We start from the raw sequence: 116,647 nt of genomic DNA, 5'->3' as shown, positions 1-116,647 counted from the left end.
GCGCTTTGAGGGCACTTCATGTTTGCCCTTTTCAAGGGGTTCTGATAAGCGAGAGCATGGAGGTGGATGAATATGTAATAATAATTTAGGCCATTGACTCTCTCTCGCTGACACAAACATTCTTCAGTGCTCTGAACTGTTGATTAGATGAAGAAAAAAGATGCAGATAGTAACTGTTGCAGAATGTGACAACAGCAAGATATTTCCTGATCATCAACAGAATAATGACATCACATTTACCTAAAGGTTTAGGCTAAATGAGATATTGTTTTGAAATTGATCAAAGAACAGTCACATAATGAAGTCATTATTTACTCTAAACTAAATGTTATTAAGGAGAGGTATTAAGAGAATTGGAAAAATGTACAGTTGTGTTTAAAATAATAGCAGTCCCACAGCATTAGCAAGATAAATCGCTGTTTCGACTTCTACATTCTAAGTAAGTTTCTAGAAGGTTTTATGGAGGTAAAGAAAAGCAACCGACCCAACTTATTATGTGAAACTAAATCATTAACTAAAAGAGTTATGTTCAAAAAAAATAGCATTGCCCAGTTCAATAGTTTTTTTTATGAAAAATAATGCTGTTAAAAAGGTGGCCCTTATTTAAACATCAAGGCAACTGAGGCTGCATATGCTGACTGTGTATTCGTCCTTGAAAAACAGAGTAATATGTGTCATTCAAGACACTGTTCAGAAGAAGAGCGTTCTTTGATTAAGAAATTAATAAAACACGGGAAAACCTATACTACTGCACTAAGTGCAGAAAATGATAGGCTATTTAGCTTAAATGAAATCAAATGCTTTAAAATGGCAGCCAAAACCAGAAAGGTGAGGAAGAAAAAGAAAAACAACTATTTGAATGGATCACAGAATAACCAGAATGGCAAAGTCTTAGCCAATGATCAGCTCCAGGAGGATTAAAGAAGATCTATGATGGACTGTGAGTTCTGTAACAATAGTTCCACATCTATGAGAAGCAAAGCTATCAGCAAGAAGCCCCCGCAAAGTCCCATTGTTAAAATAAACACATGTCCTGAACGGATCAAATTTTGCCAAAGAGCACGTTGACTGACCTAAAAGGAATGGCGTAATATTTTGTGGACCGGTGTGATTAAGATTGTTTTTTTTGGACAGACAGTGATGACTGGTGGTGTAAGTATCCTGAATCACTAGAATGCTGGAAGAAGTCATGCCAGTTGCCATATGCTGAAGAGGAAATGGGTGATTAAACAAGACAATCACCCCAAACACAGCAAGCGAGCAACATTATGGTTCCAGACAAACTGGGTTAAAGTAACACAGCACAATCCCCCGACATTAATCCCATAGAGAAAATTTGGACTGACATAAAAAATTCTGTTCATGAGGCAAAACCAAGAAATGCAGAGGAATTGATACCTGTTGACCAGTGTCAGAAGTTGGTCGACTCCATGTACTTCAGATGTGAAGCTGTTATCAGAAACTGTGGTTATGCAACTTAATATTAGTTTATGAATCCCTGGAAAGTTGAATCTTAATCTTAAACATCTCTTAGTTTATACAGTACATTTTTGAGTTTGTAAAGAAAGATGTCAACAGTGCTATTTTTTTAACATTGCTATTGCTGCTACTTCTTGACTTTTTGATATATATCATAGTCATATTCAACTACTTTTTCCAATTGTATTGCTTTGAAATAGAATTTGAAGTGTCTACAATGAATTCATTACATCCAATTTATTTGAATTATTTAGAGGTTTACTCGCCTTTTTTAAACACAATGCTATTATTATAAACTGTTGATAAACATGTTCATGTGGCTTCCTTTGTGTCTCTATCTGCTGACAATTATTCATATTTATACATTTACTTCTTGTACTGCAGATTAGTTCGTTTGTATTCATGAGGCCGTTTATTCAAGTCTTACAGTCATTATTGGTTTCTTCTCACAAAGTGATGATAGACGTATAGGACCAGCTGCCAGCAAATATGGAAATTCACTATCAAATCTACCATCTATCCATTTAAAAAGGCAATGACTTTACCAAGAAAATAAAATAATATTAAAAAATGGAGTTACCGACAATAAGGTTTCCAGTTATTGAGCTTCAAAACATAAAAAGGTTCTTGAAGGGGTTTATTATAAACCAAAAATGTGCCACAATCAGAAAATGATTTATACGAGGAACTGAATTAAATTGGGCAGGTTCTCCATCCAATAAATATATTTTCCCATAGTTAAGTTCATTCAACCTACTACAGGTATTCAGGAATAAACACATTTTTATTAAATACAGCTTAAGTAATTAACTAATAACTTTAAATTAACATAGAAACAACCCCCACCACTCACTCACACTCACACGTACAGGCAACCTGTGTATGTTTTTGGGACTTCGGGAGGAAAACCAGAGTCACCGCAGGAAACCAAAAACCAGCAATAAACATTCCTGCAATTATACCGAAACATAGTTTTGCTAAAAATGAAGTAACTCAACTTTCTAATAAGGTTTCTTAAGTAATTATTCCTTAAGTAATTTGCAAAGATCTTTCCGAATCCAGTCCAACTTTGCAAATAATTGTTATGCTGTGCAACTATGGACTTGTAAACACATAGTTGCTAAAGTGACAAAAAGCAGCAGCTGGACAACAAGCACAACTGCTTATTCAAGGAACCCAAACATAGAGGTGGTGACATTTTAGTTGCATATTAATAGACATTATTATGCCAAAGTAATTAGCCAGACGCTGTCCATTTATGAGCAATAATAGATGGATAATCAAGATGCAAATGTTTGACAACGTGTATTCATACTAATTTTCATTCATTTGTGATATATTTTCACCAGGGAAATTAAATGTTGAGGTAATTATATATAATTGGTTAAGTAGACAGGAAGCAAAGTGCAGACAGCAATTGTCATCTTTTGCAGCAGGAACAGGACTTGCATCTCTATGACTAAATAACAGAGAGTTCTTGATTCTGATGTCTCAGTTGACTCCTGTTTTTAACCATCTTTCTTAAACCAGAAACATTGTCACCCCCCTATAATTATTTTATCTATACAGTTTGGTTTCCTTTTTAGCATTTGAAATATCATTTATATCCATGAGCTCAGTGGGACAGAAGGTGGAAGAATAAGGTCGGTGATGTCCAAATCACCTATTCCTGCAATCCAAACCACAGAGATCAGCATGTCATCATAAAACAACCATTGGCAAGCTATAACTAGATTTACATATATGGATCTTCTGTCAATACCAAGTTGTTCACTCTTGAATTTGACTTTGGTCAATGATGAGCAAACTTGCTTTCCCCCTGTGGGTCTGTTCATCCTGCTCTTCCACAACACATTAGAGAAGGTGTGAAAGTAAACAAGGCTGCATTAGTCTCAGTATGACAGCTCCACAGTGTATTGAGTCAGGAAGATGGAAATCAAAATGTAAACATTCAAACACACTCAGAAGCAAGCTTGATACTGTAAAATTGAGGTCAAGTTATACACATACCAGATTCATCACACGGAATAAAAAAATGGTTGGTGAAATATGGTTCTTACTTCATGTAGAAAAAACAGGATATCAAGGTGACTCGTCCAGCTAGCATTTCGGGAGAACATATGTAACAACATTTGCTGTCTTTAATTCTGGCCACACTGATGTACGGCGTAAATGTTAGATATTAGACACCAAATAAACACGGACAAACCTTATCGGACACTATAACAAAATGAACACTATTTTACAAGAGCCTGTGTTTGTTAAACTCACCTAAAAACCAAACGTTTTATCCCTTGTGTTATCTCTTGGTCAAGGTGACCTGGTAACCCCAAGAACAAATATGTTTAAGGTATCACTTGCGTTTTAATTAAGCTTATTCACTGTAATTTATGTTTTTGTACTTTTCCCTTAGAACAGATTTGTAAATTATTGTGTTGTTTTATCTTATGTCTTACTGTTGTATGTAGTAATGTGAAAGACATCTTGAATTCAATATGAGTAAGAAGGTTCATTATTATCTTTTAAATTAATTTGAAGTTGGTTTTCATTACTATTTGTGTCTTCTTGAATATAATGTCAACATTATTTCACCCCTAGTGTATAATGCATACATTAACAGGTAAATGAAGTGTGTGTGTGAATGAAATCCTCCAAGTTTTACTAACATCCGTACTGTAATTAGTCAACAATATAACATACTTTCCCTAATAAAGTAGTAAACATTTCAATGCTAAACTAATTAAATCAGAAAAGTGCTAATTGTTTTGTGTTTCATGGTTTGTTTTTTATTGTAGCTGTTTAAATGTTTATAGTCATCCACTGAATGTGGCTTGTAAAGTAGAAACGAAAGTGTAGAAGTAAAATAAATCTCTTTTGTGGTTCTTTCAGTGCTCTAAAGGCTTCCTTTTGCTATTACCTACATTGCTGCAGGAGTCACATATTAAGAGTAGTGACAGTTTTATTTGGATTCTCTGACACGCTCCGCTTGAAAAGCTTAATGTCTGCTATTAAATTAAATTGAATTATCAGTTTAAAGTATTGATCTCTACGATGTGAGGAAAAAAATGTTGCAAATGTGTAAATATTTAGAGTATCACTATACGGCTATTAAGGTTGACTATTTAATATCCCACACCTGGTTTAAACTGACTTAATCAGACTTCCTCATCATGTTTGCTACCTTTAACTGGACTTTTTAGGACACATTAAAGCATTTTAACAAGGAAACATCTTGAGTGAGAATTACAAAGTTTGATATTTGTTGTGAAATTCTAATGTTGACCATCAACTCTAGACTGACATCCAAAAAAATCCAAACAGTTTTAAACCAACTGTTTTAAATGTTAAATGCATTCATAATAAATCCAAATCATGCAAGGTCCCTACATGAGTGAAACCGTCTAAAATAGTAATGGCCTACAAAAGCCTCATGAAGTATCATGGAGCCATCAGTTGAAAAGAACTATGTGAAATTTCAATAAAAAAGTTGTTCAATACAATATATCATAGAGCAGGGAATGCCATCTGGTGGATTATAGCTAGCCTCTGGAACTCCCTCCCACCAGACATTCGTAACATTGGCACGTTGACTTTTTAAAACCCGTCTTTTTAAGCTTAAAATCACTGTAATCACTTGTTTTATAATTACCTCATTTTATAGTACCTTTAAGAAACGTTTATCTTTCTTACCTTTAAAACATGTTTTACTGTTGTTTTATAATTTGTTTGTATGGTGTCCTTGTGTGCCTTATGAATAAAATTAATAATAATTATTATTATTATAAAAAGAAGAAAGAAAAAAAAGGTAAGGAAAAAAATACATTTGAACTGAAAGGAGCAAATTAGGTTTGCCACTTCCTTGACCCATTTGAACTAATATTCCTTGATTAATTCATTCTTTTATGGTTTTCTTTTACCCCAAAAATTGTCCAGTTTTTTGTTTTCTGTAGGAGGATGGGCGATAAATAGAATTTGGAAGGTGATAGAGTAAAGGAAAGGGGAGATGAGCCAGAGGTAGGTGTTGAGGGTGAAATGAAGGAGGAAATAGAAGCCATAGAGAATACTGCTGTTAAAGATTTTAGAGAGTAGGTGTGTCAATCAAGAGTAAAGATAAATAGAAAAGGGAATAGGAAAGAAAGTGGATAGGATCGCGGGGGAAGCTCGGCACAAGTGATTATCACATTTCAGTCAGCAGGTCATACCGATGGCTCCGCAGATTCTCAGATAAAACAGACTCCCTGAGTCCCCTCAGCGGCTGATGATGAAGCATGTCCGAGTAGGGCTTGTCAATGTGGAGAGTAAAGAGAACTCAAACTTCCTTCCTGTCTAATGAGTTCTGCGCATTCGTTTCATCCAAGGAAGAGCGAAATTTAGAATTAAAACATTGGATATATTACAAGTAAAAATGATTACAAAAGTAGGCCATACAAGACCTCAAATACAACAGTTAACACAAATTAAATTTTTCAGAAATACCTGAAGTTCAAGCGCTTGGTCCAGTCTCTGTCCGAAATCTTGGATGAATGAAGGATGGATGAAAACCTCTGAGCATGTGCCTTCTTTTAAAGACCTCGAGACCCTTCCTGTACACGTGATGTAGGTTGATTATACAATAGTGAAATTAGGGTATGGTATATTGCAAAATCTGACTCCATTATGAACAACAGACGTTATATTCATGATGTTCTTTCTTACTTGACTTAAACACTGACCTAAACAATGAATCTTCAGTCTTCCTTCAAGCTTGTTATTCTGCACCTGGGTTTACGGAACATAATTTATCAGTTTTCACATTTTTAGAACCGTACACTTTTTTTAGGTCAACATGGAGAGGGTCCTAGCCTGACAGCTTTTCCTTGCATCACATATATCTTTTCACATCTTGGAAACATTGATGCACAAGGCCTCTGTTAATTAAATCAGAGGCGCACACGAAGGTTTGTACAAAGTTGAGGCACAGATACTATAGCATTCAACTCTTGATCTTTTGGTTTTGGGAATAACAAATCTCTTGGATCTTATAAATTGCAGATGAAAAATATATTAAGCTACCTAAACTTTGAGGTTCCCACTATCCAATAAAAATTCTCTTTGAGTGAGTGTAGAGAGCACACTTGCAGAAAATTTAGCCTAAAATTAAAGAAAATAATATTTTTATTTTCCTTCAGAGAGAAATTCAAAACAGAAGGCGGTGAAGAAAAATAATAAACGATTAAACTGCTGAATATATTAATTTGGTATTTGAACAGCGTGTTGGTATCTCAATCAAATAGGTAAATCTGGGATGTGGTTCTGGGTTCTTAAGGTCTTTTTTTTAACTGTTTACAGAAGTCACCAAATATTTCCTTTAACCATCAATAATCTATCAATCTGTTTAGTGTTGTCAACATTGGTAAATAAAACTGTGACTTCTTTCTCAAAACTTCTACCTTTGACTCCATCATAGCACCTGTCTTTACTCACCAAGAAGCAGCTCAACCTGTCAGTCCTCAATGACCTGAGATGTGGAGGACCTTCCAGCCTTCCTCCCTATATGTTAGTACTTGTGCTAACCATTGTTCTCTGAATCACCAGCCTACCTATGGTGCATTGTACCCGTCTGAACCTGGGAACCAATCCGAAGCGTCTGAGATCCCATAGTCCTTGTCGCTTGTTTATATTTAACACTCTGAACACACTGAATCTTTACCTGAGATCCTGTTGTCTACATTTGAGCCGCATGTTATTGATAATATTACAGTACGGTTTCTCAAAAGTTGTTACATGTTAGAAGTAGAAAAAGGGATTGTATGCAACTATCACTATAATACCAGGCATGTTACAGTGGAAAGACTTGTATCTCACCAGTGTGCACTGAAAAACACTCAGTAATTACATAGATCCATTCGGGTGTCTTTTAGCGGTGCGCTATCTGCCCTCTTGTAGTCCCTGTGGTGCTATTGCGAATGTAAAGTGGGAGCTGTAGCTCAATTGCTGCATGTGCATACATACACCGTGGCATTATTCACTGAATGTGCATTCATGCTGGTTAGCATTCTTCCTCTGTCTGCTGAAGGATGAGGGAGGTGTGAGGGGTGCGAGGAGGGTGCAGAGTGGAGTGGGGTCTTGAATCCTGGAAGCTCTCCACACACGCTGAAGCACTATCGTTCCACTTTAGGATCTCAGTCTTGATCATTGAGAACATAATCACACACCCTGAGTCCCCATGATACTCCTTATTCTCTGTGTTATGGCTCTCACGGGTTGAACAACATTAATATATACCTCCGGCTCCATTGAAAAACCAACAACAAGACCTGAAGGATGTAAACCCTGCCAGGCGTGTGTGGAAGAATTTTACTGTGGGAAGATGAAGATCACCTGAGGGTGTGAGTAGGAACATCAAGGACACATCAGGAACACTGATTTCATGTTTACACAGAGAGATCACATCATTTTGAGTTTATCTTACAATTAAAGTGTAATATTTCAGCAGCTCTGAACCGGAAAAACATTTTTTTTAGCATTTTGTTTTAGCATTTTTTAGCACTTCGCTTATTTACCCTAATATATTTGAATTATTTGATACACATCAGCAGATTGTTTCACTATTTTCACTGAAAACCTGCAATGTTTGGTTATCTGAAAGAAACTAAATATGTCACTATATTTACATAAGGTGGCTTTTGTTAAGGTCCATCTTGCTCTGCCAAGTTGAGCCTCCGCCTTCGGGGAGAGCTGCCTTCATTCTTATTCGTCTGTACTTCACTGAGGAGCTTGAATTTCTATCCGTAAATGTTTTTCTTCACGCAGACATGAGAGGTTTCACAGCTGCTGTTGGCTTAACTGGTGAGTCACAACTCCTGTTTTGTATTGGTTGGAACAAAGCTTAAACCAGGTTGGATAATATAAAGAGGCAACAAAAGTCTTCAATAAGGAAACGATTCGATAATAGGGAGTTCAATATCTCATAATCCAATAATCCAACCGGGCATTACCAAAGGAGTCCAACGTCTTGGTTCATTAATACCAGAGAGCCATAATCGGAATCCAAATGGGACCAAAACATGAACTAATTGGGGGGGAGTAAAGCGGAAGAAAAATAAAAGTGGTGAAAATTTACCGTAAGGATAAATCGCCAAGCCAGATTGAAGAGATTAAAATAAAGATACAAAACACACAAAATGAATGTAACAGATGGAGACTTGTGGTCAGGGAAAACCAAAAGCTCTCTGGTGCATGTTCCGGAATCCTGGGGTTTGAGAAGGCCAGAGGTCTATGAAGCTCACAGTCATGTTGAAAAGAACATGAATCTGTAGGTAACCATGAGCAACGCAGTTTATTGAGTCACCAACACAAGTGCAGGATGAAAGATGTGATGACGTCAGTACTCTAATACTGTAATTGAAGTTCACTGCCTCCAGGAGACGGACCAGCAGGAGGAACAAGAAGAAAACAGGAAGCTAGAAGAGATTATGCACCGATGACGAGAATATTCTCAGAGAAATCTCTCTGATACAGGTTTTAAGTTGAGGGTGTTGAACTGGCTGTCGGAGAAGGAAAAATAGATGCTGCTTGTAAGATTGACAACAATAAATAGATAGTGAGACATTAGAAACGGCAGCGTAATGAACTGACCTAATGCAAATTTTAGTATGTGTGTTTAATTTGTAGTACTTCAATGTTTTTTTTATGACCACGACATTTGTGCTGCATATCTCATCTCTAGGTGTGAAGTATACTATGTATGAGTTTGTGTTGTACAGAAATTGTCATTTCACAACTGACACAATCTCTATTAAATAGCCAGGGCTCTAACACTGCATCTGTTTTAGAAGCCAACTTATTATGTCATTAAGATGTATATACAGACAAATCAATCATGTCATGTTCAAAATCACTTTAATCATACCATAACATGTCATGCTAGTTATTAGCTGATAGGATATTTTGAGTACGACCTAATGAACGCTCTTTTACAAAGATGCAAAGATGTGAACATTTCATAAGGTTACATTTTCATTAATGAATGATTGGCTGATGGATTGATGGGAAAAGTTCCAGGCTTTATTACTTATTAAGCTTGTAATGAAGGTTTTTGTGACAACACTTGGAATCTCACTACATCTTGCGAACAAAAAACATTGACCAACAACTATTTGAAGCTGACAAAACCAAAATATTCTTTTTTAGATGTGTATTGTATAAAACAGATAGTATCCAAACCAGCACACATTAAAATAAAACTCAATAAAACTCATTCAAATAAAGATATTGAAAACAAGTAGTAGTGCTGAACAAGTATAACTGAGAACAGACAGTTTAAATGAATGTCTTAAACAGCTACAGTGGGATATTTTATTTCTATCATTTGTTTTAACTTTCAATCTTGATATTTACAAGGAGGCACACGACTGTAGAACCGTAAAAATAATAATAATAATAATAATTTCCACAAAAAACTCCTTTAAATCATTTGTTGGTTTGAGATAACAAAATTAGAACCATTAACACAACTGATATATGAAGTAGATATTCTGTTCAGTGAATTAGAAAAGTTTGAAAAGGGGAAAGAAATACTAGGAACTGTTTGGTTATAATCGTAGCAGCTTTTCTTTTTATACTACTTTTGCATATTAGTAGAACATATTTGTGACTCCTCCCAGCTTATAACAGCAGGAAGGAACATTAGATTCGATGACAAAATGAGCTTCATCTGTAACATAAATCATATTCAAAACTTGATGTACGTATATATTTTCTCAAAGAGAAGAAAATTGAGGTTGGTTGTTATTTGTAAAATGAAGGTGGAGATTGGTCTCTCTAAACATGTCGAGGCCTCCCAAATATCGTTATCGGGGAAACCTTTTCATTTACTTTTCACTTTTATTTTTTGCGTTACATAATGAGCATTTGGGGCAATCTTGGGCATTGTTAAAGTATACTGCTTCATATTTTACGATTTTTTTTTTGGTGGCAATGAGAGCTTTTTTCCAGCAGCAGCAGAATCTTTAACTGCATGACTGTTGGTCTGCTTCCTTGGTCTCTTTCCTATCAGAAACATTTAAATTCCCAACTTATTAAGCTACTTGGTAACAGACACAGATAACAGCCAGGCACAAATAAAATGGTTAGAGGTGGTGTGTATTTAAAAGTACATTTTATTTTACATGATTTATTCAATTAAATCATCGTTTTCCCTCCAATTTTCTGATTCCCCCCCAGCACCTACTGCTCTTTTTCACTGCTAATCTATTCATTTGCTTGGATATTTTATTTGTTTGCAATGCGACATGTCAGCTTCTATTAAACAAATTTGAGATTGATGGACAACATTAACACTTCTTTAATGATTCATTAAATCCTCTCTGAAATGCAGATGATGAGATCAGGCAACTGTGTGTTTTTGTAACGATTTAGAATACATTCTACAATCTTTTAGGATTAGGAAAAAATTATGCTGGTTTTTATAAAGCTATTCTAGATGGAACTCCTTTTTCAAAGTATATCAAAGTGTTTCAGTTAAGCCTGGGGGAGAAAACTGTAATTTCTTTCTAGACCAAACGTGTGTTGACTCCCTATATCCATAATGTTGTTTTAAAGGCTTATTTTTTTCAATATTCCGAGAGCGAACAATAACGAGTAAGTAATAATTAACAAGCAAACATGTTTTTAATTTTTCGCTCTTGTTTACTGATTTGCATTGCATGTCAACCTCAATTTATGTTTTTTCAATTCAATTTATTAAGTAAAATAAAACTAAATCAATGCAATGAAGCTGAAACACAAATTAAATGTTTCATGTTTGTTTTTTTTGAGCGAGAAAATCATAATAATAATATCATGAAGTATGTCAGTTGCAAAGAGGAAAGAAATGCCAGAAAATTATATTAGTAAAAACTGTATTTATTTAGTATAACTTCAATGGAAACTTCACATATTTTGTAGATAAGCTTTCAAAAATTAGTCACTATGAAGCTTCATCAGCCCATCAATCAGAATAAAAAAAGGGATAAATGTGATAGCAAATCACTGATAGTACATTAATTGTTATACCTTACCACTTATACTGCTTTAAAACTCGGGCGACTGGGTTTTCCTCCTCAATGCACGGATATATATATATCTGTCTTTGCTGGAGGTGATCTAGTTTTAAGTGCACTTTAAATTATTATGGCATTGAAGTATACATAATTGAAGCTCCTGCCAGCCACATAAAATATCTTGGCAGGCCTTATTTGGGCTCCAGGCAAGAATTGCAAGAAAGGCAGAACTATTTGCTCGACACATTATTACTCTATGCTTTCTTCGTTTAGCCACAGTTTGATTGAATATTGTTTCTACAAACAACAGCATTAAATATATCAATTAATCATTTGACCAAAAAATAAAAAGGTATTTCTGACACTGTGTTGTTTATGGAAGAATTAAAGTGAAGCAACTGAAATCATTTTACACGATGCAAGAGTATGTTTGACCTCAGACTTAAATTGGACCCAACAACAAACCAAAACACATATAAATGTCAGAAGACAATTTATGAAGTTGTGATTCTTTGTTCCCTGGAGCATCAAGAGTGAATTCCAACCTCAACTGGGAAATAAAAGAAAAGAGGTCAGATCATCATCTCAGGAATATTGAGCTGCCTGTGCTGGGCAGAAATGTGATAACAACTGCTTAACCTTTAGAGTCCTCAATATCCAACCCGGTTCACAATAATAATAACATAACATAAAAATATATGAACAAATATAACAAAACAAGTTATTTGGCACTAAAACATAACGCAACTCAAAACATAAAGAAGAAATGAGAAAGTCTCTCAAATCTTTCTGAGAGCCTGGAAAAGAAGAACGTGGTCTACTCTCTGGATAACCGGACACCTGAGTGTGCCATGATTCTGATGCTGACATTGAGGCTCCTGACCAGGAAGGAACTCAACGTTGAAGACAAAGTTTGGTTGATGACAATAAAAAGCAGAACTAATGTTAACCGACTATGGTCTTGTATTTTATTCAATAGTCTCCGAGCTCTGTGCAGTTATTTCTGCACCGATGTGTGAATATCTCTGAACATCTGACACAGTGACATTGCAATAATTAGATTTCCAAATGATGGGGTAAGCTGAGCTGCTAGACCACTTTTTATTCTGTGTTTAAAAAATGTTCCTCAGTGGGTAAATACTTTAATACACATGAATAATAGAACATGTGAGAGAAATGTCATTGTTTCAGCATGAATGTCTAAATTCCCTTTATCCTGTTACCAAATGTTGTGAGAAAGTCAATGCCTTGCTTGTGAAAATGTTGGAAATGTTTCTCGTCAGCGGTTTTCCAATTAGGAAAGGCAACTGCAAGGAGACGGAGTTAAGCTGCAACGTCAAGTAATCTAGAGCCGGCAAGAATTTCCGAGAATCAGTTGACATGAGGAAATTGTTCCCGCGTTGGAAACTGTAATGACTCCATAGCATAGAAGTATGTCACGATTGATTAATGATGACTCATTTTTTATATTCCTTTTTTCTCAATTAACATGGAAAAAGTTGAATACACTTTGATGAATTTTAGCTCAATAAATGTAAACATGATCATATGATCATTTACTGCCATCACAATAATGGATAATGTCGTCAGGACCTGGTTTAAGTAATCGGTTCACTAATATCACTCTCACAGAGAAGATCGAAATGTATATACCTGAAGATCTGACGGATAACACTCTGTACTATCGTGAACTAATATTTATCAACTAAAAACATGTTCAAGCCACATTCTTTTTCCATATTCAAATGTCTTGGTTCTAATTTGGAGTCCATATTGTTTTTCACAATTCATTAATAGAATCCACAACACACAAGATTTTCTATTATTCAGTAATCTTTTGTCCAACATCAACTACAATAGTTGTGTCCTCTAAGACCTTCCCACTATCTCATTACAACAATAATATGCTATTGACTTGAGGCCTGAGATCATGGAGACTGCATACAAATTTACTCATCAAACAGATGGGAGGCATTGAAAGCTTTTATATGTGGGCAGATGAAGTGAAACCAGTCCAGCTCAATGTATTAATGCAAAGAATAAATACATGTATTAGAAGATGAAATTGTACTCAAAACCACTGGACCGAAATCTGCTGTGAGGTTTTCGGAGACCTTTGCTATCAAAGTTCTCACATATTCGGGGTATACAATTCAAACCAGTCAAACGTGTCATGAGATTTAAAAGATTCAACACAAGTTGCCCCCTCCCCCCAAAAAGGCAGTATTTTTGTGAATCATTTGAATTTGCTTATTACTTTTTGTACAGGTAACACATACCATACTGTATACATATTCTTTAAAAGTAAGCTGTACTGTATGTCAAGATAGAATCTTAAAGGTGTGTACATTTGTGTATACGAGACACTAATATCTGTGACAGACCGCAATATGACCAATGACTGCTGTATTCAAATTTAGAAAGATTAACCAGATCAGTAAGGAAAACCTATGATTAATATAGGCTTTATATTGCAAGATCAGAGTTAATTATTGAATAACTACAAGTCGTTTTTTGAACGTCCTAATGCTTCATTTTTATTATTTCACACAGTGTCATACAATTCATCATACAGACTGTGAGGAAAACGGTTAACTAAATGCATACATTTAAGAAGAAGAGGAAAGGTGATTTAATTTTAATTGTTCCAGAAATGCTGTTACCACCTGCAAATGTTAATTATGCTTCTACTGTAAAGGATATGAATGATATTTAAAATAATATAAAAGGCAAGTTTGGTTGTAGAACATATGTGGCACAAAAATATCAGCTAAAAAACACAATGAGAAATTTTACCCTGGTTTATGATCATTTAGCTGTCATTCTCTTTTGTAATTGTCAGTCAAATTCAATGTTCAAAAGAAACCTTTGAAAATATATCACACGGAAATAAGTGTTTTTGCAGCATTACTGTAGTGTATTGTCGGCAGAATATTCAAGTGCAACTCTATGTTCCAAGTGTCTATATTTATGTTCATGGCTGCTGGCCAAACTAATTCACTGATTCCTCTCAGCACCAAACTGTCATACATTAGTGTACAAGAGATGTCTCGTGTTGAGGACGAGTCATCATTCATTCTCCCGTCATTCTTTTCTTTTTTCATCCAAGTATTCTCCAAGTATCAGTTTTCCACACATGCACTCTCGCACCTCACTGGCTCAGGTTCTTTTATACTGTCTTGCTTTTATATAACATCTTTGATCGTGATTTCTAAAAGAAGGCTCCAAAGAATACGTGAAACAGCAGATGTCATATCTACTGTGTATACACTTCGTTTGACATGTCATTTGGTTCAATGTCATTTTCTTTCCAAACTAACATAGAGGCTTATTATGTGTATCACATCACATCAATAATTCAAGTCATTCTGCTGCAGGAGCTCCTTCCATCACTAATTAGAAAGCAACACATGAGCAGATTGACTCATGTTGTTGTCCACCGAGACAGTTGTGGACCAGTGAAAGAAAGTCAATGTTCATGTCTTCATCATACATTATTTTAGAATGAAACACAAATGTGACTTTTCTTTGTAATAACAGAAAAGGACATTTATCTTCTCTAATCTTGTCATTCTCCATGTGTTGTCTTTAAACAATCTGTGGAGGCCATCTGAGAAGGCCTCACATATTTCTTCATTTCTTCAAACACATTTTCAACCTGGTTCTGTCATAGATGTGTTCCCTATCACAATAATTCCTTTACTATGTCATTTTTAAAGATTCTGCAACCACCTTCATTTTACAAAGTCATGAATATGTTTTTTTTCTTCTTGACATAAATGAGCTATCACTGAAAGTCTGCATTCAATATCTGGATAAAGGATGGATCTTACTGTAAGTGGAAAGCAGGGGAGTTAACACTCTCCTGCCAAGTCGTTTTTAAAAACAACAAAGCTATAATGATCTATACACCAGTTTAAAATATTGTTTAAAAACAATATGTTCCATGGCACTTAACATTAACATGCAAGCAAAGTTGGGGATTCTCTTTAAAATGTTTCTCACCATCAATACTGATCTGTATTCAGTGTTCTGTGAAGTGGCTCCTGCCGCTGCTGATTCAAGTATCAGTTGACAAGAGGAGACACTGATTCAAGTGCACTGAAGTCTGAGAGGACAAGGTAGCTGCCGAATGACTTTAGGAGAACGATCCGCCCAGAATAATCTACAGCAGCACGGGCTGTCACCAACACTTCTCTGCACACTTGCTGGAAGAGCTGCTCTTCAACAGAGCATCATTATGCTTTTCTAATGTCTTACTATTGCCATAGGGTTAGTTGGATTATGACTAAAAATCATGGTAAGTTGATAGTATTTGACAAACTTGCATATGTAATTCTAAAAAAGATAAATCTTCTTGGAGTTACAGACAGAAATGCATGTCCATGCTAAAGTAGCGATGAGTGTCCACTTGTCTTCGTCCAAAAAAGAGATCAAAACTTATGATACTTTCATACTGCTTCTCTGTAATATCTGTCTTGTAATGAAGCCACGACATGAGAAATTGGTACAAGAAAAAAGGCTTGATTTTCAGATTGTTTAAACCGGAAGCTCCAAGTGTCTTAGGGTAAATCTCACTTGAGTTCCCAACGTCTCTGCACTGACATACATTACCGATGCGTGGACATACATTACTCTCTTTATCCCTAGTCGACATGAGGTTGAGTAGAAATTTTCATTTTGGGTGAACCATTTAAAGTTCCTTTCAGGAAAGACAAACATTTGATAAGGATTTTTCAATAAACAACAATGCAGAATTGTAAATTTCCATATAAAATTCTATGAAATGTTTATTTTGTTGTTAAGCTTTTTCAATGGTTTTCATCAATGAAATACACATAATAGTCTAAATTCAATCTATCAATCCTGTCATTGTCATTTGGGAAATGGAAGATTGGCTGCATGATGTTAAGCTGTGACCAAAGGCCAGACCTGCATACCTCAAGCCCTCGAGTCAACATCATGACTCTGACCCCCATAGATTAATCTGGAGCCTCATTCATATTATAAACAACAAATAAATTAAATCCTATAGACATTTTCCTAGACTTATTTTTTGCTGGGAGTGGTTGTGCTTCTCTGTATTGCGTCTGTCTTATGTACACAAAACAGCTGTAAAACTGCCAAAAGTTGTAACTTCTGACACAACTTCAATACAAAACTGACCACACATTTGAAAGGATGAGTACAGATAAGCTTTTCAAATGGCCTCTGGTTTCCACATGCTCACTGATTTGTACCACAGGTGAATTAAATTAAAGGACTTCTGTTCTTTATTTCATTGATTATTCAGTTGAATGTTAGGAACTACACCACAATAAAAATAGTGTAAAGCTCTAATGTGAAACGTACAGATCAGAAGGCATACTATGACATCAACCAAGACATTCAAATTCACCCCATACACTCACCATCTGTCTTTTTTACCCATCAGCATTGCATCGCTTTCAAATGAGATGGAGTGTGACATCTGTCGTTGATGGCAGGGTCATAGTTTCATCCATCAGTTCTATAGCTGGAGTTACAGTTGAGAAGTTGACATGCGGCTTATTAATGCTCATGATGCTTCATTTCAGACACATCGGTGCAACAGCCACTAACACCATATTAGACTATAGAGTGACCTTGAAACAACCTTTGATTTAAAAGTATGAATACTAAAACAAAAAACGTTTTACATGAACCAGTGGCAGCATCTCTTAGACTGCACAGGAAGCCAAACAAATAAATGGTCAAATATGTACATTTCGTTGACTATATACAATAAAATACATTAATCTTTTGTTAAGAATCATCTTCTTATTACAGGAAAACGCTTGTGTTTGGAGACTTCTTTCACAACTGCTGAGGCTCCCCGCATTGTTGCAACATGGATTCTTAGTGACATTGCATTGGAGAAAGCTTAAAGTCAAACTCCATTTCAAACCAAGAGTCTAGACACTTATTCTACACCGAGATTTGAAATAGTTCAAGTCTTTTCTTAGGTGGCAGCTGTTCATCATTCTCTGGCAAATTATCCTTTGCAAACATGAATTAAATTAGTTTTTCACACACAAAAAAATAAGCAAAAAGAATCACAGAACGTGGAGGAAACACACAAACAAAATGGAAGAAGAACTCAGCATAAGAGTACAATCAACTTAACACTGCGGACTGGAACCTGGAAGCGAAGAAGCAGCTGGGGTTGATTGCTGATTGGTTTAAGTAGGTGTCATTAACCTGTAAACTTCAGTCCTTGTTATTGTTTTGGAAAGTACTGTGGAATTTTAAGTAAAACACACAGCAGAAAACTGATTGTCACCTTTTAGAGCAGAGAATTTTAACAAAACTGTAGTTGAAAACAGTCTTCCACGATTTGCCACTTGCCAGTTATGTTGGCTATATTCTCCTTCTTCGTTTAGATCATGAACTTTGTATGGACTCTTGTCTTACGATCTTGCTCAGTACTTGAGATATGTTAACTAGAGAAAGAAATGATGCACCTGTTTCTAATTTGTTGTTGTTGCTTCTCGCATTACTACACCAAATAACAATGTTTGTAATAAGCCTGGCTAAAGTGACACAATCTAATTTAATAGTAATGATTGTAAACCTTAAGCGGGTCTATAATTAGTTTGTGATCTCATTTGTTTTTTGCTTTGAGGGCAGTAACCATTTCAAACTAGTTTGCTTGACAAAGTTTAAGGAGTCATTTAGTGGTATATTCGTCTTATATTATATGTTAAAATCAAGGATTTCACCTCCATGAATAGAGCATCGACTCCTTTTCATTATAAACTGATACATTGAATCTATCCATCATTAATTAATATTGTAATTAAATACTTTAATTGCAATGTATCTAGTTTTCTGTAATTGTGACACTAAAATTAAAGGTTCTTCTATCAATAGAGGCTCAAATTAAATTACATTTTTTAAAATATTTTTATTGGTGGTCCCAGCAGTATGTTGACTCAATGATATCTTCTGTCTCCCCAATTTCAATGTTATTGTGCAGCAGTTGTCAGGGCCCAGGTGGCGAAATACCAGACTTATTATAGATTCAATTAGGAGAGTTCCTTGGGGCTTTGAAGCAAGATTTAAAAAGATCCAACTGCTATAAGACAGAGATAGTAGGAATTGTGTGATTAAAATAACCGATGGTGGCAAGACATCCATAATCACTTCAATAAGCCCTGGTTACTACATCCAATCCAGGAAGCGGTTTAAAATATCACAAAAGTGGTATCTTTGTCAACTGTATGATACACATTTTAGTTTTTTGAAATGCACACACTCACACAACACTCACAGAACCGAAAATGAGGATAAATATTAATAATTGATTGAAAGGATCAAGCACTAGATAAAGAAAGAAATGATCTAAATACTTCCCCTTAGCAATAAAAACCCAGCTAATAAAACATGCCACGTTCATTGATCTCAGGACTGAACAGCACACAGCAGCCTGGCGTAGTGAGCAGCGTCTCGGCTTCACCTGTTTCTCTTTCCTCAGAGGAAATCTGGTCAGAAGCCAAATGAAAAGCAATTAGTGATGTTTCAGTAAGTGTTTATGTATTGAAGCAATAAAAGCAGGTGACATATGTGTCTCAGTCCTGGCTCCCACTCTGAGCTCTAGTTTCATAAAATGACTGGAATCTTTTCACTCAGTCATCAGCATGCTGTTCAAGATGGGGGATGCTTGTGTCACGAACAGAGGTTATGACAAGTCATAAACGACTGATTAAATATATATATTCAGTTTTTTATTATGACTATTTGCCATGCATTTCTCTAGTTCACTTCAAGTACTCACTTAAGTTATTGCTCTTCTAATGAATTATTTTCACCATGGGACTCATGTTCTATTCAGTCTTGTACCTTTTCCTTACTTCATCAGGTCCTAACTGTCTACTTGCTGTACTGCCCTGAATTGTAATTTGTGCCTTGAATTTAAACTTATCTAATGATCCTGGTGAAGACATGTGTACTCAAAGGGTTTTGATATATTTGGTTCAGTTAACACACTGTACGGTGCAGCAAGAAAGTAATCTGCATAAATCACAATTTCAAACAAACTCTTGTTTGAGAAAATCAGTGTTTGCTTCAAATATGTAACTTCTTTGTCCCTCTATTCTCGTTTGGGTCTCTGCTTGTCAATCTTTAAACTGCACCAACTGTCTGTGTGCACCAACAATCGCTTGCTGCTCATGAGTGAGACAAGGTCTGACATTTTTTTCTTCATATTTTGCCAATCTTATTTCCAGCTGTTGTTGAATGAGCACTGCTCTGTAGACTGCCATTGTTGCGACATTCAGAAAGCGGCGACGTTCAGAAAGAATGAGAATGAGAGAGACCTCATCATTTTAGAAAGTCAGGGGTCAGCTGTAAAGACGGAGACACAGGAGCATGTTTTTCCATCTAGGAGGCAGTCTCAAAAAGATGGGGGTGCAGTGATTCATAAAATTCCAGATGTGTGTGGTCAAACGTCAACATGACACACTCAATTAGATTCTGTGAGGTATTAAAATAGCACTGTACAATAAAATACAATGAAGTGATTGTTATCGTCCATTAATGAGTCCAGTTAAAAGTTAAACCACATTAAAGCCAGGCTCTAAAGAGTCTTATCAAAAAGATAATCAAGAAAGGCACTGACTGAGCCACTTGTTTCAAAGTCGATGGGTCCTGATGGATAATGCTTGATCCCCCTTTTGATTTTAAGACTTTACTTTGGAACAGCCAGATTTAAAAGTAATTAATAAAGATTTATCAATTCTTTCATAAACAGACAGGAAGCCGGTGCACTGAAGCAAAAACTTGGTTTTGTGGTGTCGTCTTTTAAAACCCGTCAACATTACAGCTGCTGAGATTTGAACCACTTGGAGGTGAGAAAGAGTTTTTCTTGTGAGATGCCAGAAATGAGTTCATGCCAGGTAGTGAGAAAAAGGATGGTTTGGGTCATATTTTTCAGGTTGGCTTTTTTTTTAATGTTATTTTGGGTTGTTGAGTTTTGTGTGTTGTGTTATGTGTTCGAATGATTGAGTTGAGTCAAGAAGGATTTACTGGTGGTGGGTTTTATATTTTCTTAAAGTTGTCAGAGGGTGGTTAGGTTTATAAGGAGTCGGATGTGGTGAAAGAAAGACGATGATTATGAATCTCTAATATGTGTATTATGAAATGAAGAATTGCTATTGCTTTTGCATGGCGGGTGCGGAGCCAATGCCCCCTGTTTTCTCTCGCTGTTGTAATTGCTAACCTAATAAGATTCACTTTTAATTTTATATATCTGAATATCTGACTCTAGAGAAGTCAGTGCCTCACCAACCATGAACATCTCTGCACGTCTTTGGATGAAACACGGATAGAGATAAAAAGCTTAACCAAAACTTTGAAGGTTTCACTGAACTTCACAGGGCTTATCAAAGATGAGATGATAGTGGAAGTTAAATGACAGCATCTCCCGCAGCCTTCAACACGAACATCAACAACATGAAACCGCTGATGAGATGTGCAGGATATGATATGCAAGTTAACGGAGGACTTACAGCATCTCTGACTTCTACTAGCAGCAGAGCCAACTTCAAGTGCCCCTTTAAAATCCTCATCATGGGGAGGTTTAGGAAAATGGTGACACAGTCAGCATTCATGTGACCAACAGGTGATTATTGACTGGTAAAGTAAATCATTTCAGTTACATTGATCATGGAAAACTGATGCTTTTTTTAAAACCTTGGACTGAAAATCCTCGTTACGAGTCATTACATTTTTGTCATTTTCCACCATAATACTTTAGTTTCTTTGAAATTGGACAGAGAAGCCAAATTTAAGGACACTGACTGCACTATCTCTTAGTAATATCATAACATGATATAACTGTCATAACAGATGAATCATAAAAGAAAGCAGCAAGTCAAACTGGGGGAACATCTCACAGAGTCTCTGACCATCAGCACTGGTAACTGGTCTCTCAACCCTGATATTCTCCCTGTATCCCAAAAGCTGCACATCAAGTCATCCATCTGTCAAAGACGAGTCCATCTACAGATCTGAGGTGGATGAACTGGTGACCAGGTGCAGTGGAGATGATCATGGACTTTTGGTGAGTTCCAGCCACCCCCAACCCTCTCATCCTCAGCTGGGTATTATCTTTACTGGAGATCTGAAGTGGGAGATGAACACCGGTCTCATGGTGAAGAAGGCTCAAAAGCAAATGTACTTCTGGTTTCAGTTGATTAAATTCCACCTCCAATGGAGGATGCTTGTTAAGTTCTATGCTGACATTGTGGAGTCCATTATCACTTCCTCCATCACCGTGTGGTACTCTGCTGCAACAGCAATAGACAAGAAAAGACTGCAGCAGATTCGCTGTTCTCTTCCATCTCTGCAGGAACTATACGTCACCACCTTTTCCAATTGCTTCTGTCCGTCAGGAGACTGAGATCCATACGGACCAGAACATCATGGTTCAAGAACTACTTTTACCCTTCTGCTGTTCGAATCATGAATACTATCAAGTAATTTAATTCATGGCTGTTATATTTGTATTCATTATTCATTATTTTATGTCACTTTTCGTTTGTCTCTTATTATGTTTCAGATACACAACTTAACAATAAATAAAGATAATATTGGGAAGTAGTCAGAATATAATATTTTTTTTGTACAAACCCATTGTTATTATACCTATGTGGTTCTTCATATCCAACTCCCAGAAGAAATAAATGAAAATACAAAAGCTTGAGTCTAGCTTTGAAAATCAAGGGCCAAAGAGAATAAAATTTAAATTGATCATTGTTGATCATCATCAACAACTACTAATAAACCGCTCACACAAACTCATAGTAAAAAAAGACAGATTGACCCAAAAAGGAAACATTGTACAAAGGAAAAGACAATTTGCAGAATTTTGCTACTTATACCACAGGGTCCAAAATGTTAGTTCCACAACTCAAGGGTCAAATTTTTCTTAAAATGAAGGGATGAAGCAAAGCAGACAAATGTATCCAGACATGGCTGAGGCAGTGAATTGGATGCATAGGTCAAGATTCAGGCAGATGGAGGCAGAAAGAGGATTGATGAAATGTTTGTCCAGGGCAAAAGTCCAAATAAACTATCAAAATTCTTGCTCGTTTGGCTTTTGCAGTAGAGATAAAGTAAAAAAGTAAAACATCTAAAATAACAATAGCAATAATACATAATTATGGTCATGCCATTGCTGAATAGTGAACAAAATATACTCCTCCATTTCAAAATATACTATATAAATTCTGAAATCTATTTATACATACATGCTGTTTTAATTTTAAGTATGGTGTCCTTGAGTGCAGAGAAAGACGCCTCTAAATAAAATGTATTATTATTATTATTTTTTTTATTTTTTTTATTATTATGATTTGATTGTTGATGGTTTCATGAACTTAAACAGTAATGGTGTCTACTGTCTCCACTTTTTAACATAAATATTTCATGATCAAAATCCTGGTGGTATTATATAAAAGCATAGATTCAATTCCTTAACATTTGGTTGAAGAAAAGTTCATATAATTATAATATACTCAAGTAAAATACAGATCCTCTGAAACTGTACTCAAGCGCAGCACTTAGTTACTATCAGCCTCTGATATGGGCTTTGAAAAATGAATGACAAGTGGATGTAGAATTAGATCAGATTAGATTAGATACACTTTATTGATCCCTCTGGAGATCTCCTTCAGGAAATTAGGTTCCAGTTCACAGCAAGTTTCATAAAAACAGAACAAGAACAAATTGAAAGCCAATTAACTAAGTGCAAGTATGTTCAGTTTCAGTTACAGTTTATTTAAAAGGACAATGTGCAGTTACATTAAAAACATGGCTGCACCAGATTTAGCACACTAATTTCCATCTGTAGTCCTCAACAAAGATCGAAATAAAGAACATAGATCAAAAGGAAATAATTAAAATAAAAAGGATACAAAGGGAAAAGGATACAAAGATAAACAGAATATATTATAATTCACTCCACTCCTGCCCCCAAACTCAGAATTACACAATCTAATAGCCCAAGGAATGAATTAGTCCCTGAGTCTATTAGTGTCGCATATGGGAAGGAGCATTCGTGCACTTCATCTGCTTCTCTGCTCACTGATGTCAGTGTGACTGTCATCATCCATGATGGACAGTAGTTTGTCCAGAGATCTCCTCTCAGCAACTGTCACCAGTGAGTCCAGCTTCATGCCAACCACAGAGCCAGCCCTCCTGATCAACCTGTCCAACCTGTTGACACTCCTCTAGGACACATTCCCACCCCAACACACCACATCATAAAACAGGACACTGGCCACCACAGACTGGTAGAACATGCAGAGGAGGACTTGCAGATGTTAAATGATCGGAGCCTCCTCAGAAAGTACAGTCTACTCTGAACCTTCTTATATACATGGTCTGTGTTGCAGGACCAGTCCAGTTTACTGTCCAGCCACACACCGAGGTACTTATAGTTGTCTCATGGTCATTGAGGTGTTCAGCTGCAGGTTTAATAAGATTAAAAAAACAAGAAATCTCAGAGAGTTGACGTCTATAAAGTCAGTGAGAAATAGTTTCAAAACTAATTAAGTATGTTTCTGTGAGACAGCTTGTTTCAGAATACAGTGACAGGTGATCAGAAGGGCTTTCTCTGTGGTTGGCATGAAGCTGGACTCACTGGTGACAGTTGCTGAGAGGAGATCCCTGGACAAACTACTGTCCATCATGGATGATAAATCAATCCATCCATCCGTCCGTCCGTCCATCCATCCATCCATCCATCCATCCATCCATCCATCCATCCATCCATCCATCCATCCATCCATCCATCCATCCATCCATCCATCCATCCATCCATCCATCCATCCATCCATCCATCCATCCATCCATCCATCCATCCATCCATCCATCCATCCATCCATCCATCCATCCATCCATCCATCCATCCATCCATCCATCCATCCATCCAGTCGATGCAGTGAATCACAGTGTGTCTCTGTGTAAGAACATCCTCCTGTATGGCTAACACATTAATTTCCAGGTTTTTTATATCTTGGTTTCACTGACTGAGTTTGACCTTCCGGCACTAAAACGCCTGACACAGCAGTTGCTGCCTGTACTTAGTTGGTCCTGGACAAATAGCCCAAAGGGATAATTTTCAGTTCTGTTTAGTTTATAAACTTCCTGCTGTTGTTTAAAAAAAATAAGTACAGCGAAACAATGAAAACCAAATTCCCTGCAGGTTTAAAAACTTTGTGACCCTTTTCATTCAATCTAAATAGAACCTTAGCCATCCTATATTCTGAAAACAAGAAGATTCATTTTAACATTGTAATATAATTAAAATGAACATACATGAGTAGAAAATGAGCGAAGTTTGTATTTTAGGTGAACTATCCCCTTTTACTGAATTCTTCAGACGTAAAGTGTAACTCAAACAAACTCACTAAACACCATCTGAATCTATTAGCAGTGTGTGGGTGTTGTACTGTGTTTGTGCCTCACATAAAGTGTCATCAGGATTACAGTAGTGACATGTAATTGGAGGTAAAAGATATGATTCATCCTCTATCAATCATTGATGCCAGGAATATGGCCTCGATGTTGTTGTATAGGAGTGGAAATCGTACTGCTAGCCAAAGGAAAATATAGAAGGATTCAACTGATGTATTTGCAGGAGCACTTCACTTGCTCCTGACACCATGTCCGCAGTGGCCAAGAGCTGCACTTTGATGATGAAATTCATTCAAATGCAACATGAATCATTCGTGTGAAGACAGTAAAGACAATGAGTTGGTCCCAACTGTGTTCTGGAATGCCAAAGACTATGTACATGACGAAATGAAAAATCTTTGCCAAGAAAGTTTAAATTAATTAAAAAATACTGTCTGAAGATTACGCAAGAAGGGTGGAAACTTATTTCCCTTATATCGATTCCAGTTAAAAGATTTAACATTTCAATCAAACATACCCGCTGCCTGGGTATAAAAAATAAATGTGTAGAGAATAACTGAGAAGAGAGAGAGGGACAAGAGAAGATATTTTTTTTGCACAAACAGATTATGGATCTTCAAATTACCCAAACCTGAAAATAGGAATTTTAATTTTCGGGGAGACCATTTTCCCCCTTTCAATGAACAAAATGAGCTCAAATTCTGCAAATAACCCTTACTTACTTGTGTTATACATATGTTTTAAATGACGGATTTGGAAGAGTTTTTTTTCCCTAAAACCCTCTAAAACCTGCTGTGGCATATTTGGTCAACAAGCCAGCTGAAGTACCTGAGAGTTTTAAAAGATACAAAACCCCAAAAAGTATTTGAAATGAAAAATGCAATACATATTATATAAATGGGCACGTCCTACAGAGCTTTATATATAGAGTATATATACAGTACACATTTCCCCCTTAGAATGTGAACATAGTCTGTCAACTCATTGTGTTCATTTTTACTTAAGATTATTAATTTATTTATTTTATTCTAATTCAAATAACTTGTCTGACCAGTATCAGGATATTTTAAATTAAAATAAATAATTCAAGTAGAATTGACATGTTAACGGGAATGAAATAGCAAAATCAGAACACAAAACACAACTATTGAGACAAACATATAGCTGATCTAGGGAGGTATTTACAGTCAGTACAGCACCGACCACAGGGGGTATACTTGAGGGGCTTCCATTTGGAGTGTGCCTAATGGAAAAATGACAGAAGCTGTGCCAGTCATTATCCGCCAACATGTTGAAAATAATTACCACAGCTCTGCAAGCCGCTGCTAATGAGAAATGGCTCCCATGCAGGCCTCAGTCAGCTGACCAGTGGGTGGTTATTAAACAGTGATAATGACAGTGGTAGTCTGGCTCATACATTTTTTAAAGTGTGCTCCATAAAAACCAGAGCACAGCTGTTACATGCTTTTGTGTATGTGGGAGGAATCCGATGGAAGCTATTTTGCAGAAATTGTATAATAGCTGGACGGATTCTTGCACATGACAAGTTCTTATATTACAAACCATAAATAGATTGAAAAGTTTGAGCATCGGTTTTCTATGACGATATTAAGGTATGAGTTCTTTTATTCAGGGTCTGTCAGCCTCAACTCATGCAATAAAGTAAAAAGATGAATGTGTAATTTTCTTTGTTAAGATAATCACTTGTTCACGTTTGACTTCATAGCTCACACTCCAGCACTCAAGGTTGTTTTTTTTTGCAAAGGATTTTCAAATGATCGTATTAATAAATTGCAGTCATAATAAGTTCTTTTTTAATTGCGCACATTCCTTTTTTACTCTCTAACTTTGCCTTTTCTGTTTAAAAGTTTTTGTAAAAACTTTTCTTCTGTTGCTTAAGTTCTTGACATTAATTGATCTGGAGGATGGTGTAAGAGGTTTAAGCAACACTGAAATACAGAACAATGAACAAATGAACAACATCTTCATGAAGACATTTTTCCATTAAAATATATTAATAAGATCGATCATTAATTATTTTAAATGTTTTCCTCTTGACAGCAATAATCCAGAATGTCTTAAATTTGCCCGAATACCCACTCCCAGAAACAATCTGCTAATGCAAGTTAGCAAACGAACAACCTGTCACACCATGGATGGATTATCCAGGGAACCACAACTCTTTTGTTAGGCAGCACACATTTGGAAAGATTAAGAGAACTTTAATTACACAGATGAAATACATATTTGGTCGTCAATATTTGTTTAGTTTTTATTCTCAAATTGATGCTCTTATTTCAATGAAATTCCCCACTAGAGAGTTACTCATTGATTACATACATATGTGCAGATATTTATCTAAACATAACACATAATAACATCCCTCCCATGGCTGTGATTAAGTTGATATATTTCATTTATTGTTGGAAAGCCTCACTTACAAGCTCTTGATGAACATGTGACTTGACATTTATAATGGCAACCTTGGACCCTCTCTTCCCATCTCTTAATTAGTAAGATCAAATCAAATCAATTCAAAATGTGCTGATGCACAAAATCCTCATTCATGTCTAAATTTGATGGTGGAGCTAATAAAGGTAGAAAGAAAAGTATGAATTTTTGACATCTGAAGGGAGAGTTGTCAGTTTTAGTAGACCTGTTGAGAAAATTAATTGTGGGTCACTTTTTCAGGAACGATTGTAAAAGCATTTGATTTTGAATAGAATGTGATTGCAGCAAGAAATGGAGAAATGTTTTGACAGATCAATCATGACAGAAATACAGAATCCATCACAGTGGGTTGACATAACAAACCAGAGCACATCCTAAATATGTATCAAACAAAACTCTAGAATACATTTACTTTTGAAAAATGAGCAAGAGCACATGGATTTGTCCACGCATTATTGAGCCCAGTCTCACCACAATATTTATTATTGAATACTCATTATCATCACACATGAACTTATGTGAATGTGACACTAAACCAAAATGAGTCAATCATTGTCAGGAGTCACAACAGTGCCAGCTCTGAGAATAGAATGGCTCTCTGGCCATGTGTTGCAGCATATGCGATGTGAAAGCGCGATAGAGCGCAGATCACAGGAGAGAAAGCAGGGGAATCTTCACAGTTCACTGACATAATCGGAGTGAGTCTACTCTGGTAATTAAAAAGTATATTATCAAGAAACAACTTTAGCTTTAGAACTGGGTCATAAGGTTAATTTTGATCTATCATTATATAAATGTGTTATTTTTTATCGCACTTGTTAGGGGAAAAGTAGAAACTGACCTTTAAACGTAAATTAAATGATTTAATAAAGATATAAACAACAATTTCAAAATTGTCAAAATCAAAATCAAGCAAAAGGCAGAAATTTACAATAACAAAGGTTTCTAAAATAACAGAAATTAACGCGATTGAGAAACAAAGTTCAAAGTATTGTGGCAGGTCTCAACTTTTTACACATATATCAGGCTCAGCTGGTAACACATCGCCCTTAAAATGAGAGGAGATTTTACAAACTTTATCTCAATACATTATTTAGGGATCGCGGAAGAGAATAGTTCTAAGAATATAATCACAAGAAGTAATTCAAAGATAACTATGATAAATACAAAACGTGTGCTCTGATGATAATGTCATATTTCGAAATGTAGCTCGAAGAATGGAACTCCACTCTAAAGTCACAACATGAAGGCACCTATATTTTCATCCAGAGACAACAAGAGACAAAAAGCAGAACCAAAGGTGTCACGGTTCTGGGGGGAAAACACTTGAACAAAAACCGAGGGGTTAAACGAAAACCAGAGCAATCACAGAAAAAAAACAAGCATAAAATTCATCGGAACAAACCACAAAGAAAATAATACACTAAAAGACCACCCAAAAAATAACTTACCTGTCAATAAAAGCAGACAGTAGAAACAATTGACTGACAGCGTATGGACATTAGCAAACACACAAACTGATTAACATAGAAAAGCTCAACGGCACCTTGGCAAAACACCAGAGAAGAAGAGGAGAATGCTCAACCAACCTGTCAAGGGAAAACACTGGGGGAAAAGGGGTACGAGAGGGAGTGGCCAAATAAATTTGAATATATTCCACATAATACATTTTTATGTAGTTTTGTTTTTTTCACAGTTAAAAACATTAAAAGATTATCTTTAGTTGCACTAGATGTTAAATATAAGGGTTGATAATTGAAATATATGATGTACTTTAAGGACATATTGTGGACCTACAGCTACTCTTTGATGGTTAAGAAAAACACTTGTGTTTGATCATAGTTTTTTGCAGGCTGGGTTAAAAAGAAAAGTCAAATCAATATTTAGGAGAAATGCTTTAAGTGATCTACAGCTCTGGATGTGCTTCCTCCTGTATTTATGTAAAGTGTTGTGTCTTGTGATTATAAGTAGTATAAGTAGAGGGTGGAAAGAATGTTAAATATTTCTTCAGCCGGAGAATTGGGGTCATCAGCAGCAAAACTGATCTGGCATGATTGTGTCAGATATTTAAAAACAGTTTCCTCCATGTGAGAAAGAGGATGCAGAAGAGGATTTAGCCAGCATGCAGCAAACCTGACTGAAATCACTTTATACAGAACTAAGAACTAACTCATCCTCTACATGTGTGGCTTGTGACTGCTCTGTATGCTCTTGTGATTTGGCCACTGACTTACTGAAGCGTTCCCTTCCCTTCTCCTTATCTGTCCACTGAAAAGTAACAATGGCCGCTCTTCCATACAGGTCGTTTGTTTCTGGTCTGTGCTCCTGGAAATAACATAAAGCCTACCTCTTAAGACACATCGTAAACTTTGCAACATGAGCGAGCCAGGGACTGGTTTTAAGCAATGTTACACTGTCTTTTCAAAAGTGAAACCTCATTTTCTGCTTCATGAGAAATGCAGCATCTAAGTCTTTAGCCTTTCTTCTAACCTAAGAAGGCAAAAGTAAGAACTTCTTGAAAAACACATGGCAAATCAAGTGTAAGTTTAAATCCTCATGACAAACTTACTATTTTTACTCATAGTTCTTTAACAGTGAATCAGAGATGAATTTATTGTAAAAAAAAAAAAAAAAAAGGTAAGTGCTTGACAATATTAACATGCAAGCGTGTGTTGATAGTTGATTGAAAAAAAAGCAATTTTTGTAAAAATATCATTTAAAATGTGTATAATAAACATATTAGGTTCATACATACATATATTATTTCTTTGATGTGGGGATCAAGTGAGAATGGCAATTTCTTAAGGTTTCTGTTTGTCTGTCTTCATGTTTTGACACTTTTGTGAGAAAATAAAACGCATATATGGCATTCAACAAGTGACATCATAAAAGGCTTTAATAGCTCGAATTGGGTCAATCTGTTTTTCCTGAAGTGATACGATGTTTGACCAGGAGATACACCTTAGAAATAATGCGCCACAGACAATGAAAAGTTACCTATCTTATCTTGTCTTTGACTCATGCCTTAAAATGATCCTGTGAAATAGCATTAGCAATGGTTTCAATGGCAAGCGGGGGGGTGCGATAGATGAGTTTATGAAGACGCAACTTGTTCAATATTATTTGTCCGTAAATATTTGGCTTTAAAATGTGTTTCTGATTGACAACTGAAAGAAATTCTCCACAAAATGACACTTCCATGACTCCTCAGGTTTAACAATGATACTAAATTTCTGTTAGCAGTCACCATCTTTCATCACCATCTTTCCGGTCATGTTGGTTACAGAAACATGCTTTGAATGAAGGATTGGTGGTCTCTAAGAGTGAACAATCATCCCAAGAGAATCTTAAACTGTAAGATTTTTTTTAATGTTCTTTTTCTTGCTGCATGCAAGATTGAAAACATTTCATTAAAACATTTCATTCTCGCTTGATGCTGCATTTGTGTCCATGTTTTTCATATTTTGTATTATTTTGCTTGCTGCTGATTACAACCCCTCCGTGAAAATATGTATAAGTCTAGACCAGAGAAGCAATGAGTAACAACTTTCACATGAGACTATACTTTTTTTCGAGAAATTCTGCAATTGTTTGTTGCGCTGTTGGGTTGCGGAATCATTTAAAATATAGCTCTTCAGGCATTCTGGTTGTTCCTTTGATTATTTTAGTCATTCTTTTCAAGGTAAGGTAAGGTAAGGTAAAACTTTATTGATCCCTCAGGAGGTCTCCTTCGGGAAATTGTTTCAAGTACTCATAGAAATCACTGCGACTTCTCTGGTGAGGTTTAAATCATGTGTGTATTATTCAAATTTATGCGTTTCAGATTTGAGCTCTCTAGATGCTTTGTGTTTTTCTGAGGCTGACAGATTCCTAATCTTCTTCTCCACTCCTGTGGGCCAGTACCGGCTTGTTATCAAATTTACAGACAAATCATCTTTTCTTTGGCATCATCGGCAATCTGTGAAGAATGAGCTCTAGACGCAGGTGTTATTAAACCAGTGAATCCAAACCTCTGTTCCACGGTACACAAGTGTGCCATGAGATATCATCAGCTGTGCAGTGGAAGACAATCACACAAATTGCACTGGATTTATACTTCCAATATTTTTAAACTTAGCTCTAAGAAATGGGCCACTGCTGCATGAATTTTCATCAGTTAAAAAAATATTGGTGGGACAAAATGGTGAAATAATATACAGATGAAGAATATAGAAGAATAATTTTGAACAGCTTAATATTTAATTAAAACAACAATGTTTGGGTAATTTATTTTGGTAAATAATTTATTCTGAATGCAGCATGTAAGTATAAATAATTACTGGAAAAACACATTTGTTTTTTCAACATTTTTTCAAAATAAGGTTTATTAGACATCAATAATATCTCTTTATGGTACGTTATTGTTAATAACAGCTAGAGTTTCAGTTTCCATTAGATCTTAAATCATTAGGCAAGAGATCAATGAAACATGACAGTGTCAGACGTTTAATGTGCTAAAATATGTGATTAGTAGATTTCTTCATTGGTGTGGAACATCAATACTTTACTCAACCATTGTGGCAGGACTCAATAAATATCCAAACCCCTCTGTTGACATAGACAATAAAGGCCCACGTTATTGTTAGAAGCAGGCGTTGCGTGTGGGAGAAAAGGGGTTGGATGGATAATGATTTTTGCTCTCACCAAGCCAGCTCAAATGTCACAAGGGAGGGGATTAATAATGTCCAATTAATGTCATGATAGAAAGTCAGCTTGTGTTCAGAACAGAGTGATAAACAAAGAAGCTGTGTGGCAGCATCACTTAAAGGGCAACTAATGTGTGATTTCTGTGTCTCTTAAATAGATCTCGGACCTCTATTGTATCATCTGTATGTGCCAGAAAACTCTCTTTTAATTGATATATTTATTAGAAAATGTATTTAAGCCCCAAAGACTTAAAAAACATTTGGAGATTAGATCATGTTTACAATAACCACACCCACTCTGCTGTGATTGGTCAAACATTGAGGTTTGTCGGCGAGTGTCATCAATCTCAGAAATGTCCACCTCAAAGGGACTTGTTGTATAAACAAGACGGGCCGTGATTACAGCTGGCTGCAGGAGGAGTGAAGACATTATCACTTCATAATGGACTCTGCTCCTATAACCTCTCGTTTGCCATGATTTCATACAGGAAGAACTTTATAAAGTAATAACTTTAAATGTCTTCATGATGAGTAACTTACTGCATCTTGGAGAAGAAGACTTCAACATTTGAAACATGTTAGGAAGTCAGGAAAGTTGGGTTTTCACATTAGTCGCCCTTTAAACAACAATCCAATGAATGGATTAGATCAACACATCATGAAGCACTATTGGTCTACATGTACTAGATTTCATAGATAAGGTTTTGTTGGGTTTTTTTTACGATATACTGTATGTGTAAAGGGTATTTGTGTTTTGCGCATGATGATTTGTGCACAATATGTATTAAAACAGTTTAAACAGAACTGCTGTCAGTTGTCATGGGCATGCACTGTATTGTCCGTTGAAGCAAACCCTTCACACAACACGGACCACCAAGGTTCTGAAGAGCCACACCGCAGTAAACATAGATGAATGTTTAAAGAAGCTGTACTGACAGAATCTCACTGTCCCCAAACTTGACTAAAGTTACTCTTGTATTATTACAATTGTACTGTTGTTGTACTTAAAAGGTTGTTAACAATTAAAGTTTAAAGCGTTCAATTGACATATTTGTACTTAAAATAATTTTAACAAAGTTAAATTTATTTAGAATGTAGATATTTTTCTAGTTAATATCCAACTTTTTTAATACTAGTCACAACAAACAATATCCTACGTTGATAAGATAAATAAAAATAAAACAGCCAGATCATCTGCAGATGGTTATTGTTTTACTCCCTGACAAGTCAAATCAGTTTAACAGAATCACTCTATAAACCCTGAATATTACTACAACCTAACAACACTTCTTTCCCTCGACTGTTCTGATTTGTGGATTCATTAGTTTTGGGTATTTTTTTAATTGTGTCATCATTTCCTGCAAGCAGTTTAATGAATATTGTCAGAATCATAATTCTTTTTATTGCCATTGTCAGTAAAGGATTCCAGCAATTAGGATTTTGTTTTGGTACAGTTTTGCAACATTAAACATGAAAAAGACATTAATAAAAATGCAATTTAACTATGTGGATAGACAGTTACAATTATTTTGTTCAGATTGACTGGAGTCTCCCGTCGACTAGAGAGTTGTAAATAGTTTGTGTCAGGCTGAGAAGGTCAGCCGTGATCTGGTGTTGGCACTGGTGTACATGTCAATGGATGAAGGCGAGGGTGGACCTGAGGATGGTCACAGCAGAGTGGATGTGGTTATGGTAAATGAAAGTTACCTAAAAAATGTTTTCAGTGGGTGCTGCGAAAGCACATTTTCAAATCTAAATATTTAAATTAAAAGAGATCTTTGTACAAACAGACACATACTGATGAGTACAATAGAAGGCCAAGATCAATTTAGAGACACATATGTTAAAATCAACATATTAGTTGCCCTTTTATAAAGACCAGTGCACAAACACTATTAGGCATGTCAACCAAGATCTGTAATATCTGACAATGCCCCAAGTCTGAACGGTCCCTTAAAATCCCTGGTTTAAATAGACAAATATCAAATATGAATGAATGATGTCTGCGGTCTCCAGTCAATGTGTGTCTGCATGAGCGGGACATAAAGGTCATTTTCATTTTTGTAAACAAAAGTGACAAGTGCAGAGGCAGAAATGTCATGCCCTGAATCCTGGATCATTCGAGTGTGTCTGCTCTGAGCAGTTCGATATCAGAGAGTGAAATTAGAATGCAACTCCAATCGTGGATTTCTTCTCTTCCCTACTCAGGCAGACAAAAATGGCATTGAGGCAAGAGCATCCTATATGTCATGAACTGTATGGAGTGGGACCAAATTGAGAGTCTGAAGCAGAGCAAAAGAGTAGTGATACAAGTGTTTTTTTTCCCCAATTGTTTTTATTGGTGTTTCACGTGTTTTAAAAACATTGACATTAGACAAAAAACAACATGAATTCAATTAAGAGAAATCTAATCAAATAAAATAGAGACATTGCAAATGATAAAATAATAATAATAATCCATATTAGACAACTCCACATTAGTTTCAGTTTGAAGGGGGCTACTGTGTACCCCATGGTTCAAAGTTCTGTTGATTGCACTAAAAAAAATGTATTCGATAAGGGCAGAGGAATTGTTTGGAAAATACGATTATAGACAAAGGCAAAGTCATCCAGTGATTAAGTGATTCTTTTATATCTTCAATCAGAGAATCGTAGTTTGAATATCAAATAAAACATTTGATTGAAGGAGTAAGCTAGAGAAGATATGTAAATTCCTCTTAAGCATTAACAAATGGGGTTATTATACTTGGATTTGACCGTTCTTCACCATTTAAAAATAATATAGATGATTCTGCATAGGTAATGTCATTGACAGAATTGTCCAAATAATTGTATATAACTTACTAATCTTGGGATACTATTGCATAGGTTTGTTAGGAAAATAATCACATTTATTATTTTAAGAATACTGACCATTGGGTTATTGTACACTATTTTAACCCATTTAAGAAAATTGGTTACAAATCCATACCTAGGTAAAATACTGTAAAGATAATGCGATTTTATTCTATAAAAGTTCTGTTAAGCATCCAGTGATAGTACAGCTGTATCCTTTGCGTCGCAATTTTCATGTATTACATTTACGACTCGATTTATGTTGTGAAATCCTTGGCGCTTTTGAAAGAAACCATTTTGATCGCTATGCACCAAAAAAAGGGACTTAGTGTTTTCTAATCTCTAGGCAAGCAATTTACACAATAACTTCTTTTCACATCCAATCAAATGTATAAGTCTGAAAGATGAGAGTTCTGTAACTGCCTTCCCTGGTTTTAAAATTATTTATTTTATTATTTCAGCCATTCGCAATGAATCTGGAAGTCTTTCATTTTGATATGATTCATTAAACATATTGAACAATGGTGTAATCAATTTTTATTTTAACTTTTTGTAAAATTCCAACGGTAGGCCATCAGGTCGTGGTGCTTTTCCACTTTTCAACAACATCAATATTGAGTCAAAAAGAAGAAATATAAAAATAAAACACCAGAAGTAGCTTCACATTTAGAACCATTATTTAACATATTCTTAGCACATTCGTATGATTGGTAGGACGCAGCCATACTGGATCGCGGCTTCACAGCGCCCCCGTGATAAAAATGTTTAATTGAATTAAACAATGTAAAAATACAAAAAGCAACCAGAGTCCATATCTCACACACAAACAGGAGTTCAAAAACCAAAATGTGAACCAACTCTAAGAATAAGTAGGAAAGGAAAACAAAAAAGAGAAAACCTAAACAGAAAAAAAAGGGAGGTCAAAACTCTCTTAAAGAACGATTTTAGTATTCATCAGGGAAAAAAGGCAAATCCCCATTAAAGTGACAAAACACGATAGGTTAGGTAACTTTTTGGTCTGGAGGCAGGTGATAGGGGATTGGAAGAGCTGAATGCTTCTCATGAGGGTGCAATGCTGATAATCTTAATTTACCTCCAACCCTGCCATTCTCACCCATGAATGCGTTGAACTTGTACAGGTTCATGCCTTCCGTGATTGAGATTTCCTTCTTTGATTGTAGGCTCTTTATCTCACCAGAAACGAGGTCCATCTTGAGGTTGTTTGGAGACCAGAGATCTGCTATCACATGCAGTGGCTGACACAAATAGCATCACCATAGTAAATGCACAACATGCCTTGGCCAACCATTGAATGTCAAAAACGACAATTTAATAAAGACACACAAACAACACCACAATGTCCACACGATGGCAGTAAAGTCCAAAGAGTCTTTCCTCACAATAATAAACAAGTCCAGAGTTCTCTCTCTTTATTTACAGTCCAAAGAAAAGCAAAGCGGTAAGTCCCAACAGGGAAGCAAGGTGCACGATCCACTTAGGAAGAAAGGAAAAATAAAAGTCAATCAAACACCTCACCAAAAAAAAGAGTAACCAAAAACGCTGACAGGGTCAAAAGTCCCGCTCAGCTCATCCCATGCAAGAGCCACACTTTGAGAGGCAGGCCCAGCACCACCACCCTTGGGGAGTCTGGCGCTATAAACCTCAGCTGTTCCCGCCTTGTCCTCTGAACTAAGGGGAGGATGAGCCACGGAGGAGGGAAGCTGAACAGTAGTCCGGCCGGCCAACTGGAGTGGGGCAATCCGATGCCCTGAATGAGATCCAAAGAGGACATTTGAAGTTCTCCTTGCTGACACAGAGGTCTGCCACCAGGTGACCAAACCGAGACCATATCACGGTTGCCACCGCCTCAGACAGACCCCATTCGTCCTGGACGGCCCCCCTCGACAGTCTGTACTACGTTCAGCTTGCCTGGCACATGATGAGCTCTGAGAGAGAACAGGTGACGGTCTGCCCACAGCCAAATTTTCTTTGCCACACTCAGATGGGCTGGGGATGACTGAGCTGTTGGATAGCACTAGGACATTGGCTCGTGACAGTTGGGGAGAGAGGTGAAGCAGGACATTGTAAATTGCCTTTAGCTCCAGCCAGTTGATGAGTCTGTACACCTGTCTGTTCCAGACCCCACTGGCATAGACCTGACCTAAGGTGCCTCCCAAACCTGTCAGAGATGCGTCTGTTAACACTGTAGTGTAATGAAGGACGCAACCTAATGGAACTCTTCGTCTAAGGTTGTCTAGAGAGTTGCAAAACTGGATGTCCTGCAAAAGGATTAACCAGTCATCCAGATAGGTCAAGATCCTCACCCCACTCACTCTTAATGGCTCCAGTGCCGCCTCCACACACTTGGTGAAAGTCATGAATTCCAGAAAGTAGCCGAAACGGAAATTGAGTGTATTGAAACACTTGATTCTCGAGGGCAAAACGCAAGTACTTCCTTGTGTGTCTTGACTGTTGGTATGTGAAAGTACGCGTCGGTCAGGTCGATAGATGTCATCCAATCTCCTGGACTTACACCTGTGAGCAGTTTTTTGACCGTCAACATCCGAAATGTGCGGGTAGCTATGAATTTGTTCAATCAGCTAAAGTCCAGTGGGGGGCTTCAAAACCCCGGTCTTCTTTGGCACAAGAAAGTACCGGGAGTAAAACCCAGTCATCATTTCTGCTGCTCCAATTGGCTATACCACCTCCTTCTGCAGCAGAGTAGAGAACTAGTTTCTTAGACAGGATAATTTCTCCTGCTCCGCCACGCGTGTCCAGAGAATCCCTGAAAACTGCGGGGGTTGACGGGCAAATTGGAGCGCATAGCCCCGCCTGATTACTTCCCTCTGCCATCTGAAGTTAAGAAGAACCAGGCGACTCCAAGCCGAATAATGTTCCGTCAGAACCTCAGCTCTGACAAACGTTAGGTTGTCCTCCGGCGCGCCCCCATGACTGTCCCAAGGCGGGACGACGACGAAAGGGCATCACACGAGCTGTATCTCCATCTCTTGAACCAACAGAGCATGTATTCTGTAAGCTGGATTCACTAGAACCCCCACTCTCGTACATATAATCCGGATCTGTGGGAGAAACGCTAGAGCGTGTGTGAGAAACCTCAGATATGCGTATACCCTCTTCCCCCCGGAAGTCTCCCCAGCTCCCCGAGCACCCCTTAGTGTCACAGGAGCTGACAAAACCCGATGATATGTGGAGGAATGTGCTGGAGAATTTACCTGGAGCTGATGTGAGTTGAGGACAGATCGTGTACGCGCCAAGACCGCATCACTCACCACGTCCAGTACACTCTCAAGCTCCGCTGGTAGTCCTGACCATGTGTGACCGTGTTTCTCCGCCGCCAAACGTGACGCCCTTCATATATACAGTATATATATAAATATATATATATATATATTTCAATCATAAATATATTTTAATTAAAAGAGAGTTTTGTACAAACAACATGATGAGGTAAATAGAGGTCCAAGATCAATTTAAGAAGAACTCTAATTAGTTAGTTTCCCTTGAATCCTTTTCTATCCTCCTGGTGAAGGTCTATACATTTTGTGAAAACCCTAATTAAACTGGGTATAGACATCCATATTACAAAATCCGGAGATGCTAGAAGTTTTTATGGAACGTTGAATCTGGTGTTTTACAGAGGCCTTTGACTATTTTATCTTCTTGTCCATTCATGATGTAGAATCAATCCTCGTGGTTGAGATTTACACTTGAATTAACAATTTAATAAGATTAAAGACATTAAGCCTGGTGTTTGAATTAACTAAAATACTTTGTAAATTATTTTGTACAGGGTTAATTTTTTTTACACTTTATTCATTCTTCAATCTGTGTGATTGCATTTCATTGTTTTATAGCAACAGTTTATGATCCATACTGCGTTTCATTAGAATTCATAACTCTTAAGTTATCTAGGGAAATTCCGTTAATTCACATAATTTTTTTCTCCTCCATCTCCATTATTATATCTCTCTTTACATAGTTTATACTGCAGTATGCTATTTTTTAAAGGATGATCCAAGTGTGCAGATGGAGCTGGACTGTAAGAAAGGTTTATAATTAAAGTTAATGACCCGTTTTGGATGGAACACTGAATTACAGTGTTGTCTTCAGAGGGCTCTCGCTGCCCACTGGAATCCCAAACTCTATTCTCTGAGTTTTGAAAAGATTTGGATACATTTTTTAATTGATTTTTAATTTGTGCCGATGTTGATATTGGAATACTTTTATGTATATTATGAAACTCACCATTGTGGCTATCTTGGCAATAAGGCCTTCCTGTTAAGCTAGGCTCCAGTCAATGGTAGAGTTAAGTTGACTGAAATATGATTAGATGAAACAGTTAGTTAAGGCGACCACGGCTAATTCTTCATCACACTGAGTTTACTGAAGTTTACTGAAATGAGTGTTAACCAAGCAATTTTCAGGACCAGGCTGTTGGTGTTTGGCTTGGTGTGTATGTGACTTTTAGTCTTTCTGCCATTGGCTTTAGGTGAACACTGCTGATTTTTGCACCCAGCCTTGTACACATTGTTTAAAACTGGTTATTGCTCCTTAATTTGCTTAACTGCTCTAGGAAGTGTGTAGTGTGACAAACGGGAATTTTAATATATATATATCATGTACTACTTAGAGTGTCTAAGCACTGATGTAATGTCGTTATTTTACATATTTATTGCAGCAAAACTATACCAACTTGTGCTATGTTGAATGATCTGCTGATAGACTGTCATGTTGCTGTTTATAACAATGGAAAATTGACAAAATAAACAATAATAAAATACATGTAAATCATTAATATCAGTATTGTTAAATTATTTCAGCTTCAAAGATTAAGAACACAAATTTGATTCTGACCTGCCAAATAACTGCAGGGAAAAGAAATACATTTCTCCCATGAGCCGCTTTTTGGCCAACTCTTATGTGGGTGTTTTTGGAATGTGTAACTTATGTTCATATTTTAGTATTTAGTCTTTACATGTAATTGTGAGTTTTTTTTTCCAGTCAGTAAATCTAAAGCATGACAAATGACTCTGGGAATTGGCACGGTGAAAGTGCCAGATGGAGGACGACCGAAGAGGTGTCAGTCGTCTGTGGATATGAAGGGATCATAAGTAATCTCTCAACTGCCACACAGTTCAGTGTCATGTATAAAAAATATGGTCCCTTTGACATTTGCCAGAGTCTCTGCTTGGTTAAGCAGCATAACTGAACTTTTTTTTGCCTTAATTTTATTCAGAGTATGGTCGCTGAGGCTGCAGCCTTATAGTTCCGCACTTTTCTCTTCCTATCAACCTCATTTAGCTCCTCCAAGTGGACCCTCAGGTGTTCCTAGGCAATCTGCCAATTGTCAATACTTCTGGGTGCCCTGGGCTGCCCTGTTGTCTCCTACCAGTGGGACATGCCAACACCACTGAGGCCTCTAGAATCCAAAGCTCTAGCCCGCCTATTTGACTCCTGTCAACTAGGGGCCAGATGGTCAAACTTCTCGACATTTCTCTAAGGGAGCACCCAGCCTAGAAGAGTTATTTCGGCCATCTTCTACCCTGGATCTTGTTATTTCAGTCACTACCCACTGCACTTGGAAGTAGCCAAAGGCGGAAACCTAGGTTGTATTTTCCTGCTGCAGAAGCTAGAGCAAGGAAAATGGAACAACTGTAAAACTATTGATATGTTAATCAGGAAACAGATGTATATTGATTAGTCGTGTTTCGCTTGTTTGATTATTCTTGCTTGGAGGTGGTTTAGGCTTTTTGATGTCTAGTGTGAGTTTAAAGAAACATGTACAGAGAACTGCACCGATGCCCATAGTTCATCTGTCTATTCTTTTTATGCTTTGTTTAATCAAGGACAGAGCTACAGGGCTGCTTTGTAGTTTTCTCTTTCCAGTTCTGATTTCAAATTGTCGGTGCTCCATCAGTGGCCTTTCACACACGCTCATGGGTATTCATCCTGCAGTGTTGTCTGGGAACAGAAACACTGCACAGATCAGTCAGTGCAGCAGGGAGACCACAGGAGATTTAGGTTTGGCTTATTGCATTTAAGAACCCGCTGTTTAGTTTTAAATCTACTTCTGGAAGGACTATTAGAGTAGATGGGGAGAGAGGTGTTTCCCTGGTGGACACCGGCTCTAGTGAAATGTCAAATATGTACTTTACATGCTAACATTTCCACGATGACGCAGGTGTTGCATCTGAACACGGCGGTCTATTGTGAATATCGACAGAGCTGACAGTATGAGGTCCGAGCAATCCTCTGAGAGCAGAAGCAGGCAGGGCAGTATATAAACTTCCCTTTGGCTGTTGTAATTTTCAGATGTAATCAGCAGTTTAGGAAATTCAATCAATAACTGGACTCCTGCCCCTGCCTAGCTAGATATGACCAATCAATATTCATGAGATCACTCAGAGGTTATTTGGATGCTGGTGATGGAATCATCTGCGAAGGTTAAATAGAGCTGCTTGACCTTTTGTACAATTTCTCACAACAAATGATGCATATGTGGCTCATTACAATGACATATTATCACAATTACTTTATTTATAGTTGTCATTGCAAGGTTAGAGTTAAAATACAGTTTACAATCAGGTGGATCATAAAATAAAGCGTACTACTCAAACAAATCAACAAAAACATGTGTTCATGACGGGTAAAAAAGTCAATAACAAGGGAAGGATTGAAGACTAATATTTGTGGAACTTCATTCAAAGGGATTTCCCTTAGTCTAATGTTTGACAACCACTCCAATCCTAGAACTAATGTGTTGTATTGAGAATACACCCACTCAGCGTTGCTTTCCCTCCTCCGAGCCTGTTTTTCCATCAGGTCCATACAGTGTCCAAACACACTAAATCCAAAGGAAGAGAGCAATTTCAGGTAAAAGCTTGATTGTGTATAAGTTCCATTGTGATATTATGTTATAAAATGGGAACCAAAATCACACTCTGAAACTACATAACCTACGTAACACAAACTGTATTTATTAGAAATAGGTCTAAAAAAGCTCCTCTGCATGTTCTATCAGTCTGTGGTGGCCAGTGTCCTGTTCTATGCTGTAGTGTGTTGTGGTGGAAATGCGTCCAAGAGGAGTGTCAACAGGTTGGACAGGTTGATCAGGAGGGCTGGCTCTGTGGTTGGACTGAAGCTGGACTCACTGGTGACAGTTGCTGAGAGGAGATCATTGAACAAACTACTGTCCATCATGGATGATGACAGTCATCCTGTGAACACTGTCATCAGTGAGAATGAGAATGAGTGCGTGAATGATCCTTCCCAGATGCAAAACAAATAGACTCAAGGGCTCATTCATTCCTCGGGCTATTAAATTGTACAATTCTGAGTTCGGGGGCAGGAGTGGAGTGAAAGTATCTGAATGTTCTGTTCTATGTTAGTCTTTGTATCCTTTGTCTTTGTTGTTTTTTCTTTGATCTATGTTCTTTGTCTTTGTCTTTAGACTTAGATTTTATCATCTTGTTCTTTCTCTTTATGTTCTTCTTCTTATTATATTTTTGATTTATTTTTTATGAAAAAATGCTGTATTTTCTGTGGCTATTGGAAAAAAACAAATTTCCCGAAGGAGACCTCCTGAGTGATCAATAAAGTTTTACCTTACCTTACCTTACCTTACTTCATCGATAGGCAAAAACTGTTGGTCACTTACAGAGCCAACTATATTTTTACCTTAACATATTCAAAAGTTAATTTAGCAGATGAACATTTCAGCAAAATGAATAAAGATGTGGAAAAACCAGAGTAACTTGTGTATGTGTAAACAACAAAAGGTTTCCTGGTGTCCAACATATGGCCAGCAGTCAAGTAGTTAAGACTGATCCAAGTAATATCCAACTACTGCTGCCCTCTGCTCCTCCACTCTTGCTGTGGGAAAAAAACATGCTTGATTGTGTTGGGATTTTGGTCCGATGAACCGACCCCTCCCCAGTCCCGGTACGTGGTGGTAGTAAAGAAGGACACAGACACAGGAATGAGTTTAAGAGAAAATGCTTGTTTAGTGAAATATGTAAAATTCAGAGACACAACTTACATGATCATGGGCTTCTAGCAAAGCGGAGATCTATTGCAGAGATGTCTTCGAGTGCCAAATGCAAGTTCTAACGAAATGGAGGATAATTTATACGCCTCTGGTCATTTGTGCCAGATATTTGTGCACGTATGATTGGTCAGTAACTCTAAACACTTCAAAGATGCCCATCTCACGTGTTGGTTGTGGAAAGTTACCAAAGTCTGATGTCGTCTAGAGAGTTTTGTTTTGTCTTTCTCAGTGTGAGTGTCAACTTGACATGTACTGAAGAATAACACGTGTATTCTAAAGAGAGGCAACGATTATTTAATATGAATTAAATAAAGATTATCGGTTAATCAAGTGATTATTTAAAATGTGTGTTAAATCTAGATGATCGATTACGGTAAAGCTGTCATACCCTTACAATTGATATGACGCATCAAAATGTCCCATTTTTATTGTTATCTGTCAAAACAAAGATGGACAGAGTTCTATGAATCCTGAGTTGTCACAGGGTAGTTATCATTCATATCAATTATCATAGTTGTTCGCCAGCTGCAATGGGGTTCATTACCTTGTTGGTGTGTGACAGCAGCATCTACATGGACAGATCTTTCCTCTAGGTTTACATCAGCAGGTGGAGGTGGATGTTGCTCAGGAAATGTGTTGAATTATCACCTCTCTGCCTGAAAGCTTTTACACAGGCTGCTGATGAGTCTCTGAGAGCTGCGAGGAAATTATAGAAAATGAGCGGAGACGGACGTGTTCTCTGAAAACATCCATTGCTTTGATTGTCATCTCTCTCCTGCATTGGGTACTGTTTTGCATCTGAATTCAAAGAGAAATATTGATACGCCAAGGAAAGACAGAATCGCAGTAGATAAAGGCTAAACAACATTATAACATAAGCTTTATTTTTAGCTGAGCAGTGATAGATCTGCTTCAGTAACAAAAAGAATAGGATAGGGAAACAATCATCTGCATTGTCATATTTTAATGCATATACTTTAAGGTTCTATGAAGAGGTTATTTTGAAAATTATATAATGATTCAATACTGAATCAAAGATAACCAGGAATAATCTATTGTACTCATCAGTATGTGTCTGTTCGTACAAAACTCTCTTTTCTTTGAAATATTTACATTAGAAAATCTGGAGGCAATATCTTGTTAACCATAACCACACCCACTCTGCTGTGATTGGTTGAACATCAAGGTTTGTCACCACACGTCATCAAGGTCAGTAGAGTAAGGTTTTCACATTAGTTTCCCTTTTAACAATCTCTTTAGTAAGGCTTAATGTAACCAAACAATTGTCTGTTTCACCTATTTTCCTCGGTAACATCACACTTTGATACTGGACCAGATGAAAGACAAGTGAAAGAAAATATATCTTAACAGTCTATAAAAAAAGCACAAATATGGAAAGCATGGGTCATCCAGCACTTTATGTACAATCTAATACTTGTAATTATTTTCACTCTAGCTTTCATACATTTAAAGGTGTTTGGAGTGTTGTGACTCAGTAGGTGTGAAGTTTCAATATAATACTTGTTCAAAACTATAGATTGTAAAGGAAAGTGTGCTATCTAGTGGTCTCTGAAAATAAATATAATGCTTTATGAATCTTCACAACCCATCACTAGATAAGACAACTTTTAATATATAAATTGTAAGATCATATTACTGTAACATCATATTAAAAAAACAAGTGTTATGTGTTTACGTGATTGGAAAGAATGTGAGTGATTCGAGAAAAAGTATATTTTTTATCCACCTAGATCTCACCGGGCTGCTTCCTCAGTTTATAATGAATCATTGTCAGTAAATGGTAAATCTCTAATAAGAAGAATATAAAAATTGCATTTTGTTATTTTCCCAACGGTGCTGTTAATTCACTTGCCCTTGCATCATGTCATTCCTGATTAAACATCCTTGTACCTTTTTGGACTTGTGCCCATTGATCAAGAAACATTGCCAAGAGCTTAAAAGCTCATTTTATTTAAAGCATTTGGGCTGTGGTTGTATTTAGTCCGTTGTTTAAGCTCCTCTGAAGAACAAAGATTTAGAAAATCGGCAAATAAATATTTGATTCTGGTTGATAAACGACAAATTCAGATGTGACTAGAATGTGTAATAGCCTTCATCTTCTCACATCAATGATCACGCATGCCTGTGTGACCATCTATCACATGGTGTTTGAAAGGAAAAACAAACTGACCGGGTGACGATTTTTCATTTGTCAGGCTCTGCTGCATTGTTTGCTGTTCACATTATGTGGATAATATACTGCAAACAACATACCTTTAATGCATACACGTTATGTTGATGCAGTGTACTTGTAATGTCATATTAATGTATCATTGCTGTGCTTTCATTTTGCTACATCACAACACGCATGCAGGCAACAAAGCATGCAGCACAACTCCAGGCTGAGATGAATATGTTGTGGAGAAAACAGGCGTCAGTAAATCTTGTGTTGACAAGACAATCAGTGGCTTCTCTGCATTTTTCAGGATGTGCGGATAAGCCAGGAACTTTAGGATCAAAATATTCGTGGTTACCACGTGACTCTTCCCTTAAGCAAGACAGCAGTGAGTCTAATTTTTTCAGATGATCAATTTTATTTTTTAATTTCACGAACTTACTAGTGACAACCTGCTGTGAGATACTTTCTACTGCCATCTAGTGGACATATCACATTTGTCATTCGCGTGTCCACACGACGGTGAGAAAACCAGTATTCATGGTCTGTTAGTTTATGATTTATATATTGCTGATAATTATATAATTTATTGATATGCATAATTGTTATTGGGTTTTTACGGGTGCATTCTTTTGAAGAAGAATGAGGAAAGTATATTAACGTGCTCGTTTTTACTCGTGCGCATGCGTGATTCTGAGTAGGCGGACCAGACGTCATGACGTCAGAGTGTTTTACGTAAACCGCCGGGCGCAAAAATTCAAACACAGAGCCGGAAGATATATCACCGCACGGGCTTGTTGTTTGGTTTTTTAATTTTTGTTTGAGTTGTGTCGCTTTTAAAACCTTGACCTGTTGCATTACGTATTGCAAGCTCTGGTAGGTTAGCCGTTTTTTAAATAATTTTGAATAAAAGCAATGAGAGACGCGTTCTACTTAGCAATGCTAAGCGTTAGCTTCATTATGCTAACATCTAAGTTGTTTTGTTGTTGTTTAGGGAAAGCGCATGTAACTCTGACGTAATTCTATGTACACAATTATAAAGGAAGGGAATAACTGATAAACATCGACATGTGGTTTTAAAATGTCTTTATGCCTTTGAGGCAGTCTGGTCCTTATGATAATCCTTAATATAATATAGTGACCAAAAGTGTCACGAAACTAATACCCATGTCATATTTCATGATCATTTCATAAAATACAAGTGAATGGTTTACAAATTAATCTTTTTAAAAATGCAGTATGAATTATATGTATTGCCTGCTGTGACAACAATCAGTCTTCATACCGATTTTTGTTTTCCCCAGATACAATGAGTGCAGCCTCCACTCCTGTGTCAAGGGTTCGTTCAGGATGGACCTCGTCTTCATTAAAGAACAAGGGCTTCTCTCCTGCGGGTTCCAGCACCCCGCTTTTGGCAGCTTTCCCTGGTAATGATGATGAGAAAGAACGACGTCAGCGAAGAAGGTCAAGAGTTATCGATCTACAAACTGCTTCAGAATCTTCCATCAATGAGACTGGACCTCACAGGTAAATAAGAGTTATTTAACTTTCGCTAGTATTCTTAATAGCTGTTATTTAAATTGTTTACATCATTGCATGTGTGTTCACAGTGCTGCAGGGACTCCTGCTGCTGTGCCAAAGTTATCTAATGCCCAAATCTCTGAGCATTATTCAACCTGCATCAAGCTCTCAACAGAAAATGTAAGTAAATGCATAGATACATATTATGTTATGGGTCGGTGATTATGGCTTATTGTTTTCTTCTTTCTTTGTAGAAAATTACCACGAAAAATGCATTTGGTCTACACCTTATCGATTATATGGCAGATATTCTAAAGCAGGAAGACTCTGAGGTCACAAACTTCAAGGTATGTTGGTGGAGTATATATTAGTTTACCATTATTTGGAGCATCTCAATGTTATTTGTTTGATAAACTGAATTTGACGGCAACGCTGATACTATTTTTTTTTTGTATTGGTCCAATTTGTTTAATTATAACTTAAATAGCTCAAGACTGCCCTAGGTATTAAGGCACTTTACGAAGTTTATGTTTTGCACCTTCTATTTAACAAAAAAAGACAAGTTAATCAAGCTGCATTATTATTTAGTCATTTATTAATTGGATTAATTAACACCAAAAATCAATACATAAAATAACTGTTAATTCCAGTTCTAGTAGTGGAAGAATCTAGCAAACATTTTAATGATATCCTGTTTTTAAAACGGCAGGTCCTGAAGTTGTTTACTCAAAGAAAAAAACACTTATTTTGTGATATTTCATTCTATAATTTCTCTACAAACTGTGAATGTTTTAGGTCTTGTTGTAGAAGTAGGGCGTGGTTGCATTCTTGCATTTGTGTTTCCATTGCTCACATTAAAAGACAGCCTTTTATAAGTATGGTTTTCATGAAGGTTGCTGCTGGTACTCTTGATGCCAGTACAAAGATCTATGCCGTGCGAGTGGATGCTGTTCATGCTGATGCTTACAGAGTGTTGGGTGGACTTGGAGCAGAAACCAAACCAGGAGATGGTAAGAAGCTCTCTAATCTATCTGGGTTGATGTACAATTTAAAATTTTACAAACTCGTTTTTTGATATGTCAAGGCAAGGAGCATAATGATGAAGAGGGTGGTGATGCTGGCGATGTGACTGCTAAGCAGCCAAAGAAGAAAAGGCCGCCAAAGAAAACAGTGGAGCAGAATTTGAGTAACATCAACAGTGTAGAGACGGAGAGGAAGTGTGAGGTATGTCTTGGGTGTTATTTAATACATTTGAGACATGATTGAATGATAATCTGGCCTTTTTCTACAATAACCATGTTGCAGTAGAGGCAACAAGGTGTAATGATCGCAACCTTATTAATAAATCATGTGTAATTGCCCCTAATTGTCTCAACAATGTGCTTTGTCAGCCCTTATTTGTGCATGCGTCATTGTCATAATTGTCACTGTCACTCTGCTATCTCAAGCTTATCATTGATTGCTTCTATTGTCTATTATTCTGCATTTGAAAATGCTATCAATTCCCACAAAACTTATTTTAGCTGATATTGTTAAAGGATCGTTATCTACAATTCTTTTTTTCACCTTCCAGGTGGATCCTATGTTCCAGCGTATGGCCTCATCCTTCGATGAGAGCAGCACAGCTGGTGTTTTCTTGTCTGTTTTGTTCAGTGAAAACAGCCGCTGTGAACTGCTGTTTCCCTCCTGCATGATGCTGCTTCAGTCCAAACAGTCTTACTCTCCCCCACCGGCACAGAGGGTCCCTGCATCCCCATTTATGGGTAAATAATTAATATACAGATAAACATTATCAATATACTAATATTGGAGATAGTTTCTCATGATCTTAACCTGTAGATGTCATTCTAAGCCAAGTTTTAAAATGTTTGCTTTCCTCGTATCTTTTTTCATACATCATTTTCGATCAAAAATTATAAACATAATGGCAAAATTAAAAGTACTTTTGTTATATGATTTTGTCAACTGATCATTCAACTGCTGCCACTGCAATCTGCAATAATTTAATTATTTCATTTTTATTTTTGACCAGGTGGACTTCAGCGTTCCCAAGAAAAGAGTGCCATTTGCCCGTCACTGGAAGACTTTTCCTTCACGAGCTGGAACCCTGAACAGGTCAATATTTAAATGGATAAAAACTATACATATCAAGCTTAAGCTTTTCATGTCTATTATAAAGTTGTATCTATCTATTTATTATCACATGTGCATTTCAAAGTAGTCTATCATATTCACTTTGACTGCAGACTTAAAAAAAACCATAAGTATCTTTTTGGGTGGATTGATTGATGACTAGGCACAAAAACATGTTGATATATTCCCCTTAAATTTAAAATGTGTTGTGTTTTCATCTGAAGACTACGAACCAACTCTTGGAGAAGATGAAGGACGGCGACCATGTCTTTGACGTCCATGCTGAGCCTGAACCAGAAGAAGACGACTATCAGGACTTTGATGCAGATTTCGAGAACGGGCCTGGTGAATGTGAAGAGGGACACAAAGAGTTTAAAGAAGGCTGTGAAGCCTCTGGCTCTGGAAAGGGAAGGTGAGGGCAATAGCCATAAAGTTAAAGGGCAACTAATGTTTTGTGTTTTGCATTTAAGTGTTTCTTAAATAGATCTCTCTTTTAATTGAAATATTGACATTTATTGTCATTTTTTATTTTCTTTCAACTTGGGTTGATTGTCGGGTTGGTCTTGAATTTAATTTTAAAAGGTATTCAAATGTCTTAAAGAGCATTTATTTTATTCTGCTTCAAGCTGTCAGAACTGTGAGGAAAGATTGTTTTTGTCTGTAATTCAGAGATGTCATTCCTATTGGAGAAGCAGACATCGCCACCATGTGTCTGCAATTGTCCTCCCAGCCTCGGGACTACTCTTACTTCAGCCCAAAGACGATGGCGACTTGGGCGGGACCAGGTTTCTGGCAATTCAAGCCAAAGCACAAGTGTGAGTTTGTGTTAGTGGTGCAGAATTAATCTGATTTAATGCTGGTTACGAAGAACAGACACACTTTTGTGTTATTTGGCTTAAGACATGAGTACTCTAAATAGTCTAAGGCTTCAGACATATGGGATCGTTCGTAGAATTATTTGTATAAAAACTGTTTGATTAAAACCATGTAACAGTTTATTTATTAGTCTGTAGAGTTTAAAACTGTCTGACATTTTCTTTTGTTTCATAAATAATTGTGATTATGAGTTGTTGTTTTTTTAACAACGAAAATGTACTCGTATGCCTTCTTAATTTACAAACTCGTAAATTTACAACTTTATGAAATTTCTTCTATTTTCTGAAGTGGATCATTTGCCTGAAAAAGAGACACGGAAACGGAAACCGAAGAAAGCGTTTGAAATAGACTTCAATGACGATGTCAACTTTGAAACCTTCTTCCGTACTACACGGGTAATTTTTGTTTTTTGTTTACCAAACTTTTAGTGATATGTTTAGAATATACCTCAATATATTCTTATTTGTGTGTTTTTAAACATCCTTCTTTGCATACATGCTATTTATTAAGGAAGTACCAAGTCTTTTGTCGGTGGTCGCATTCAATTCAGTGTTTGTCCCTCCTACCACCATGATGGTATAAAAAGTGAATTTTGCGGTTCTGCTGTAGAGTTGTTTATACTCTTGTAACAATCTCAGCGCTTGACATCAATCACTGTGAAGAAACATTCAGCCCTCAGGCTCCTTGCTGCTTTACACCACTTCAACACTTCATTTGCCAGTTTTTTTTCTCTCTCTGATGCTTAAACTGTTTTGAACAACTGTTTAGATGATGAGACTTTACAGTTCTTCTGTTGGCTCTACTACTGAATAATACATTTCAAAACTTGTAAGTGAGTTTAAGCTTTAATCTGTTTTTGGAGAGTGATTTGTAGTCATTATCCGACAGGCTGCCACCATCAACAGCAAGTCTGCTCTCAGCTCCAGCAACAAGAAAACAACTCTCCCATCAAGCTTTCAGTTTCCTCCAGAGACACTCTCTCAGCTCAGCCTCAAACCCTCCAGCTCGGTAAGATGCTTAAACTGGAAATATGTGCATAATCACACTAGCATGAATTTGGGGTACATGGTGAATTGGTATCTTGTTGTTTTTAGCTTTCATCGGAGGGACAGAAGAGGCTATCTGGAGAGCTTGGTGAAGGCATCGGAGACTATGACTACAACAATGCCAACGATACAGCCAACTTCTGTCCAGGTCTACAGGTCTGATTTGCTTGTCTTTTCATTTAGTACATTTGTTCTTAGCAAAACATGTTATATTTATTGAGCAACCTAAATCGATTTTTTTTTTCTCAATCTAGTCCTTAATCCCAAGTATGAACCTACAAATTGAGTAAATATTGGTTGCATTTGAAAGTATCATAAAGTCCAGTTCATTGGTCTCTCTGCAGTCATTGTTGGCTGGAATTGCAATTCAAAGGCAAACATAATTACAGTAACTTTTATTTAAAAAAAACATTCTTCCTTTAAAACTTTTCCTACACAAGATTGATGATCTCTAAGTTCAAATACATGAAAATGTGAGATGCTTTCATGGTTTAAATATAATCTTATCTATGTATCTTTCCTCCTCCAGGGCGGTGACAGTGATGACGATGTTGAAGGGTTTACTGGCTCTGATGACACACAACCATCAGGTGATGGAATCCTTCTGCCCTCACAGGAGGAGGACATGTCAACGTATGGAGAGGACAACCTTGTACCAGAGCCACACAGAGTATGTTGCCTGGATAAGAACCAGGACAGGTCACTTTGTCAGTTGTCTGTTGGATATTGACACTGTTGTTCTCCTCTCAGGTCAACAAGATTGAGATCAACTATGCTAAGACGGCAAAGAAAATGGACATGAAGAAGTTAAAGAACAACATGTGGGCTCTTTTAACACAGAGTTCAGAAGAGCCTACCAAGGTAATTTTTACAAACTAGAACTCATGGTCACAGGCTCACAGCTGCAGGCGACGTGCGGTTTGTATGTCTGCGTCTATCAAGACACATTTAACATTTTGTGGGTCTGTTCGCTCTGCAGGAGGTGGAGACGGCAGAATCATCAGAGGTGTTTGGAGAAAAAGTCTTCAGTCAGACCACAAACGCGCTGCTTCAAAGGTAGACCACCTGCTCGGCTCTGGTCCGAGCCAGTAATTGGATTACATTGATATTCTGTGTTTCTTCTGGTTCCGTGGTGGCATTGTTGTTATGTTCTATCTGCTTTTAACCCACTTCCCAGCAAGATGCATTTTGTAACACACTTTCATCAGTGGACAGCAGAACTCCACAGGGTGCACATTTGTTACTTGTTGGATTGAAATCTTGCATCTCGTTAAAAACCCACATTATCTGATCCACATCATTAAGCGATATGTCTTGTGTCATGCTAGGCTACCAAACACCATGGCCCAGAACCTGTCAGTGCCTCTGGCTTTTATTGCCCTGCTTCACCTGGCCAATGAAAAGGTGAGAACACTCTTCAAATATATCTTTTTGTTCAAGAACTCCCATTCTAGATTAGGTTTTCCACAGAAAAAACAATGTCTTTAGAGAACTCTTCTATCAATCCAAAGCGTGCAGTAGTGCTTTGTAGCCTACCTTGCAACTCTCTACTTGACAACTGGGCAGTGCTAGTAGTTGCCATGTGGCCACAGCAGCAAACTGCAGCAGTTTCATTTCCATCATGGCTGAAATAGTGAGAGTAGGGAGGTGGGGGTTTGCAATAACACCGATCTACCAGTGGGGGGAGTGTTGGCTGGAAGTTTTGTAGCGTTCCAATGATCATCATAAATGTGACGTTTAATAACTTAAACTCTGGTTTTCTCGTTCAACAGAATTTGGAGCTGGTGAAAGTTGATGACATGTCTGACATCATCATCAGACAAGGCCATTAAAGTGACGCATTTTTAAGGAGGATCATGAGTTGTATTTTAAATCTACTTTGTCTGATCAGTGTTTGGTGTCAAAAGTAACTTTTTTCTAGAAGACATCAAGTCCAGTCATTCCTGTCATTATGTTTTATATATTTTTCTGTCTCTGCTATTAAAACTATGACCCATGTTTTGTAACCAGTGTATATCGTCAAAAAAATAAAGTGATTTCTGTACAACCATAAATGGAGGTTTTATACTATGTTTCCAGCACATCCTCCCTGCTTAACTACGGTATGTGTGGCGGGACGGCCTGAGAGAAGCATGTATAATTCACCGATGTGTTGATTCCTGACAAAGCTGTGGAACCAGTTTGACTGGAGCTTGTCTCTGGGAGGGACTTTGGTGATGTCATCAGGACAAGACACGCACAGGGCTTTCATGCGGGTGATTACCTGAGAAAGATGGAATTTTGACTGAGATTATTTTAGACACATTAAACAACATGAGAATTGATACAGATATTAACTCAAATTCTAATCCAGGAATTGTAATGAGGTTTTTTTGAGTTTCCTTCAAACACTGCAAAATAAATTATGCATAGCCACGTTTCTTAAAAGCCATTTTGTTGGTGAAACTATACATGTTTCAACCTTCCAGTCAAATGTGTCTCGACTGAAATGAAGATGGAGAAGCATCAATAAGGTGCCGTTCAAATGATCACATTCTGAATACAAGATCAAAAAAACATCTTGTTCACACATCAGGCGACAGGAAACAGTTGAAGAGTTTAAACTTTTCTTTAGATATGTGTAATGTATGCAAATAAGACAAATAATTGAAATCTTTTGAAAATGTTTCAATACCAACTGTAGAATGGAATAACCTCTTTAGGTTTGTTTCAATAAGAATTCAGCAAGTCTTATTACTGATAGTCGACATTTTCGACTTTTAAACGCTCCTTCTTTGCTTGACTGAGGGAGTGTGCTGCTCTTAAACAGGTACAATGAAAATGACGGGAAGGAAACACCTTGATGTGACGTCACCCACTGTCTCAAGACCTGTGGAACGTAGGGTTGTGTTAAGTTACCACCTTTCATAAAACCACATAAACATGCCTTCAAAATAAAAGAAACACCTTCCATAACTCTTCGCGCTACAAAATGTAACTATTACTGCGCAAAGCTTTTTTAAAGCATGTTTTGTTCATTAAAGAGACTTAAGATAGTCGCAGAAAATATATCTGATTTACCAACTCTTAACTTTAATGTATCGCGTCGTTGAAAATCCTTTTATTTTGATGAAGCGTTGCAGGAAGTGGAAACATATTTTCTGACTTGATGCCGTGCGGAGGGAATGCATGAAGTTTGAAGGAAGACAAAACAACCAGGAAGTTAAACAAACAAGGAAACACTTTCGCGTTAAACATTCCTCGCTTTGGCAGTTTTTTAAAGGACTAAATCTATTCATTAGTGAAGAAACTAAACCCGTCGTGTTTCGGTGAAAGAATATCGTTTCCAGCAGAATGGACATTGATCCGGTAGGTGCTGGAGGTTGTTGTTTGTATTTTTGTTTTTTTTGTTTATTTTGTAAATGTTTAACTTTAGGCATATATTCACCGATAACAAACCCTTAAAATAATATTTTATTGAGAGAAATGCAAAGCTTGAGCAAGAACCTGCTCACCTGTCGCCCCCGCTCACAGCAAGTCTTCAACAAAATGGCCTTTTAACGGCGTCATCTGAAGCGTTTGGTTTCAGGGTTTCACAGGGAAATTGGGCGAACAGTAGCGAGTTATTTTGTACACCATGTTTCATTATCCTCTTAACAATGCGCCTTTAGTCCTAATCCAAAATAGTATTAGTATTGGCCAGAAACGGAAACAAATATTAGACTTAAGCCAACTTAATTATAAACAATTCTTATGTTGCCTTTTTCTTTCTTTCCCACGTTTTCATATATATTGTGAGATGTATGAACCTTAACCTACTTATTTGCTCTACTGCCGATACACTTGGAGTCTCAGGTAGACGGGGATCAATGACGAGGATATTTTGAGATCATATAAGTCATGGAAAAATCACCACCTCAGGCATAAATCACAATTATTATAGTTTTCTATTGTGACCCATGTGTAATAGGTCAGATAAGATCCATTCATCTTCACCTCCCCACAACGGGCAAGCTTCACAAATGTGACACTTGAAGATAAAAGAATGAACTTGACACCTTTGACTCCTGTAAGAGTTTGAATGATGTCATTTGCTTTCTGTTATGAAATTGTATAACGCAGTGCGGACATAAATCGTAATTTAAAACATTAAAATGTAAAACATTTTATTTTTATTTTTGCATAAATAATTTTTACAGTGTTCTTAATGTTGCTGGGGAAATGTTGCCCTCGGTAAGAAAAAATACTGCTAATATATATGTATTTAAATGAAATTCAAACAGTGTTTTTTACAGTTTTCATCCTATTAAATATATTTGATGCATTTATACAAATCCAAGATCTTATGAAACGAGCCAGACACAAAAGGCATGACCTTGTAAATCAATAAAATCAAACTGTAATTGACATTGTCCAAAATAATCAGGTCAAAATAATAAATGGAGAAAGAGCAGATATCTATCTTCCTCAACAGATTGGCAATAGATGGGCCATGTTACTTAGGTTTCCTCTTTTCAATACAAGTGTGCAAGGACAACCTTCTTGCCAGTATCTCTTTATTTCATTGATTTCTTCTTTCCTGTGACTGCAGATATGAACTTGCATCACACTGCAGTCTTGTCTGTCCACCACCACAAATTGAAGTGTTGCTCTAGAGCAGGCGAGCTTCATGTCACAACCAGCTTCCTCAGGATTGGCAGTCGTACTTCTGTTGAGAATGAAACGGCTTAAAGAGTTGAACGTCTCATCCTTCACATGAAGGTTTCAAGTTGGCACTCAGAGCCACGTATCCATGACTCTGTAAATTTGCACTCAGCTGTGGCTTCAAGGAAAAGAACTGAACCAGTGTTTGACCAGCAGCTTAGTGCAGAAAGTTGAGTATCCCAGAGATTGCTCTAGTAGAAGAACTCACATTTCTCCAATCCTTAAAACTCTTCACTGGCTGCCATTTTCTTTCAGGATCAATTTTAAAATTCTGGTTCTTACTTTCAGAACTATTCATGGTCAGGCTCCTCCTTACATCACTGATCTGATCCAGCCTTACACCCCAGCTCGGGTTCTTAGATCTGTGGATCAGAATCTACTGATGGTTCCTCGCACACGGTTCAGGACCAGAGGAGAGAAATCCTTCCAGGCTGTTGCTCCTAAGCTTTGGAACAAACTTCCTCTCTCTTTGCGCTTGATGGATCTACTGACTCCTTCAAGAAACATCTTAAGACACTTTTATTCTTGCAGGCTTTTTATTGTGTTTGTCTTGATGTTGCCTTGATCTTTTAAGTATATATTTTATAGAGTATTGTTTTGATTGTTTAATCGCTTTGTGACCCTGGTCTGGAAAAGTGCTCTATAAATACAAATTACTTGCTTACTTACAACCTATATGTTGGTGGGTCAAAGTTATTTTAAAGATTCTCGGTGTACGTATAATAATAAAAGTTATATGCAATGTATTGAAATGACTACGGTAGTTGATACATTACAAACTTAGAAAAGAAAGAAATTGATATTACAGAACAGACTAAGGTAAATGATTTCAGAAGATCTTACATCTATTTCAACAAACGCCATGTAATTACATAGATATCATTTATAATGGTCTTTTTTTTAATTAAGTCTTGATGTTCAGGAAAGGCAAACCAAATTAATTCCAAATCAACTCTTAACTAAAATACCATCACCAAAAAATGAATCTAATAAAGTGGATGTTTTTGAGTCACTTTATTATAACTTTTGTTCTGGCCAGAATTCATAAAAGGAGAGGCTATTGGATTGAAACTTTTTTTTAATGGCATTTAGTATCAAAAACATTGTTTGAGGCAAACGAGGAAACATTCATTTGTGTCACTTTTATCTTTCAGTTCTATCGACAACAGTTACTTCTTTATTCTATTTGTGTAAATTGTCTAAGCCGTGTACATTCAAGTTTAAGTACATTTTTCGTCCAAATGATGAGCATTTATTTGCTCTTATTCAGTTTAAGGTGTGGGCTTAGAAAGACTCCTTCAGTGTTCCCTCTGCTGATCTTCCTGAAGCTCCTCTTCATCTGGCTCTCACTCCACGTCTCCGTTGTTACCTGAGCTCAGCGGTTCTGTTCAACCAAGAGAGACTGAAAGTGGCTTTTCTTCTTGGCAAGTGTGGAGTGCCAAAAGGAGAAATGTTAACTGAGTCGAGAAGTGCTAAACTCTTTCAATTCTGTCCCCTCAAGAAATGAGCAGAAAGAGACGTTCATTTCTTCAACCCTGAGTTTGCTGTAGTTACATTAGAGACGGATGTGTCTGTGGGTCGTAATGACCCTTCAGTACTGATGAGCAGAAGAATTTTAGGTAAAAGATTGTTAAGATAATTGCAGGACCGGCAAAAAAAAAAAGGTTAGGTGCTTGAAAAATACATCTTCACATAACTGTCAACCAGCAGAAGCTCTGGGCTGGTGTCTCTGCAATTAAATGGTCCCATTAAAAACTTTTAACAGTTGAAAGCCTTATTTCTTAACTTGACCAAAAGGGTCCTGACTTGCCACAGGCCAATATTGCTTCTGAGAAAATACATTTGCAAATATAAACGCCTTTCAGAAAGTAATAATCAATACAACCGGAATTATATGAGTCTAATGCCAAATGTAAAGAACATCGACAGTAAAGCTGTGATACACGCATAGTTGTATGTGTGCTTGATATGTATAGTATACTGTGTGTGTGAGATGAGGAGAAGTTGAACTTGGTCTGATGTCTGTCCTGTGTGTGAATATATGTGAAGGCAAGTCATTTGAAATAATCAGAAGTGATGTCACTTCCTCATCTGTAGTTTGCTAAATGTTCTGCGCTCTATTTTGTCTGCAGTTGAGATGGACCGTGTCTCCTCTTGCAGTACAGAAACAAGAGCTGCAGTAGCTCACGGTTCGTGGCAGTTCACCTGGTTCATTTTAAATTGAGCTCATGGTTACATGCTGGCTCACTTGAACTATTAAATATATTTACATAGTAGCTTAGACGTGCAGTTTTAAAGCAAGAGCTATCATTTAGCTGTAGTTGTTCGAGTCCCAAAAGATATTGGCTTGACCTTTTTAGAAGGTTTTATGAAGATGATGATGGTGTATGGAGTTATACTTGTGAAGGCTGGTGAGGATCTATGATAAGCTGCTGGTACAACACGTGAGGACTGGAGGAATGAATGCTGCTGGAATGTAACCAAAGAGAGCAGGAGGGGAAAGGAAGCGGGGAGCATCAGGTGACGCAGAATAACCTGCTCTGTTTCCTAGAGACTGTGTTTACATTCTGCTAGAGGCTCATGGGACGCCACTGGAAAGACAAACTCACTCGGACAAACTTTACATTACTATTTTGGTGTGAGAAATCCTGTTTGCAGCTGAGCAACATAAGAAAGTTGACTCAGCCGAACATATAGCTTCTTCGAAATAAAAATGTAACCCATCTGTGTCATGCCTGGTGTGTTCAAAGTGTTTCTCACCACATCGTGAATTTGAGCTGTCTCAGAAAACACTGTTTTGTCTTTGCATCCGTAACATAACTGGAGGAACGTTTTTTAGTTGATGTCCTTTAAAGCGGAGCTCAGTTATCTGCTTGATGTCTGACCTCTCTGAAGAAGCATCTCTGCCTCTGTTCACAGGAGAAGGGAGGGATTTCTGCGGCACCAGAGCCTCAGGACCGGGTCCAGTCCTTGAGGGATCAAGTAGATGGAGTCAAAAACATCATGACAGAGAACGTTGACCGAATCCTGGCCCGAGGAGAGAGGCTGGATGACCTCATGGGAAAGTCTGAAGACTTGCAAGCAGGGGTTTGTCCATGTTTATTTACTCTTTGAGGCCTTTAAAAAGTCTAAAAATGATTAGTGACACGATGCCTGAACCGTGCACAAATATTAAAAAAGTGTCTTGCTAATGTTTAGTTCTGTTCAATTTGAAGCCTAAATAAAGGAAAAAGAAGTGTATTATAAAAATGTGTTAAACAATATCCTGAGATGCACCATAATGATATCGTCAGGTGATTTTTTATTTTTTTTTTAAACACTAAATAGTTTTTAGTTATAATAATATACTGGATCTTCAATTAAATAAACATGGAAGCTCACAGAAGGAAACTGGAGGTTCTAACTGAACCAATTATTATCGGATGAACTGTTCGTTAATTTTCAGCCTTTCGCAGCTGAGACCAGTGCCCAGAGGTTTAAATCAATAATTCTTTTTTAGACTTTAGTCTGAGATGCCCTCTGTACTCAGTGGTCCTTTCATGTGCTATTTGCTCTGGTTTCCTCTCACAGCCCTGCACAGCTCATTCAAGAAAGCAATGACACTGAACTATGGATCGTCAACTGTTCATGTGCCCACTTGTGATCTCTTAACTTTGAGTACTATCATGGAGTCTGTGTTCGACTAATAACGTTCCCATGGCTGTCTTTTCAAATATAACTTGGATTCAAAATGGTCTTGGTTTCACTTCAAAACTTTAAGAATTTAATGGGACACCTGAACTTTATGTGAAGCCAGAAAGCTGCTGATTTATTCTTGCACTTTCAGGAACAACACACAGTGTTTTCTCTTATCAGTGCCACCTCAAGACATTAAAGAGACACATTCAAACATATGAAATCCAATCTAATGTGAAATGGTTGACATGAGTTGGAGGCATCACGGCTGTGTAGCAACAGTGAAGAAATGCAGTTGTGTAACGGCGGATCCTGTCCTCCTCTCGCCAGGCTCAACACTTCAAGCAGACTTCGCAGAAAGTGGCGCGGACCTACTGGTGGAAGAACGTGAAGCTGGTGGTGGTCATCGTGGTGATCGTGCTCATCATCGTCCTCATCATCATCCTGCTGGCAACCGGGGTCATTCCAGTAAGCGCTCCAGTGCCTCCCATCGTCACCCCCACGAAAAAACCATAGAAGGAGACGCCGTCTACTTTTGCACAGTTAAAGAAATAATCCATAGACTTTTTCAAATCAGTGCTGTCTGGTGAAGCCTTTTACTACTGAGATTAAACCGCTGCTGTTACATAGTTTTAATCACGTCACTGCTTTTATTGTCGAGAAATGTAGGGAAATAGTTGATGAAAAATGTAGCGACCAAGTCCAAATGCACCAGTTACATGAAGGAAAAACATGATCGACCATATGATGAAATGCAATGACCTTGTAACTTGTGTAACCAGTTAGTTGCACAATTACATCATTGAAGTCTGTGAGAGTTTCAGAGGCTCTTAAAGTCAGATTTTGTTAGATTGTGAAACTGCAGTTCCTCCTCTCACCAGTACCATCATAGAGCGGTCTCTCCAACAACAAAAACCCGCTGTCTGCTTTCAATCAAGAAATCACTGCTGCTGTTGACCTCACATGGTGACAAAAGCTCGTTCTCCTCACCATAATGTACATTTTCTCTTCTGTCGAGTCTGATATTTATTAAACGCTCTCGGTATGCTTCCTCTCTAAAACATTCCAACGTTCCTGTGAAATCTAGTGGGTTTCTTTTTTATTTATTCTGGGTAAAGTTGTGTATTTGTCCTGACAGTAGGTCGTAATAATAATGAGCTCGAGTTGATCTTTTAAATCAATGTCATTTCGGTAAAATGCAGAACTGTTGTTTTGATTCTTGACAAATAAATAGTATTTTCTTCTGTTTTGTGTCCCATCTTGCCTTTATTTCATATTTGATTTATAACAATTTTATATTCAGGCTTTCTTAATCATCAACAGAATTAACAATCATAAACGACATAAGGAGTAGTCAAGTACATACATGACAATATTCCAATAAGCCATATTCCTACGTTCTACTAAAATATTGTTTTTTAAATTTAGAGATCAGCCTGTATTAAAATATAGAATTGCGTAAAAAGAGACTACTTTTCTAAATGTCTACCGCCATCTGCTGGTTCCATCAGTGAGGAACAACATTAAACTGAAATTACCGAAATGTAAATCAACAGATTTGAGGCTTTATTGGATTGGTTTGTTTGTCAACTTACAATGAGATTCTAACTGTAATGGCAAATGCCAATTAGAAATAAACCATGAAGGTAATAAACTGTATTTTGTTGCTTTAAATTTCCCCAAGAAAAGGACTTTGGAGAGAGTAGTTGGTGAACAGGTTTGCACACCGGAGAGAGTATTGAGTGAAATGGACCAAAATCCATCTTGAAACTTCAGTTCCTTCTCTTGATTTTAAATAAGGGCATGAGAATATTCTAAGGCCTCTTCTTGACCTTAATATAGTTCTTGTTAAACTACTTCCGTCATTGCTTATATGTTGGGACTTCTTGTGAGTGGTGACTGGTTTTCTAAGTTTTCCTCCATCCTCCAAATACTAGTAATGTTTTGATGAAGCTTCATAAAGTGGTGTCCTTTTTACCACTAGATGTCACCATTTGCTCTTTCATCTATTGTAATGAACATCTGTTCTATTGAAACTTTAGATAATTTTAGAATGATGATGCCACCTGCTGACCTCTAAAAATATGACACTAATTGATGAAGCTTCATCAGCACATTACTAGGGTTGTGTATTAGCGTGTCATGATACAGGGGCAACAATATGTGTAATACTGTAGGAAAAACTAAATATATTTGGAGTATTGCCAGAGTAGTTTACTCTGCATGACTCTTGACAAAGTTGCAACTGCTTCCATTGTTGAATTGCTGGGATCGGTTTTTCCTTTCTCCACTATAATCTTACTTCAACTGTAAAGTGTCTTGAGATAACTTTGCTATGATAATGATAAGACACTTTAAATAAAATTGAATTGAATTTGTTTTCAAACCAAAATTTGTTCAAACAACAGTTTTAAAAGGTGCTGGAGTCTACTGTATCCTCTCGTCCTCAGTGATCGGATTTTATTGTTCCTTTTAAATAGTTGCCTCTGATGATGCTGGCACTTGCTCACACAGTCTAATGCTGGTGCTTTAATAACAAATCCCAGTCTTGTTCCTGTTCTACACTCTTGTCCGAGCGAGCTTCCAAATAACTTTTCAGTGTTGTGTTTGATCACCTGTCTATTGACATTCAAATAAAATGGTACACAGATATATATTTTTTTAAATACACTTCATTTATTGACAAAAATAATAATTTGATATCTGATAAACGGCCACTCGGTACTAAAATAAGGCCACTGTGACTCGACAGGACTTCACATCAACAGATAAAAGCCAATGAAAGCATTTGCTAGTTTAAAAACAATTAAAAGCCACCAAATGAATTGTTACAGTTAAGCTAGAGTTTCTTTCTTGTTGTTACCATGTAGTCAATAGAGTAAAGTGCTCCAGGTGTGCATCGTTAGAGGAGTGCATTCAATCATTTGCTCTTAGAACCAATAGGGGGCGACAGCTAGGTTGCTGGTTCTAACCTCCGTGCTGGTGACAAGCTCTTTGAACCTGGACAGAGCAAACATGAACATTATTCATCAGTTGGATTCCTGACATGAAACAAGAACCCAACCTGATTGTGACAAAGTCAAACGATTAAGTTCCTCCTCCAGCTGCTCGTCTGAGATCATGGGTGGAGCAAGAGGGACGTCTGGCAGCGAAGTACCGGGACCGCTCGGCTCCCAGGCAGCATGTGCAGGAGCTGTCGGGAGCTCTGTTTTGGATTCCTCCATCAACAAGTTCAGCTCTTCCTCAAGCTCGTTCATGTCTTCATCTGCATGAAAACAAAGTTGTTGGTTTCACAGAGACACCACCTGGCCGCTCCAGCATCGTAACTACACAAACCTGTGCCCGACACACCTCTGGACAGAGTTTGGTTCAGCTCATCGTGAGTGTCACACAACTGTTGTAAGGGCCGACAAGAAAGTTAATACTTGCTTTAACAGGAAGCAAGAGATGCTAGTTCGACTCTGACCTCTTGAATTTGATCCACCAGGTTCTCGGCTCGCTCCACACAGCCTTCCTTCAGCGACAGCTTCATGGCCGACACTCCGGCCTGGTAGGCTTGCATCACCTGCACAGAGAATGTTAGGAAACAAGCTCACAGTCGCTCACGCCTGACTTCACTCTGACCAGTTTGTCTGTCTTAGACTGAGAGATTCTGTCCAGGATGGACCTGATGGACTCCAGCTGGGTGAAGAGGTTGTCGGTTCTCTTCTCCACACGCTTCCTCTTCCTCAAACAGGTCAGGGCCTGCGGTACACATGTGAGTCTGGATTAGGGGTGTGAGAAAATAACCATACACAGATATATTGCAATTATTTCTACAATACTGTATCAATCTTCAAACATACTACATCGATTTATTAATAATTATTATTTACATTTACCTTTGTTATTTTTGGCTTTCAAATCATTTTATTTCTCACATAGTTATTTGATGATTTATATTTCAATGAAGTTTTATTTACAATTAATATGCACATATTACAGAGTGCCGCTAGGTGGCAGTAGTTATTACATACTCAGCAGCAAAAGGAACAATGAAATCCCACAAGATCCCAGTGATGACAGAGGATGAGAGGATACAGTCGGCTCTAGTAGCTTTTACCGCTGAGCAAATGTTGGTTTCAAAACAAATAAAAGCAGTTGCTACATTAACTGCAGACCAGTGCATAGTGCAGTTTGACTGTAAGATTAGAACATGTAAAAAAAGTTTGTGACAACCAACATTTTTATTTTTTACTTATGATTTTATTAACTCTAAATATAACCCTATTTTTCTTTTTATAAATATATTTCTTTCTCCTTAATTTAAATCAAATTGAGGAGCTATTTAGTAAATATTCAGATCACATTTAGAAAAAAATACATCTTATATCATTCCTAAATTAACAGTCGGACAATACTACAAATATATCCTTGTTCTTACAGTATAGCAATATATTGCAATATTATTGCTCCTGTATAGTGATATCCTACCGTCAGATTCATACCAATACACACCGCTAGTCTGAATAATTATCATTATCATGGCACACTATTATCATGACTCACCTGCGATTTCTTCCCTTCTTTGAGCAGGAGTCTTGCGTCTTCCTTGCACCTGTGGGCATCACATCAGTTCAAGATTTAACTGTGAAGTCACTTTGAGTTCAGGTACCGTTCAGCCTCCACACCAAGCTGCTCCACACGCTCCTCCAGGAGCTTCTCGCTGCACTGCAGCTGGTAGATTCCTACATCCACGTCATTCACCGCGGAGACTCGATCCTGCCCGGGCTGGCAGAACTTGACGATCTGTAATGAGGACGAGTCAATGAAAGACTCTTGTGGTCTCGGGGAGAATGGTGGGAGAACTTCACCTTGTCTCCATCCTGCACTGACACAGTCACACGCTTCTCTCTCTGCAGCTGCAGCAGTGCCAGGCACAGCGTGCTCTCGTCAGCACACACACCAGCAGACACTACACACAGATCTTGAAAAGACACCAGAGAACGACCGGCAAGGCTGCTGCTACGGTACGCTGCCAGTAGTTCTGCAGCTTTCACCTGCAGCAAGAGAAATGACAGCTCATGAGATCCACTGGTTTAACATCATGGCTAGTTGAGAGATTGAATACAGTAGCCGTGAAGTTCTTCTGAAAATAAAGACACTGTTTCATGAAGTAAGTAAGTAAGTAAGTAATCTGTATTTATATAGCACTTTTCCAGACCAGGGTCACAAAGCGCTTAAACAATCAAAACAATACTCACGAAAATATATACTTTAAAGGTCAAGATAAAACTGAGAACAACACAGGAGTTCCAGAAAATGAAGCTTCATTAACTCATCATTATCAGAGGCAGTGATTCACATGACCCTGAACTCACCTGGCAAAGCCTCTTATACAGTACATGTCCCACACACGCAATGTATCCCCAAAATTAATAGTGACAAAATAACTAACAAAGGAAACGTGTTTAAACCCCAATTGTACCATTCAATAAACTAAACTGTGTGGATTTTTTAATGTATTCATCATTACATGAGAATTAGTTTTTAAAAGACAATTTCATCCACAACAGAGCATGGAAAATGATCTGGAGCTTGTAATCCATGCGTTTGTTTCTTCTCTTCTGGACTATTGTAATAGTTTGTTTTCATGTCTTAACAAGAAGGAGCTGTCTCGCCTGCAGTTGATGCAGAACTCTGCAGCGAGAATTCTGACCCGCTCTAGTAGAAGAACTCACATTTCTCCAATCCTTAAAACTCTTCACTGGCTTCCAGTTTCTTTCAGGATCAACTTTAAAACTCTGGTACTTCCAGATCTATTCATGGTCAGGCTCCTCCTTACATCACTGATCTGATCCAGCCTTACACCCCAGCTCGAGCTCTGAGGTCTGTGGATCAGAATCTACTGATGGTTCCTCGCACACGGTTCAGGACGAGAGGAGAGAAACCCTTCCAGGCCGTTGCTCCTAAGCTTTGGAACAATCTTCCTCTCTTTACGCTTGATGGAGTCTACTGACTCCTTGTCTTTCAAGGCTAATCTAAGAGAACCACATACACCACAGTATTCTGTCAACATAATACAAACACATCTGTTAAGAACTCAAAAACTTTTCTTTTTTTTCTGCGACGACAGATCAAGAAAACATTCCACAATTCCTCCATTCAGTGATCTTCTTGAAGCTGTAGCAGCATTACATTTAAAGCTTAGAAGTTATTTGTTGGAAAGGTTTTCTCTGACAGTGATGTCATCAGGAGCCTGAACCAAGATTCTGTTCCTTCACTAGTTTCTGTTTCTAGACAGTTTCCACCATATTTATTTTGCAACTAGTAACTACGAGTCTTTTAATCATATATAGAGTTTTTAACATGAAATGCGTTTTAAATATATGAATATCAAGTTAGCAACAAATGTCAACAAACACTATTTCAAAAAAAGGTTTGAGTGTTTACTTTGCTCACTTTTACTTTTATTTTGAGTGTTCTGTGGCACTCACCTTCACCAGCTCGAGGACCACGAACGACTCCTCCACGGCGACCCTGCTGCTGCTGCCCAGCAGCGTGGAGAAGGTCCACTTGAGGGGCTTCACCAGCAACACGCCGACACCCCACGACAACCAGCCACAGTCCACGTTGGCAGCAAACTCGGATTCTCTCTGGATCTTCCCGCCCCTGGAAGGACAACACGAGTGTTCATGGAGTGGAGAAGGTGGCGCTGGAGTCTCCACGGTTACCTGACCATGGCCTGCAGGACCATAGGCAAACCCAGGGGACTCTTGTTCTTCCTCGCGAAGCTCCTGTTGAGGTCCTGCAGGTTGACACTGTTAGCTCCTCGGTCCCTGCAGTTCTGGACGATGAGCGCCGTCCAGAAGCTCATCTTGCTGTCCCAGTCCATCGTGTTCACCTCCCGGTTCTCCTTAAAGGCGGAGAACATGAACTCCATACGTTTATCGTCTTCCCACTCCGGAGGATGAGTCATTTTGGTGGACATTGTCTGAAGTGAACTCACTAGCAGGCGAGCTAACCAGCTAAAGCTAACTCAACAACAGTTTGATAGCGCCACCTCCGAAGAGCGCAGCCAATCACAGGACAAGATGTTAAGCCCCGCCCACTGGGAGATAATAAAAAAGTGTGTGGGTTTTTTTCTCTTTTAAATTCAATTCTGTTCATTTTTGGTATTGAACATTTTGAAGCTACTTCACAAGGTATTGTGTCCGAGTCTGCTTGTGGTGAAATAAAGCATTACATCATACGTAATCCACATCATCAGGTAATGACCTTTCAAAAGCTTTTTTGTTTTTCTAAAATTATAAATGGCAGTGAAATACGCCTTTATTAATAGATTGACTTTATTAATCCCTCTAAAGGTCACCTTTGGGAAATTAGGTTTGCAGTCCACAGCAGACAAAAGACGTTACAGCAAGTTTCATAAAAGGAAGAACAAGAACAAAGAGTAAATAAAAACATAAAAAGTCCATAGAGATAACAAAGTGTAAATATAAAGTGCATGCCCCAAGTTATACAAAGTAAGTGAGTAAGTAAAAGTTATTTGTCTAATTTGTCTTACAGTCAAGCAAGGAATCAATTAGTGTTGCATCTGGAAGGAGCATTCGTGCTCCATCTGCTTCCCTGCTCACTGATGACAGTGTTCAGAGGATGACGGTCATCATGATGGACAGTAGTTTGTCCAGTTATCTCCTCTCAGCAACTGTCACCAGTGAGTCCAGCTTCATGCCAACCACAGAGCCAGCCCTCCTGATCAACCTGTGCAACCTGTTGACACTCCTCCTGGACATATTCTCCACCCAACACACCACAGCACAGCATAAAACAGGACAGTTGTAGCAGAAATCTGAAGTGCAGACGATGAAGAGGAGAGGGGCCAGTACTGTCCCGTGAGGTGCTCCTGTACCATTATTATGTTGATAAATAAGTTTTTATTATTTCTGCCTAATTTTAAACTTCTTTTTACTGAAAACATATCTAATATGTAGTCAAGTGATAAAGATTGTTTAAATCCTAATACATTGTAACAATTATTTTAAAAAAAGTGATGATATGAACAATTTGTCAACAAGACACACTATATTTTGTATTGGGGAGTGAGATACATATAATAATAACTTGTTCACAATGTTGTGTTTAACTTAAAATACTCAATTTTAAATAGTTCAAAAAAGGAAGCAAATAATAACAAATAAATTCAATTTCTGGAAGCAAGATTGTTGTAGAAAACTTTTAGCATTATGATCATGGTTTTCCAAAGTCTGTAAAGTAGTCAAAGTCAAAGTAGTAAGTTGCTTATGGACACACATGGTGAAGCACTCAGACTCACTCTCTAACACTTAAACTCTTCTAAGAAACCACTTTTTTTCACCCGGATCCGTACAAAGTATGAAAAGGCATTAAACCCAGAATCTAAAAATAAGGCCTTAATGATTGAGGTTAACGTGTTTAAAATCCAATTTCACATGATAAGTAAGACGTTATTCTCGTTTTAAAATACAGATAAGGATAGAGAGGGAAAAAAAGATAACTTAAAGATTGACATGCAATCTTAATAGCGGAACTAAAAAGACTGAAGACTCAATTCAATGCAAACTGATTGTCCAACCTACATTTTTCTTCATGGCTGAATAATTGAACAGAAAATGTTTACTTTGCGCAGGGAATTGTATTTTATTTTTTGTTTAAATATATAAACATTTAGGTAAAATTGTCTCTAAACCTAAACCTACGAAATCAATGTATTTTTTTTTTCCCTACCATTTTTCCCTTCCATTGACTGTCGAGTTGGTCTTAAATTTGATTTCAAACATAATTGAAAAAGTCTTAAAAGTATTTAATTATCTTGGGTATTACAATGAATAAGCTGCGCGAGTGTTTCAGATGGGTCTCACGTCACCACGCTGTCGTCGAAATCCATCGGTCTGGACACTAAACCGAGACTCAGAGTGGTGGGATGAAATTGTTCCCGGTTTCACAAATGCCCAATGGGTAGACAACTTCAGGATGTCGGAGGAAACGTTGGATTATTTGTGCAATAGACTTCGTCCGTTTATGGAGCGGCAAGTCGCGCCTTTCCGCAGGTCTGTGCCCCTGAAGAAGAGGGTGGCTGCCGCTCTGTGGAAACTTGCTACAGGTTTAGAGTACCAGCGTACTGGGCATCTTTTTGGGATCAGTGTAACAACGGTATGTCGGTGTGTGAATGACTTTTGTGCAGCAGCAGAAAGGTTGTAAGTACCTGAAATCGTATGTTTTCCTGATGAGGAGAAGTTCAGGGAAATGGCCGACTACATGGAGAACAGTTGGTGGCTTCCACACTGCATTGGTGCCATCGATGGATCCCACATATCAATCGTAGCACCACCGGAATTTCACACAGACTACTTCAACCGGAAAGGCTGGCACTCCATCATCCTACAAGGTGTTGTTGATGGAAAGGGGCACTTCTGGAGTGTGAATGCTGGACAACCAGGAAGCCTTCATGATGCCAGGGTTCTAAGACTGTCCTCACTGTGGGAGTTAGCCAGTCGGAGTAACCACTTCCCAGCACACACAAGTTACATTGGCGGGGTACATTGTAGTGATCTACAACTTGTCAAGTCCATGGCATTGACTTGCTGTGCCCTGCATAACCTCTGTGAAAGTCGTGGAGAGAATTATGACTCTGAATGGGACTCATGTGTAACAGCAGGTGAGCCTGAAATGTCATATGCACAGGTTGGAGAGGAGGAGGGCAGAGATGTATGGGAGGGTTTGATGCATCATTTGTTGTGTTGAATTTTTGTCCCATGTTGTGTTGTAATTTAAAGAAAGAAAGAAAAAGAAAAAGAAACTTCCGGCAAATTAAGAGCAGCGCATCAGAGCAACGTATGCATTGTGATCCTATATTATCATGGTCACACTTTTAACTGTTTAAAATCCATGTTTTAATCTTTTTTTTAGTTATTTTTTATCATTTGTCATATGTATTTATTGTTTATAACCAATTTAATTTTAGATTGTCACACAAAAAAATGGCATCTTTCAAGATTTCAAATAATAAAAGGAAATAACATTTGAATGTAGAATTAAATAAAGCTAAATAATTTCATTGATATATAAACAATATATAACAAAAGATTTACAGAAAACACATCAACATTTATTGTTTATTTACTGTATTCAGACAAAACATGTTTATGTTGAAAATGACCAGAAAATTAAATTTATTAAATCTGAAAATCTGGGGAACATACGCAAGACTTGGTTTAGCACAATCAATATATGGTTTGAATTAGTATTTATTTTTATGGAAAAACCTTTTTGGGATCTAATCCAATAAATCATTAGAAATGATGTTGCTTCTTTAAACAAATCTCCTTCCCTTTGCTGTTTACATGTAACCATTGTCACAGTTAAGACCTTATTTTTACATGCAAAAGAGAAAAACAAATACTTTTTTGTTCATTTTCATTTCAAAACCTGTTCTCTGAATAATGAAAAAGATGAACATGCAAGTCTCTCTAACCTCTGTGTCTTTTTGGTCCTCAAGTTAAAAATATGTTTAGGTCAACAATGAAAAAAATAGTTTTATCAGACAGGGAACTGAAGCATCTCCTGATATGTTTGGAAGTACACAACTGCAGGGGCAGACAGAAAAGAATGCTATAGGCAAAGTGTGGCAGCAGAGCCATCCACAATTCTAATGAGAAATTAAATCAACATCCTGACCTGTTGTTTTTATGTAATCCTATACAAACTCAATGCACAAAGCCAGTGATACTAAAGCACTACATGCAGTTAAGTGTGGATTTATGATGGTTTAGGGTTCTACCTATATTTCACTGGTTTAAACAAGTAAAACACTCATTGAAATGAAGTACTGTATTTAAAGATATTGTAATCTACTTATTTATTTAATGCCATGTTCCTTTTAAGCAGAATATTTATCATTAAATTTGGCCAAGACTGTACATGAAAATATAATTTAACAAAAACCTCATTCTTTGTTTTATAAAAGCATACATCATTTATAAACTGTGATGGTTCTACTTGGCACTAAGATCCACAAGCAGGTGCTGGTATGCCAGGGTGTTACCTTTAAAGCTGGCAACCAGCACGATGTCCTTGTTGTCGACAGATGTCAAACTAAAACCCCGCGGGGCTCTCATGTTGAGCTCCTGGAAGGGCTGGAAGCGCTGGGTGAGGTCATCCCACAGGTAAACTCTGGAGAAGGAGAAGTCGCTTCCAAGGATGAGGTACTGGCGGAGGCCCACAGTAAAAGGGTAGACCGTCATGGAGCCGCGAGATGGGAGAGTCTGGACCTCCGTAAATCGCTGTCCTTCCCAGCGCATGATCTTGGAGTCGCCGATGAATCGGGTGAGACATAGGTAAAGAACCTTCCTCACCCAAAAATGCTTCACCACCTGGACGTCCGCCAGCTCTGTGATTTGTGAAAACACAATAAATTGCTTTTGGTTACGGTTCCACTGATATACCACCGGTGGTTGGGAGGCGCTAGAGAGGATGAGGTGCGGCTTCCCTCCAACGTCCAGGAACTCAACATGGGTGTCTCGATGCCAGGGATGGAGGGACTGGTGGGAGTAAAAACCATTGCTGTTCCAGCGATAGATGCTAGTGGAACCGGCCTTGGAGCTGTCTGCCACCACGAAGTACCATTCTCCATCCAGCTGGAAAGTTTCTACAAAGTTGGGCTTCCTCACTCGTGTGGTGTCAATGTCTTGGATCTTTATGAAGCGCTGAGGGTCTTCCTCCCACCTGGACATTTGAAAAGTTGATATCTAAGTATTGATTCTCCTATTACAGATAGAGAGTACCAAAATACTATAATTTCTGCACTGAATGAAAGCTGCTCGGCTAAATCAACATTTTAAATTGTATACAGTTTATACATGCTGCAGCTACATAAGCTTAGCTATATGCTGCTGGTGTCCACATTGTACCATGATATATGACCCTAATAATAAGGTACACATAAAAAAATGTTAAATTCAATAAAGGCTTATTTTACAGCTCTCGACCACAGCAGTAAAACGGCGAGATAAAAAAAGCAGTTATAGTCAAATTGGTAGCCATCTGCTTTTATTAACTTTCAGCTTTGAGTCCGTTTACGCTGCCGTCTCCTACATCTCAAGTTTAACCGTTCAGCAGGGTTCAAGGCATGCGGAAAAAGGTAGCAGATGTATATTTGCATATTTTAAGAAAGAAACTATTCAGTGCTCTTGAACTTAATGTCGTACAGAGGCTGGTTTTATATTGTAGTCTCACTTGTATATGTGTGATCCACCGAAGAGTTGAGCCACGACCATGTAGACTGTGCTGTTGATCACGACAGGTTTGCAGTAGACGGCTGATCGAGCTGTTAAGACAAACCAATCTTTAGCATTTCTTCAATTTAACTCAATGTTAAACCGTTTTTTCTTAACTTACACGTGATGTTGTGAAATTTCCTGAATATTAGCTCAACATGATCCCAGATGAACAAGGTGCAGAAGCCAGTATCGGGCTGAGCAAAGACCACAAACTGGTCTCCTCCGAACTCATAAGACTCCACGGACACAGAGTGGAAAGGGAAAGTTTCATAAACAGCAAAATCTGTGAGAAGAAACAACGAATACTGATTTAAAATCATTTAAATAAATAAGTTCTCTCAATAAAGGAAACACCAGGGGGCACCTGCGCTGATGCAGTTGAAATCTCGTGCTGCTAGATCCTGAATTCTTCGGCCCTGGAATTCAAAAGGACTGGCACAGTAGATGGCAGGAACTGAAGTGTTGGTCTTTTGAATCCAGTCAACCAGCCACTTGATCTTGCAGTCACAGCGGAAAGAGTTGCCCCTGAGGTCCCTGGGTTAAGTCGGAAGAAAATCTCAAATGACATTTCAAAGAAAAAGGTCAAGAGCATTGGATGAGTGAATAAGAAGAAAAACAACAATGATTGCGTTGTATGGCAGAGACACTTACAGGTCAGTGAGGATGTCCAGTTGTTTGAAAAGGTTTATAGGAAGTTGTTGTAGGTTGTTGTTGGACAGAGACCTGGAAACATTTGTTTTTAGAAAACTTTGGGTAATTTCTGGATTTAAATATTCATGCTCCTTGTTTAGTGTTTTTGAAACATTAGATTTAAAACAAGAGTAGTTTTGATCATTTTGTTTTCCATTTTATTCAAATTTGTTAAAACATATTCATGATACTCAATAAATCAATCAATATTAATCATCAAACATCAATGTATCAAAAAAAATCCTCCCCAAAACATTGCTTTTAATGTTTTATTAACACATGGCTTTCAATTTCTATTTATCATAGTTCTTTTATAGTTTATATTTCAACGCACAACTAAAGGACGATGAAATATTGCGAGGTCCTGCCAATGACTAAGGATGAGAGGCTACAGTCAACTCCAACAGCTTTGATTATTGTTTAAGCGCTTTGTGACCCTGGTCTGGAAAAGCGCTATACAAATACAAATTACTTACTTACTTACTTACTTACTTTAAAAGCTAATGTTTGAAAAAAAAAGAAGTATTTTTTACTTTGTCAAGAGTCATGTGGTCTGTAAATAACATTTTTTCTAATACTATACTGTATTAGTTGTGAAGACTTTAAGCCAAAAGAAAGAATAAGCATTTAGTTAATTATAAATCATAAAAGAACTATAGAAAACAAAACATATGAAGCATTATATTTTTCAATAATGTGTGTCAACTCAAATAAAATAAAATAAAACATTTTGATAGAAAGTACAGAGTATATATGTTAGTTATCCATCTACATGACCCACTTGATAGTTTTAGTACAGTGATAGACCCGCAGGTCTGCACAGGTCTGCTAAAAAAGAATTGTGTTTATGCTGACAAAAGTTGTTTGCCTCCGTTATGAGGAGATTTTGTTGAGTCATGTTTAGTTGAAGTACTTTATGTTCTGGCTGGTATACTTAACACTTTTCACTGCAGTTATCACTCCTTTATAGTCTGTCTTCCTCTTGTGGGTCCCTCAGGAGGCTTAGTAAAACTGCATTGCCTCTACTTCTGGCAGCTTCTCTACAAAATCTGTGTAGCTCTCATTTCACAAGCCTCAGCGGGAATGTATTTTAGCTAATAAAGTGAACTGCTGGTGTTAGTACTTTATAAACAAAATCACCGTTAGACTCAAATACTCTCACCGTCTTCAACATACTTACAAGTGAGTCAGGGATTTAAGTCCTCTGAAAGTGAACTTTGACAGTGTCTGGATGTCGTTGTTCTCGATAAAGCTGTTGAAACAAAACATGGTAGTGTCACTAAACGTTCCATTGGGAAATTAAAATGACACATTGGATTCATCTTCATGAAAGCCTCATTTAAACTCTCCTTATTCCCAGCTTCCCTTGCTTTAGCTTTGAACAGCTTTGAACAGTTGTGCAGGATCTGAGTGTTTTGATGGAAATACGACTCAATTAAGATTCACAGCAGCAGAGGTGGGAGCCGCTGGATCACAGCCAGAACCAAAGAGCTGCTCTTTAGTCTTTCTAGAAGAGATTCAGGTTCATCAGTGCGCAGCGGCAACATCATGTCTGTCGTACTGTGATTTATCTTCACGCCTGCTTTGCTGCAGAGCCCAGCCATGACATCCACGGCTGCTGTTTAAATTTAGATGACACCTTGCACGACCTGAGCTTCACTGACTGAATCTTTTATATCCAGACTTCGTCTTTCTTGAAGGATTTTGTGATTTTGGCACATGATCTCATATTTCACTTTTTTTTTTTCTTGAGAATGTGACCATGATCAGCCCATGATTCAATTGTCATGTACAACTCATCATGTTCTGTGTTCTGTATATCAATGGAAAAGTCGTTTTTTAGACAAGCCACATGAAAAGAACTGTGACATGAAAACATAAAAAAGATCTGTTTAAGAAAAGCTATGATTAGGTGAACACTAATTTATTAAGACACCTCAAGGTGAATTAATCTGGAGAATTACATCATTTCATAATTTTGAAATCACATTTTCTAAATATATTATTTATTTACACCAGCCATTGCTAAAGCAGGTGTAATAGCAATCAATGTATGAGTTTTTATATTGTTTATGAGGTGGTCTCCCTTAAATAACTACTCGTCCCACAATTCAACAGTTGAACATCCCATAGTCTCTTCATATCTACTATTCATATAAAATGATTATTGTGTTAATAACTAAATATGATTACGTTGTGAAGTTATTGTCGCAAGCATCTTCACTTACAGGTATTGGAGATGAGAGAGTCCAGCAAACGCATCATCAGAAATGGAAGTGAAGGTGTTTGAGTTAAGGAGCCTGTAGACAACAAGAAAGTCATGTTAGATGACAATAATTAAAACCATGAAAACAAACATATCACATTTACAAAGAATAAACCTTATTAACAGTGTGTGAATTAACAAACAGAGGCTTATTCGACATTCAAGAAGACTCTCGTGATCTACAGCTGATAAAGAGGCTTTTGTTTCCTGTCTCTGCAGGACTGAAGGGTGTCAGTCATCTGCATGAGCACTGATTCACACTCACATAACTCTTGTCAACACTTTCGACTCCACGCTCTTGTGTCCCAATACACACTAGGGAGCTGATTCACTGAGATCTACAGTTAGACACGAAACAGATAAGAATCTCTTAAGTGTTTCCTGGGCTGTCAAGAGGTTCCAGGATGTGTAGAGACCATAACCACATGACATTGATTAACCAATTGTCATCCATCCTCACATTTGCCACTGTGGGGAAATACAAATGTAATATACAAGTTCAAATAGAAAAAGAGAGAACAATCCAATAACTGGTAGCAAATATATTAATTTCCATTTCCCCCAGACTGAAAACTGAAAACTCTAAATATAGTTTGTTCATTCTCCAGATTGTATCTGCATTTTTTCAAGAACTAACTGACCCACTGTTTAGCACCTTGCATGTATGTAAACGGTTCCTTTTTGTGTTGGTGAATTAGTGTAAACGTTTTAGTAAGTGCAACACTTAACATGTTTCCTCCATTAAATACATTAATTATTTATTATGTGTTAAAGTGATATTTTACTTACAATAAGCCGAATGAGAGGATAAATAAATGCAAATGAAACAATGAGGACACTTATTTCCCTTTCAATAAATGACTGCTGTTGTGATGGTGAGAGCCAAATGGTGCCAAATAAAACCCTCAAGCTACATACTGAGTTATTCTAAAACTATTTGGTCTCAAAATGTTTCTGTCTGAAGTATTTTTGGATAATTGTAAAAAGTGAAAAGTCAAAGAAAAGTGTCATTTTTATATTTAAATTAATGAATATTGTCTTTTTTCTGTGCTGTTCAACAATAATTATTTAATCATCATCATTTATAGCTATTACAAATCCATTTTTTTATCTCTTGAAGGCAAATAAGCGAAGTTATATTAGTCTCTGTGATGTGAGAAAAACATGTTACTACCCATGTTTTAAAGCAACTGATGTTTCTACACAAGGGTTCTTGAAAACAATATCTGGGTTCTCTTCGTTTGTGGCTCCTTTGCTGAATTTCAGAATCCATGTCATTTACACAAAGAGGGAACCAGGACTGTCCCGTTTGTTTTTCTCTGCAGGGTTAATGATTTATTTATTGTTGGTGTGACTTACAGGAACTGCAGCAGGTGAAGATGAGAAAAAGCTCCTTCTGGGATGGTTGTGAAGGCTGCGTTCACCATCGTCCTGTTCAGAAAAAAACAAAAATACTGTTTAATCACAGATTTATAAAGTATCGGAAGTCGCCTTAACTAGGACAAAGAACTTCTTGGTGATTTTCTGACTGACAAATAAACCCATCATTTTGCGAACCTCTCCAGTGTTAACCTTTTCTGTTTAATCAGCTGATTGAAACTCTCCGTGGAGAAGAAACAGGTCTCATCCAGTGAGACGAAGAGTCTATTGTTAGCATCTCTCTCAAGAGAAGTTCAGCAGCAGGGAGAACATTATTCTTGCATGAAGACAGAACCTTAAAATAGGCTCTTAGGTGCCCACAGTAAAGTGTGATGTGGACTCACAGAGAGATGATTCCAGGAGGGAAGCTCTTGGGAATAGCTTTGGTGTCCACGCAGAAGGCACTGTCCTTAGTGCAGGAGCAGGTCGTGGGGCAGCGGGGGATCTTGGCCACCTTCTTTGCGTTGGACTCCCTTGGCAAGCAGAGGCAAAGGCAGAGGATCAGCATGCAGAGAAGATTCAGCCATCGGGGTCGCAGCTCCATCATCTTCACACCGGGAGAAGTGCAGGGTTCAGTCTGAGACAGAAGGAGCTCGGGCTGACTCGCTTGCTTTGGTTCTGCTGTGTTGAGAGTGGTGGTGGGTGAGAGAGGGAGCGAGGAGGAGGCACCAGTATGAGTGGGCGTGAGTGTGCTGCAGCTTTCAGGAGCGTTATCACTGCAGCCCTCTCTCTCACACTCCTGACCCGTTATCACTGACGCTGACAAATTTGGAAGCTCGCATAGAGCCATAGCGCCGTCAGGACTCTGCAGTTGTAGTATCAGGTGTGAAAGCATGTTGAGCTGCAGCAGACAAGAGGAGCACTGTGTCACAATGTCGAGATAAAGACAACTAAATAAAATTCCTGCAGGAATGGCTAAGGTCTGAGGTCAAGCTTTAGATCAGGGACGTCAAAGTCAATCGTAAAAGAGACGGAGAACAACTGAGATATTGTTCTGTGTCAATGTTGGTAGAGGCCTTCAATGGTTCCTACTTTTTTTATCACAATTTGATGAACCTCTGTCAATAAAAAAAAAACTTGCTTTATAAACATGTATAGTATCGTATATTTTTTATTTAACAGAGAATCATATTTGCTCAAGGGATGTAAAAAGAGAAAAAAAAGATCAAAAGGAGACAGTGGATCGCCAAGAACATCATCATTTAAGTCACAGCACGTACAAATTATACTGTATACTTACCAAACTGTCCATAACTGTAAGTATTAGTCTGATTGCGTAATTTAAATGTGTGTCCTTTTTATAGGAAATTAACTAAACTTAGTCTACTTTGGTCCAGCTAGCCAGCAGGCCACATAAAATGACTTGGCGGGGTTCAGAGTGAAGCTGCTCGCCCTAAAGAAGCTCAGACATCTTCCAGAACAACCTCATGGAATCTCCAATGGGTGTTGTGACCTTGTCCGGCTGGGAGGATGCGTCTCAAGGTAGTTCTGAGAGTGAGCATGGTCATTGTGAGGAAAGAGAAGACTAGAAGAAAGATCCAAGTCAGCAATAAAACCCTCCAATCCTGGCAACAGATACGCAGTTAAAGTTCAGAGTCTGCACCTCGGTTTAACCCTAACACGCCTGTGGAAGATTTATCGGTGTGACCGCCTCGGAGCTCATCTGCCTAATAGCTTCACGCTGGACTCATCTGGAAGCAACACTTAAAGCCGCTCTGCAGGGATTCAATCTACACTAAGCAGAAGATTTCAAGGTTGGAGTCAGACGGGTGTTTTCATCAGTTGGGAGATGTATGGCAAATTATTTACGTGCAGGCGTCTGATTGGAGCAAATTTTCTTGGATAGGGGGATGATTAAGCAAATTAATGTATGAAGATCTCCTGCAGAGATCCATCACTGGAGTCTCAGCTGCCCTAGTTCTCTATTGGTCTAGTGTTTTATTTCAATTGGTCTAAAGTCAAAATAAACCCAGTTGTCTTATTTATTTATTTTTTAAAGAAAAAAGGTTCCCTAAAGACACAAACCACACAACAATGATTGCCATGGCTTTGTCACAATTTTTAATAAGATCATTTTTATTTTCCTCTTATGTATTTTATTATTATTTATTTGTTTCGACCTCATTGTGTCCTTTCCATTAGGTACAGCAATTGTATACGTTTGAATACCATTGTGATCATTATGTGTGTCATGTCATTGCTTCTGTGGTCATCTTATATGTCATGTGACCCATTATATGATCATTATATATGCCATATGATCATTTATATGACCATTATGTATGTTATGTGACCCTTCATATGATCATTATGTATGTAATGTGATTATTTATGTTGTCATTGTGCATGGTATGTGATCATGTGTGCTATAATTATGTATGGCATGTGGTCAGGTATGATGTAATTATGTATGCCATGTTATCATGTATGCTATAATTATGTATGTCATGTGATCAGGTATGATATAATTATGTATGTCACTTGATAAGGTATGGTATAATTATGTATATCATGTGATCAGGTATGCTATAAATATGTTTGTCATATGATCAGGTATGCTATAATAATGTATGTCATGTGATCATGTATGATATAATTATGTAAGTAATGTGATCAGGTATGGTATAATTATGTATGTCATGTTATCAGGTATGCTATAATTATGTATGTCATGTGATCAGGTATGCTATAATTATGTATGTCATGTGATCAGGTATAATATAATTATGTATGTCATGAGATCATGCATGCTATAATTATGTATGTCATGTGATAATGTATGATATAATTATGTATGTCATGAGATCAGGTATGATATAAGTATGTATGTCATGCGATCAGGTATGCTATAATTATGTATGTCATGTGATCATGCATGCTATAATTATGTATGTCATGTGATAAGGTATGATATGAGTATGTATGTCATGTGATCAGGTATGCTATAATTATGTATGTCATGTGATAATGTATGATATAATTATGTATGTCATGAGATCAGGTATGATATAAGTATGTATGTCATGCGATCAGGTATGCTATAATTATGTATGTCATGTGATCATGCATGCTATAATTATGTATGTCATGTGATAAGGTATGATATGAGTATGTATGTCATGTGATCAGGTATGCTATAATTATGTATGTCATGTGATCATGTATGATATAATTATGTATGTCATGTGATCATGTATTACATAATTATGTATGTCATGTGATCAGGTATGATATAATTATGTATGTCATGTGATCATGTATGATATAATTATGCATGTCATGTGATCATGTATGATATAATTATGTATGTCATGTGATCAGGTATGATATAATTATTTATGTCATGTGATCATGTATGCTATAATTATGTATGTCATGTGATCAGGTATGATATAATTATGTATGTCATGTGATCATGTATGATATAATTATGTATGTCATGTGATCAGGTATGATATAATTATGTATGTCATGTGATCATGTATGATATAATTATGCATGTCATGTGATCAGGTATGATATAATTATGTATGTCATGTGATCAGGTATGGTATAATTATGTATGTCATATGATCAGGTATGCTATAATTATGTATGTCATGAGATCACGCATGCTATAATTATGTATGTCATGTGATAATGTATGCTATAATTATGTTTGTCATGTGATCATGTATGATATAATTATGTATGTCATGTGATCATGTATGATATAATTATGCATGTCATGTGATCAGGTATGATATAATTATTTATGGCATGTGATAAGGTATGATGTAATTATGTATTTCATGTGATAAGGTATGATATAATTGTGTATGTCATGTGATCAGGTATGCTATAAGTATGTATGTCATGTGATCAGGTATGCTTTAATTGTGTATGTCATGTGATCAGGCATGATATAATTATGTATGTCATGTGATCAGGTATGCTATAATTATGTATGTCATGTGATAAGGCATGATATAATTATGTATGCCATGTGATCAGGTATGCTATAATTATTTATGTCATGTGATCAGGTATGATATAATTATTTATGGAATGTGATAAGGTATGATATAATTATGTATGTCATGTGATCAGGTATGATATAATTATGTATGTCATTTGATAAGGTATGGTATAATTATGTATATCATGTGATCAGGTATGCTATAATTATGTTTGTCATATGATCAGGTATGCTATAATTATGTATGTCATGTGATCCTGTATGATATAATTATGTAAGTAATGTGATCAGGTATGGTATAATTATGTATGTCATGTTATCAGGTATGCTATAATTATGTATGTCATGTGATCAGGTATGCTATAATTATGTATGTCATGTGATCAGGTATAATATAATTATGTATGTCATGAGATCATGCATGCTATAATTATGTATGTCATGTGATAATGTATGATATAATTATGTATGTCATGAGATCAGGTATGCTATAAGTATGTATGTCATGCGATCAGGTATGCTATAATTATGTATGTCATGTGATCATGCATGCTATAAGTATGTATGTCATGCGATCAGGTATGCTATAATTATGTATGTCATGTGATCATGCATGCTATAATTATGTATGTCATGTGATAAGGTATGACATGATTATGTATGTCATGTGATCAGGTATGATATAATTATGTATGTCATGTGATCATGTATGATATAATTATGCATGTCATGTGATCAGGTATGATATCATTATGTATGTCATGTGATCAGGTATGATATAATTATTTATGTCATGTGATAAGGTATGGTATAATTATGTATATCATGTGATAAGGTATGCTATAATTATGTTTGTCATATGATCAGGTATGCTATAATTATGTATGTCATGTGATCATGTATGGTATAATTATGTATGTCATGTGATCAGGTATGCTATAATTATGTATGTCATGTGATCATGCATGCTATAATTATGTATGTCATGTGATAAGGTATAATATAATTATGTATGTCATGAGATCATGCATGCTATAATTATGTATGTCATGTGATAATGTATGATATAATTATTTATGTCATGAGATCAGATATGCTATAAGTATGTATGTCATGCGATCAGGTATGCTATAATTATGTATGTCATGTGATCATGTATGCTATAATTATGTATGTCATGTGATAAGATATGATTATGTATGTCATGTGATCAGGTATGCTATAATTATGTATGTCATGTGATCATGTATGATATAATTATGTATGTCATGTGATAAGGTATGATATGATTATGTATGTCATGTGATCAGGTATGCTATAATTATGTTTGTCATGTGATCATGTATGCTATAATTATGTTTGTCAAGTGATCATGTATGATATAATTATGTATGTCATGTGATCATGTATGATATAATTATGCATGTCATGTGATCAGGTATGATATAATTATGTATGTCATTCGATCAGGTATGATATAATTATGTATGTCATGTGATAAGGTATGCTATAATTATGTATGTCATGTGATCAGGTATGATATAATTATGTATGTCATGTGATCATGTATGACATAATTATGCATGTCATGTGATCAGGTATGATATAATTATGTATGTCATGTGATCAGGTATGATATAATTATTTATGTCATGTGATCATGTATGATATAATTATGTATGTCATGTGATCAGGTATAATATAATTATGTATGTCATGTGATCATGCATGCGATATTTATGTATTTCATGTGATAAGGTATGATATAATTATGTATTTCATGTGATAAAGTATGATATAATTGTGTATGTCATGTGATAAAGCATGATATAATTATGTATGTCATGTGATCAGGTATGCTATAATTATGTATGTCATGTGATAAGCTATGATATAATTATGTATTTCATGTGATCAGGTATGCTATAATTATTTATGTCATGTGATCAGGTATGATATAATTATTTATGGCATGTGATAAGGTATGATATAATTATGTATTTCATGTGATAAGGTATGATATAATTGTGTATGTCATGTGATCAGGTATGCTATAAGTATTTATGTCATGTGATCAGGTACGCTTTAATTATGTATGTCATGTGATAAGGCATGATATAATTATGTATGTCATGTGATCAGGTGTGCTATAATTATGTATGTCATGTGATAAGGCATGATATAATTATGTATGTCATGTGATCAGGTATGATATAATTATGTATGTCATGTGATCAGGTATGATATAATTATTTATGTCATGTGATCAGGTATGATATAATTATTTATGGCATGTGATAAGGTATGATATAATTATGTATGTCATGTGATCAGGTATGATATAATAATGTATGTGATGTGATCAGTTATGTGACTTTGTGTGTCATGTCATCATGTATCATGTATACATTTCTTGTGAACATGTTATAGTCTAGGGGAGATGTGTTGAAAAGACAGACAAAATAAATTGTGGGAGGAAAAGACATTGAACATCCAAATAAAGGAAAAACTAATTTAATTTTTTTTTTCGCATTTCTCTAAATCGTAGACAAGTGACTGAATGCATCATGACAAGATTGTAGACCTGCACCAGTTGGCTTGACTGAATAACCTGTTGTCCTTGGTCTTATACTACATGATGGATTTCAACTGGGGCATCAATGATCATGGAAGGTGGAGTCACAGCCTTAAACTACGTAGGAGGAACTTGTTATTGATTTGAAGGCAGCTGTCACCAAGAAAACCATCGGTAACACATCACAGCATATTGGATTCAAATCCTGCAGCGACTGGTCCCCATGGTCAAGAAGGCACATGTTGGGACCCGGATTTAGTTTCTGTTGAGGGGAGTAAAGTTTTAAACGTATACTGTATCGGGTGCCTTTCCATGCAAAATATGCATAAAATTTAACTGAGCAGGGGATTTCAAGGATTTACATATACATGCATATACTGTATTTAGTGGTGTTTTAAGGAGAGCCAATTACTGACAAGGCAACAAATACAGGGCACATTTTGATTTTTTTTTTTTTTGTTGTTGGGCTTTTTAGGTGTGTACAATAATCAACCATATCTTTTTTTAAAGTAACTTAAACCGTGGTAGTTACGGTCTACGGACGCGAGAGGGCACTGTTGCATTCCAAATTAAAGTGTTCCGCAATAGACAGGATCAGTTGGACCGGGACAGAGGTCTTGGTACCAGGCATCACCAGCATTCATCCACAACGACTCCGTTGTCCCAATAAAGACATCATCTGTTGTCTTTGTGCTTCATCATTGCTGATCTATTTAGATCCAATATCTGAGCGGCTCCGTTGTCCATCCTTGCTCTTGTTCTGCACGAATGATTTAATTATTACATTTTAACACACACATTTTTTTTCCGGTAGTTTTTATAACTGTAAATCCTTAATCCCCTGATTCAGAAAACATTGATTTTGGTTTTCAAACAAAAGAGGTTGACATTCATGTGTGTGGTTGGTCAGTACTTATGAGCCTCTTTGAGAGTAACTTCAACACTTACAGACATGAATGTTCACTTACGCTTCACTTGGCTCTTCTAGATAAAGTTCCCAGTCCATGTTCCCCACTTGAGTTGCAGGGGAACATGAACATAAAAGAAACCAAGTTTGGTCACTAGAACAGGAAAATAATTATACTTAAGGATCCTTTATTAATTGTTGTTTTACAGAACGTTTTAATAAAACCTTCTTTAAATATATATTCATGAAAAAGGTTTTGGTTATTGAGACAGAAATATGTTTAGTGTTTTTTTGAGATTTATAATAGGGTTTAAGAAAACATGGATATAACGATATATTGTGATGTTTTTTTATTGCCGATTAACATAATTATTTTATTTTTATTTTTTTTTAATCATTGAAATTACCTTTTATTTTAATTCAAAGTTAGTTAATGGTTTATATTTCAACAGTGTGTGTATACAAGACAATAATTTGATGTTTTATTTTAAAATTAACACTCAAATATTCACAGCATTTATTAATTTGTGTGGTGCAGTTAAACATTTGTGCCTCCATGCCAAAGGAACAACATAACCAGACAAATTGAAGCAATGTCTGAAAAAGAAGGAGTACACCAGGCTCCAGCAGCGTTTAAAGCTGATGTTTTGGACTATTAAGTAAAAAAAAAAAAAGAACACTGAAAGATACTGGATATTGCATGTTGCTCTAGGTTGTTTGAGGCTGTTAATGCACTTCATTGTGTATTGTTAATATAAGTTAAAAACATTTTTGTTAATATTTTGAAATCACTTTCCTACAAACACTTTCACATTTGACTAGAGAAAGTATTTGAGTATTTGTTCATTTCTTTGCTTTGAAAGCTACAAAAAGTGTATCTTTAAAAGAAACAACATATTGTTGTTACTACTGTATCGCAATACATCGTATCGTCACACATGTATCGTGATATGTATCATATCAACAGATTCTTGCCAATACACAGCCCTAATTTATAACACTTTGTTGGCAATTCTATCAATTTGAACTTTCACTTGTTAGAGTCAAATGCAGTTTCAGTTACAGTTTCTGCTGCAGTATTCTCAGATTGTCATTGGTACTCAGCATTTACCTGAATTTCCTTTTACGATTGACTCCTGGGGTGGATTTATGTGTTTTCTACTCGTTCCATGAGAAGCAGAACTCTACTCCGTGTCCACCTTCTGTGGGAACCAGCGTCATTGCGTGGCACAGTAAAATGCAGCATGAAGCAGCAGCTGGAACCTCCATCATGCCCTCAGTGAGGCCCAGACCCTCGACCCTCAACCCTTTAAACACCGCAGAGTTCACTAAATCACTGCTTTCACTCTTCAGCACGCCTAGTAAAGATGATGCCTCACCAAACAAATCATGTCAAAACTTTCGACTCTGTCCTCGAATCCACACCGGCTGTTGTGAAAGCGACTTTTAACCCACTGGATTACATGTGGTGTTGAATTAAGGGTGAAATCGGTGTGAAAAGTAATCGTAAACATAAAGGAAAATAAAGCAAAATAGCCTAAATTGTACATTTAGACGCCTTATCTTATGTGTTACTTATATAATTATCAAGCTTTAAAGGGTTTTTGATTACTTTTTCATGGCTAGGTCTGTTAGCTGCTGCTTTGCAAACGTAAGCGATTGGCACAGATAAAAAGTGGGAAAAGTATATTTTAAAATTTTTAGATAGAGTATAGTATAGGGAAAAATATAGTTAGATATGATTTTTTTTACAAACAAACAATAACCTAAGTTATTTTTCCAGCTTCCCTAGCTGTTGTGACTAGCTAAGCTAATAGCACATGTGTGCTAACAAAGCTAATCAATGAATACCACTATTACGATTACACTATATCTGAACACTGTATTTCTTAAATGAAAAAAAGTAACACACAGAAAACAAAGACTTTCCATCTATCAGATAATAACACAGAAATGCAGATTTTTGCTAAATTAAAATTGTTTGATTATTTTATTGTTGGCAGTTTCTTATTTAAATGTTCAGGTTATTTAATTAAACACTTCAATTTTTTTTTCATTCAAAGCTGGTTCAAGTTTTTGTTGTTTTGTTTATTAGGTTTGTGTGATCGATAGTAAAATGAAAAGGTTGCTTTTGTGTATGTTTAAGTAAAAGTATCATGATGTTCTGTTCTATGTTAGTCTTTGTATCCTTTGTCTTTGTTATTTTTCTTTGATCTATGTTCTTTATCTTTAGACTTAGATTTTATTATATTGTTATTTTTCTTTATTTCTCTTTGTTCTTGTTCTTATTTTATTTTTATTTATTTTTTTATGAAAAATTGCTGTATTTGCTGTGGCTTATTGAAAAAAAATAAAAATCCCAAAGAAGACCTCCTGAGGGATCAATAAAGTTCTACCTAAAAAAAAACCTAAATGTTTAAGTTAAGAGAAATAAAATGGGCAAAAATCAGTATCGTCAATCTTCATTGGCCCCGATCCATGTAACCCTATTTTTTTTAATTAATGAATTGATTTCATTGTTCTTGCTTTTTGTCTGAATTGATTAATAAAAGAATCCAAACTGGCCCGTACTCTTGGTACATTTGCCTTCATCCCTCTCTTACAAAAGGTTACTTTCCCTTCTAACTAGTTGCTATCAAAGTAACAAGTAACTTAAAGAAACTGAGTTACTTTCCAAAAAAGTAACTAGTAATCTACCAGTTTAAAGTTACTAACCTAACACTGCTCAACAGTGGATACATAGTATAATTCTCCAACTAAACAAGGGATGTCTGGTGACTATAAAGGGTTCATTTATTGGATATTAGACATTTTGCAAGATGAAGTTTAACATAAGAGTGGAAATATGTAGTAAGGGTTAAACTTTATTTCTAATTGAGCTATCTGTGTGGATTTTAAATGTTTAATAATTATTGTGTATTTTGCCCTGAAAAAAGTCTAGATTTAAGGCAACTAAATAGTAGATTAGTAGAATCACACTCGTCAACCAGAGTTCACACTGCATGCCTGAAATAAGATCTAAGGTCAGATCACATCAATGAGTCGAAGGATTTCAACGGAAGGGTAACAGCCTCAATGCACAAACTTCTTGTTGCTGTGTCGTGTTTATTTTCAGCGATTTATGTCGTGTGTATGAAGAGTACCCAACTGGCACTTGTTAGCAAGCAGCTGCTAACTGTCGTGTATTTAAAAATAGATTTATGACATTGACGTCTTACATAACCAAACCCTTTCACTTGTGTCTGATGGTCCAAGCATATTCTATTTTGCTGCAGCAAGTCTTTTAAAAGATCATCATTTAGTCTTTGAAGACTGTAAAGGAAAAGTCCAGCTTCGGTCCAGGAGCTCGACGGTCGGCCAGGATCATGGTCCTGCTGGGTTTGGCAAAGATTAGTCATCAAGGCATCACAAAGCGTTCCTGTGTCGCTGCCAGAGTCTCATTATATCCTCACCGCCTGGCACATGTTCTCCACTTGAGTTTAGATGGGAATCAGCTCTGTTTGGATTACTTCAGCTTCACGTCACAAACCGTTTTCCACAATCAAACCCACATCCCAAACTGGATACTGATCCAGACAGAGTTTTAAAAAAAAAAACATCCTCTGTCTGTTTTCACTTCTGTTTGATTTTCACGGTTCAGCTTCCTGGATTCAAGGAGCCAGAAATGGAAGAAAAAAAAAAGACAAATCAAGTTTGTTTCACCTCTTTTACTTCTGAGGGAAAAACCCTCCGGCTCCAGGGAGAAGACTTCCTAACACAAAGGTACTTGAGACATGTACTCACACGTCAGAAGTCAACGAGATCAGTCTTGCTCAAGCTTTGGTGTTCCTAGTTCAGCACATAAAGACGTGATGAGTTACCCGGGGCTGTTCTGATGAAACCCATTTAGATGAAAAAAATCCAATCAAATGTCTCTTCACACAAAATAAATCTGTTGAAGATAATAAAAAACGACGTGTGTGGTGTTGCTGTGAAACCTGTTATAAAGTAAAGGACAAAAACAGGAAGTGGCTTTTTTTTGGGGGGAAAAACCTGAGGCAGTTGCTGTTGAAGAGCTGCTTCGTCACCGGACGGTATGTCAGCCAATCTCATCTCAGCCTCAATTCAATTACAGAGAGTACAAGAGGAACGGCTGAGGGACAGCTGATATGATTAGAGTTGTGTGCTTGCTTGGATTCATCACTCTTCTGTTTCCAGGTCACTGGAATCACAAAGAGCCTGGCAGTGAAACCTGGAAAAAGATCCCTGGAGTGTGTGACGGCCACAGGGCTTCCGTCACCTCCAACACTGATGAAGAAATGGCTTTACCTATTGAAGCGCGGTTTTTTTGGATTTTAAGTAAAAGTGCTTGATTTCTAGGTATAGTTTGAACGTCCAGCATCGCTTTTAAGTCAGAGTTATATATATGTGGTGTGAGAAACTATCAGTACGCTACTATATCATGATGTAGTGATTCAAATATAATGCAAATATTCACAGTTCATTCATTTTTTGTGTTGCAATTGAACTTCAGACCACAAGATGGCAGCATACAATACATCCCTCACCGCTAAGAATCCCGTAAGATCCCGGGATGACTGAGGACGAGAGGATACAGTCGACTCCAGCAGCTTTTGAAGCTACTGTTTGGACATATTTTGCTTTCAAAATAAATGAAAGCAGTTACGGCTTCGTCAAGAGGCTGTAAACACCAGAGTCAGGTAGTCGGACAATACTACAAATGTATCCTGTTCCTACCGTACTGCAATATATGTTATTGTGCCCCTGTGTTGTGATACGTATCGTATCGCCAGATTCTTGCCAATACACACCCCTAATATCATGTCACTTGAACCATAAGAAAAAACACTGACCATGTCCCAAGGGCTTAAGACTGAGTTTTAGACTGCACTGTGAGTCATCCTATTACCATTAAATATACAACGTCACCCACATCGGCTGCCTCCACAGGCTCTGACTTTCAAGGCGACACACCAGGACTAAAAACATTAAGGAGCCTGACGAGGAGCTCCTGCAGGCTTGAAGCCAAACATCTGACTGGTAGTGGCAGAGATCTATGTGCAGGTGTCGGGTCAATCCAAGCTGCTGTCTTGGATTTCAGCGAGGACAATGTAAAGGAGCAACTGTGGCCCCTCATGCGAACACCCTGGGGCCACTGGGCTATAAAAGACAGGTGATACGTCTCCTGGGCCGGGGATGTGTCGCAGGAATGTGTGTGCAGGTATCTGGCAGTCCGTGGGGATTGTGGAGAAAGACCTTGCACACCAGTTGATCCTGCTTGATAAAGGCCCTGACAGGCCCAGATTATATGTCTGAGCCTGGAGGAGGTGTCTGCCCCTCATTCCTGCACGGAAGAAAGTCGATCTTGTGGGAAAGAGGTGGGGACGGACCCGCAGGCGTCAAGTTTTGTTCGTCCTAACGCTAACACACATCTCTGTCATGAAAGACACCCATTTATCCGTCTCTGCAAACAAACACACCGACTCATCTACCTAGACACACCTGTGCTGCCAGACTCTTGAAACTGCTGAAACAACGATCTCACTTTGTTACAAAACAAATCCTAAAAATGATATTAGAGCCCGGAGATGCTGCTGTAGTCACCAACCACTAAAAGGGAATCGACATCATCAGCTCATCTTGTCACGTCTCAGTGTCTCAAGAGTACGGGCTTGCTAAAAACAGACAGAAAACAGGTTCAAACGAGCTTCGAGTTCACAAAAAACCTAAGAATCTTTACTAATCAAGCTCAGAAAAATAGCAACTATCTTCAATATTATCCGTTTTTAGAGTTATTTAACATTCAGGACACAAGAGTGTGAATGTTAAGTAGTACATAATAAGTAATAATAAGTAGTACATAGTAAGTAGTACATAATATGATTGCAAAAGGGGAAAAAAAAGAAAAACATTAGGAATTAATATTCTTCTAATGGGGACCCAGGTGTTATTTTCTCATACATGCATCCTAACCCTGTAACGGGCATCATGCACCACATTTCTAGACTTGAAACAAAATACAGGTTTCATGGAAATACCCGTCTAAAACCAATGAGTTTTGTGAGTGCTGCGAGTTCCATTTGATTCCAGGCTAGTTAGAACATGCTTGTTTTTGTCTGAAGGAAGCAGCTACCCATGACAGCTTTGCATCCAATCTAGTGGACAAAAGAACAAAATCAGAGTTAGTGAAAGAAGTTTGGTTTCTCTGCCTGACGTCGCAGACTCTCAAGGCTGCAGGCAAACATTGTTGTTCCGTGTGGAGAGTGGAACGGGCGACTACAGCTCAGCCCCAGACCCCGTGGTGATTGGCAGGCCATGGCTCGGGCAGGCCCCCGCCTGTCAAGTCTGTAACAGGCCGGGGCCGTGCATCGGAGGTCCTGTCACAGACGCACAGAGAAATCTCTCAGAGGCAAGGCCGGGTCCCCAGTGGAGACGGGAGGGCAAGGACAAGTGCTTCCTGCATCTATCATTCTTCACCTCAGGAGGTCCACAGAGGTCACCGCTCAGTCAGAAAGATCTACACTCGTAAATTATGCTTCTGTGTGGAAGGAGGTTCAGCACAAAACACAGCGTAAATACATTATTATTCATCGCCTCCCACAGTTTATAATTATAAATTAATTAAGACATCGTAGAACTTCATGTTCAGTCCATGTTAGGAACAAAGACACCGAATAGCTGGAAAGTTAAGTAACCTTCAGAAACTTCCTAGAAAAGGGGTCACCAACATGGTGCCTTCAGGAACTATGAGAGTATCCTGCAGGCTTGAATCAACCATCTTTATAATACATGACTATGATGAAATCATGGTTAATCATAGTAATAAAGCAATTATATTTATTTCATTAAGCAGTATTAATGTATTGGAAAGCCACGTTTGTTACTAGTGAACGGACTATCAAAGTACTCTTGGTGTAGCTTGCAATATTAAAATGGTTGTTTACCAGTGTCCTGGACCAACGACGTGTTCTGAAACTTCAATTTGAATGTCAGCCAGTACAATATTCACAGCTGCTGATGTCATTCTTATACATTCTGGGTCAAGATAGCAACAAACACGATATATGACGAGCAGATAACTTATCACCAAGTGAGTTAAAGGGCCGACGATACGTCCATCCTTGCAGGAAAATGGAGACACTGCTTTATGCCAGTTGTGGACACGGACAGATTCCACTGAAGCTAGGAAGCCGTCTTCATTGTAAAGGCTGCTGTATTGATGCAGCCTTAAAGAAGCCATTGTTGTCAAGTAAGAATGATTCAACTGAAGAAGAAATGTTTCTGACAACTTGTGCTTTTCTGAAAGATAATTTAAAATAAGAATTAGAAAATTAATGAAAGCAATTCTATTGAAAATATATAATTAAATTTATGTTGAAATGATTATTACTGTCTGAAAGGTGTTTTAGTTTGAAGAAAGGAAGGACTTTCTGAAGTCATTTGAGCATGACATTTTTGTCAGGTATACTCAAAAATAAGTGGTTAAAATTGAATTAAACCCAAAAAAAATAAGGCAGACGTTGAAGGTTGGGGACCCCAGGGTCTTGCTGGTAGCAGGTATTCAATATTTTCAGGAGAGAGTGAACTAGTTAACGGCAGCCAAGGAAAAGAAAATTCCAGGAAACGGTGAAAGAGGACAGTGTTGTGTCGCTCCCTTAATTCCATGTCTGGCTCAAAATTATTTGCTCTGGCAATGTTTGGCGTTTTAGGAAGAAAGACAATGTTTGTTTTACTGGGATTAAAGGTTTGCATTCCTTGCTGCCGACTGTCATTAACAAAAAAGCCTTAAGATGTTTTCACAGATAGATGCTATAATTAGACAAATCCTCTTATCTCGGGCTGATGGTGTCCTGCCTGGAATTCCAGAATTCCCAGCACCCCTTATCGCCACCGCCAACAATAAACAAGCTCTCCCCTTTTAGCAATATACGGCCGTCTTTGCTCTTTTAACTGTTGCAGTACCAGCTGCTGGTCTCCTGCCATCTGTCAGGATGGATGGTCCGTCCTGCCTAATAGCACCTGAGCTCCATCCGGCACCATTAGCAGGTTATAAAGGCAGAATGCTCCTTGTACACGTCTTCTTGAACACAGCCCTTCATCGTCACCTCAGCCACAGCACACATGAGACTTTTATGGCCTTGTTTCCAGGTATTGATGATATTTCCAACAAAAAGAACAAGTTCAACATGGGCTGACTGATTTGTGGAAGGAAAATTCAGATTAAAAAAAGTGGGATGGATCCAGAGATCCAGATGATGCATCAGCTGGTGGCAGGAAGCCAGAGCCGGACTGGGGCTGCAGATGCTGATGGATGGACCACTAACACCAGCACTTGCCGAGCCATTCACACGACCATAAATAAGATGTTTACAGCTGGCCGTTGTGCTCGGAGCTAACCGACATTTCTTCTGATGTCAGCAGCACATTATCATATCTAATCTTCCACGGCAACCAACCAAGTGGCTGTTGTCCCGCCTCTGTGAGAAGATTTACATCAACAACAATTATTTATACAGCCATGTATGGAGATCATTTCAATCCAGCTAGTGGTGGAGGTTAAGTTTTTAATAGCATTTTATTTAACGTGATCATTCGTTGATTTTGAGCAAGCCAGCAGATGGAACTTCTGTTGGAACATTTACAGTAAAGCTTCACGCTCGGTGAATGTGCAAGACGTCGACTGAAAGGAGTGAGTCCAGGAAAGAACTTGAAAACAGTCGAGTGAGCTCCCTGAAGGCAGGTTAGATCAAATACAACCCGTGCACAACAATGCTCACAAATTCAGTCTCTGCTAGTTGCACAACCCAAATTCATCAGTAAACAGCTAATGAGATGCCCAAATATGCGCTACGGTGTACTGCAGGTGGAAACACTTAAAACATATAAAACAGAATATATCTCCTGTGATTACAAAATAAATTTAGGGGAATCATTGATGGAAAAACTGGCCTTTAGCAACTTAAAATCTCTTATTATAACTGCCCCTAAAGACTATTTTCAAAAATAAAACCAAAGCCTCCTGGTAAAAAAACAAAATAAATCAATGATGGTAATAAAAATAAGAGTACAGTGTAAATATATATTTATAATTTTCTAACTGTATTTACAAACGATATGTGGAGTCTCTTGGGTTTGGTCAGTAAAGTAGAATGAGGTCCTTTCATTGCTGATGCAAACAAAAACCAAACAAGAAGTCCTGGCAGTCCAGTCCCAGGGAAGAGCCAAGATCCACAGTGAGAAAGTGTCCTGCCCAACATGGCCGCTAAGAACTGAGAAATGGCTGCACGCTTCAGTCCATGTCATCCAAGAAGTTCTGCCAAGCGTCTTCACTCCAACAAAGAGTTTCAGCTCCATCGTTGGGAATGTCAGAAGTTCGACTCTTATGCATCAGGGAGCAGAGGAAATGTAGAAAGTCCGCCTTGAGATGAGGTATCAGCGTTTCTTGATGCCGTTAGAGTGAGGAGGCAGCTTTGGCAGGCACGGCTCCTCTGCACCAGCATCATGGGAGAAGACGGAGTCCTCCCCGGAGGAGCAAGTGGAACTCCGAGTGTCCGGGTAGTTGGGGGAATATTGGTCCAGAGGCACGGACAACTCCAAATATTCCTGTTCACAAATGCCTTCATCAGATGACAACTTCTACACAAAGAATGAAACAGTGCAACAGAACATCTAAGATGAACTCTGACCTGGTTGGACGTCATGGCCAGACAGCGGTCCAAGTCCTCTAACAGCTGTTTGAAGGTTGGTCTCTGAGAGGGCACAGCATGCCAGCAGTCCCTCATCATCATGTAGCTAAGAGAAAGCACAAGCATGGGTGGGTCAAAAGCTGGTATTACTGCTGACTAAAAGAACCCAAGCTCGCTGTACGAAAATGTTGATATATGTGAGAAAGATTTTATCTATTCAGGCACGCAATACTATATTGTTAACACTTGCTTTTTGATGCTTCGCTTTTAAAATGGAACAGTAAGTTTGCTGAACCATTTCTTACAATGTTTAACATCTACTGAAGACTAGGGGAGTTAGAAAATATTGATACGGCGAAGGCAATGATTTTTCTGCAATAATTCACTCATTATCTTCTGGTATTATACCATAAAGGGGTTGCACAAAGCTTGAGCATATTCCAGATACTTACACCAAAAGAAGAGATATTCCCTGGAATAAACCTTAACACATAGAAATACCTTAACGTTCACATAAAGATAGCCATTAATGGTATATATTGTTATTGCTTAGTATTTTGGAAAATAACTTATTTTAGGATCTTTATGGTTGTTACATTTACTCAAAAACAACTTTGATCCTGAGGCCCTGATCAGGAAAAAACATTTTGGTTTCAAACTACTACGTTGACCTAATCCGACGCATATGAGGAGCAGTGCAACAATTCACCAAAGACATATTTATATTGTGACTGCGATCATGCTACGGAAAAGAGAAAACATCTGGCTTGGGTTTTGTTTGAATCAGGAAGTTACTGAATGTACAAATGCACTTCAGGCAAACATATGATTTCAATTATAAAGCCTGAAAAATACTTTCAAAACTATTCCCATCAACACGATACTCTTTTTACTGGAAACAAAGGATTTTTCCTTACAGCTCGTGAGTGCACGTGGAGGGTTTGTCCATTCGATGACCCTCCTTCAGCAGCTTAAACAGCTCCTCCACAGGGACACCTGGGTACGGTGATCCCCCGAGGGTGAAGATCTCCCAAAGCAGAACCCCAAATGACCATCTGCAAATGCGTAATGGAATCATGTTTCCTACTTTTCTTTACAAGTATTTGAGGAACTAAAAGTTAGGGCAATACTTACACGTCACTTTGATGCGTGTATATCCGATCAAACAACGCCTCCGGTGCCATCCACTTCACAGGTAAGCGGCCCTTCAGAACAAATCTGTATGTTAGGCTTGTTCCTCAGTAAAAACCTGATTTGTCAGATGTAGATTGGTCTTACATTGGTGGTCTTCTTGTAGTAATCAATGTGGTGGATGTCTCGAGCAAGGCCAAAGTCGGCTATTTTCATCACATTGTCTTCCGTTACCAAAACATTTCGAGCTGCAAGGTCTCTGTGAATACACTTTAAAGAGGAAAACATAATGAGATCCACATGGAAAAACGATCAGATCAAAATTAACAAAATGACATATTCCTTTTGTAGAGGATCAAACATGGATCAGCCTTTGTCTGCGTACGACATTACTCAGGAATTACTCAGATAATTATTATGAGCCCCTGCATTGAAAAGATGGCGTACCAAGGTAATTAAATTCAGTAACATTAAAATAAAATAAGCAAATCTTTACCTAGACTAAGTCCCAAACCTTCTAGGGGGAACCCAGGGGAGTAGAATTTTAGGTTATGATGAAAAAGGAGGAAATGTCAGAGGCTAGAGGCTCATAAATCATTGTGAAAAATAGACTGGTTACAGCAAGGTAAGTCTGAGACAGAGCCTTATCCAAAGAGTTAAGAGGAGGCAGAGTACCGGGAGCTTCTGCGCAGGTCGGCTGACTCAAACAAGCAGGTCATTTAGCTCCAAAACCATGTTAGAGGACCATTAAACGAAATGGGATAATATTCACAATAAAATCTGACGAGAGTTTCAACCCTCAGGAAAAGAATTTCATGTCATTCTGTTTCATAGTAAATCAACCAATAAAAAATGTACTTTGGGGCATAAAACAAAATCACACCCTTCCCATTGATCATTTAATTTATTAATAATAAAAAAACATTTCTCGCCCACCACTTATATTAGTGTAGCCTGTGTGTTTATATTATATATTATATGAGAATAGGCAGAAGTTTCTTTTTTTTTTTTTACTCATGTTTTTTAATTAAAATTCCAAGTCAACCGCAGAGTGCCAGTAGATCCCACTGTAACACTCGCAGTAATCATTGACTGACGTACGATCTCATCTCACCCAAATCATCTTGCAACGAGTAAATAAGAACGGGGGAAGGGAAGACGACACATAAGCTGTGTGAGAATGATTGTGTTCAAAGGAATGCTTTCGACCACTGGAACCACTGGACCAGGAGGTCCACCATCTTGGTCTCAAGGGACAGGTCGGGCATGGCTTATCAATGAAGATAAAAGGGAAAATGTGTAGTGGATCAAACCTACTGATCAGACTTTGAGTGAGATATGTCATACAGGACATCCCCCCTCCTTTTAAATAAAACTAGCTTTCACCCTTGGAGACAAAATATGGCGTACCAGAGTTGGTTTTACAACCCTGGTATGAGTTTAACCAAGGTTCATCCTGTTTATGGGCAATTCCCCACGAGTAAAGTTTGTCACCTGGTTCATTTGTCTGTGAGAAGCCTCCTATCTTGAGAAGCATCAACCGATGGGAACTGACAAAAGTGAATTTGCAGAAATAATTATTTGTCTTAAAACTTCTTCTTTGAAACAAAGGTTCAAGGGTGTTATTTATGGTAACTCTAGCTTCTACAGCACATGCTTTGAAGGATCTACAGGCTGCCGAATTCAACTCTATCCAAGTCCGTCCAGCCCCTTTATCTTTTTGACGAGACACAAGTGTTCCCGTCTTGGTTCCTCATCTGCAAGCTGGGGCCTTCTCGATATCTTCTGTAAAGCGCAAGTGTTCGAGTCTCAACCAGCTATAACACAGCACTGGTGATCAAGTCTTATAAAATACTGCAGTAGAGCCACAGACTTTCCCTCAGTGACATTACTGCTGCTCTTTACATCTAAAACTGTATCTCTGACACGGCAATGAGTTTATCAATTTTCTTTTTTTCTGTCCCTGAAATTGTTATCCATAATCAAAACGTTTTAATAATTTATCAATGTTTTGTACCATTATCCCTTTTAGTGTCTAAATGATCAAATTAGGAGCCTCTTTTTCAGTAAAAAACATTACAATGTTAAAAGTGCTTTAGCTATAGAGATTAATCAAAGTATCAATAATATCAATTTTTAATCACGAAAAATAAGATGAGTAAATCAACCCCTTCATTTAACTAATCGAGATTTGGAGTTGGTGCCCCTGTTTAAGTCTCTTTTTACAAAAATGTTTTCCAAATTAAATCTTACTAGAACCTGGACGTTCTGAAATGAAACACCTTTTACCTTCTTGGAAGCCAGATACTCCATTCCTCGAGCAACTTGGTAGGCACAGGACACCAGGTCCTTGGTGGACATATTCTCAATGGGCACTTGATCAGGGTTGTAGCAGTATTCCATGCCTGGTGGACGACGGGCACGCAGATACTCCCTAAGGTTGCCCTTCGAAGCAAATTCCACGATAACGTACAACGGACCTGGAATTTAAAAAAGAATGTTGATGTTGACCTAAAAAGAGACAGTAGACTATATCCTACATGAGATTCAAGCTGATTTATTTTTCAATACCTAAATATAACATTCTTTTCTATTACACTCAACCCCTCATTTTCTTTTAAACACTGCCGACCATTGAGTGTCATCATCAATCACGCAATATTCATTTACACTTTTTATGATGCAAGACAAATGAAGGGCAGGTGCATGCGTACTCAGGATGAGGATATTTCTTTAGAAAAGGCATTTTAGTGTTGGTATTAATAAACAAAGAAAAGATTAACTGAATGCAGGTAATTTGGTTTTGTTTTTTTTTAATCCAAAGAGTGAAACATTCTTGGGCTGCAGTCAAGATGAGGATCAATTCTGCAACAACTGAAGCAATCCTACCGTCTTGCGTGCAGGCTCCCAGCAGGTTGATGATGTTCTTGTGTTTTCCAATGATCTTCATCATCTCCATCTCAGAGATCAGGTCAGACAGGTCCTTCTCAGTGGCATCAGCTAAGAGTTAAGATAAAGAAGACTCTGGTTAGGTATGTTCACAGTTGGACAAAGCTTGTATAAACAGTGATTTTCCCTTCATCCATACTACACTAACAAATGGATTCTGTTTTATATGGCATGTCAAGCATCCCCATCAATCCTTACACTCTGCTTTTTGTACTGTGGCAGAGCTCCAAAGAATGATGTTTCCTTGGACGCGAGTGATAGTAGTGGTGTCACAAAGTTTGCTTTGGACTAGTTCCAGAGGGCGGTTTAATGCCATATAACAAATTGGAATGTACCAGAGAGTATTATGGTTTCTGTTAGGTGTATCCATCTCTGAGATTGTAAAATGTTTTTACATTTAAACTAGCATGATGTCATGGAGTGAGAAAGCTAATTCATCCATTAATCACTTTTATTTGAAAAAAATAAAATTCATGTCTTCTTTCAACAATTAAATATGTAGATAAATCAAAGATTATTTCCATCTTTATATTTATGGTCTTAACCCATTTATCTTTAATTACAAGGCTGAAGAACACAATTGAACATTAGACCAGCTATTGTTTAAATATAATCAGATGAAGAAACTATTTGGACAAGAGGAAAAAAACATCTTGTGAAAACGTTCACTCATCAACATCGACAAGCTGCCTCCTATAACATATTTAAAACAGTAACAATAATAATAATATGTAACAATACATTCATTGATTGGGTGAAAATCTTACACACATTTCAACATTTTGACTGCAACTTTTGTCACACGATTTGGTTTTTCCTTGTCCAGACCCAGAGCTTCTCCCATCACCACTTGACCGAAGCAGCCCTCGCCGAGAGGCTTTCCAAGCACCATTCTGTAAAGACAAGAGAAAGCGGATTAATATGGCAAATCAGTATGATAGATAGTGGTATGAGAGGGTGGCACCTTCATAGCAAGAAATTGATGATTGTTTAAAGAATAGCATCAGTTACATTTAAAACGAGTGACAAGGCAGGTGCAAAACATATAGAATGGCAAATCTCCCAGATTCTATCAGCACCTATCTCGCTTTTTGTTACATTGTTAACGCTAACGCTGTCACATAAATAACAAACATGATTTTTAGCTAGAACTAACTAAATTGATAAACCAGCTAGAAATGAGAACTTGTTATTACACTGTCAAAAAACGATTAACAGTAAGAAATAGAGCAAGCAATACGTTTGTGATCTTCGTTACGAAAGGATGTCAGACAAACCTGTCTCTTGAGAGCTCCCAGCGTGGATCCTGAGGAAGCTCATACTCAGACACCCCTGAGAGCATGGGAGTGCCACTGGAGGACAAACGTGAGGGTCGAACAAGCATCACTCCAGAGTGGCCAGAGGAGCTGGAATCCACAGAAACCTAAAGCCATAACACTAAAATTACTTTCTTCATAATGAAACTGATACAGGAACAAGTGAAATACCCAGGAACAGAGATAAAAAATACTTTATTTACAGAGAAATAAATGTTGTCAATTCTATACCTACCTGGTTTTCTTGACAAACTCTGAAAATCTCTATAAATGCATATTTTTATTTGAGATTAAATCATGAGAGTTCTGATGAAAGTGTATTTGAGTTAAGAATATGAGAGAGAAGAGGAAAAGAGTAAGTATTTAGAACCCCCTATCTACTTTCTGTTACCTGTCTGCGCAGAGGGATGCTTTTGGCCAGCTTGTGGACGGCCAGCTGGCTGTTGAAGTCTCCTTTCTTGGACGACGTGCGAATCTTGACAATGATCGCAATAGCTATCATGACTGCGATGAAAAAGAAGCCTACACAATAGATGACCACCTCCAGATAGGTGTGGCTGGCTGAGGGATATTGTGGGACTGCTATAATAGGATACAAAAAGATTGGGAGAATATAAGGATATCAAGGTTTAAATTCCAAACAAGCAAACATGAAAACACACAACTTTCACCCACACAAGCAAACAGACATGCGGTGAAACACAGAGCCTTTGCCAAAAATACTGACTCAATAAGTCATGGTGTCATAAAACACTTTTTCTATGGGGTAAAACGTTTCATTACAAATTTAAGTAAGATTTAATAAGGTTGATCAGTTGTTAAAGATGTTTCTAAAACAGAAAGGAGTGCAAAGGATCTGAATTTTAAACACACCACAATCATCCACAATTCAAATCAATTTAAATTAAGAGATATTTTAAATCATCATTTGTTAATGCTGCACGATTAGTACAATATATTTTTCTTAATCTAGATCAATTCTTGCTGATATTATTTTGAGTCAAGATTATAGTCAGGCAATGAAGTTGTTGATGTCCATATGACGGTGCTCACTTTTCTTTACTCTACTCGTCCAAAAATAAACTTTTCTTTGTCCAAAAACACAGACCAAAAAACTACCAAATTTCTCAACACTGATTGACTGTAATGTCTATTTTGTATTGAAGCCCTGACATGAGAAATTGTTCCTGAAAAGGTGATAAGTCTATTTTTTAGGCTTGCCTTTAGAAGGAGATCCTGGGCTAATACCGTTACTGCCATGAACTGAGACTGCAAACAAGTTTAAAATACAAACTTATTGAACTTTTTCGGGACAATTCAGGGCTCCAATACAAGAAGGACTTTACAGATAAACAGTAGAAGGGGATTTTGAGTTTTTTTGCAGTGTGTTTGTCTTTTTGGACAAAGAAAAGTGAGCACAGTTTGCCAGCGTCATATGGACATACATGACTGCCTGTGTGACATTTGAATTTGGGTCGAACGATCACTTTAATTTTACAGCATTAACCATAAATTATAAATATATGTGCTGTTGCTAATTTGTCAAAAAATACACAACAATTTAAATAAGCTTAAATGATTCAGATCATGTTTTTATCCTCCCATTGAGTAAAAAGCACCAACATGTACAGAAAGAAGAAGTCTGGGTGTAACGGTTCGTCTTGGTATGGCGGGATGATGCCAGGTTCTCACACTAAGCGTTTAAGGAAAAACATAATCTATAGTAAGTCATCACTGTAAAAAGACAAAGAAACAAACAAAATGTGGTTCTAGTTTGTAATCAATGTCAATTTTAAACTGATTATGAATAGGGGGCAAATTCATTTTGTTAAAAATATCATATGTTAAATTTGATTGAGTTATTTAATGCAAGATTAATCTTGTCCTCAACGTCATAGCTTAAATGATTACTGACAAACAATAAAAATCTAATTCAGCTACAGACATCACTTTAAATATTTATAGTTAAATAGTGGTTTTCTTCCAGGATATCTCACATTTAAAATGTATATTGACAAACACTTTCGTCTTTAAATGACTTAAAAAGTCATGATTCCAGATTTTAATTACATTTATTCTGATATCTTGTCATTATTTGATAACACTGTATTATTTTAGACTGACTTGATCCCAGTCATACCAGTGCACGTGGACCCTTACACCCTCTCAATATGAGGTGCACTGACTGACAAGTATTTTGATAATTGGACAAAGGCCTATTCCAACACTCTGGAATGAGACACATCCACTTACAGTGGGCCAATTATCAGAACCAGCCACTGTGCTCACAGCAGGAAATGACATCAGGAGTAGATGTCATTTACAGCACTTGTCAGAGAAAATCAGCTTTTCACCAAATCAAACAGCAGTTAAAGAGCAGAAAGGTGAGGACATGTACAGTTTAGCCTGATCAGTGCTGCCAAACAACCCATTGTGGAATCTTTTGTTGAGCCCAAACACCTCAGAGTTGCTTTTTTACATTTACCCTTTTTGTTTTATACTTTTACATTTTCTCAGCCTGAGGTGACTCAGGGTTGTTTGGCAGTTTCTGATGAGAGGCAGAGCATGGCTGTGTGCTTCCATCTAGATAGCACAGATGGAGCAGGAGACATGCTGAGCCGAGGTTGGAGGCTTACAGAAGTTTAACGAGGCTTCCGCTCACATTGCTGAACATAATTTTGGCAACTGAAGCCAGAATTATGGCAAATGTGAAAATAGAATAGTTGAGATTAAAGAATTTAAGTGATAGAACCACAGATACCTTCAAAAACGCTCAACCATGCAGAGTGATGAGAGAACCCGATAGAATTGCCCGCCAAGCAGGTATACTCCCCAGCGTCATCAAAAGACACATTTTTCAGTTGCAGGATTTCCATTTCCTTGTCCGTGGTGTTTAGGCCAGCGGTCTAGAAAATAAAGGAAGAAGACCCAACAAGAGGCCCAGTAGAAAGAGAAGAAACCATGAGTAAAGACTTCTGAAAAGAAAAAGGGTTGGAGGAGCATCGGCTCTCCAAGATTTAACACCATATTCCCGAGAAAAAGGAGCCGCACTGACGACTCTGTCAGCGAGAGGGACCCCCGGACTCTGTTAGTGGAGGAGAGGGTTAGGTTAACTGTTGACTGCCACATTTGGGCATCCCGTCACCATCAAATACCTCAGTCCCATCTCTACATGCAAGAGATGGACAGCATGGAAAACTCCACAGCAGAACGAGTCACACACACACAAACTTTTCACACTGACACATAAACATCTAGATTGCTGTGAAAGAAACAGAGGGTGACAGCTGGAAAAAGACCGAGGAGAGCGAACCTCTGACCTGTGAAAGCTGCACTTTGAAGGGCAAGGAAGTGCGAATAATAGAAGAAGATGGCAAAGAGGCCCTTACTAGGAAGGCAGAGAACAGATCCGACATAAACCTGCGACTAAACACTTTCAACTCTTCTGCTGGGAATTTTCCATAGCGTCATTTACAGTCAGAGCACTGAGGCAAGAGAGAGGGAGGGAGAAAATGGAGGGAGGAGAGAAACAGCTGAGCTAGTCTTAAGTTTTACGGCCCTAGTTTTTCCAGGTGGTCCTCCACCATGTCTTCCTCAAGCTGCAACGTGATGGTTACCTGTGGGCTCAAATTTGGTGACTGTCAGCCACGCCGACTGATTGGCCTCCCCTATATAATTGGACACTTTACAAATATACTCTCCGCTCTCCTCCTCAGTCACATTGTAGAGGGTCAGCACCTGAGCATCCGAGCTATTGACCCCAGAATGCTGGAATTACAAAAATACCACGTGCAACAGACACAAGGTCAAAGTCTTAAGTCAAAATTTCTTTGTTATTCATATTTTTGTTCAAATCAGTCTTCATTCAAGAATAAAAAAGGGGTTTCTACCTTGAGTATGCGGACATACGGCAAACCATCTGGACCAACACGGCTCCCATTCACCTCAATGTGCTTTAGCCACTGGATGTGAGGCTGGGGGTCACTAAAGACCTTGCACTCAAACTCAACATCGCTGCCCACAACTGCCGTGCGGTTGGCAGGAAGGCCAGCCTGCAGGATGGGGCGGTGAGGAGAGCGTTCTGCAATACAGATGAAAAAAAATGTAGACTCCTCTTTTGATGAACAGGCTTTCTTTGGTGATCAGATGGAAATAACATTATTATAGAAATTTGTCATACATAGTTTGTATTAATCTTTTTATGGACTAGAAATTACATCTTGTATGTTTAAACATTGTGAAATTAATAACGTTGAGACATGTGTAAGAAATGTGGATAATAGGTGAAATATGAGATCATTGATATGAACAATTTTAATTGTTATTAAGGATGCACCTAAATTTATATTCCCAACAGTGATAGAAAGTAACTGGCAATGTCTCAAGTGTATGGGTTGTTTGGCCTCAATGAGGAATTGAAAATCCACCCTTCCAGAACAACAGCATTGCATCAAAAAGAAAGTTTACGGATCTTCTGAAACAAATCAAAACTTTTTTTTTTTTTTTTAAACAAAAGAGTAAATGGAATCATTTAACAGGACAAAGACTTTGAGTCTTATAGAGCCATTAATACAGCACTAATATGGTAAGTTGGTGATGTAACGGTCCTACTTTCATCAAACAGATTCCAACATGATGAAGCCTCCTCATTTTACATCTTTGAGTTGAGATGGAGCCCTGCAAAACATCACTTACCCACAACATCTAGCTGGTAGGTGTGATTAATGCTGCCCGACTGGTTTTCCACCACACAGGTGTAGTTGCCCTTATCAGAGGGCACTACTGACTCCATGATGATGGTCCACACGTGGTCTCTTACCTGTAGAATGTAAAAACAAATTATTTCTTATTTTTTGCCTTCAAACCAGGGTAAGGCCTTCTCCTTTGCTTACATGATATATTTGGTTAGTGAGTTCTGAAATTAGGCTCACAAAGAATGTGCACAGTTTTTGTCTGTTGCTCAAAAGTCAAGTATGTACAATGTAAGTGTTGTGGCTGCCATTTTGGTTAGTTATCCCGAAGTATGAGGTATTATTCTTCTTCAGTGGATACAACAATCTCTTTATTGACTGTGAAAGTAAAGCCACACAGCAACTTTCAGACTTGAACACTAATGTTGCAAATATTTATTTATAGTTATAATGGACAGCTGCTGAATCCAACATGTTTTAGCACTGTGGCTCAATGAGCATATCCTGGAAAAGAAAGGTTAAAGGCTGACCTAATCAGCTGGACTTTCACAAACATATCTTCCATGACTGTAATGTGTCAATTAAGTTCTAAATGAACTATCATTTACACAATAAAGTACTAATGACAAAGTTGTATGGACAAAATTGCAAAAAAACTTTGTAGAAGTGTGCAGGTAAGACGACCAGTTATTTGGGATTTAAATAAAGCTAATAGAGCTTTTCCAAGACCTATAACTACTGAGGCTGTATGTTGATGAGGGATGAGGATTAAATAACCTGTTTGGCTATCGTTTCTTTTCCAAAAATGCTGTAGCATTTTTTTGCCATCCGAAAATATACAACAAGAAAATGTGGTACACGTTTCATACATCTGCTCCGGCCGTCTTATTAGCACCAAATGACGTCTGGCTCTGAGACATGTTATAATTTTTCTTTCATAAATCTGCCAGGACCGGCAGTGTGTGATTAGCCAGCCAACCTCTGAGGCAGGAGCAACATCAAACATGAATATACAGAGACGGAGCCATACAGTTCCCCTCATTTAGCTTAAACGTGATGAGGGAGTCTCGTTGCTTGCTGCCAGATGTGTTTTGCTTGGCTTCATACATGTGTTCTACATTATTCTCTTCCCCTTGCACTTCTCCACGTAGACGACATGTATGAACAATAGACGCCCCGTTTATAAAAGCGCGACTGTGGGAGGGATGAGAGACGTCCGCAGCCGCTGATGCAGACCTTTGCACCTTGACTAAAAAAACAGCAGCCAGATGGTTAAGTGTGATGCCTGGCTGGGCTAGAGGGAGGCGAGGTATGGGAGCAGGCAGCAAAGAGGAAATTCTTAAATGTATCCCAGCTGGGGAGGAAGAGAGGCTGGAGACGCACGAGACAAGGTTTGGCAGAGAAGGAGCTCTGTAGACATGCACATCACACAGTCTATATTCTTTAACCTGCAACTAACCAATTTAAAAGGTTGTTGAGAGAAACACAGGAGTCATTCAGAAAGTTCAAAAGATATGATTCAGTTCATACCAAAAGAGAAATATATATTTTAAACTGATCTGAAACATTCTTTGACATTAACCAAAACAAACGCATGGTTGCGCTACCTGTTAGAGATGCTTAACTGACAAACAAGCCTCTGTTATATTGCAATTTTTACTTGGAAACAAATGACACAATGTCTAAAAAAACGTGAATGTTATAAGAATGTCCATAGTTGAGTCTACAAGTGACAGTTTAGCAGTGAATGGAATGCCTGAAAAACAACTGGTGTCCTTGACTAAAACAACACTTTTGAATAAATCAAATATTTAAAAATAATTGTGAAGCATACAATTGGTGCGACAGGACAAAAGAATACATTTGATAACCAACCTTGAATCCACCGATTCGATGGTCTCTTTTGAACTCCTTCCCATTTTTGTACCATTTCAGCGTGGGAGTCGGGTTGCCACTTGCTTGACAGCGAAATTTAACGGTCTTGCTAGCAGGCACAGCGTGCAGCTTTTTCTCCATCTTTTCTGGATGAGCCCACTGAGGCGCCATTGCTGGAGAAGAGCAATAAACCAGTGGATTATTTGATATGGCGTCTTCTCTCTTAATTACTAGGTAACTCACTTATGGAGGATCAAATGGAGATTGTGTGTGTATACATTTTTGGGCAAATGAGGAGTTTGTATTTATTTTCTATGCCAATACATTAAAAGATTTATACATTATAATAATGTCACTTTAAGATGTTAAGCTGACCAATTTCAGGTCTACGATCAGTCACTTGAATGTAAATGATGAATATTTGCATTCACAATATCAGAACACACTTTATAGAGTTCAGTTCAAATTAGTTATTTCTCATTTTCTGCACACCCACACGAGTTGGAATTGTTTTGAGAGTTATCCGTCTCGAGTCTTGGAGTTAATTTGCAGAAATGTATGTAAAAGGCTAATATGGTATAAGAAAATTATCTTGTCAGGTTCTCATAACAACAGAAAATGAGTTAAAATTAAATTTTGGGTGAACTACTACGATTATTTGTGTGGAGGATGTGACCAAACACCAGATGACGAATGTGTGACTCATCTTTTGGCTTATTACAGAAAGAGGACAAACCTCTTAGGTTAACCTCTTTTAGTCATCATATACACTGTTACACGAACACCGATTTGGGGTGCATCATTAAACCTCATTTGATCCCCACACACACTTTCTTAGATTCCAATCATGAGTCATCTAAATCAATTGGTGCCGCTCAGAACAGTCATGATACAACAACAGAAGGAATGTGAATGGTTAAACACACTTACGCAGCTGTTTTTGACTGCCCAGCAGTTTGGCTTCCTCGGATGACGACTCTTCATCCTCTTCGTCATCTTCAGATGAGGCCAAGGTATCTACTGACAGACCAAATTGAATTTTGTTAGGCAAAATAAGCTTTAGTGAATTTGTGGTGGCAGAAATGCATTTTACTTTTACCAATATTTAACCTGGTTAAAGTTTACCTGTAACATTAAAGTAGAGGCTGTAATTGCCAAATGTGGTGCACGCATACAGGCCGTAGTCAGTCAACTCCAGGGACTCGATTTCCAGCTGGTCATTACGGATGTGTGTGTGTTCTCCATCCACAACCGGCACATAGTCTTTAGTCCAATTAACGGCATGAGGGGAGTCTTTGGCAGAGCAACTCAGATCCAGGCGGTCGCCAAGATATAGAGTTAAAAGTTCCACTTGTGTGTCCAAAGAGCCTACGAAGCAAAGTTAAAGAAGTACTTATAAATGTATTGTACTTATAAATGAAAACAACACCAAAAGAGTCTGTGATAATAAGAGCAGCAATAATTGAAAATAAGTGCAGAACAAAAACAAAAGTGTCGGAAACAGTTCAAGGATGTTAGTAACCAGCTGTTAAACAACTAGGTCTATCTTGAGACTGCCACAAGAACATTTTGCTCATTGTAAAGCGTATGAGTAACCTTTTCCTCATATTGTACTACAGCAACTTGGCTTTGGACGGTGAAATCAAATTAGAAGAATGAAGACATTAAGATGTGGGACACCTGAGCCACTACGATACACAGTAGTGCCAACCAGGAGCGGGAATAACAAAATTATATTGATGTGTTGTCCATCACAATTGTTATGTTGTTGGACTGCTAGTGAAAGGTAAATAATGATGACTTGACAAGTTCTCCCCTCTCTTGTCTGGTCAATATTATCTATCAAGTGTCCTGCATATAAACACAAAACTGCCTTAGAATACATGAAAATCTGTAGGTGTGTCCAAATATAGAACTTATTCTACATGATCCATGTTCAGAGAAAAATAAAACAAACTGGCAAAATTAAATTAAACAAATATTCATAAATCGTTTACTTTTATTAACTAAATGAATTAAATGTATGCTGAGGTATAAATAGAATCGAACTTGATTAATTCCACATTGTTTTACTGTAATCTTAACTGTGTTTGACATACAAGTAAACAAAGAAAATTATATAATTCTTATTATGTATAACAGCATAGAGATCCAGAATATATATATATACAATAAGGTTGTGAGTTTGAAGGCCATGGACAGAAGATATTTTGGCTTCATCCTGATATCCAGTCTTTTTCCAGTTAAAAGTCAAACTGCATATTCATTTTGGTTCTTTATTTAAAATACAACTATTTTAACTTCAGGGTTTCATTACCTTTAATAAGTGTTTTGATTGTCCTTGTTGCTCTATGCTTAATTGCATTCTCCAACAGGAAGCACAGCATTGTAGAAATGGTAGTAACATCAGCAAACCTGACTAATCCCTCCCCGCCATCACAACAAAAGCTGCTAAACAATGAAGAGGAAGAAAGAGTCTGACAGAGTCAGTGACTGAGCATGTGCGCAGAAGTGAGGGCCTGCAGCAGCAGGTTCTAGTGCCAGTTGCTATGGTGACTTCGCTCTGGCCTAGTAAAGGTATTTCCTGGATCACATATGTCTGACAGGCCCTTAATCCCAGCAGGAAAGGGGGCCATTGGGTAGGATCAACTTTCTCCGCGAAAACAAACCCGAAGGGGGGGGGGGGTCAGTACTCAGCTATCAGCCCTGACTATCCAATCTGGACGTGGATTTAAACCCTGTACTCAGAGCAAGGCCCATTCAGGATGTTTCTGTCCCTGCCCTCTAAACAGTGATGCCACTGATAAGGCTGTGTCAACATCCCAGCTGTTAATCTTGCAGCAGACACCATAAAAAGCCTATAAATGTTGTTAAGGTGCAGGGCACACCTAGTAGCATTTGTCCTTCTTTATCAACCTACTTAGAAGAAAACAATACACAACAGAAGGTATTGAATCTATATCAAACTGTATAAATTAAAAAGCAGTACTCACTTAATCCAACTAGTGTGATAATTGGATTAATGTAGATTTAAAAACCACACCATCTGGGAAAACCTTACATTTAATAATTATTGGGATTAATATCTGATTTAAAATATTTAAAATCAACCTAATTTCATAAGCCATTAAAGTACATTCTGCCAAAAATAAAGCAATGAGAGAATGCAAATAAGATTGTGGGGGGGGGGACTTTGTAAATTTAGGACCTGCTTAGAGGCAGAGCTGGCGTCAGTCAATGGAACCTTTCCTGGCTCAACGATAGGAAGCAATATGCCGCGTGAATGACTTCTGGGATTTCCTGCTCTCACAGGCGTAGTGGCTATCTGCAGAATAGTCGAGGATCTGCTGTGCACACGGCGGAAAACAGTAGACGACTTGACCCCTAAACAAGTGAAGGGGAGGCTGACGTGGAGAAGGGATTGATCGGAGACAATAGAGAGGACTTGCAGGAAGCACAAGAATAGTTAGTGCCCATTAGCAAGCTCACGAAAAAGCGTTCCCCTCTGAAAGCCCTCCAGTGGAGAACCTTTTCACTTCTAAATGAGCTGCAGACAATCAGCCTGGATTAACACATTGCAGCTACAAGCATTACAGTAGAGTGTTAAGCTAAACTTCAAGTTGTGTCACTATCATTGAAATAAGGTAGGTCACTATCATTGAAATAAGGTAGGTCGGATTCATGCATTGTGTGTTTAATTGTGTGTTTAATTGACACAGGAAAAGATTTAGTCAAGGACAAGAATTACAAAACAGTTCATGATTTCTGTCCGGGTTTTACAGATGAGACCGAGTCCCTGTTAACATTTTTTTTAGCTCTAGACTTTATGGAGCAACGTTTTAACAAGTAGTACAAAAAAATCGGTTCTTTAGTTGATAAATAAAACATACAGCTACCACGTTAAAAATGAAAAATAAAGTTATTTAGAACCAGAGTAAAAGCTGGTGCATATTTCCACCAAGGAGCTTATTTTACATGACTTTACAAAAATGTAGCATACGATAAAAATAATAAAACCTTCATGATACAAGAACTGTGTTGGCTATGAGAATATAGGCGTTTACTCAGCCACATGTTCTCATTATTAAGTAGTTGACAACACAATTATACATGTAATAAAATTAGGCTTTTACCTTTATTCGAAATACATTAGAAAGTGGCTTGTTGCATAAGATGCCTTAATACGTGGAAGTTATTTTTGTGTTGGTCATGAACACACATGCAGTAAGAACAACAATAAACAGGCAGGCTAACAACAAAACACAGCAGTGTAAATCCCCAATTTCCACATCAGAATCTCAAGCCTTATCTGTACAGATTTGTATGATCTTAAAATTTGTTTAGTGGACGTCAGAATACTAGAAGTTACCCAATAACACATCATGAGCACCATATCAGTAAACCTTGCAGCGACAAGAGATGTCTTACATGCTTATTCAGATAATCTTGGTTGAGGCAGATTCCTCATTTGTAGGACAAGTGACCAACACACAGTGTGGGTTATACAAGTTACCAACTTTGGTAACAGTTCGCATGTTGGAGACAATTCAAAGGTTAGGGTTGCTGGGAGTGTATTGACTTTAGTCGGGTTTAGAGCATGACGAAATTGAAATTTGAAACACCTTTGTATGTATACAAAGGATGTAGAACAGATGATGTATTTTTGTTTTCTGTAGTTCCACAAATCTTCACTTTATAATTCACACCCACAGCATTGAACTGATCAGGGAATATTATTTTGTTGTGTGGACACATGAGTTCAAGATAACATACAACACAAACAATTTAGTTTCAATAACAAGTACAAAAGGAATGCAACCAAATGCTTCTTCTGCAATTGTTTTTAAACAGCTGAAATCCTCCGTCACCCAGCAGGGAAGCAGGGGGAAAGTGAGACATTCCCAAGCAAAACTTAGCGGGGGAAGGGTTCAGGAGGAAATAGCAGAGATAGTACCTGGCCATTTGGTGATTAAGAGCTGGGTGGAGTGTAAACATATCAGACCCCCTCCATTCCAGTGGAAATTTATAGCTCACCTAAGACGACGAACATCACTCTCAGAAACTCTATACTGCCGTGAAAACGGACACAAATTATCAACCCCACATCATTTTCAGAAGCCGTTTGATTTATCCTTTTCTTCCTGACTCCTATCTCAATACAAGAGGAGTAGGATCTCCAAGGTAGTGAGGCCGTCCTTGAGCAACACATGGTAGTCATTTACTCCACTAGGTCCCACTGCCAACCGAACACAAGTTTATTTAGATGTTTACTCTGCAAAAGACCGTTGTGCTTAATTATTCTAATTATAATGCTGAGCTTTGTCATAATTCTTTTGCTGCTCTCCACTTCCGACTGCAGAGTGTAAACATCCATACTGGTCTAGCCACAAGTCAAGGCAGCTATTACACTGCTGGAATCTATCCAAGGGACACATTTTTCAGGATTCAGTTTCTCCACTTCTGTCCTCCTTCTACAGCAGGGCTTTCACAACATTCAAAAGACTCCAATTGAAATTAAAGGTTTTAAAGCTAGGGTGTGTTAAAAGTGCTACTGGCTGGATCTAGGAAACGTGCATCAAATAATCAAACACAGACGCATAACTTTTCTTAAAACGGAATGAAGGAAAGAAATGCTGCTTATGGTGCTCAAACAACATGAGACTGGTAAACTGAGAGTGCAGGGGAAAGACTGACGCTACAAAGGGCAGACTTAACCAAAGTCTGGAGTGTGTTAGGATTACTGCCTTGTACAAAGAACAAAGATTTCTTCTCCCATCAATGAGCTGTTTTTGAAGGCAAGAGTTAAGAAAAGCCAGACAAGACACAATTATTCCACAGCAAAATGTTTCCTTGTGCTGTTCAATGTATCAATCACCCTTACACACATGGCAATAATAGTTTGAAATAAAGCTCGTTCTGTGACCAAACGTGACCTGAAAGCAACATCCTTGTCGAAAGGACTGAGATAAAAGACAGTTTAATTCTTAAGTAGTATAGAAGTGAATGAACAAAGGTTTATTAAAGACATATAGGTAGACTCTGGTCTATGGCCAAAAGGATTCATCATTAAGGGCCAAAATAAGGAATGATCTTACCTTCATCAGTAGTAGCAGGTCGACACTCTGTCCGTAAAACTTGTGTAAATAAAGCCAGAAAAAGAACTAAACGCGGCCTCTTCAGCATCCTATAACTGTTGACTTTTCTTCGACTGGAACCCCATTCAGACCGTTCTCGCACTAGCTGCCGGTCATTGACAGAACAGAGCTGTAGAAAAGGGAGAAAAGGATTATTCAAACATTTTTTGACCGTGTCAAAATGTTGAAAGACAAACACAATAAAAGAGCAAAATGTATGGAAATGTCCATCGCATCAGTGTGTCTATTAGGTTTAAGGAAGGCATCAAAACACAATGTAGAAACATTTCAATTATTTTGTAGGTTAAAAATCCTCAAACTCACTGCTACTATTTAGATAACATGGTGAAGTGTGTTTGACCCACATGGGCACATCTGCTTGCATCATCAGGGCTACAGCATCTGGCCCGAGAGATTAACACTTGGCCCAAGCCCCTAAACCCCCTAAAGGAATTTGTTAAAGAGCAAAATACTACAGACCGTTACGTGACACCCTTGTAGAAAAGACCATCATGTCCTTGCTGAGAGATCTATCACCTAACAGTCGGTTTTGGTTCCAGTCCCTCTTTGAAACAATTTGCTTCCACAAGCAAGAAAAGTTAACAGTCTCTTTATATTTATCTCCCGTGGGTTCTTTCACAAAGAACACTGTTAAAAACAAAAGTGCCAAAACAAGGTTACTGTAAATCTAGTTCAGAGATCAGATCATTGGTTCTAATTTTGTTTAAGGACACAATTTCTGATGCGTCTGGGATTGAATCAGTGAAAAGTCACAGTCCTGTACTCTGAAACAAACTAATTTCACTTTCCAAGAATGTTCCAGTGGATGAGCTGTCCAGCACAAAGAAAAAGATTGGTCATCGCAGCTCTTTTACACAATGAGTAAGTCTTTGGGAAACTTCCAAGAAAAGCATGCTGGCTCCCAAGTAAATTCCAGCGAATCGCGTCATTACAACAGCCGTCAAATATTGACAAAAAGAGGAAACAGGTTCTAAGACTACGACACCCAGATTTGTCACCATCACCCGTCAGCATTAGTAACACATTATATGTTTATTGTGACCAGTCAAAGTGTCAAGGTCCAGTCCTTAAGAGGGTGTACTGCAAATGATCCTTGCTGCTTCCAACTTATATCGTGCCACCACACAAGTTATCTGCACTCATAAAATCATACAGCACATTGAATATTTAAACTAAACCATGGAAAATATGGCGAATATTCCTAGACCAAAGACGATTTATAGATTGGCAAAATTCCAACTCGTAAACACAATTTTTTCTAGAACTGCTAGCCAAGTCCCAGATTGTATTTTAATAGGGTAAAACATTGTGTAAAGACCCGAACTGCTCACTTGTGTAACAGCATTTTTGTTCCCAGTTGACTCTTAAAGCTGAATTGAAGAAAAACTGTTAACTTAAATAAAACAAACAAGGAAAGGGAATTTTTTTCACATTTGTAAAAGAACACCCAGCTGAATGCAGCACCAACAACAATAAACTCAAGGTGTTAAATATTAAGAAAAAAGGAATAGTAACATCCGAGTTATTCCAACATTCATGAACATTAATGGTCCATTCTCAGTCTCCAAAAGATTTTAGACTCTGATTTTGGGACAATGGACTGTGTACAATATGGGCTTCAACCCTAAAAGTATGAAAGTATTAGATGTGAACTTTTACCTTTTTTTTCATATTGATGCTGAGATCGATTTATTCGTGAAAAACTGTGTTGTGTAAAAATAATCTTATCTACCCAGACAACATTGTTCTAAGCCATTGGGGAGAAGTAACTTAACCACTAAAATAAAGGTTTCTGGTGTAGTCAAAAGACTAACCAAGAACTGTTACTGTCTAGTAAAACAGAAATACTCCCTTTAAAGTCCACTTTAAATGGCTGTTCTTAGACTTAATTTAAATTAATGCTGCTTCAAAAACCAGATGGGAACAGAAAATAGAACACTTTTGAGCAGTTAACTGCAAGTATTGAAAGAGTAAAATATTAAACCTCTTTCATAAAATGAATTTTTAATAAATATTGGACATGAAAGATTGACTATAAAAGTTTAATGTTTTAATGACTTTTTTTATGATAATGTTTACGATATTTAGTTCTGCTACCATTTAAAGCGACTTGCATAACAACACAAAAAAGAGCTTAGACACAAACAGTTGTAGTTTAAAAAAAATTGCTGGTTACTTTTGTCAAAAGGATTTGATTATTTGATGAATTGATCTTCAAAGAAAACAGATAAATTACACATGTTTGATTTCTTTATTACTTATATTCTTTAATAGCTATTTAAAATGTAATGCCCATAATTGTATTGTAATGACTTCCTATTTTGACGAATTTTCTTTTCATCAGCAATCCTAATTGTCCTGTCTTTCTATGAATAATGTGCAACAAAGTTAAGGGTACATGACTGAATTTTATAATGAACAGGAATATTTTGGCTAACAGAAGATGATAGTCACTCTTGTCTAAACAAAATAGCCTTAGTGACAAGCCATGTTTTTTTTCCAGCAGTAATCAAAATGAACTGTGGTAGTTTTGATACTGCAGGTAAAATCCTTCCTAAATATGGCATAAGAGGTTTAGATTGTTGACGACAACCTTTAACATTTTTAAAGGTTCATCAACAATTACCAAAATTAAAGGGGTTAAACTAAACTGATTAAAACATGCAAGACACATTTAGCTTCTCTCATTATTCAAAGACAAAGGTTACAGGCCTAACCCATAACATGGCCTGCTCCATAATTACTGTTTGTGGCCACCCATGCAGAAAATTCCACAGCTCCCAATTTCTGTAGCTCCACACTCTCATGCCAGTTACAGGACAGTCCAGACACATACACAGTCCAGTGAACAGCGGCGTATCTGACCGTTATCCAGAGGCTACCTCTGCTGCCAAAACAGTATTTTTTCCCCACTTCTTCAAACCCCTCACAGCGTCGAAGTCTAAACCAATGGTACCACCGAGGAGTCCTCCAAGTAAACTTTGAAGTAAGAACAACATCTGGCACCTTGCCATTTGGTTCACACCTAAACCCAAAGTGTTATGATGCATTTCAATGTGTTTACTCAAGAGGTACTAAAAATGGAGAGCAACGCAACAGAAGAAACGTTTCATTCCAACATAAATATTATCCAGGTAGTGGCAAGACAATTATAGGGCTGAGCTTTTCCACACTTCCTATTATATGGTTGAGAAGAAAACATGCCCATTTTTCTTCCTGCACATCAACTCCCTGTGGACACAAATTCTGTTAACCATCAATCGCCTGCCTCCGTCTCTCTGGCCCACATGTTGACCTTTAAATAACACAACTTGATAGATAAACCTATATTTTTGCTGGACAAAAGGATTACCCCCTTATTAATACTTATCTACAGCATTTATCCATCTATCCCTGCATTTTTTTTTCAATGTCAGATTGTAAAGGAATAATAATCATTACTTTAAATGTTATCATTTATATTCCCATGATATAGTTGAGGTACGATTTCCCAAATAAAACGACACATACAACTAGATAAAAAAGACAAAAATGACCACAAAAAAATACACTAAACAACAAAATATAAATGAACTTTGTCAAATGTGTAAAGAAAACCGCTATGTGGTTGGTCTCCACAAGAACTGACCTCTGGTGGCCCCCAGGCCAGTTAAGTATGAGACCCCCGATCTAAACTAAGAGTGATTATCATTCAGAATAAGTGTCTTACATACACCTTCTTGTGAAATAAAGAAGAACTTGTTACATTACACAAGCAACTTTCTTTTCTGGTATACATTCTATTCTCACACAAAATAACATAACGATGACAGTCAACAACGACGAATGTGTTAATCTAATCTGAATCCATTTCAACCATTTATTGTTGTCTACATTGACACAGCAAATTGGATCACTGGTGTTAATTGAATTTAGGTCTTCTGTGTTAGATCTGTATGAAGAAACCAAAGGTGTTATCGTACGCATGTTTGGCGAACATAAAACGATTAAACAGACTTTTTTAAAAGTTCTTCAATATAAAAGTAAGCATCATTTAGTAGTAGGACTTTTTCTGGATGATTTGCTTGTCTTAAAAAATGACAGAGAGAGACACAAACATTTAAAATGGAGGGAAACGAGGCGCTGGCACGTAAACATGAAGGAGGGCGACAATAAAAGAGTTCCTCACCTTGGCGGCGGGGGGCTGTGAGACAGCCAGTGTTGGTCAGTTCAGGACGATTCCTGGACTCAAACTTGGAAAAGAAAACCGTTCCAGGAAAATAAATATCCAGTCCGGCGTGTGGCTCAAACTTTCCTCGCGCAAAACTATCAAAAACCTTTAAGCATGTTTTCGCTAAATCTAGGTACGAGTTGAAAACAGCGTGTTTTCAGACGCGAAAACTCAGAAAAGTGGAGGTAATTCTAATCGAAACTCTTTAAACTGCATTCACTTGTACACGACACTTGAATATCGAGCTCCCTTCTTGAATAAATGTTTCTTTTCGAACCCAAAACGGTGCTGCGGTCGAGCCTGGTCGGCGGCGTTTGATGGTCCCTTTATCCTCTCTGGTGGATCCTCACCTCCGGAAAGTTTGCTAAACTCTCTCCGCCACTTTCTCCAGACGCAACGCGTCAACTCTGGGCGACTCCCGGGATAAGAACCGTCGCACGCTCGGTTGTGGGGAGTATTTTTGGTCGTTCCCGGTGAAAAAAAAAGAGTAAAGAAACAACGCCAAGTCGGGACTGTTGCTGGCTCCTCTTAAAATCTCAGAGTGTGCGCATCCTCGCGCTGCACTCCAGAACCACGAAGCTACCTACACCACTTCCGGTAAGAGCTTAAACAATAAGAGTTTTATTAAACAAACGTCTCTAGTCTAATTAAACCGCGGTGAGTATATTTATCTACTGCTGTCTACTTTGAGATAAAAAAAAAAGTATATAACTGAATACTTAAGTTAAATAAGTCGTCAAATCGAAGACAGTTGTGAGGGACTGTGAAAACCAATAGACATAAAAAAGAAATAACAAGACAAAATAAAATGGGAATAAGGTTAAAAAAAAGAAAAAATAGAAAGTCAATGACATAAAGTACTTTTTTAAGCATTAAATATTTAGCTTCTATATAAAAATATGAGGCTTTTGCATAACATGTGAAAATGTGTAAGTATGAAGTCACTAAATCGATTATTTTAACAGATTAATTTAAATTTAGTTAATTTAGAAAACAAATTACATATTCAATACATAGATGTCCTCTAAATATGCGTTTGTATTTGTTTAAGGGAAATTAAAAAAAGGATAAAATAATCTCGTTTCTTAGTAAAAAATTAAGAGACGGAGTTTTGGTTATCTCACGGAAACGAGTTTAAATAATCTGTTTTATAGTTTCACTATGACTTAAAATACAAAATACAGATCGTTGCTAACGTTAAAGAACAGCTTAAAGTATATCACGAATAGTACCATGAAAATAATGAAACTTGGTAGACAATATCTGAAATCATCGAATGTCTCAGCAAATAAATATAAACGAAGATACGCTTAAAAACAACCTTCAAATACTACATTTACTTGATTTTAAAGGTGATTTTATTCGTTGCTTTTTCTCTTTAACATTGTAAACGTACGCGACTTGTATTTTATTTTGAAAGCTGTATTACCGGA

General features: G+C 37.6%; 5 protein-coding genes across 9 annotated transcripts; 2 read left to right on the top strand and 3 right to left on the bottom strand.

The window, feature by feature from the left end:
* Positions 1–45,907: 45,907 nt before the first annotated feature.
* Positions 45,908–52,776, top strand: ncaph (non-SMC condensin I complex, subunit H). The gene is made up of 18 exons (XM_087808883.1): positions 45,908–46,032; positions 46,461–46,683; positions 46,767–46,857; positions 46,932–47,024; positions 47,570–47,687; positions 47,762–47,901; positions 48,251–48,440; positions 48,710–48,792; positions 49,035–49,222; positions 49,480–49,625; positions 49,975–50,081; positions 50,575–50,694; positions 50,781–50,888; positions 51,262–51,402; positions 51,483–51,593; positions 51,712–51,788; positions 52,061–52,136; positions 52,505–52,776. Exons 2-18 carry the CDS (start codon positions 46,466–46,468, stop codon positions 52,562–52,564), a joined length of 2,067 nt encoding a protein of 688 aa, XP_087665009.1. The 5' UTR covers positions 45,908–46,032; positions 46,461–46,465; the 3' UTR covers positions 52,565–52,776.
* Positions 52,777–53,887: 1,111 nt separating this feature from the next.
* On the top strand, positions 53,888–60,336 carry vamp8 (vesicle-associated membrane protein 8 (endobrevin)). Its single transcript, XM_087797638.1, has 3 exons — positions 53,888–54,080; positions 58,335–58,502; positions 59,421–60,336. Exons 1-3 carry the CDS (start codon positions 54,066–54,068, stop codon positions 59,604–59,606), a joined length of 369 nt encoding a protein of 122 aa, XP_087653764.1. The 5' UTR covers positions 53,888–54,065; the 3' UTR covers positions 59,607–60,336.
* A 1,406-nt stretch (positions 60,337–61,742) lies between these two features.
* Positions 61,743–66,157, bottom strand: chmp7 (charged multivesicular body protein 7). The gene is made up of 10 exons (XM_087808763.1): positions 65,804–66,157; positions 65,567–65,741; positions 63,944–64,129; positions 63,745–63,878; positions 63,639–63,687; positions 62,715–62,834; positions 62,557–62,655; positions 62,427–62,484; positions 62,155–62,355; positions 61,743–62,090 (listed from the first exon to the last, which is right to left on the bottom strand). The coding sequence occupies exons 1-10, from the start codon at positions 66,058–66,060 to the stop codon at positions 62,044–62,046; spliced, it is 1,326 nt and encodes a 441-aa protein (XP_087664889.1). The 5' UTR covers positions 66,061–66,157; the 3' UTR covers positions 61,743–62,043.
* Positions 66,158–69,209: 3,052 nt separating this feature from the next.
* lgi3 (leucine-rich repeat LGI family, member 3) lies at positions 69,210–76,395 on the bottom strand. Its single transcript, XM_087797631.1, has 9 exons — positions 76,106–76,395; positions 75,702–75,773; positions 74,305–74,376; positions 73,257–73,328; positions 72,038–72,109; positions 71,751–71,920; positions 71,505–71,669; positions 71,343–71,433; positions 69,210–70,832 (listed from the first exon to the last, which is right to left on the bottom strand). Exons 1-9 carry the CDS (start codon positions 76,306–76,308, stop codon positions 70,103–70,105), a joined length of 1,647 nt encoding a protein of 548 aa, XP_087653757.1. The 5' UTR covers positions 76,309–76,395; the 3' UTR covers positions 69,210–70,102.
* A 15,356-nt stretch (positions 76,396–91,751) lies between these two features.
* Positions 91,752–115,748, bottom strand: fgfr1a (fibroblast growth factor receptor 1a). Of its 5 annotated transcripts, none has more exons than XM_087797583.1 (18): positions 115,173–115,748; positions 110,945–111,113; positions 105,975–106,217; positions 105,780–105,869; positions 104,850–105,022; positions 102,979–103,102; positions 102,174–102,364; positions 101,901–102,051; positions 98,669–98,865; positions 98,245–98,390; positions 97,739–97,860; positions 96,908–97,018; positions 96,308–96,498; positions 94,166–94,288; positions 94,022–94,092; positions 93,805–93,942; positions 92,888–92,993; positions 91,752–92,804 (listed from the first exon to the last, which is right to left on the bottom strand). In XM_087797583.1, the coding sequence occupies exons 2-18, from the start codon at positions 111,030–111,032 to the stop codon at positions 92,634–92,636; spliced, it is 2,436 nt and encodes an 811-aa protein (XP_087653709.1). In that variant the 5' UTR covers positions 111,033–111,113; positions 115,173–115,748; the 3' UTR covers positions 91,752–92,633. The 5 variants fall into 5 exon arrangements, with proteins under 5 accessions (XP_087653709.1, XP_087653734.1, XP_087653725.1 ...); XM_087797608.1 differs by having other exon boundaries at positions 98,675–98,865; XM_087797599.1 differs by lacking the exon at positions 101,901–102,051 and adding an exon at positions 101,045–101,189.
* Positions 115,749–116,647: the final 899 nt, after the last annotated feature.

The sequence above is a fragment of the Callionymus lyra genome, chromosome 1 (genome assembly GCF_982586985.1).
Source record: "Callionymus lyra chromosome 1, fCalLyr1.hap1.1, whole genome shotgun sequence".
NCBI classification, from domain to species: domain Eukaryota; kingdom Metazoa; phylum Chordata; class Actinopteri; order Syngnathiformes; family Callionymidae; genus Callionymus; species Callionymus lyra.
This window is presented reverse-complemented; position numbering and strand designations above follow the sequence as displayed.

What these genes read in the sequence shown, in the direction of transcription:
- lgi3 (XM_087797631.1), bottom strand. Translation starts at nt 76,308, where the DNA reads ATGATGGAGCTGCGACCCCGATGGCTGAATCTTCTCTGCATGCTGATC. An exon ending in CTTCACCTGCTGCAGTTCCT is followed by an intron (nt 74,377 to 75,701) that starts GTAAGTCACACC and finishes TGTTGTCTACAG; the next exon opens with GCTCCTTAACTCAAACACCT. An exon ending in GAAATTTCACAACATCACGT is followed by an intron (nt 71,434 to 71,504) that starts GTAAGTTAAGAA and finishes TTGTCTTAACAG; the next exon opens with CTCGATCAGCCGTCTACTGC.
- fgfr1a (XM_087797583.1), bottom strand. Translation starts at nt 111,032, where the DNA reads ATGCTGAAGAGGCCGCGTTTAGTTCTTTTTCTGGCTTTATTTACACAA. An exon ending in GGGCAGTCAAAAACAGCTGC is followed by an intron (nt 105,023 to 105,779) that starts GTAAGTGTGTTT and finishes GCTCTTCTCCAG; the next exon opens with CAATGGCGCCTCAGTGGGCT. An exon ending in AGTATCTGGCTTCCAAGAAG is followed by an intron (nt 94,289 to 96,307) that starts GTAAAAGGTGTT and finishes TCCTCTTTAAAG; the next exon opens with TGTATTCACAGAGACCTTGC.
- ncaph (XM_087808883.1), top strand. Translation starts at nt 46,466, where the DNA reads ATGAGTGCAGCCTCCACTCCTGTGTCAAGGGTTCGTTCAGGATGGACC. An exon ending in AATGAGACTGGACCTCACAG is followed by an intron (nt 46,684 to 46,766) that starts GTAAATAAGAGT and finishes GTGTGTTCACAG; the next exon opens with TGCTGCAGGGACTCCTGCTG. An exon ending in TTGTACCAGAGCCACACAGA is followed by an intron (nt 51,403 to 51,482) that starts GTATGTTGCCTG and finishes TTCTCCTCTCAG; the next exon opens with GTCAACAAGATTGAGATCAA.
- vamp8 (XM_087797638.1), top strand. An exon ending in CTGAAGACTTGCAAGCAGGG is followed by an intron (nt 58,503 to 59,420) that starts GTTTGTCCATGT and finishes TCCTCTCGCCAG; the next exon opens with GCTCAACACTTCAAGCAGAC.
- chmp7 (XM_087808763.1), bottom strand. Translation starts at nt 66,060, where the DNA reads ATGTCCACCAAAATGACTCATCCTCCGGAGTGGGAAGACGATAAACGT. An exon ending in CTTGGTGTGGAGGCTGAACG is followed by an intron (nt 63,688 to 63,744) that starts GTACCTGAACTC and finishes TGATGCCCACAG; the next exon opens with GTGCAAGGAAGACGCAAGAC. An exon ending in CAGAGGTGTGTCGGGCACAG is followed by an intron (nt 62,356 to 62,426) that starts GTTTGTGTAGTT and finishes GTTTTCATGCAG; the next exon opens with ATGAAGACATGAACGAGCTT.